This window comes from Pelmatolapia mariae, linkage group LG1 (assembly GCF_036321145.2).
Source record: "Pelmatolapia mariae isolate MD_Pm_ZW linkage group LG1, Pm_UMD_F_2, whole genome shotgun sequence".
In the NCBI taxonomy this organism is placed as follows: domain Eukaryota; kingdom Metazoa; phylum Chordata; class Actinopteri; order Cichliformes; family Cichlidae; genus Pelmatolapia; species Pelmatolapia mariae.
Window position 1 is genome coordinate 22,318,135 of NC_086227.1, and position 121,896 is coordinate 22,440,030.

The 121,896-nt window shown below is 39.2% G+C and overlaps 3 protein-coding genes across 6 annotated transcripts; 1 reads left to right on the plus strand and 2 right to left on the minus strand.

Moving 5' to 3' along the window:
• Positions 1 to 47,371: 47,371 nt before the first annotated feature.
• Positions 47,372 to 55,313, plus strand: hnf4b (hepatic nuclear factor 4, beta). Its single transcript, XM_063470324.1, has 9 exons — positions 47,372 to 47,477; positions 49,634 to 49,799; positions 50,122 to 50,216; positions 51,819 to 51,925; positions 53,050 to 53,205; positions 53,310 to 53,397; positions 53,499 to 53,651; positions 54,763 to 55,023; positions 55,204 to 55,313. Exons 1-9 carry the CDS (start codon positions 47,372 to 47,374, stop codon positions 55,311 to 55,313), a joined length of 1,242 nt encoding a protein of 413 aa, XP_063326394.1.
• An 18,981-nt stretch (positions 55,314 to 74,294) lies between these two features.
• crispld2 (cysteine-rich secretory protein LCCL domain containing 2) lies at positions 74,295 to 90,366 on the minus strand. Of its 3 annotated transcripts, none has more exons than XM_063497476.1 (15): positions 90,245 to 90,366; positions 87,658 to 88,016; positions 86,110 to 86,228; positions 84,167 to 84,299; positions 82,844 to 82,959; positions 82,346 to 82,446; positions 82,081 to 82,263; positions 81,937 to 81,997; positions 81,758 to 81,824; positions 81,276 to 81,406; positions 81,109 to 81,152; positions 80,916 to 80,988; positions 80,112 to 80,187; positions 78,797 to 78,927; positions 74,295 to 76,204 (listed from the first exon to the last, which is right to left on the minus strand). In XM_063497476.1, exons 2-15 carry the CDS (start codon positions 87,925 to 87,927, stop codon positions 76,153 to 76,155), a joined length of 1,557 nt encoding a protein of 518 aa, XP_063353546.1. In that variant the 5' UTR covers positions 87,928 to 88,016; positions 90,245 to 90,366; the 3' UTR covers positions 74,295 to 76,152. The 3 variants fall into 3 exon arrangements, with proteins under 3 accessions (XP_063353546.1, XP_063353624.1, XP_063353460.1); XM_063497554.1 differs by having other exon boundaries at positions 87,658 to 88,057; XM_063497390.1 differs by lacking the exon at positions 90,245 to 90,366 and adding an exon at positions 89,573 to 89,618.
• An 8,960-nt stretch (positions 90,367 to 99,326) lies between these two features.
• On the minus strand, positions 99,327 to 120,548 carry usp10 (ubiquitin specific peptidase 10). Of its 2 annotated transcripts, XM_063475632.1 has the most exons (15): positions 120,270 to 120,548; positions 114,527 to 114,595; positions 114,107 to 114,152; positions 113,642 to 113,701; positions 110,918 to 112,150; positions 108,786 to 108,877; positions 108,128 to 108,237; positions 107,987 to 108,045; positions 107,794 to 107,897; positions 107,278 to 107,377; positions 106,274 to 106,454; positions 105,242 to 105,407; positions 104,715 to 104,859; positions 104,065 to 104,130; positions 99,327 to 102,371 (listed from the first exon to the last, which is right to left on the minus strand). In XM_063475632.1, the coding sequence occupies exons 1-15, from the start codon at positions 120,288 to 120,290 to the stop codon at positions 102,184 to 102,186; spliced, it is 2,640 nt and encodes an 879-aa protein (XP_063331702.1). In that variant the 5' UTR covers positions 120,291 to 120,548; the 3' UTR covers positions 99,327 to 102,183. The 2 variants fall into 2 exon arrangements, with proteins under 2 accessions (XP_063331702.1, XP_063331712.1); XM_063475642.1 differs by lacking the exon at positions 113,642 to 113,701.
• Positions 120,549 to 121,896: the final 1,348 nt, after the last annotated feature.

A 121,896-nucleotide genomic window follows, 5' to 3' on the forward strand; every position in this document is an offset into this window, starting at 1 on the left:
GGGGGTGGTGGTGGTGGGAGGGAGTAGAGAAAGCAAGGGAGGGTCAAAGCTAAATGTTCTACAAAGAACAGGGGGACCGAATTGACTTTTTTTTTTTTTTGCTGTGAATCAAACACATATTCCCTCCCTCCTTTCCCTTTTATTCACCCCCACCCCCAAAACCCCATTTTACCCCCACCCTACACCAAAACCTCCTTCCTTCTTCCCAATTTCTGCTCATAGGCATTCCCTCTCCAGACATCAGCATCCTTTGAGGGGGTTAGCTGTCTCTAGGAAGAGGAAGAGGTAACGCCGCCTAGCAGCCTTGTACATTTTGCCTTCAGGGTGAGATAGCTGAAAAGCCATGTGCTATCATCATTTTTTAGGTGTGCAGGGAAAGTAAAGACAAGAAAAACATACTGGTTTTACACAGCTCCCCAAAAGATCTGATGCTGAATTTAGCATAGGATTACACAAAACCTCTCCTCTGAACCTCTGAGCAGAACCCCCATTTCTACAGAGTCTGTGATTCCTCTCCTCCCCCACACCAAAGAACGAGGTGTAGAAACTCCATACAACCTGCAGCTATTGCATGGTGCCTAAGTTTAGTTCTACAACACAGCTCAACCAAACAGGCTCGCAGAGAATGAAATGCAACAACACTGACTGTTCAAGGAGCCTCTCTGTGGAGATATTCCTAAAAGAGTGCACTGCGTTGTGTATTTTTGTATCCCTGTACATGCAAAGAGCTGCGTCTCATTGTCCTGTTGTATCAGGGTGTCAAAAGAAAATACTAGAGGGTTCAGACAGCGCAGAGAACATAGTGAGGAGGAACCTTGGAAGACCCCGCTGGCCTCAAGCAGGCAGGGGAAGGGTGCTGGCTAACTACTGTACTATTGCGCTGAGAGGGAAAACAAAGCCCAAAAGAAATATAACGATGCCCCCCACCCCACCCCCAGTACTCATGGGGTTCCATGTCTTGGTTATATTAAGGCAGGGCTGTAAGAGTGAAGGGAGGGTTAGAGTGAAAAGGGAGGGGAGAGAGGGTCTGTTGGTAGCCTCAGACTCCTATCCTGTGCACAGTGTTGTTTTATTAATCTTGTGTATTTCTGCAGCTGCAGCCCGCAAAACCCTCAACTGTGAGTCTCCTCTGGCCTCTTGACCCACAGACCGCACCCCTCCTCCCCCACCGCGCTGATTACTCTGCATGGTTTCTCCCCTAAGAGTGATGGGAGGTGGGTACAGGTGAGTTAAGTACAATGTTGGACTGCCACTCAGCCAGGGGAAAAAATACCCACACAAAAGACAATAGGCGAAGTGAATGACTAGCCTACACAGAGTGACGGTCCTTATGAAACTCCAGCGATGGAACAATAGGGGAGTAGAGAAGCTAAAGTGCACTGGTGTACCAGGCTAGATGAGAAGCCTCCATGTTCTCAATGAGAAGAGACAGAGAATTTACGCAACATGGCAGCACTGTGTTGTAATGCATCAACCCTACTGAGAGCAGCACTGCCACTACCACTCTTCATCATCAGCAAGAGCAAAACACCAGCCATGCATTGTCTTTGGGGCAAAAAGTGGTGTGTGTGTGTGTGTGTGTGTGTGTGTGTGTGTGTGTGTGTGTGTGTGTGTGTGTGTGTGTGTGTGTGTGTGTGTGTGTGTGTGTGTGTGTGTTTGCGAGTGTGCAAGCGCACAGGAGCACTATGTCCATGCGTTTGTGCGTGCATGCATGTGCTGTGTTTGCGTGTGTATGTGTATATGTGTCCGCCTCCACGGCATCCATATTAAACAGTTTTGGAGGTGACTGTGCTTTGCTGGATGTCATGAATATAAGAGAAAGCATCCATCTTCGTGGAATACAATTTCACAGGTAGTGACAGTAAAACTGACTCTACCCTCTGACTGCAGACACAGAGAGAGAAAGACACAGAGGATGGAGAAAGTAAAGATATGGGAACACAGACATAGACAGACGAGGCTGCCAGACATCTTCTGATTTTCAGCACACTGTTAGATTTTCCAGCTGCATCCCGTATTAAACTTGGGCTGTTATGTTCTCAATGGTTAAATTCCATTAAAGACTAACCAGGCTGATTGATTCAGCTTTATTCAACGCATGCTGACCTTATTCAAGCTACAGTTTCTGTGAAACAGGCCTAATATCTATTCCAAACTCATCAGGGAGACTGATATTAGGTCACTTTTCAAACTCCATCCCATGCTTAACAAGTAATTACAATTTAAGAGATGCAAAGTCAAAAGCGAGCAAAGACATCTATAAAATGTATGAAGTTGAAAAAAAAATGATTTAAAAAAATCTTTTTCTGTATCAAATCCAAAGCCAGAGAAATGTTATCATTGATTGACCTTATTCTGAAAGAACATTTTATGTAATAAAAAATATATATATATGACACAGTGGCATCTGTTTCAGTTAAAAAGACTTAAAGAACACATAAAATTATCCACATTTCACATTTAAACTGTGAGGGCCGTCATTTCTAATTAATTACCAGATGGAAACACATGCATGTCTTCATTTACAGTGATTTTTCATTAATGGCGTGAAAGTGGAATTGCAGGTGGGAATTTGCACAATTATTATACCTGGTGTATCACTTCATTTAATTAATCTCATTAACTAATCAAGGGGAATTCTTCCTGTCTTACAGATAAAAGTCACTGTACTTAACACCAAGCTAATTATCTTAATCATGAAGGAGATAATGAAGTAATTAGGGCAATTAAATCACAATTAACGCCAAGAGAACAAGTGATTTTTTTAATTCATAGAGTCATTTGTGGGTCTAGGGGAAAGAACATAAGACATGCTTTATGTTACCTTTAAAGGAAAACATTACAAGCATAGGGAAAAACTATAAGGAATAAAATTAGTTGAGGTGAACAGTGCATGGCTAATGGTAAATGACAGCTGTCTGAGAGGCCATCACTCTTTTTGGAGGATGGAGGAAGATACCCCTTTTGTCACAGCCAATCATTCCAGCCTTGAACATAAGCAGGGAAAACAATATCAAGTTCAGGTTGAAAGAACAAAGAATCTAGAAGGCAGAAAAAAAATGCACCAAAAGAAACATGGCTCACATATGAAAACAACTACAGCTGAGCTGATAAGCAGCAGAGCCCAGATGCAGAGGGGAAAACCCAGTGATAGTAACTGGCTCCTGCCATCTGAGAATCGAACCACGAGGAAACATTACAGTGTGCACTCTGCTCTCTTGTTTTCTGCTCTCTTTACCGGCATTCACAAGAAAACATGGTTTTCCTCCTACCAAAATCCTGCCATGTCTTACAAAACATTTCGCCAGTGAAAAACCAAAGTCCACGCAAAGACGTGTTTTTGTCAACTGTACACAGTGTTCCAGTTTTTTGTCTGTTCGGATTCACCTCAAAGAGATGTACATGTAATTCACAGACACGTAGACGTTTTCCTGCCATGTTTTATTTCTGTTTCTGCCGTTGCTTTTTGTATGTTAGTACACATCCAAAGCATCATCACGGGGAGCCTTGGATACTGTCGATGTGTGCGTTTGTGTTATTCACAAGCTTGGTTTGTGACTCTCTGACCATTGCATTCGCTTCAGCGGCCATCTCCAGGAGTCGCCGCACGCTCCGTGAACATGAGTTGATGAAAAACATGAGTGACAAGATTCATGGCTATCAGAGCAGCTGATGAAAATGGTAAGGCGAGAGGCGGATTCAAAAAAAATGAACCTTTCTCTCTCTTTTTTTTTTACTTCTATTCAAAGAAGAGACGGGAAGATGAGCCATACAGATATGTCAGGAGATGGAAAGAGAGGAGGATAAAGAATAAATAAACACACCTCCCTGTCCCTTTTGTCCCTAAAACTTAAATACCTCAGCCATATCAGGGCGAAACACACACAAAACATTATACTTTACACTTAGAGCATTGAAAGAAATATGTTTTTTATTAAAATTAATTGTAAAAAATATATTCATTTAACTACCTATGTTCTGCACTGTACTCATGCAATTTATAAAATAGAATTTAATTCTATTTAATTTAATTAAATAGATTTAAATTACTTTCTTAAATTATATTTAAAAAATTTAACATTTAGTTTTATTTCTGTTTCATTTTGTATTTTTTGGTAAAATTATGGAGAAAACCATAATAAATAAGGATACACTAAGAAAATGATATTAAATATAATCCACAGGTAATATCTGCATGAAAATAAAACTGTGAAAAATATATTTCAGCATATTAAGAAATGTAAAAACAAATTAACGAACATTTGTGAAATTTTGGAAATTGTTTAAACTATCCAAAATTAGACAACACAGGAATATGTTTTTACTTCGGCGAGGGCTTTCTCTGTTCGGTACAGCACGGCAACGATTCCATCATGCTTGACTTTGCAGACACGCCAGGGATTTAGCCTGATCGGGCTGTGACTTTTGCAGTTCGGCCAGTACTAAAGCATAACAGCCTCTTTCACTTTCAGCTCCCTCAGCGGGGTCAACTGATTCCTACCAGATGCATCTCCACATAAAATACAACATCAGACCGAGCAACGGGAAGCTCCACAGAAAGGTTTAAATAAAGTGTAAAGCAAAATACAAAAGCAGACAGCAAGGATGTGAAGGATTATGGGTTTTAAACTGTATAAACAGTTTTTTAAAATTCTTTAAGTACATTTTGAATATATGAATATTTTACTGCTTTGATTTTCATTTGTAATATGCTTTTACATATTTGATTTTAAATATAGTCTATTACAAAATAATTTAAAAATAAAATAAATTGTAAACTCCAAATACCTGCTTTCTTTACTTAAATTCTTCAATCAGTCACTTCAGAAAGCAAATTTAGAAAAACTGCATACACAGTATTATATAAAAGATTTGAAACACTTGAGAAAACAGCATGTTTTCCTACGTTATGAAACAGGGTAAAAATGGCACACGTCACAACACCTGTGCTGCAGCCGCCCAAATTGGTGCTGCAGCAAGAAGCGAGGGGCTCCAGGGACAGAAGGAGGAAATGGCTGCTGTGTTTGTTTGAGAGGAGGTTAGCAGAGGGGCAGGCTGGATTCTGCTGTGGCCCAGATTTCTCCAATCCCTTTTGTCCGTTTACTCCATGTTTGAGTGACTTTATAGAGAAATTGCTTTTATTGTGTCCACTCAGGAAAAGTAAAAGCAAAAATACCCCCAGCGTTTAGTCTGAAGACAATGCTCACAAAAGCACCGAGGAAATGACATACAAGCCAGGACCAGAGCATCAACAATGTGCTGTACTTCTGCTCCGCTGCTCTGAATGACAGCTTACTGTTAATGATCGAGTACCTCACCACATGTTGCTCCTTCAAGGAAAACTTCCTGTCTTATAACAAGAATTTCTCAACGATTCTGAAGTATAAGTGAGATGACAAATGTAAATCTGACAGAGTAGAAATGAACGCCTATACAAAGCACGAGTTCGTTATTCTGATGTGGATGCTAAACTTTAGCCACAGTGCAGTGACTCTCGTGTCCTCCGTGAAACCAACAGCAACTCATTCATATTCTCAGGCCCACAATTTCAACTAGAAGAGATCTCCACACCAACAGTTTTCATTAATGCGCAACCTCTCCAACAGGTTTCCTTGCTAAAACCTTCCTGTTGATTTGAATGCAATGCTGACAGACAGAGAAATCAAGGCTCCACCTCTTTGGCAGAGGTAATAAGCCAAGGTGTAAGTTGCAGAGAGGTACATGCATCCATCATTCTTCTACTACATGACATCAGTCTGTAAACAAGAAGAGGAGAAAAACTATTACATAACACTGCTCTGGATTTTCATATTAAAATGTTATTCTATTTGTGAATAAAGAGTGTTGATGGTCTCTCTCTCTCTCTAGTATACACATACATATATATATATATATATATATATATATATATATACATATAGATAGATATGCAGTGAATTTCAAATATAAAGTTCCATAAATAATTGCCATCCATATCTTTATTCTTTCAAAACCCCCTAAATCCAACATTTACACATCTGAATAACACTAATGGCACCAAAAAACAGTCCTAGCATTATCGAGCATCCTACTGACTTTCAGCAGGCGCTGCATACACAAGCAGGTTCCATTACTTTTAGACAACTATGCAGGCTTTTTTGTGATAGGAATCTACTAAAATAAAATCTTGCAGCGGATAAAAAGCCGAGTACTGCAGGTGAAGCGGTATTCAGTGTGTAATTCTTTAAACCCCCCAAAAGTCTAGAAAAAAAAGACAAAAACACCAAAAGGGAAAAATAAGAGAAAATATTTCTGAAATTGTTATTTCTGTACGCATTTCATTTTAGAAATTGTGAAATCACTGTCAAATCTAGGTTCTGGGCTCCGAGACTGCACACATACCGAAATAGGGGCATAAAACTAAAGCATTACCATTCACATTATTATACACGTTTCCTATTCCCTTCTCTTGGATGAGCAATTTCAATGGTTCCTCTTCCATGCCAGAAGCATTTGTGAACATAAATGATAACACGGGCTTTTACGATTTCTGTGCACTTCCTTGTTTTCTAGCTTTAAGAAAACCATAAAGTCCTCTGTCTGTACTGTATGTGTTAAATGAAGTGTGCAGCATCCGCATGAGTGTGCGCGCATGTTTGTGTGTGTGTGTGCGTGTGCATGGTCACTCACACATGTTTGAATAACATGCTGAGGAAGTGACAGACTAAAGCTGCATGATGGGGGAGGACACAATGTGGTATTTTTTCTTCCATGAGCCTGTTTTTTTTTTTTTCTCTTTTTTTTTTGTGGACTGACCAGACGCCATTTCATCACCGACAACACAGGCCCCAAGAAGACATCCCAGGAGAGATGCAAGATGCAGAAGGATGGCAACTGCAACACAAAATGAAATGAGAAGTCAGGGAGGTGCAGAGAGAATGAAGAATGAAGACAGGAGGGGAAGAGAGGACGGCAACTTGACAGAGAAACAGAAAATGATACAGCAGTGCTCTCTTATTAATGCCAGTCCACCAGTCAATGAATCTAAAAAAGCTTAGTGGTTTTGTAATATCTACGTCATCCACCTGTTCTGTGTCCTTTTCAGAAAGGACATAAACACGCACTGGAAGGTTAGACACTTCAACTTGTCTGCAACAAAAGAGAAGTCTGCATCCTGTTAATTTGCAATTCACCGACTCTCCAGTGTTGCTGTTCAAAAATCAGCCTGCAAACAGTTCACGGCCAGTTGGCCAGTTGTTGCTATCGTAATTTTTGTTGTTGTTGATGTTTTCTTGTGCATCTTTTAATGTCATGGTAAAGATGTCAACTGAGCATAGGGTTATCCTTGGGCTTATCATGTCAAGCAATACAAATTCATTTCATATTCATCAGAATGGTTGTTCTCTGCAGGGGGTTCATGGCGCTACCTATCCCACTCCCCCTCTTCTCTTTGATTTGGCTCATTTGAGCAGTGCGGTCCCCGGCAGCTTGTTAGAACTGCCACCTCAGTGACTCTGCCCCCTGGATGGAGAGAGAGGGGGGAGATGGGGGAGATGGCAGAAATGGAAGGGGTGCTCAGAGGGGTGTTGAGGGGGTGCTGGATGATAGGTTAGGGAGGCCTACCCCAGAGCGCTTTCACAAGTCACGGGTGAGCAAGCAAGGTTCAGTGAGTGAGAACTGAGAAAACCTAAACAAGGCACACCATCTACTGGCTAGGCACGAGTACTGCTGTCTGCTTTGAGTGAAGAGGTTGAGAAGAGAGCACTCCCATCAACAAAAGGTCAAAAACAGAGTCTCTGTCTATTGTTAGAACTGCTTTCACTCTGAAACTGCCCATATTTACTGAAATATTACAATGCTGAGCTCTGACAGATTCAAATGACTTCATTTGCCATGGCTGTTGCCAAATCTGCCAGAAGAATCTATTATGTTGCATCCAAAGCAGTTTGTCAGAGCAGCCACAAACAGACATACAGATGCATGCATGCAAAATGACTAAAAATCAAATCATTCAGAAAACCAAAGAGGCAACGGCGAGAAGGGAGCTTGTCCTTTTTTATTATTATTGACAAGCTCCAGAAATAATACCTTTAGGTCAAGGGACAAGAGACTTAACTGCCCAAATTACCCATAATGACTCACATCTGTAGCCTGCGCCTCAGTTTCACTTCAATGAAGCTGAAATGTTTAAATGCAAACCTTTATTAGAAACGGGCGGGAGAGTGATGCACGTTACCCGCTGAAAACGGGAAACGCGGGAGAAAATGATTTCATAAAAAGTGGTTTATTGTTTTCAACCTTTATCTATTTCCCAAGGTCACGTTCATTTATCACAGCAGGGTGTGCAGTAGACACTGGACAAAGACTTGAATATGTAATTGCAGGTGAAGAATAAATAGTGTGATGTTTGGGGATGAGGGGCACAACATATTCAGCATTAAGACTTGGCCTGACTAGATGTCCAGACATGATATAACCTTGGGGATGTGCCAGAAACAAAAAGTAAAAGATAAAAGGGGGTGGAGGGGGGGAGTTAAATGCAGACAGGGGGGTACACATACACACAAACACACACAGGCACTCACATAACAGCTGAAAGAAATTGCATGGCGCAAACCTATTGAGAAAACATTTTCATTTTCTTCCATCTGTACATACATAAAATATGGTGAGGTGCCATTACTGAACCCCGTAACTGCCCTCCATCCTCCTTCTCTTCACCGCATGAAAAAAAAAAATCTAATTTTCCCATCACTGTTATAGAATCCCCCCTCCAGACGCGTACACACACACACACACACACACATGCATGTACACCCCGAGCAGCCCCACCCACCACCAATTCCGGCCCACATTCAGGCTCCCCCAGCCCCTCCCATCTACACACTCATAGTGATGCACCATTTCTTTCTCTAAGCAAGGCTCCATTTTGTAATAAGTTCTGATCAGTGTTTTACCAATTTACATTCAATCCTAAGAAAATGGAGGAAGAGACTTGGTGGAGGGGAAAATGGTGAGGATAGTGTAGCAGAGAGAGACGCACGGGGGAATAAGAGTGAATTATCAAACATCCAGCAGGGATTAGTGCGAATTTACACCGTAGTTGCGCGATGCTGGAAGTTTTCTATGGCTTCAAGTGCTTGTGGCTGTCTGTCACTGTTTTCACAGCTAAGTGGTCCAAATAAAAAAGCTTGACTGGCCTTTTATATGTATTTGTATTCAGCCACAAAAGCTTCCTAAGCACTAAAGAGAGAGGTGATAATGTGAATATACTGGCATTTTTAGCTAGCTGATGGCAAGAAAGAGGTAAGGAGGATATAGCAGCTTTTTTTTCTGTATTTTTTGCTGCTTTTACGATAATGAGCACGAAAAAATGTACACAAACCTTTTGAATCAAAAAGAAACTGTGACAGACGTTAAGCTAATATACCGTTAGAGCCCGGTTATAATACGTACTCATTTATTGTGCAAACCCTTTAAAGGAAATTGTGGTCATCATTTGAGTATGCATACAGATCTTCAAGATACAGCCCTCTAAAAGAACTAAACACAAACAGCATCATCATAAAGTAATTCCTTTCATTTTTAACTTTAGTGTAAACACGGCTTATTTTGCACAGCATTCTCCACAGTCAATCATGTCACACTGAGATTGCATTAGCAATAAGCTACTGATACGCACTGTGGCAGATAATGAATGTAACCATCTATGGACATGGTGTGATTAAGTGTGACCACAAGGCCAAACAATGTGAAACTATTACTAGAATGCAATAAAAAGGCACAATCAAACATGAATCCCCTGTATTACTTACTGAAACATCACCTACTTTTTAAGGCACGGCTAACCGTTGATAGCATCGACCAAAAGAGGTTTTGGGTTTTTTTTAAAGAGTGGCAGTGATGTGATAGCATGAATGATATATTGAACCACTCCAGATAGCTAATGCTAGTGTATGATCACTTTTTCCTCTATGAAGCACCGGACATGTGAACAGGAAGTAGAATGGAGGGCAGAACTTCCTAAGGTCCATAGCCAGCCATGACCTGAGCGCGAGCGGACAGCTTTTTGGGGGAAAGTTAATGGCTGGTTCAAATCACGTTAAAGGCTGTAGAGATAGCCAAGTTAATTACAACATCGCTGAAGATAGGCTTTTTTCCCCTGAATCTGAATAAGTTTTTCATTAATGGTGTCACAGGGATCAGCAGTTATCAGTACCTCTGGAGGGATAGCAGGGAGGGGGGAAACAATCACTGATTCTTTCACACAATTTCACCATCTAATTTCCGACCATGCATTTTGGAACAAAATTAATTTCCTTGGCTATCTAATAAATCAGAAACAAGTGATTGCTGCTGGTGCCAATCCAGGCAGGCACAATGAGATCTCTCCGCTCTGCTCTGACAGAGTGAATTGCGTGTCCCTGCTGAAGCTGAGACGCGTCATGCAGACTGGGCTGTAGGTCTGCGTGGGATCTCCCTCTTCAGCCATTTCTCTACCATCGCGCTCACTCTCATTCACATCAAGGTCTCACTTTTTCTTTCACTGGGAAGAAAGCGTTGTCAATAGTGCTACATTCTTAATGATATCTAGAGCTGTCCTCCATGATCCCACTCCTTCTTCATTAGCTCAAGTCTTCTGTGATGACATTTGTTAATATATAAGATATAAAAATTACCCACTCTGCGATTTCAAGGTGCATAAAATTAGGATTAGATTGGTTTACATGACCTGCTCCACGCTACATTATACATGCAGCATCTTGTAAGATTCAATGCATGTTTTCCACATGGCTTACCTCTGAAACAACTGGGGGGTTTTGAAGATAGGCTATATGCTAAAATGCCTCAGGCTATCTTTACAAGGTTATAGAGCATTAAGAGTTGGAATGCACACCCAGGGAGACAAGGGGGTGAACCTCGTACGCACAAATACATACGCTTGAACACTAACACCATCACCACACTCAGCACCTCAGCTCTAAGGGTGCTCCCTGGGTAGCGCCTTGGGAGAAGTTGGGGGCAGGGTGCAGTGGGTAGGAAGGGTTAAACGATGGTGTTGTAAAACATTTATCTGCTTCAGATAGACCGTTAGATAGGTTGAACCTCATCCCCTGCCATTACAGAATTACCCTAACTGCTGCCATAGTGTGGCTGAGCATAGACACCGTGCCCAATCCCTCTCCGCCATCCTATTGATTTTCACACCCTGAGACAGCGTGCTCCCAAAGGGCAGTAAATTATAGGGCGTTTTACAGGGAATTACACCTGCACCGGAAACTTTACAGGGACACGGGTGTCACGGCCCACTCTTGCTCTCTCTTCTGAAACTGGACATGGAGAGCTCAGTTCAACCATTTTATTCACACACATTAAAGCGTGCACGCAAACAACTATATTAACGGCGGTTTTCCCAGCACAAAAGGAATGTATACCTACAGCTATGGCATTCAAATTCAAACAGGCATGTAAGAAAAACATTTCTAAGTTTATTTAGAAGGCGTATTACTTTCCCTATATAAACACTATAACTGTAAAATAAGGGATGATGCACACATGATTCCCTGGGTTTCATACAAAGAAATCACAGTTCTAGTCTGCAACTCCTTCAGAAATGTTTTCATTTTAAACATCAGCTAAAATTAAGTTAAGCTCCAATGCAACAAAAAAAAATCTATCATGCATAGGCATGACAGTGCCAAAAAGCAAAAGTAACTGCTTAGGTTCCACATGATTAAATACAAATATTATTCAAACTCTTTAAAAGTACAGTTTTCTTGTATTAGAACATAGGATACAGTAGTTAAACTTCCAGATGTGTTCTGGATCAGATGACGTCGGAGTTGTAGGTGCTACTTTGTAAACGATATGGCTGTTTGTGTTTATGCTTTGTTTATTACGTTTCTGGTGTTCAGCAATGTCAAGATTGACAGGCATGGAATTTTGCCTTGAGGATAAAGGTTATTATAGGTAGGCTTAATACCTGTAACAAATGCTAAAAAATACAAGCAAAACCTATCTCATAATAAATGTCTGCCACAAGACCGAAACATTAAGCTGGATAAAAACAGACATTAATTTACCACACCAAGCTGTTCATACTTCAAAAAGCACCAAGACCGCTTTCCATCTTCTTGCTCAAAAGACATCTATGCAACAGATAGGCAAGATATAATGCTAAGCGATTACCTCTACAGTGGTGGAATAAGGAATCAAGGAAGGAATTGCAACTAATAAAAGCTCCAAAACTCTGCAACACCTGGATATATATGGTTTCTTTTCATTTCTTCTCCAGCTCCACTTTCTCCTAGTAAAACTAGCTCTCAACAGCAGCACTCACTGACCTCAGGATAGCCCTGCAAACATCAAAGACCCTTTATCTGTTCCAGGTGTGGGCTGACTCATGCTGTGTGTGTGAGAGAGAAAGTGAGTGAGAGAGAGATGCAGATGTTTATGTACATGAACAGATTCAGAGATCCACAAGAAACTTACAAAACTAAAACAGGAGAGCAATACAAACTCATTTAAGTCCCCAAGCATGTGAAAGCAATAGGATAGCCTTGTACACAGGCACTGCTCAGGCCCAGTACTTTGTATCCAGACAATGTGTCTACACATAGCTGAGACAGATTGAAGTTCACACGTAGCATTGGAATGTATCTCAAAGACATTTCAGTTAACCCATGTGATTAGATTTTGCTTCCTGCATGGCTGCAATTTGATTTCATCAGCGACAGACTAGAAAATAATGCCACACAGCTACAAAAGAGGACCGCGGTGTGTGAGCACAGTTTTTAAAACATGGCCAGGGTTATTTAGCATTGGTAAATTATCTGAAGATACATTGTGCAGTTAGTCCTCAATGAGCTGTTACTGCAATACCACCTGGTTCACATAAGACAGACATACATCCACACAAAACATCGCCTGCAAAAGATGACAGATAAATAGATAAATACAAACATGCAGACTGGTACTGAGCAATATGCTGCACAGTAGTGACCTCAGCCCTTGGCTGCTCCCCCTTACTCTGTCTGGTTTCAGGTTAAACTTGACCCCACACACTTGACCTTTGGGGCTTGCATAGTGCTGGTTGAGCTGAGAGAGGCAAGGGCACAGCTGTGAGGGAGGGTCCACGGCAGGACAGACTCCCCTCTGACAAAGGGAGAAATTCAATTGAAGCATATTAGTGTCCAAGTAGTTGAATATCACTCATTCTAGCTAACTGGAAACATCTTTTCTTCAGCGCTCAAGGCAGCTTCCATTAACCTCTAAAACAGTGGGAGGGTCGGGGTTGGGCGGGTCACACAGAAGAGAGCCCAGCTTCAACTTTGCCAGCACTTCCCTGCAGCACTCTATTTTTAACCTGTGATACATATTGCTCTGGTCATTATTTTCAATGTTTCTGTCCTGCACTGTCAAACGCCTTGCAGGTTTGATGTATGAATGGTGGTCCATCACTTACATTGTTCCCCAGGACAACCAATGAGTGTGTGGTTCCCTGCAGTGGGACAGACAAAGACAGATACATGGGCCTGGCTCAGGCCACAGGCACCAAGGGACACTTCTCAGGACAGCTTACAAATAGGACTGAGAGAGAAGGGATGAAGCTGAATAAAAGCTGATACTCCACAGAGCTGTTCAACCCATAACTGTCACCTCTGCAGATTGAACAGCCATCCCAAATGAAGATAAACTATCGATCCACAGAGTAATATCTCGTGTTTGGTAAGTCTACAATGAGAAGAAGAGTTGCCAGAGAAAAAAATTCTCTTGCTATTTGAATATTGATCTCAATAGCAACACACAGACTTTCCAAGAATGAAACAGGAAGGCATTTAGGAGCTGAATCTAACTTCACTCTGTGAGCTCCTTTATAACAAATTAAAAACAAGAGGAAAATCATACTGAAATTGGGTCCCATCTCGCTGCAACCTCCCTCCACCCACACCCCTTTTCCCCCCTGCCATCCCCAATGTCTCTTTTCTCCACAATCAGTGTCAGAAGAAGCAGTGAGGAACGGTTTGTGAGAAACACTTATCTAGCACAGCGGCAGAGCCCTGTTCCTACACCCTTTATCTCACCAGGAGATGGAATTCAATATACAAAAACCCCATCATGCAGCAGCATCACGCCTGTGCTGGGGATAAGGGCAGGGTTGCCAGGTAATTGGTTGGTGGTGGACGAACACAAGGTTTGAGACTACCCGTGGAGGAGTGGAGATTACAGGAAGGGGTGGAGGGACTGGGTAACTGGTAGTCAGTGGGGGGGGTGGGGGTTCTTGACAAGCTTTCTCTACCCCCCCCCCCCCTCCTTCATCCATCCATCCTTACCCCTCCTGTTCATGTAATCTGCAGCCCCACAAATGTACACATGTGCTTGTTGGCTGGTGTGTGTGTGTTTTTTGAGCGCTCCAATGAATAACGAAAAAGGTCGAGTCTATTTGTATAGTCCCTATGTCACAACATTACCACAAGCCCCCTCCAAATAGAGAAAAAATTGCCTAGGCCTACTTTGTTTCTATTATGCAAGTTTGTATTTAGCATATGTGCACACATTAATTAAGAAAACCCATCACATCCATGACATTTAAATTAAAATTAAAGCAGATAATGTCAGAAGAACTGAGTATCATCGTGGAGCAAAAATAATTCCTTTCCTTTGAGATAATGTAAAAGGGGATTGGAGGGTGATGATCCTGCACGTGCAGTGAGAGCGGTGAAAGAGAGAAGGCGCACAGGAAATCCACCGGTACACCATTTCCCGTTTTCCAGCGACTCCTTGAGATAGCAGGCACAGTGAAGGGAGAGATAAAGGAACATGTAAGAGAAAGAGAAAGAAAAAGTCATTTCTTTGATTTATTTATGATGGAATGAAGGTATGCTGAACGCATCAGAACATGCAGCAGTGGTCATACTGTCAGGAAAGATGAAGTGTCTTCATAGTCGACTGAGCGAAGAGCAGGGAAACGAAAGAGGGGGAGACAGAAAATTAGAGGGAGAGAGAGAGAGAGAGTGGAGGGTGGCTATACTGCAGAAGGGTGTTAACCATCTCATCTCTACCGCACCACCGCACTCGCCACAAAATGGCTACTTCGCTCCTTCTGACAACCGGCACCGAGTGGGGGGGGGCATCTGAACCACCGCTATCTCATCTCCCACCTCTGTAGCCTATTCTTCAACCTCAACTATTTCTCATATTTATGGACTCATTTCATGCACCACTCTGCTGAGTGGCTTTTTACCTACACGGATTTACAAAATTGAATTAATCAATTAAATCCTCATTTCCTTATTTTTTCAAATTAGTGTTTTTATAATTAAAATAACCTACTTTTAACTTTAGACAAAATAGTGTCCTTGCGGCTGCGGAGAAAAACTTCTGTGTAGATCCCGTGCATAATGCATCAGGAGCAATGCAGTTAAGTTCTGTAAACAGATGTAATAGATCCACAACATGTTGGTATGCCAATGAATGTGAGAACTTGCAGAAAGAGCAGCTGAAAAGGGAAAACGGCACCAAAACACCCAAAGAATCATATGTTTTCACAGCGTGCTTCAGAAGTGAAATCAAAAAATAAGCATGCACACTGGAATAAAAACAGAGCAGCTAGTGAGCAAGCAGATTGCTGCCTAAAACACAGGACATGAGCTCATGACCAGAACAACATCCCCCTCTGCAGGCAAAAAGAACACAATCACTGTCCACAAAAATAAAATGCTTTATGAACTAAGATGGAACCTTGGAGGCCATTTCCTTTATTACTTTACATCTATTTTGTGTTATTGTGTTCCTATTTGAAGAGCACTTCAGAGAGAACACTTTAAAACAAAGAGACATGTTGCTTCAACAAGCAGAAGAGAGCCCATGATTCATATTGCCAAAGAGTATACGTGTACATCACACGAAGTACATGCATGCAGCGAGCCTCATCCCACAAAGGTTGTGATAAAATGTAGGTTTAATTGAAAATGTTGATGAACACCAAATTGAAAAATAAAATCAACTTGTTTCCTCCGCTCCCTCGTCCAGCCTATCCATTCTGCTCTTATAATTATGTAAACAGAGCCATCTCCAGTGGAAATCACCTTGCCATAAAGACTGAACTGTGTATTCCACCAGCTAAGATTTAATAGGTCACATACAGACAACGGTCCAAAACTGAAATTGCTGAAGTTTTTATACTGCTGGAATTGCAGATAGATGTGCATTTACATAAACTAAGCATAAATGTACTGCATGTTCAGGGCTGTTCTGAATCTTCACCTTATAGCAGATAAAAAATTGAATGTCTTCTGTTTCGGTTCAAATAAGTTTGACAAATGCAGAGAGTAAAGTAAGAAAGTTCAAAATGGTGAAAGAATATCAGTAAACACACCACACCAAACCTCACATCATTCAATTTTGAGTTTTTCAGGTTAATATAAGTGACAAGAGAGCCTTTTAGTGACTTTAATCCCTATACAGACACGATTTTGAAACGATTCCGTCACAGATTCAGGACCGTATATCATCAAAGCACAACAAATTATTATCAAATTATCAGCTGCATATCACTAAATTAAAAAGAAATACTATTACCATTCCTAAAACACATATAGCACCACATTTGCTAAGTAAAAGTCTGTGGTAAATATTGAATACTGTAGACACATGACTTTCTTTGTTGTAGCAGCAAAAGCAAACAATGTGCTTCACTTACCCGCACAAACTTAATCTAAAATAATGAATCACATCTTTATTAGTGTTTAATATTTGTAGTATATGATTTGAAATCACTTTAAAATGTAAGATAACATGCCTGTCAATACCTGTACATTATCATTCTGCTCAGAAAAATTAAATATAAAAAATAAACCTGATTAAAAAATATCCCAGGTGCTTATGTGGTATCGGTTTTTGCTACAATTTATCCAGCGATTGACCTGGCACTTTTCCCTCTGTGTTATGGACGACTTTACAGCAGAGCCTTTGAATCAACTGATGCTTTAGCACAAGCCCTCAACTCCAAGGTTATTTCTTCAGGATTTCCTTTAAGTTCTTTAAAGAAGAGCTGGCATTTGGAATACATATTATACATAAAAACTTGGTCAAATAAACTAACAAAAGTTAGGAGATCAGTGGCATCAAAGCATTCCTGGGCTGGCTCAAACCACACGATGAGCCTTGTGTCTTTGTGAGCAGACGCTCGTAGATGTTCAGCACATTTTGGAGCCTGGCTTTAGATTTTTTCACAAGATTATCTTTTGGTCTTTGAAGCCCAGAACCCACCTGCTTCAATCCTAACAGCGCTACCCCTCCGGTTTCCAGGCTGCGGCTCCATTGGTCAACATAAACAGCACCTATAAGCTTTACCCTCAGGGGGGATTCCTGTTTATTACTGACCAAAGTCTGTGAAGAAGCCCTGCAGAGATCTTCAAGAAAGCTCTGGTAAATATGCTCCCTATGAAATATGAATCATTTGGGAGAGTTGCTGGCAATCTGAAATAATTCTGTGAGTACAGACAAGTCAACTTGGATCCCTGATATAGTCTTGTGGATTTTACCTTAAGAGGAATCCAAAGAATCAATGTGACAAGTGACTCTGCTAAAAAACAAATAGCCATATATTTGTAAACTTAGATCAAGATTAAGTGCATTTCAATTAAAAACTGCTTGGAGCACCATAAAAGTATAATCTACAAATATGCCCGTGAGCTGCATGTCTTTTGTACGTGGTCTCAACTATTTAACAAATCAAAAATATAATCTTTGGGGCTGGTGTAAGTGGACCTGGAATATGAATACAATCCTTAATGATGTCATTTATGTTCTCATTTTACTGGATTGTGTAATCTGATGCTCATCAGACCCAACTTGATCTACATACCATATACAAAAGCTATACAAAAGTACTTCAAAGACATAACTAAATACAACAAATCCCAGCAAGACTATATCAACATGGTTGAAATGAAGCAAAATGTCAATGGAGCTACCAAATCGCTTTTTATGAAACCAGGAGTTAGCAAGCAGAGGACTGAATGAAAAGGGGTCATCTTGCATGCTACCTTCAAGGTAGAATGAATAATAAATGGGCTAGCAATGGACACAGAGAGGTGTTATCAATATTTTAATACTCGCCCCTCTAATTTGAGACTTACTTTTTCAGACTGCCACCAGTGTCCCAACACATATTCTTAACCTTTACTTGGCAATATGCTGATTGCACACACGCAACCTTGGAGCTGGCAACACTGAACTTTGGGATTAAACCAAATAACATAAGAGTTACGTTCGTGTGACTCATAAGAGGTAATGTAAGGCCACTGAAAAACAAAACATCGCTATTATCTGAAATTAATTATAGATTTTTTTTAAGTATGTTGTTATAATGGTCATTGTATTTCTCTACAGCTTTTCCTAGAGATGAAATTTAAATTGCATGAAATAAATGCATTTAAACAATTATACTAAACTTAAGGTTCTCAAACTTTATTTCTTTTAACTTTAGTGCCTATGCAGTCAGCTTCAAACACTGGAGGCAAATGAGATCTATTCCTCTGTCAGGCTTTGTGTGTAAATCCTTTTGTCGTCCCCTCTCTCATAAAGTGTCGCTGTCCTGATTACCCTGCAGTGCGGTAGAGAAGCAAATGGATGAGCGGGAGCGGAGGGAGCAGGGTGAGGTGGGAGGTATGCGAATGAGATGCTCACTGACCCTGCCACCATCACAAAACACCAGTCTGATCTAATAACCTGACTGACTGAACGAGCGGGTGGATTGGTACATATCAGTCTAGTTCTGCCTAGCCGCAGCTCCTGCTTAAGCATCAACCACTCCATGAAAGCCAATCATCAGCCATCCACCACACAACAGTACAAAAACTACTATTGTAGCTTGTAGATGTTGATGCCCGAAATAACAGTAAAAGTAATTTCGCTCACAACTTTAGTTCACAACAGTCCTTAAAGGACAAGCGCAATCTGTATACAGTCTGCATTTTCCCTCAATTGGTTACTTTTAAATAACTTTCCGGTCTTCACTGGATGGCACCACTATGAAGGTTAGGTCAATATTTAAAACAAAAGATGTGGTTCAATAATGATCGAGGGACATTCTGTAATGACAGAAAGGTGCTATGATTGGGAGTATAATTATTTGTCTATAGCACTGTCACCTTAAATATCACAAAGCTAGCCTTGTCAGCCAGAGACGTATCCTTATACCACCGTCTAAGCCCCTCTGAAGTTAAGTGTTCAGTTTCAATCAGCCAACAACTGGGATGAAGTTAATTTTTTAATCCAAAACACTTTTGGAAAGTTTGATTCCTGCTCACTCCTATCTCTCAAGTGCGCACACCAGGGGTAAGTTACGCATATACTGAGCAAAAGACTGAGATCACCCAAGTCACATAGATTCCTGCACAACAGCCCGCAGACAGGCCTATGCGCTGCTCCTCAGAAATCAGCAAAACGGACAGTAACACCAGGGACTGGCTGCATCTCACGTCTGTTCGCATTAAATGAGAGGCTGACGATGTTAATTAGGCAGAGTAAATTTACATCAACAAATTATGTAAGTAGCTTCAAGAGTAACAAAGCGTGATACCAGTTAAGTCACAGTTTGGCAAGCGCTGCCCTGCCACTTCATGCTGATGTGGCCATGGTCGATCAAGCAGAGAAGCCTCAAATGCCAATTAGACATGAGTGGGTAATTGTGTCGGGGGGGCTGGTGGCACAAGGGAGTTTGTTACAATGTCCTGAGGCACTCTGTGTTTCCATCCTTCCCCGACATAGAAAGTGACACATCTGAGTTCACTGATAGGGAATGTTTTTTTCTCACACACTCACGCACTAACACACGCAAAAGGAATGACTGCTTGACTGTCAGGAAAAAAGAAGATCATTGAAAGGAGGATTTTAAGCAGCTACACTTTTACAGTTTTTTGGTAGAGTAGTTTAGAAACCAATATATGAAAATGAAGAGAGTCTCACTTACAGTGCCATGAAAAAGCATTTGCCCCCTCCCGGATTTCTTAAGTTTTTTAGCGTATTTGTCACACTTACGTGTTTCAGATCATCAAACAAGTTTGAATTTTAGTGAAACACAACCTGAGTTGTATATAAAATGCTGTTTTTAAATGATGATTTCATTTGTTACAGCAGAAAAGCTTTCCAAACCTAGTTACTGGTTGTGCCACCATTGGCAGAGAGAAATGCAGTCAGTCGTTTGTTTTATTTGGCAATGAGTCTTTCAAACTGTGGAGTAATTTTAACCCCTCTGCTTTGCAGAATTGTTTTAATTCAGCAACAGCGGAGGGTTTTTGAGCATGAACAGCCTGCCAATGCATTTCAATCTGATTTAGGTCTTTAAGACTTTGACTATGCCACCATAAAACCTTTTTTTTTTTTTAAATTTGAGCCATTCAGAAGTGGACTTGCTTATGTTTCAGATCATTGTCCTGCTGCATAACCCAAATACACTTGAGCTTCAGGGCACAAATTGATGGCTGGACATTTTCCTTCAGGATTTTCTGTTTCCAGCAATTTCAGCCAGTCATCTAGGTCCTGAAGCAGCTAAGCAGCCCCAGACCACCACACTATCACCACCATGTTTGGTGTGATGTTTTTTATTATGAAATGCTGTTTTAGTTTTATGCAGATGTAACAGGACTCAAACCTTACAAGAATAAACACCTTTTGTCTCATCAAACCACAGAATACTTTTCCTAAAGTCTTTGGGGAACATCAAGCAAGGAAAGCTTCCCTTTCACTTCTTAGGAAGTAACTGATGGTTCGACCAGCTTAATGTAAGTGCCGACTGGCAAAAGGCAGTAGAAATGTAATCCTGCTCAAACTATAAAATAATTCTGCAAAATAAGAGAAAGGCAGTAATATATATGCAAATATGTGCATATACCAGCTCACACAGCCAGTGAGGTACGCAATGATGGGAGCATTGACATGTCACAGTCGGTAGCTAGATCCCCAGTTCGGTCTGTCCACATCTCAAAGCGTCCTTGAGCAAGAAATACATTTGTAATTAGTGGAAGAAAACACAGAACAAGTCATTAGTTCTGTTTTCCCACCACGTTGAATTGAGCCTTTATACAGCCACCTCTCAACTCAGCACTGTTTGATACAGTTTGCACACACTCAGAATATAATAAAGCTCTTAAAAGAGCTTTATCAAAAATTTAAAAAAAATCAGCACTATTTATAACAAGGACAATATTTACACATTTACTATTACTTCTTATTTGTTCATCATTAATAAAATTGTTTCATAAAACAACATACTGCTGAAAAATGCATATTATCTTTCAAACTGATTATAAACTGCAAGCGTTTTATGCAGTGTATACTCATTTAGGTAAGATTAAATGTATCTACTCACAAAGAAATGGGGTTTTTTTGTAATATAAATGCTTATCAGGAGGGAAAAAAACTTTTCATAGCTGGGGGTATTATTAAAAGACTGAGTGCATTAAGTGTGCCAGTTACTCATGGCTTGTTCTGTTGTGCAAAAAGTAAAAGCCAGTGTCTCTACTCTACTTTTTGAAGCACTACTGGTTTCCATCAAGCCCTGGCTGTGAAGTCCTCCATCTCTCCCTTTCTCTCTCGCTCTCTCTCTATGTCTGTCTCTCTCGCCCTCGCAGCAGGACTTGGTAGCCCAGGATGCCCACCCACATCTCCGTTTTCTAGGCTGCTCTTGATTCTAATTGGCTCAGACCAGTCTTATACCTCAGTAATACCCGCATATTAAAACTCATATGGTAACATTCTCTCACCTAATGGCCACACAGTGAGAGGCATTTTCAACCACATTACTTCTTATTGAGTTACGGAGTCCCATCGTTCCAAACACGACAAATTTAATTGATCCAGTCTATAAAAATCTCTGTGCCACTGTGAAGGACCTGTTTCTTAGGTTTATTTATTTATTTATTCGCTCTGTTTCCCCACTTTGGAGAGTGAAGCACTGCATGAGGCACAAGGAAATTAGTTTTATTCCACTCCTTACAAAAAATGAATGGATGTAGAGGAGAAATTCAAAGGTTTCAAAATTAGATCAATGGTCTCAACAATCAATCAAAGGCAGGGTTCCTCCGGTGTCCGCCTTGGTTGTAAGTTCAAAATGAACCTTTAAAACAGCAGGTACAGAGTCCACTCTTAAGTGAAGCACGCAGGGGGGACCAAAGCTGTGGAAAAAGCTAATAAAAAATATATAAGCACACAAAAAAGAGAGAAGAAGAAAACAGCCACAGCACAGATTTTATATTTCATTATTCCCCATTTTTGTATTTTCTGACACAATTTTCATATTCAGTAAGATGCTTGTTCCAACTCCAAGTACAAAAGAGGCATTCAACATGTGCCAGCCAGACCAGCTGAATCTGACAGACTGCAGCCATCCGCCAAGAATGTTTTAAAGGGAAAATTTACTTTGAAAACTTTTTTTATGCCGTGTACATAAAAAGTATGTTTATGACCTGACATTCACCCGTCATACATATAATGCTGCTACCAACTACTGAAGATACTGAGCTCAGCGTGATACTTAAGTGATTAACCAAAAAATAAATATTATATCCAGTGGAAAAGCTGGGGATTGAATAGAGCTGAACATTAAAACACTGGCCTTAAACTTGCCTGTTGGGGGAAAAAAAAGTGATAATAAGGAGAGAAAAGGTGGACGAATACTGAGGTAATCCTACCAACAAAGTGCTTCCCCCATGAAGGATTTAACTATTCCCAGCAACTAGATAAACCGGATATTATATTGCAGGGCAGACTGTCTCGGTATATGTGCGTATGCAGTTTGCAGTGCAGCGCAGGTAAGATATGCGTATGCTGGAGGAGGCATAACCTCTGAAAATGCCGTGAGGTACGTGGAGAGGTCCGTAAATTGCCAGGGAGGATTTTGCGCTTTACTGTAGTTTAAAAGCAGCTGAACTAGATTTTTGTTCATTAAACCTTGTTTCAGGACACAGGAGTCCTCATTTATTTTCTTTCTTTTGAGGAAAAATCCCTGTAAGTCTCATTTTCCTGATTACAGTTTTAATTAATGATGGTCAGTGTTATGGCTCGTGTTCATATCACCTTTCTCCTCTCGAATGCTGCGTAAAACAGTTCAGATAAAACTCAGGGGCAGAGAAATATTTTCTCTTATAAGCATTTTTACATTATAAATATATAATATGAGTAATATAAGTTGACAACTGCCTATTAAATGCTAAATCAAACTGTGATTGATCATAAAATCTTTCTTTAAGTAAAATCAGTGGACAGTGCATCACCTTATTCTTGATTTGGCTTACTGCAGCTATTAAAAAACAGGTATGGAAGAAGACATATGTTTCTCATACCAAACATTCTCTTGAGTTCACAAAAAAATGCATCTTTATAATTTCCATTCACTTGCTATTACTATTCATCCTCAGAACATCAAGCTCAGGAAAAAAAAGCAGAAATGTGGTGCTTCTAAAGTGGCATCATGCAATTAATTACATATCCATCAGAGTAACCCTGTGGCTGAGTTATCCATCAGACACACTTAATTCTAATAATTTAAGAAAGGAGAAAAATCACAAAAATGCTTTCATTTAGTTCAATTAGCAGAACCTTCTCATCGTGCTTCTCAGGTCTAGGACTCTCTGAGTGCCTGTTCTTTTCCCCCATGTCTTAATCTATCTGGTTACTTTCCAAAACATTAGCTATGAGCTTTTAATAAGAAGGAAATTAATCATACCAGCCAATTACTGATCTCATCACGTAAGTTAAAGTGGCTTCAAGTGGAGAATCTAATAGAGAACAAATTTTGGAAAGGAGCTATTGCAAATATATTTCAATGTACACAAGTTTTTAAAAAAGAATTTAAAATAGAGTGAGGTAAAAAAAAATCCTTGAAATCAACATTCAAATGCTCCTGCAAGATGAATACTAATGAACTTTAGAAAAGGGACTGCTGGAAGAAATTGGGAATGGGGCAATTAAAGAATGCCTGAAGCAACTTAACAGAGGACAAAGCATCCAGTCTTTCTAATTAAATTCTGTGGCAGACACCTGGCCTTTCACCTCCTCCTCCATTTCCCTGTGCTCCCAAGTGGCAGTCATGAAGAAGGGTGTCTCACAAGCCTCATACTCCTCTTCTTCACTTAGGGTGCAGCCTGTCTTATTCATGGACAAACACTCCCAGCAGATCTAATCAGTGCTGGTGGGCTGTTGTCATGCACTAGATATATCACAGTTACTATTTGCCACACACCGCATGCGCGCACAGAATTATTTCTTTACAGCCTCACTCAAAATTCAGGAATTAGTGAAAATTGAAAGTAGGTTCAGACTTGTTTGGACCTTACTGCCCGAGCCTCGGGGACTACGGGATTTTGGTTGGATGCTTGAATCACTGTACATGTAGGTTCATCTAGGTGCCCTATCATCTGAACCGGCGATACACATGGCACACTGGCACAAGCCTGCAGAGGGTGGAGATGCCGTTCTTGGCGATTAAAGGGAACACAGAGTACAGGATAAGTGAGGCTTCACAACCTTGCTCCCATAGGGATCTCTTAGAAGTACAAGACAGTGAGGAGGAACAAGTGTCAAAGGGAAGCTCTCTGGTAATGGTACGGAAGTTAATAAAATGAAGGCAGGTAATGGAAATTGGTTTTAAACCACTGGCCACATTCCTCCTGAGATAGAGATGGCTTGGGCTAATGAAGCCTGACAGCCTATTCCACAGCAGTCCCACACTTACAGCACATTCACCTCCAACACTGTCTCCTCCCACCATCAGGACAAACCAAGGTAAAGAGGATAAAGTTACAACTTCACATCGTTTAACTACTGCCTGTTATCTAGTTATTTAACACCCAATCAAAGCCTAAAGTGTGCAGTGGCAGCACAGCTCCTCTCACATCAAGTACACTGAAAATTCTCCCCTTCTGCACAAATAACTGAGTCCTGCTCAACCCAAATAGTAGATTTACTAAGCTTTATTGTCATTTTGGTCACTCCAGATCTCAGCAACCCACAATTAACTTTGCAATGGCCACTTGCCACCAGATCTGTAAGGGTGAGTTTTTGTAACTACCACCTGCTTTAACTTCTTTCCTGCAGAGTTGATGCATTATCTCATATAGTGGAGAGTATTTGTGTTTTATCCAGACTTGGAAAAAAAACATTTATGAGTTCACTGATTCATATTAAATAATTCTTATTAAAGATGGCATAAAAGTAGAAAATAGTTTTGAAAATCTGCACACAGACTGAAAAAGACTTAAAAAAAAAAACCAACCATTTTTTTTATCTGTTCTAGAAAGTATCCCAAGTTTAGGCATTAAAAAACCCACCAGCAGGAGAGTTAAACTGATTAAAAACATCATTTGACATATGATTAGTGTCATTTTGGTACAAGATTAGAATTTTCACACACTATTCATTAGTGATTAGTTAAGACCTTAGGTGATCTATTTACAATGGAGATAACTATTTTTAGACAATTAACACTTGGAGCTTACCTAATTTTTAAATGAACCTTCTTAGGGTTAATTGCGTCGAGCTGTTGCGTGATAGAATAAGGGCAACCATGTCAAGGAGGAGGAAAAGTCTTGAAGTTGTACACTGCTTAGCGGGCTGTAAAGAGGAGACAGATTATGGATTGCTCACTGTGTCCTCATAAAAATTTAATGTCAAAATGTTTTCTTCTTCATGTCCAGATTAGGTCCAAGTATGGCATATCTCATATATGTTTTATAGGAAAAATCATAGTGGGTGTCAAAGCCAAAGGCTAGATTACAAAAATGTATTTATTTTTATTATTTATTTATTTAGTGCTTATAAATTGAAAAGAGAAGCCTATATGAATATAGCGTATGCAAAAAGAGAGGAGGGTCAGATAATGTCAAAAGAGCACTAAAAACTTTGAAAGGCAAGAAGAAAGAGAGGGGTGCCCCTCTAACACTCCCCAGAGTCCCTCGTGCAGTAGACTTTCTGTAACTTTTTCCCTTTTTTTGCTGTTTCTTTTTTAAATACATGTGGAACTAATGTGTTTTTTCCCCTTAAAACATAAGCAACTTGTCTTTCTTTCCAGACACCTAGACCAAAGAGTGATGGGAGAACTGGGTATATGGAGCATGCGTTATGAATTTTAAAATGTTTCCCACAAATCTGACAAACTTTCTCTCCAGTTTTGGTATTGTTTATGCAAGCATATTAAAAGCACATTTACTGAAAGCAAATTTTTAAGCATTATAATTATTCTACTGTCAATAAAACAATGCTACTGAAAATAGCAAAAGTAGCTATAAGCACAACATATCATTTAAAACGGTTACAAAATGCTTCAACAGGTCTACACACTGTATCAAAATAATTGAATTGGCATCAATTAAAACATCTTTATGGGTTTTTGTTTTTTGGGGTTTTTTTTGTATATTATCATCTAAACAGAGTGGCAATGCTTCTGTTTTACATTAAAGAGGGAAAAGGATATTTTGGGGGGCAGTGGGTTGTCATAAGTACAGACAGTTTCTTTCGAAGGACGTAATGCATGCTCTTTCATGATTCTCTTGGCGATAACACATAATCTAAGATTCCCTCCACTGATAAAGGTTCTCCTGCACACCCTAGTGGAAACGTAAGGCGAATGTTTGAAGTGAAGACATACGCCAGTCCCCTGTTATTCAGAGCATCAAAGACAGAGAGAAATATAATCTAGTCCCAACTCCCCTGAACATTTATAAATAAAATATCAAGTAACTGAGACCCTAAGACAATCCCCATCATGCCAGAGTGGCAGAAGAAACAAGCATGGCTGATCACGAGGAGGGCAGCCAGGGGAGAGTATAAATCCCACCGGTGTTTGATAGTTATATTTAATGAACTGGAAGCATGGGCAGTTTTGCTGGGTCCCTGTGCCCCAGTTTGGCCCACACTCACACAGATCCAACCTTCAGAGAAAGGTGCTCTGTCTAATCTGGCTTCATTTTATGCCTCTTTAACCATGACCAATGTATTTAAATGGCTGTTTCTTTGACAGATGCTCAGTTCAAATTATTCCTAACTGGAAATTTGTAGGAGTGATATTAAATATCCTTCAGGCCAGGGTGCCTAAAGAGAACATAGGAACATCAAAAGGCCAAACACTTCAAAAACTAAAACTAATGATCTTAGCCCACCTCCAGGGAAAAGGAGGGCTTCAACTTTGTCCAACATCCCCTTGGCCACAAAAAAACATCACTCCTTTAAATGGAGATTTGACCATTTGCCCAACCCTACTACCACTGCATTTAAAAGTGATTTAACAGGAAATACATAATGTATATCTTCCTATCACTAAATCCACAGGGGGGTAGATGGGGTGAATATGCCCCTTCTTATCCATCACATCTAGCCACATCTTTAAATAAAATAAAAAATCTACAATAGAAGCCTACAAAATGAGACACTTCAGAATTTTCTCCCTTTAGTGTATTGTAGAGTGTGGGACTTTTTGACTGCATCTTCAAAGAAATATTAAAAAACCTTGGTTGGTCCAAGTCTGGATCAACACGACAGTAAAGTACTCAACACTGAAGTAGCTTCGCCCACACAAGGCCACTGTATGTTGGGGAAATAAAGAGTGGGGGAAAAGGGTATGGCCAGAAAAACAAAGAAATATGGAGAGAAGGAAAACAGCTGCAAACTTTCACGTTAAACCATGATGGGGGCTGACAGCAGTAATTAAGTAATAACAAACTCTCCAAACTGTGACTGTGAGTTGGTTGACTGAACAGGCGCACCTGGTTATACAGGGCAGAGATATCAGGGGTGAGAGAAGCGACGAGGTGGTTTTTTACGCCTCCGTGCCAGCAGCAGCTGTGGCAGGAAGCATTATGTTTTCTGTCCATTCGTCTGTACGGACATCCGTCTCATTCTTCTGAATGCAACATTTCTTGAATGCCAGGAGGAAATATCTGAAAAAAATGGCCCAAGCATTCACCTGGACTTGGAGGAAACGATCATATTTTGATGATCAAGGGCGAAGGTCACTGTGACCTAATAAAACTAATTTTAGGCCAAAAGTCATGAATTCAGATGTTTAGTTACGGCAAAATTTCACTCAAATTCCCAGTAGGAAAAAATTATGAAATGATGGATTTTCATATCAAGGGCAAAGATCAAATTCACATCGTTCTGCAGAGACATTTTTCTGGAGATTATTCAGTGCTGTAACTCATGAACAGAAGGGAGAATTGTGACTATATTTCACATTTGATGGGATACTGAGTTAATGGTGCACATTTTTGGTGCCCACCTATTAAATTCCATTAAACTCTTCACTAGATGTATTATGGGTCTGAACAGACATGAATTAAACTGCAACTTAAGTGTTACGGGCAGTCATTCAGGTTTAACCTAATATCTGTTAACAGAAGCCTTAAAGGGAACATTTTTAATCATTTTTAAATTTTATTTTCCAGTATCATCACTATAATTTAGAACTTTTGAATTTTTAAGGGAAAAGCTTTTCTCTGTTCAGTGAACACCTCATACAAAGCACAAAAAGCAAACTACCAACAATAACAGTAAGATGTCAGGGGTTTATTCAGAGATGACAGCAATTGCTACTTAAACGCACAGTATGACATTTCTGCCACGAGGGGTCTCTTGTTTAAAAACAAAACATTTTTGAAGTAGCAGGGCATTGTGGGAGTTTTTCTCAATGTATTTAAGTTTCAGTAAAGTTAGACCATGTAATGTTAATTGTTACCTTATCCTTACATGTAGAACATTAGCTGGAAAATCCAATCTTGGGGTTAGCCAAACACTGTTATCCACGGTCAAAACAATAAGGAAACAATCCATTAGTCTGATGACTTAGCCTTGCCAATTCTTCAGGGATTTTTGTTTCTGTTCGTTCATAAGTTTAAAAAAAAAATTAACTGTTGTCAGATGGAAGCTGACTGTTATTCTATAGTTATCCTTTTTTCATCTCCGCATGGATTGTTTACCTGAATGCAACCAAATCCTGCTAAGACGTGATTGGTCAATAGCACAAAAGTGGCAAAAGTGGGATACAAATAATCTGCCAATAATCATGTCCGTTGCCTACAAAATATGTTTCATGTGAATGTTTTTAATAGAACTAAAAAAACAATTATACTAAAAACAACATTACAATATGTTGAGATTTTTAACATTACAGTTTGCATTGTATTTAAGTTTAAGTTCGTTCGGTAGCACTGAGGGTTTTTACCCTCCAATATGAAGTGTTGAGATGAAGTACATTTAATCAGAGACTGTACACAAGGCAAAAATGATCTAACATTCCTTTAGTTGTTATTGGTAATTTCAACATAAAAGTGCTGAGAATTATCCCGTACATCTAAAGAAAGAAAGAAAAACATCCAGTATATATATGACACTTCTTCTTACCTCTATCAGTAAGTGGTCTATTCACGTGTGTTTTTCTATCATCAACATATAAAAATACCAGATTCTACTAACACGTAAAGACTTCATTCTTTGAGGTATTCCAAGAAAATCTCATACAGTACAAACAGAAAAACTGAACCACGACTTTAAACAATAACAGGGCTGTTTTAAAAAAGTGAAATGAAAGGGCACATTATGTTTTCTTTTTCTTTTTTTTTAAATTAAGCACTTTCTTTTCCAGTGAAAGCCACACTTACTTCCTACATGCAATGGGGCAAACATAAAGGCACACGTTAAACTTAATTTCCTTGAAGCTGTTCCTGCTTGCGTTGCTGTGGAAAGCAAAATCTCCCCATTCCAGCTGAGAATTACTGACTTCTTCATGAGTCAGAACGAATACCTGAACAGATTAGTGCAAATAATTTATGACACGACTATTTTAAACACCAGTGACATGTTTCCACTGCAACAGCCAAACAGCCAAGAAAGTCAGAGTCTGATGCTATTTCCAATAAACACTGTACAGTTTCATTAAAAACAGGTGAAGAAAGAACCATACTCACTCTTGCCAGCCTGTGACCTAATATTTAGTTAAGGGATGCCACACAAAGGCAGACTTAGCACCATGTATTCCACCGTGTGAGTCCCAACCAGTTTATATTTAAAAGGCCTTGAATATAAATATATGACAATATGTTTTATTTTAAGAAAGTTAAGGCTGTAAAGAAAAAATATATATACAAAGAATTTTTCAAATTAGCAAAATATTTTATCACACAGTCTTTAAACGTCTCCATAGAACACACAATAAAGATCCTCCTTTGTATGTAAGCCACAAATACATAATGTATTATGTAATATAATGGTTTACACTTAAAAGAATGTGTCTACTTCATTATTTCCCTCGCAGTACCGCCTAACTCAGGACACCAACAAGTATCAAATTCTTTTTTTCAATTATATATAATTCAGCAATCTAAAGTAGCACCAGTTGGTCTTTCTACAGTGAAGCACTGCCCAAAAGAATCAGAGCTCTCTGAGACTTTAAGTCTATAAGAGTTTGGTATTATCCAACCATTAAAGTCAATCAAATCAGACTCCTGACCAATTCTAGGGAATTAAACCTGATATATGTATGACTACTAACAACAGTAGCAGGGTGTATATGTATATATATACATATATATATGCACAAAGTCCGCCTCTCCTAACAGCAATGGACTCAAAAAATGTTAGCTATGGCTGGCTGGATGTAAACCTGTAAGTATTAACCCAGAGCAGCTGTCCTCTAGCCCTCAGGAACTCTGAGCTCCACCATCAGAAGAGTAAGCTCACAGTCCTGTTAGCCACATGCCACATGTATTTAATTTTCAACATCTGCTGGCTTCATGCTTCTATGCTTTCCATTCCCAGTGCACATTCTTCACAAATTCAGTAGCTTCCTTCTTCTGCATTTGTAAATGTTGTTGATTGTGGAAACCATCCATGTTTACTTTGAATCCCAGGCCATTTCTGGGCCAGCTCTAATTACTTACAGATGCTGACTTTGCTGCTTCCATGGCTATATTGTTGAAGCACAGGGTTAGTATTTCCATTATAAGGTATAAATGTATAACACACTGCATCTAAAATAAAGTGTTATAAAAACTTTTTGCACAATGCCAGCTCTAGTTATAGTATTTTCATATGAACTTTGAACTTTTTTACAATCACAATTAATGCAGATCTGTTAAAAATATATTTTTCTACCTTGCCGTAGACTCTTGGATGACCTCTTGCTAAGTCACAAATCAGTATTAATGTCTCAGTGAACTCACACGCTGTTACTTTCAATATGCAGCAGTGCACTAGACATGCTTTCACTGCTTGCCAACATCAACGTTCTCTATAGAAAACACTATCCTGGAGGCATCATCTGCACAAAAATGTCTGTATTTTACTTTGATTGTCGGGCTCTTGAATAACATGTTTATTTATCCCCCATGCCTCTAATGTCTGACTGCAAAAAGGGAAGAGGGAAGTAAAAAAGAGAAAGAGAGAGAGAAACTCTTAAGGAGCAGTCAGCTGCTCCTTGCCTGAGGACCTTGTCAGCTCTTACCTGCTCTGTTTGGCGGCAGTGTAACAACAAATTTTACACAGTCTGGGACATAAATTGGCATTTTGAACTCTGGTTATTCCTCCGGTATAATCTAATTAAAAGACACTGCCAGTGGGTTAGAAATCAGAGCATTATAAAGTTTGATAGACAGACTGACATAAAAGTGTTTCCAATTTCACAACATACTGCGTACAAGTGTAAAACTTCAGAGCCTTGGCTGGAAGAGGTTTGGGCTAACTGAATTAGTCCAACTACACGCTCTGTGGTGACTATAAGCACAATATTAGGTGCTGAAATAAGATTTCCCATATTTTCAGCTTTGAAGTCCATCCAAAGATTTTGAGACTGACGTTAGATGTCATGCTTCCAAAGAATGAGTGAACTGGTTGCTCTATGTCCACCAAACCTGTTTTTATTTTCTTTATGGGCATGAAAAAGTATAAGGTTTCCTGGTGACTTGCCAACTTTGACTTGACTGAGTCAAAACTGGGGGCTGACAGAAAGCTACTTGAGGACTGTACAACATGACACTTTCATGACGACAAAAAAAAAACTAGACAAATGTTTCGGGTTCAGTTTAGAGACGTGCTGATGATCACGCATGTGCAGTACTGAAGATGTTTTTGTTTGCATCAAAGTAGATGTCTCTGTGTAAGACACCTTTTTTATGTGAACATTTGAACTAAAATCATGCAAATTGTAGGATTTTTCTTCTCAGTCTTTAAATCAGTGTGATCTACTTCAGTAGTAGAGATGCAAAAACGTGGAAAATAAAGCATATTTTCTATCAGTTCTGAGTTTTTATGCATCAGAATATGACAAAAAAATCATCTAGTACTGACCATGTTCTAAAAAGTGTGAAAAGCAGAGCGTGAAACACTAAGGACACCCCATGATACAGAAGCTACCTTTACTACCTTTGTAGTAAAGACGTTGAAGTAAGCATTTTCTGTATGTCTTTATTAGTCTCTCGTATCAATGTGGAGGAATTCTGGCCCACTCTTCGTTATAACCTTGCTTCAATTCACTGAGGTTTGTGGGCATTCGTTTATGCACAGCCACGTTAAGGTCCCACAACAGTATTTCTAGACTTTGCCTTGGCCATTGCAACACCTTGATTCTTTTCTTTTCAGCTGTTGTGTTGTAGATCTGCTGCTGTGCTTGGAAACATTGTCCTCTGGCATGACCCAACCTTTAGCTGTCAGATAGATGGCCTCATATTTGACTCTAGAATACTTTGGTATAGTGACTACATGATGCCCAGGTCACGTGGCTGCAAAACAAGCCCAGATCATCACGCCTCCACCGCTGTGGTTGACAGGTGATATCAGGTGTTTGTGCCAATATGCTGTGTCTGGTTTTTGACAAATGTGGAGATGTCCTTTATGGCCCATTTTGTCTTGTCTCTTCAAAGGACGCTGTTCCAAACGCAACCTTTCAAACCTAAGCTGTGCTGCCATGTTCTGTTTGGGTAGAAGAGATTTTCTACTAGAAGCCCTTCCAAACAAGCCATACTTGATCACAGTTCTTCTAACTGTGCTGTCATGAACTTTAATGTTTCACATTAAATTTAATATTTTAATATTTAATATTTAAGGACTGTGGACTCTTGAGATGTAGCTCTTGGGTTTTATGCAGCTTCTCTGAGCACAGCACGGTCTGACCTTGGGATAAATTTGCTGGGACGTTCACTGATGGGAAGATTGGCAGCTGTCTTGAATGTTTTCCACTTGTGAATAATCTTTTTCACTGTAGAATGATGGACTTCAAATTGTTTGGAAATGGCCTTATAACTCCCCCATATTGACGACGGCTGCAATACTTGTTTCTCTAAGATCACTGCTGATGTCTTACCCCTAAGAAAACTTCCAAAGCTTCTGTTTTTTTCAGAGGTGTTCACATTTTGTTAATCCAGTGCGCTCTATGAGAATGGTAGTGTGCACACACCCCAATGGAAAAGCCTCAAATAAAAAAAGAACGCTTGAAACCATCTGATTGGGATTTTAGTCTTTTTTTGGGGGCCGATAAGGAAAGAAGGCCTGGCTACTACTAGAGAGTTCATGGCTAAAGCGTCTTTACTTTAGTTAAAACAGACTTACTTTGTGACAGTGAAAATTCCAGGTTTGGGCTCAGCATACCATACTACACCTACCCACAGTATTCCTATACCTGTCTAGTCCCACAAGTGATACCCAGTGTTAAGGCTGGAGAAACAAAATCTCAAGCATTACTAAACCAAACTTACCAACAAACCAGCACATATAATAACTTATATGGGGCTGAAAAACGAGAATTCAAAAGAATAGAAGTAAACTCTAACTTTAGGAATTTTACCAAAAAATAAACCACTTTAAAAGAATATTTAAACAAGAGAGAAAATATCTTTCTCCCACAAACTCCTCATCAGTTCAATTTCTGCGACTCTGAGACGAAGTAAAAACACAGAACTGTAACTGAGACAATATATTATAGAAATAACCCACAGCACAATGTGGGACCTGTTAAGAGACTATAAATAATCATAAGGCCCTCCAAAATGTCAAGGACAGCTGTGCAAAATGTTAAAGCCAATAGTCAAACAAAGCAAGCAGGCCAAAGACATTTTGTGTAGAGACTAAAACACACAACTTCACAGAGCAGGATATAGTAAATCCTACTTATCAGGAAGCATGAGACAAAAGCTGTCAAACAAAGAGGAAGCGGCTATCTCATATTTTGCAAAAGAAGACAAGTGTGACCCCAGCAATTATCCACACATTAAGAACAAATCAGTTCTTTAATTAGATCCACAAACAGTAACAGATGGACTGTTCATTTTCAATAACAACCTTGCTGATTTGGCCGGTTTTTGTTTTTTTTTATCCCCAAACACTATTTTCTTGATCCCGAACCCTTAAGCTCATGGTGGTTAAAGACTAAAATAATCAGTTAACAATGTGTGAGGGGAGGCAGAAAACAAGATGCAGCAGAAGAGAGTTTAAAGTTGCAGTATATATAAGTTCTTTAGGCTGCCTGGGGAGAATTGGAAGAAAAAGATATCTGCAGTAACCAGATTCTTTAAATTAGTGTTACCAGCTGAAAACAATGCACATCTTTTCTTCACTGACTGGTCTGATCGACACCCACTGGGGACACGGGCTTCCTCAAGAGCAGGTTCAATCTTCGAGCATAATTTTCCCATTTAAAAAAAGTGAAAAGAGGAGCATTATGATGTGGAGCAAACAGCTCACATTATGAATTGCTGCCTCAAATTCTAGAAAAGACGGACATAGAGTGACGTCAAAGATTTACTTTGAAACCTACTGCTGTGTTGTTTTTATGGAAAGAGAAGATACCACATTTGTACAAAAGGCCGCAGCGCTAGTTATCAGATAATGGCAGCAAAGTTGATTAGCAAGCCACACTAATAGGCCGAGGCACAGACACATATACCTAATTATCACTGATAAGTAAAAGACTAAATGGACTAAAAGAAAATACTAGAATTTCACTCACCAAAACTGAAAAACAAACTACTTACAAAGGCAGTGCTGCCCAGAAAACTATATTATTTGTCTGGCGATCCATTAAAAATGCTCCAAAATGCATCAACAGCACAAACACAGTGGAGAGGTCTAGTTCAGTGAGTCCAATTACTTCATGTGAGGCCTAGCAGACACCAAGAAAGTACAGCTACCCGCGTCATACATAAGAGTGGCCACTGCTCTAACTTTACCTGGATGGATAAAAAAAGAATGACGCCCAGCAGAATTATCATTTAGGAGGAAACTAACCATATAGGGCAAAACTGTTGTGTAGCATGCTATAAACATGCTTTTTTAATGCTGTACAGTTGTGCATTTTAACATGGGAGTCTTTGTAGATTAAGTTTACAGAGCCTGCCTCAAGTGGCCACTAAAGGAACTGTAGCTCTGTGTTTCATCGCTGCTGTCCAGTAGATATTACTAGACGATATAATCAATTCTACTTCAATATGATAAAACCCCATTAGCATTTTCGATTTGCTCAACAGGAAATAAAACTTTAATGAGGAAGTACATTTAGTAGGTTTGCTGACTACCTCTTCTGCTGACTTTACTTGAATATGTGGATGTGATAAACACCCAGGTGTTTATCACATCCTGTCTCATCAACTGTCTCATTAACTCATTTAATACAACTAAAAAATCAAATTCTTGGCATTCCTCAAAATATTTATAACTAGATTCCAACATCAAATGTTACTGAACATTTGATGTCAGCATTCAGGATCCTCACAATGGTACTGTTGTCTCTTTGAAGAAGTGTATTTTTTTAGTAATCCTATTATCAAAATGGAGTAATGGTGCCCCACCAAGCTTAGAAAAAAGAATTTCTCTCTGATACCGAAGTCTGCAGATGAAGTCTGTACCCCGTCTGTACCTGTGCATAGGTACAGACGGGGTTTGTGCCAATCACAAAACATTTTAAACATGAAATATATCACGCTACATGAAGAAGTGTTATGTCATCTTGGAACAAAAAATGGCCATATTTTCTCATATTCATACTTTCTTTTTTTCATTTGTCTTTGTAATTCTTCTGGTTCTCGTGTCATGTCAGCTCATTTTCAGGTTATTTTTTTAAGCAGTTAGGGTCACAGCAAGGGTCAGGACTATGATGTCATCAGTTAACGCTACATGGTGTGAACTGATCCACAAAAAACACAATTTTACATTGCAAAATTATTCAAGATAATTGGTGTTTTACTCATTCGGCATTTTGTGATACTAAAATGCAGCGTATTTTGACTTCTCTGACCTTTAAGCTGCCAGAGCTCAAACAAAATGCAGTCAAATCCCTTTTTCTTTGGCTGAGCAGCAACAATGAGTACCATTAATTTCTGTGTATACAGCTGGAATATAAGCAGAAGAAAAAATGAATGCAATTGTGTCTCCATTTGCCATTTATCAATATCTCACAGACATTGCATCCCTTTCTTCTTTTCGTAATTTTACATGGCAAATTTCCTGAGACCATAATGAGAACGAACGAAAGAAAAGAGAAGCATGAAATAGCTACCGGGTATTGTCCCCTTCTCATTCTTCTCAGTCTATGATAGCAAAGGGTTTTTATTAACATTATTTAATTATCACACATGATCTCTTTTTTTTTACACTGGTCCATCTCAGCCGGTGTCCTACTCCCACTGTGTGAGTTTGTAATTTAATAAAGCTTCATTTAAAAGAGAAGTTGATTAAAAAATTAAGCTCCAGTGATCACCACAGCCTCAGCCCTCCCTATTTTATGAAAAGATCTGATATTTCATATTAAGAACATGTCGGGCAGAAATTATCACCGCAGGACAAGTTAATGCTTTCCATACAGTCATATGACAATGACAGGAAACCCCACTACAGAGAATGCCCCACTAAAATGCAGAGAATGACAGGGGCTGAAACAATTTCAATTCTTTTACAGTAGGTCAGACATTTTTTTTCTCCATATCCCTGCTGCCTGCCTATCATCTAACTGTTAATTTTTTCATCCATAATTCACATTTTCCTGCTTCTTCTGACAGCAGGTGACTGTCAAAACTTGTCTTACATGGCTGTAAAGGAGATTTCTTATACTTCGACCTCTTTACAGCGAATGATGACACTTAACTGCAATACCGGATTGAGGCAGGAGAAAAATTCCAGCCTTCTGCCCTCTGCTTGGTCTTACTGTAAAAAAAAAACAAAAAAAAAAACACTATACCAAGAGTCTAATTACTAACACTCATACAGACTCTTTGAAATACAAACTCCTTAAGTCATCCCATCTGTGCACCAAAGTGTATATTAACACGAACTCAGTGATATAGAAAATGTGCAAGCTGTCAATTCCTACTGTAAAAAAGGTGGGGGAAAGTAATGATAAATGCAATCTCTACACTGCAGCTTAAAGCTAAATACCTTCTCGCTGCTGAAGAAACATAATCCACGCAATTAATGCTAGAAAATTATAGCCTGGATCTAGTGGCAGTTTTGAACCATAAGTTATTGATTTGGAAATGAAAACCTGTACTCTTCAAGGTTAAATCCAGTCCACCCTCATTACTGCTCTGTCCTTGAGAGGCCCGCACCAGGGCTGCTGCAAGGAGTAGAGAGGACTGCTTTAATGAAGGTGAATTTAATGGGATTTAATGTAGCTGGGGGCAATGGAGCAGCAGAGATATGGTTTTAACAAAGAGCAAGGGACCAAGGGTACAGCCAAGAGAGCAGCCATTTTCCTTTCTTTTTATTTATTTCACATTTGGCTGAGCAGAGTAAAAGCACACCACATTTTCGTCTGACTCAGCCCCAAGAGTCAGTGGTTACATTTCTGAAGTCAGGACAATACAGGCCTCTAGCTTTCCATTGTAACAATCCCACAGATACTGCACAGAAGATATCACTTTGGAATCAATGGGTAACTATGTTTGTTTTATTTTTGTATGAAGCTTTTTTTTAATTATACCTTTAAATATAAAAAGAAAAACAAGTGTTTTTCCCAGAAGGTACGTCAAATGTTGGTTCCTCAGTATTGTTTTCACAATAAAACGCTTGTGGTGGAGTGTTTTATCTTTCAGGAAGAAAAAGAGAAATGCTATTGAACACTGTGTACTGAAGGTAATGTGATTCAAGATAATACAATGATAAAGGCAGTATTACACATTCACAATCATCCCTAAAAATCATTAGGGAGCCCAGCAGGGATAAGAGTAAAATATTTGATCATTCGTACACACAACTTTTTAACATCTATTCTCTCTCTCTTCCGTCTTACCGAGGTGGATGTTTTGACAGATTAAGCAATGGCATGATAGCATGCCTCTCCAGTTCAGAATTGTGTGTGTGTGTGTGTGTGTGTGTGTGTGTGTGTGTGTGTGTGTGTGTGTGTGTGTGTGTGTGTGTGTGTGTGTGTGTGTGCGTGCGCGCCTTAGGCTCCTTAACACAAAGCTTTAAGAGAAATAACGCTCCTACATTTTTAAATTTATTTTCCTAACGTGATTCTTTTATTAATTGTATAGAGCTCTCACAAATGTTGAATCCCATCTGCCTCGTGCAATTTGGCTCTCAGCGGCGAGGTCACGATCACATGGCTGTGCCTTCAGCTTTTGTGAGCTTGATGTGAACAATGTGCGCTTTCTGCAAATAGCCTTAAATGGGCCGCTTCTACAGTAACACGCCATAAATATGCCAAAAATCTCGAACAGCAAAAAAGGAAAAAAAAATCACTTTCATACCTGTTTTTAAAATGCTTGCACTGTCATTTCTCTTCCCTTTTCTCTCTCCCTTCCCTTACTCTTCCCACTCTGGAAATATGCTGGAGAGCTGACAGGGTGCTAATTCACAAACAGAAAGAGAGGGCAAAAGCAAAGATGTGATTGTAAATGCCAGTGCAACGATATAATTCATGCAGTGTTTGTTGTTATCAGTGACAATTCTTAATAGTCGCATTGGGCATCGGCCAAACTCCTTGCTGATCATTGCTTTCCCTTCCTCTAGACATGCAGTGCATCTGTCCATCCGTCACTTCTTCCCCAGTCTCTCAAAAAGAACCCAAGCAAAAAAAAGGGGGTTATCTGCTTTGAATAATAGTCATCAGTGCATTTTAAATGCTGAATCACACTGCTGATACACCACTGTAGGAGGTAGGATTAAAAACTACATTTCTCTAACAGATCAAACACAGAGCACATTTTTAAAGATATATATGAACCCAAGGCACAAGCGGTACCTAATTAAAGTATGCTTTTCAAAAACACTAACCCATATCCACGTGTGGATATGATATTTGAGCAGAGGGCAGCAGGAAATGAAGAAGAGGGCAGAGGCTATCCAGTCCTGCACTTTTTTTCTGTCCTGAGACATTTCTGCACAATCTGATGAAGACGCTAAGCAAGGGTTGATTGACAGGGGTGCTAACCTTGTATCAGCGGTCACAAACAATTTACAATGCATAAAGACAAGCTAAAGAATACGAAACGTGCAGGGCAAATGTTACAGTGTTTGTGATCCATGTGAAAGTTGCACACCAACCAGATCGGATAATCAAAGCGCTGCTCACCACACTTTTTACTGTCCAATCAAAATAACCCTTTATATGCAGTGTAATGTAATTAGGTACATTTAGATTCAACATAATGAGTCTTTTTTCCCAGCAGATACTTTGACTCATCACAATAACAAAAACCTGGGTGTTTCTGATAATAATAACAATGGCTTTGTTCTGTTGAAATCTAGCATTAAATTGCTTTTTTTAACATCTATGATTTTTCCACTGTGACATGTCCACAGTAAAGAAATGAAAATGTCTCTGTGGGAAAAAAGAGCCATAGTCACAAAAGAAGATCATGTCATCTTCCATTCTAATGAAGTTAATATTAAATCCTTTGAGGATTTATTGCATAGTGCTTATAATGTGATTGAAAAGGATATGTTTTCAGTGAAATCTCCTGGCTTCCTTGAAGACCTCCCCTGCTGACCAACCAAGAAATCTCTTCCAGACATTTCTCTTTCAGAAGATTGTCATCTTTATTTGTAAGTGAAAGGGGAACCTTGTCACTGCCAGTTAATTTTTTTGAAATTACTAAAGAGCTATGATAGCTATAAAATGAGCCGCACTGTTCACACATCTGCATTTTCCATCTAATCTTTGATTTGCATTGGTGCTGTCTGTAATCCCTCAAATGTGACTAATGGGAAATATTAAGCACAGGTTTAGGAACAAGTGCTTTTAATTAAAATGCTGGCTCACAGAGGAGCTTGGAAAAAGGGGAGGTTTTTAGACATTTTTCACAGCACTCTTCATGTTTTTATTATTCTTGCAGTTCTCAGACCTTAAAACAAAGAAAGACTATTTTCAGAAAAATGTCCAAAGTTAAGTAAAGTCAAGTAAATAAATGGCATTTTCTCCACTGACACTTGAGAAATGGCAAAAACGTAGAGGCACTGCTTCAAACTGTTCTTAAACCTGATACACTGAGCGCTAACACTTTTTTAAAATGCTGGATTTCCTTTTAACAAAACAAGGAAAGACCTTAAAACAGATGGGTGGCACAGAAAAGCGGCTCTAAAGGAATACACACAAAGACTTGCTTTATTAATTCTGACAAGAAAAGAGGCTCTCCACTTAAGCCATTCTTGAACTTCTGTTAACAGTAGTCTGTTCAACCCACATCTTACGTTACTTAATCAACAGCACTTCAAGACTTTCAAAATCTCAAGGTCATAGTGACATCATGACCTTTAAAGAATATCACATAAGGACGCATTCACTATAACAACACTGATTTAAGAGCTAGCAGACTGAAACACTTGGCTTTGATGTCAAAACTCACTTCACTGCTGCTAGCAGCTCTAAAAATGAAACATAAGCCGGTAATAATCATGGCATGGTTGTGATTCATGTGGATAAAGTGCTAATTTGATTCTATAACACTCACAAAAAAATTAAAAGGGGTTGACTTGAAAGCACAAGTTTTAAAAAGCGGTTGAGTGCCATGACTATTCCCCGAGATGGAGATTTTTAAAACACATTAGGATATATAGTCATCTGACTTCTTGCCAAGGATAGTTTAAAAGGATAGATACAACTCAGGTGTGCGATGTAGCTACATCTGTATTCTTGTTTTACAAGAAGTTATCTGCTGGTGCTTGAGATGTTCTACCGATTATGCTAACTGGTTACTGTCGGCTGAACTCGCATCAGAAGCATGAAAAGAACACATAGCTGCTCTCACTCAAGCTGCTGCTGAAGCATCTACATTCCTGCCCTCATCTATGGCTATGAGCTGTGGTTAGTAACTGAAAAAATTTAACTGCAGATACAGCAGAAATGAGCTTCCTCCGAAGGGTGTCTGGACTCTCTCTTACAGACAGGATGAGGAGTTTGGGCTTTTGGGAGGGACTCAAGAGCAGAACTCCACATCAAACTGAACCAGTCGAGGTGGTTTGGGCATCTCAGTAGGATGCCAACTGAATGAGACGTTCCAGACATATTCTACCTGAAAGGAAGCTGGGAGCAGACCCAGGACAGGCTGGAGATATTATATCCCTCAGTGCCTCACTGGTTAAGCTGGAGGAAGTGGCTGGGGAGAAGGAGGTCTCAGCTTCTTTGTTTAGACGGCTGCCCCACAACCCAGACCCAGACAAGCAGCAGAAAATGGATGGATGTATGGAGAGTTCATGTACTTTAGACAGTGGGGGCATTAAAATGATTTCCAAAAGAATGGCTGCTTAAACAAATATTTAATACTGATGTAATTTATTTACTTGAAAAAGTTGTAAATTGTAAATATTGTTCTGATGAAGACACCAAGAAAGACCAGTCTGAGCAGCTTCAACACACTTTCATAAGCCAACAGTAGAGAATAAGTCAAGTCAATTTTATTCATAGAGGTCAGAATCAAAATTGTTTTGAATGGCTTTGAAATCTGTGCGCCTGCCAAATTTCCACCTATCACATATTATATGGCCAACTTTGTGGCTGCACCACCACCATGTTAATGCACATGGCTTTGGAATGAGACTGCTATTATATCAGTCATTAGTAAGAGTAACATTTGGGTGTTTGTGCACTTCACACACATGTGTGTCCCACTCCCACAGGAGAGCTACTGTACTCAGCGAAAATCTTCATGCTGGTATGATCGATACAGAATACAGAGCGGATCAAACGGGTCTGATCCCGTCTTGAGCCTAATCATGGTCCAGAAGGTCTACAAAGGGGGACACAGTGTCAGAATTAGACCAGCAGCGGAGGATGGTGGCCTTTTTTTGTGACGTGGTTTGATCATTACATATGGAAGTTGGACGCACTGCTGGAAGGAAGCGAGTCAGTGAGATGTGCTCTGCTACAAATACATGCACTTTGATACATACCAACCACATAAACAATGTTGCACTCCTGTTCATGGCAGAGGTATTCCCTGGTGGCGCTGGCCTCTTTCAGCAGGATAATGGGCACTGCCACACTGCAGAATAGTTCAGGAATGGATTGAGAAACATGACAAAGAGTAAAAGTTGTTGACTTAGACTCCAAATCCCCCAAATTTCAGTCCAATCAAACATCTATAGGATGTGCAGGAAAAACAAGTCTGTTCCATGAAGCCCCACCTCGCTACCTGAAAGGACCTGATAAAGGATCTACTGCTAATGCATTGGTGGCTGATACAACACTTTGTTCGGAGGTCTGGAAGAGTCCCCCTAAACTATGTGGCTAGTAGGCCTACGGGGAGCAAAGCTGTGTCTGACTGGTGTATAATGTGTTTTGTGATTTATTTAATTCTTTCTTTCTTTTTTAAGCAGGGGTGGCAGGCTACTTAGTTTTTACCTATCAACAGCTGCAAATCATGTGTTGCACATGGTTACAATCCTATTTAGTGATTACTGTTTTTTCTATGACACAAATTCACTTAAACAATGAACTAAAGATGTCTCAATATGCAGCTTCATGCTCAAAGTTTCATGAAGCATTCAGCATTACTGCTAGGCCACATATGAAGCAGAATGCAGTGCCTTCATTAATTAATGCCTATGAAGTATGATTACAAAAAATAAATAAATATAATTACTGACCCTTTTTACATATTTTTACTCACAAAATATCTTAATTGGTTATTTACATGGCTAAGTAGTCATCATGTAAATGGGACTGAAGTGGGTGCCAATTTGCTTTTTCAAAACAAACATGGGATACTGCTGCACTTTATGTGTTAGCTTTATTTTCTAACCCTACTTTGAATGCTAGGTGATACTGTAGGGTCAGGGTAAGAGAAAACAATACAGTGTCAGTTATGGGGCTAATTTAGACAAAACCGGAAGTTGGAAGCTAGTGATGTGTAACATTAACAGTTGCAGCCCTGCGACTATCTAGTTTTCTTAAGCGCTTTAATCTTAAATTCTACTTGTTTTTAACTTAAATACTTCAGTGTTGGCTAAGGTGTACCGTTTTTCTGGCTTTTGCAGACATTTAATGGTTAACAATGATTTAGTAGGTCGGTGGTTTTCACACTCCAGTAACAGGCATACTGTCATATAATTAGGTAGCTGACTTTTAGCATCCTTTTCCCTGACTTAAAGCCCAACTCTTAACATTTCCGTAGTCTCTTTAACAATAGGACAACGTACTTGTGTTTTGAGGACATCTTTCTGGCATCATTCTCCGTCCTCTTTTTTCATTCCTTCCCGAGCAAAAAACTACAGGTGACAGCCGGAAGTGACGATTCTCCTGAAACAAGACAGTTTAAAATGTAACTTATTCTTTACAAGAAACAAGTACACAAAAAATAAGTTACTTTTTAGATTTGTCTTGCACTTGCTGAACCTTTAAAAAAAATTTCACTTTGAATCATCAGGGCAAAAATGTACAACAAATTATAATTTAACTATAAACAGAAACTTATTAGCCAAATCGCTTCAGCTAACAAGAATATGAACAATTTACCACAGTTTCATAAAACGTTTCATATGCATCTATTGCATTGGACACCACTTTAAGTTTCCATGTCAAACAATGTCTGTGTTTCATAAATAGATGGCTATTTTGGGTAGGTTTTTAACCTTAAAACTAAAAGTTATGTTAAATATTACTTATTTTTAACTTGTGTTATTCAATTGGCCGTAAGGATCTCATGGCACAAGCTTTATTCAGAGCCTTTTGCAATTCATTGAAACATCATAACCCCTGACATTGTTACAATAAAAAGTCCAATAAAGCTTTTCCTGTTCCCATCAAATGGTCCTGCAGCTGTAAGCCTTCTAAAGTTTCACCCTCCTTTTCAGCTAACAACACCCATCCCTCAGGAATACTGTGACAATGGAGCTGCAAAGACAAAGCGCTCGTCACCCATGTAAAGTCTGTATGTGTCTGTCTGGAAAAGACATTGAAACAAACAGGTTGAAGGGCCAACCGGAGGCTCTTTCTCTCTCAAAATGCCTCCCAAACCTAGTGGTGTCTCTGACAGGCTCTCTCCTGGTGAGCTAGCCTCCATGATGAATGACCACCTTTCCACTCTTTATCGCCCCACTAAATCATGGGCTTACCATGTTTTTATGACCAATTTTTGCTGCTTTGTTTTACTTTCCTCTAGTTTTGAATGAAACTCCAAAGGCTGAGGGCTTATTATTGAATTGGTATTCACGTGGCGATTTGAGATCTAGCTTTATTAATCAAATTCACTGAGACAAATGTGTCAGACCTTGTTTGGACCCGAGTAATGCTCCACGGAGAGATGCTCTTATCTAAAGAGCATCTATTTGTAGAATTTTTTTTTTTTCATTAAAGGCTTCCCTGCGTGGTGTTGTACAGCACTTCTTTATTTTATTTTTGCTGTAATTCTGGAAATGTATAAATTATTGAAATGAATTAGGTTCAAACTTGGAGTTGGTAGTAGCCCAGAGATGAGATGGGCAGGCAGACGGTCTGTCAGGACAGAGGACCTGAAAAAAGACTGGACAATTGAGATTGCTCTGAGTTTATGCCTGTCCAAGTCCTTATAGGCATGCTTCTGTCTTTAAATCTGTTTTCTGTTATGAAACCCCAAAACACATTGCAAGCTTTGATATATTTAATTAATTTTGCAAAATATAAAGCTGTATAAAAATCTAATGTTATTTTAGATTGTTGTGTCAGTATAATATAAATAGTTATCCTTAACAAGGTCCTGTTTATATAGTATCTAGCTTTCCTGTATCTACTTCATATTAAAGTTGTTATATAGTTAGAGCTTTCTGCAAGTTGTCAGCCAGGGTTTTCTGTAGTGTTTATAGCAATAAGAGCTGAGACACCATAGAATAAATTTAGGTTGTTTTCTGTAACTGAAGCATCAAAACTGTGGTAATGATTGAAGTGGATAAATCTTCTTTCTTTTCTGCTTTGTGTATCTGGTCAAATAGTGTTATATTGTAATGCACCAGCTGTTACAGCCGGAATGTTAGTCGTGTGCATGACGACGCTCGTTGGTGTTTAGGATCAAAGAAAGTAAATCTTGAGTAGATGTGCAACAAACATCTTGATCTTGTCCTTTTCCAAGCTTTGGCTCCTGCAAAGTGAAGGTCTGGCCAGATGTAGTGTACTCTGTCTCCCCCTAGTGGGCTTACAAAAACCGTCTTTTCTTCTTCTTTCCAATCTTAGGGGAATAACATGGCCTACACAGATGGGAGGAAAAAAATTAACATTTTGTAATTTATTAAACATTTAATGACCAAGAGCTGATCAAAAGTATTTTGCACATATTTTGCACATAATTTACACTATCCTGCTTATCAGTGATGGAAAGGGTAGACACTCAATATTCACAACTCATTTTTAACCCTTTTATGTTAGAAACCCACAAGCCATAGAAACCCATTCTGTAGTCCACTTATGGCTTTGGGGGTTTTATGATCAATCAATCACCTAAGCAAAGCTTGAGTGTGTGAGCCACTGCCAGGGGAGGTCTGACCCACGGCCTAGCATGACATTGAAGGAGGGAGTGCTACTCACCCAGGAAATCCCATTACACCAAAGTATGATGGATATCGGTACTGGGGAAGCTCATATGTGGTCTGACATATAATTTGTTATAATTTGTAAGAAATTGTGTGACGATGCTCACCTTTCTCCCTGTCTTTCACATTTTTAGAATTCTGTCCCTTAACACACCCTGACTTGAATGCCTGAACTCTAAAATGCCACATCGTGGTATATGTGCTCTCTTTGTATCTGAGATCATACAGAGTTTAGACTGTGAACGACTTTCCTAAAGTCTTACACCATAGGCATACTTCCATCCTTTTGAATCTTACAACAAACAGAGCATCTCTGATTCTTAATCCGAGCCATATTTTCAGAAGCAACAAAAAGAGCCAAAATCAACATCAGTTTTTTTCAAACAGGTCAATTATCTTGCTTTTTTTGAAGTATACATCAAGCTACGGTTTGCTTTTTGCGTTTTTGCTCTTTTTTTTTCTTCCTGAGCTGTAATGACATTTTCTGAAGCAACAGCAGTGAATGAAGAGACAACCTCGGGATTTTGCACTTTTGTACGAATAACCTGAGGATTTCAGCACTGATCAATAAGACCAAATATACAATAGTCTGCTTATGTGAAAAGGTGAACAAAAGGGGGATGTCTGTCTCTATCAAGCAAATAAAATACCTTTCTCCGTAGAAGGGAGACAAAAACAGCGATCCTCCGTAAATAAATGTCACTTGTGCCCCCTGCAATGTGGGACCGTCTTGTATTACTTACCTCAAAAATTAAAACAAAAGGTTAATCAGGCACGGCCCGTACTCTTCTCAACAGTCTCCCATTCTGTTTGTTTATGCTACATCACTCTTCAGTGGCATATTGATTGTCCAAGCTAAGAGAATACCTTTCCTAAAATCAATGAAAGACATCCCAGCATGTAGTCTTTGGATTTCTTTGTCTTTATTTGATCACATTTATCTTCCTAATAAAGCTAGATAAATAAATAAAGAAAAGAAGAAAAAGAGCAAGACATTTATATTTTTAACATCTAACTAACACTGGTCTTATCTATTTGTGCTCGTCACAGTGAGCCAAGTTTGTCTCTGAACTTTCCCCTCGATATGCTTTGCAGATACAGATAAGAAAAAAAGCAAACAGACAACGACCCAATTTCAGTCAATGAGAGGTCACTTGAGAGGACCGTCATGGTGCAAGCTTTTCAGCACACCACAAGAATGTTACAAGTGACATTTTAAAGAAGATTAATACCTGTAGAGTGGCTCAAGAGCACAAAAACAAAAGCTTTCAAACAATAGTGAGAACGAAAAGAATTGGACCCACACACGGGAAACTTGTGAGGGATGAGAACTAAGCCGAATGCATGACCTGGAAGTTAAAATTGACACTGCTGGAGCTTTGCATATCTCAGAAACCCTTCACAGAGTCCAGAGACCATGAAGCTTACTGGGACTATCCTTAAACTGGAGTGCACTCATGGCAGCACAGAGACTAAACTGTTAAACAACATGATGCTGGTTCCTCTACGAGCAAATAAAACAGGTATGATGAACTTTCACCTAAATTGCTCTTGATTACAAGCATAGATCTTCAGAGTGTTGTCCACTGTCACACCAAAAGATACTGAAACTGCATAACTGAATATTAAAAAGAGATCTGCTTTGAAAATGCATCACTTTGGGGATCTAGTTTTTGCTTTTGTTTTTTATTAATTAGTCTACTTGGATCCAGCTAACCTTATTTTAATACTCGAAATTATGTCCAAGTGTGAAATGCCACAGTTTCACAGGGTCCAAGGTCCAAGTCCATATCCGGCATTGTTGCATAAAAATGTTTATGTATAAGGCATAAATTATCAAAATAGTTGCAGATTACTTTTTCCATAGGTCTACATCAGTTTACATTCTGATCTAATGTCATTCTAATTAGGACTCTGTTGAGCTGAATCAGCCCCTTTCCTTGCCAATTTAAATGAAGAAGCTTTACTACTAGGCTGCTCTTTAAATCCAGATAACTGCGAGGCAAATGTATTCTAATCTCTTAATTCAATCTAGCTGATCTTTGGCCACAGAAAGCATTTCCTTGTTAAATTGAAAATCCCTAGCTGCTTCATCTGCCTAAACTAAGTGTGCAATTTACAGACATTATAGCTGGGGGCATGTAAAATATGTGCATTAGTGCAGGAATATTACACCAAGACGGCATATTTGACGGTCAGTGCTTTTAAAGCGAGACAGTCCTGCAACAATAGGGGTAAGATGCAGTTTAGAGCAACACGGTGGGAGGCTGAGTGCCCAGTGTAAAATTAGCCAGAGGAGAGTAGTGGACTTTGGTTCTTAACTGGCTTCTAAACTGCTTTAATTAAATGGGGAATTACCTTTTACTCATGGGTACAGTGTTCCTTAGGGGTCCTTGCCATTCATATACAGCTGATATCATTACCTGTAACCCTGCTTTTATTAGCCTCACACTGTTCCTGACAGAGCTATGAAGCAATGCGAAGATGATTCTGAGGGGTTCAAAAGTGCATAATCAGCACCTTTCTGCAAATTCATCTCTTTGTACAAGGGTATTTATTTTCACGGAGGTGAAATATGATTCATTACGTGTTTCTGTTAATGGGTTAGATGGAAGTGTAACATAATTAGAATGCAGAGTACAGTTACAACTTAAATAGATGGTAATCAGAAGCTACAATCCTAAAATGAATCAAGGATGAGCTGATCGGAGTTGGTCAAAATATTCTAGGTGACCTCATAAAATACTTTTTGGCAGAATTCAAGACTTGGTTAGCTAATTGTGACAAAAATATCACATACATGTCTAATATGAAAAGATAATGAAATGGTGATATTTGTAACATAAGATGATAGCCAGAAACACACAACCACACTAATGCTTGTTTTCCAGACTGCTTCTTGTTTATTACACACTTACTCACCTTACACCAGCCAGTTGGATGGTGACTGTTTTATCACATGTAGCCTGCCCTCAGTCACAATTTGAGTTAAAACGCAAATGGAAACAGAAGCTCAGAGACAGGAAAAGCCTCTTGAACGTATAACACTGCTTCTCAAAAAATACCTTAAAGGTACATTCTGTAATCCTGACTCTTGCACAATTTATACCCAAGAGGTCAAAGGTAAGGTCTGGACAGACATGGAGGTGAAATGCAACATAACAGTGTGGTAGACACAAGGTGGTTTTCAGTGTAGTTTTCACTCTAATGTTATGGGGGGAAGAAAGGCCAAGGCAAAATTGTGTTTTCTTTCTTTCCAAGTAAAACATCTCTATTGGTAACTCACATGATCAGTGTTTACTTTAGGTATCAGCACTTTTTGAATGTAGCTTTCATTCACAGATTTACATGCAACAATAATGTAATGCAGTAATAAGTGGTTTAACATGCTTTAAGCTGGAACATTTAGATTCAGGTGAAAACATTTTAGTTGTAACCCACCACTGAAAACAAGATCATAACAGATCCTCTGTATCACATCACAAGTTTGTTCCTATCAAAGTGGAGGTTCTTTGGAGTATGGCCATCTTTCTGTTTGTGTTGTTTAGAAGCAGCTCAGAGATATTTACTTATTCATTTGTGACCAGCTAAAAAGGTTTCTTTCTTACAGTGTACGGCTATTCAAACCTTTCCTCGCAGGCATATTATCTGAATATTTTCTGCTTTCCCATAGGTTCAGTAGTGTCAGCATCCTCCTCATCCCTGTCAGGGACCGATGGCGCGAAGACTCAATGCTCCATATGTGCAGACAGAGCCACAGGTAAGCATTACGGTGCACCCAGTTGCGATGGCTGCAAGGGCTTCTTCAGGAGGAGCATTCGCAACAACCACACTTACAGCTGTAGGTGAGTACTATCATAGGGCCAGCTGATTGCTGTACAAAGCATCACAATTTTTCTATACCTAAAAAAATCACCAAAATATTAAAATGAAGTCTTTGGTTTAATGGTTTAACATACTTTGAGCTATAACATTTATATTCAGAAAGTACATAACTAGCAAATTCAAAAACATGAATAATGGAGCCTTACTTGACCTCTGCTGCTCACTCTAAAGCTGCAGATTAACCATTCAGTGCAACATTATCGGCATAAATTCTCTGAAACTCTGACTGAACTGTTTGTGGTTGAGATGAAGCTCTTATACATTACGATGCATTCGCTTCAGGTTCGACAGGCAATGCATTGTGGACAAAGACAAAAGGAACCAGTGCCGCTACTGCAGACTACGAAAGTGTTTCAAGGCCGGAATGAGAAAGGAAGGTTAGAGTTAAGATTTTCTTTTTTTTATGTAATATAACTTTCTTTTAGTCTTTAATTTGAAAAAAAATGCACTACCTACATAAAAGGTACAGCTATACCGTATTGAGAATATTTAGGAGCTCACATTTTGCTCAGTATTTTTACATTTAAACCTGTCTACTTCAATGAAAAATAAAACAATCAATATCACTTCATCAAAAAAAGCGGAAAAAAAATCTTACTTGAGAAATAGTGAACGTGTCAGTGTCAATTTCCAGGTGTGTTTACGTGGACTGTGTCTATCGTTGGCTTTATCTTTTATCGACTCCTACTGAGAAGCAAGGAGAAAGCGATGCAATCAAAGGAGCCTCGTTTCACATGAATAATTAACAAAGCTGAGCATGGCCAAATATTTGCTCTCCATTTTTCTGGACAGCAGTTGCTCACAACCCTTTGAAGTCATGGCCAGCGGTACGCTTTTAAACGTGTATTTCATTAATATGCCTGATTTGCATAACATGTTCTAATAACACTTTCAAGTACAGCTGTTGTGGGAACGGATAAGTAAAATATTGAACAAGTCTCCAGTATCGTGTTATTTTGTACTTGACCTCCGAGTAAGCCGTGTAACTGTTTACTCCAAAACTAAACTTAATTTATGTTCCACAGAAAGCTCATTTGTGACATTGTCATGCAGCACCATGTCAGTGAAGTACAGAGGGACCCTGCTGGTGCTGCTGCTGCTCCTTTTCCTCCTTTAGTTTGATTAATGTGATCCAGATTGGTTGCTGAGAGGACACCTCTGATGACTGATTACTCTGACACTTGGTTGTGTTGTCTGACTTTGTAGAGCCATTTTAGAATTAGTCTGAGGCCATCCAGATTGCCGTGTTTCTAATGACACTTGCGGATGGGTCAACAACATGTGATGACATCTTCCCTTCAAAATATAATCTTAATCAGCAAGCGCCCAAGCCTCCACATCAACTGCTACTGTCAGTAGCAAATGTAAGAAGCTGTCAAAAATAAAATGTCACATTAAAGCACATCAAACCGAAGAAAGTCTACACGGCTGGATTAAAATATTAACGTCACCAGGTTTATTTTACATTGAGATGTACTACATACTTCTTATTGGTTCCCCATACTTAATCTACTGCAACTTTATACTTACCAGTGATAAACCTTGAGTAGGATGTTGCCAGCATTAGATGAAACATAATTGTGCACCCATTCATATCACATTTCATCATCCGCTCAGCTGTTTCAGATTAAAGAATGTAACATTTACTCACTCTATACTCCTTTAAATCCTGGAATAGATACACTTAAATATGCAAACAGAAGGAAACTTAAAGAGACTCCCGGAGAATTTTATTTTTATCCAATTTGTGCCACATTTCCTGAGTATGCAGCGTTTGGCGTGGCTAATATAGCCATAAACAGCAGCTTCAGTGTCACAGGGGATAGAGGGACTCTGTTGAGATGAAGAGTAGGGCATTTCTTTCGGGATGTATTTGCTGAGGAGGCGAGTAAAAAAAAGAAAAACAGTCAAGTGCAGGACTAATGTGCGGAGATGCCAAGAAGCTTGCCTGATGGTTCTTTCCTCTCTTTAATGTCCAGCTGTTCAGAATGAGAGAGACTGCATCAACAGTCAGAGAGCCAAGGAGCAGACAGTGGGCACTTTGTCCATCAGTGTGCTGCTGCAGGCAGAGACCACTGTTCAGCAGGTAACACGCTACTGGTCTTACATGTTATGTTCTTTGGCAGAAATGAATCCTTTTTTAAAGCGTATACCACTTTTCTTCTTTTTTTATCATTTTAAAACTGATTTAAATAAAGCTAAGAGATGGAAAATTCTAAGGTTACGTGATTTGAATGAATTAATTCTGGTTCGCAGTAAGCCAAAAAGTTAACTGAATTAAACAGAAAAGGAAAATAATTTTGGTCCTTAAGTATTAAAGATTAATCTGAAGTCAAATAAATGCAAGACTGCAATCTTTCTGAGCAAAAAGATGTTAAAGCACACAGCTACTGAACAAAGTGATTCTTCTTAACTGCCCTGCACTTATGAACCATCTTTTAACCTTACAGCAGTTACAGAAAGCATTTATTTGAAGGAACATTTGGGTGCATCTCATGATTAGAGGGCAGCCACTAACACCTGAGCCACAGGTGGCCCGCTCATGTGCATATCCATGATATTTGAGCCGATGTGCTGTTTTTAAAACAGCAATTATCTAAATTCGTTTTTTAAAAGTCTGTTATAATTGTTACACTTTAAATGGAGACTAATATCCAAATTGGATGAAGTGTGCAAAAAAGAGTGTTGTCGATAACATTTCTTATACCTGTAATTTGTTAAGTGCTATGTAACAAACTGTGTTGACACAATGACTAATATGAAGAAGTAATGTGATGTTACAAAGCATAAGACTTGGTGTGCTTTAGCATTTGTTATCAGGCAGTCTTCAAGCAAGTTTTAAGTAGCACAATGTCACGTCAGACAGTGTCTCTTAGAGTGATTTCACTTGTTGTACATGTAAGAAAATAGGACTTGGCATTGTCTGCTTTTACATAGTATAGTAAGAAACTCAGTAGGACACCATGTAAGACTGCAAGTGTTTGTTATCAGGGTTTACTGCAGCATAGAGAAACTGAAATAAATCAGATGATTGGTACACTAATTACAGCAATGCAGGAATTTTGAAATGGATTGTTATGTGGTCAAACTGACCCATTATAAAAAAAAGAATGTTTGTGGTTTATCTCCTTAACCGCACACATACACTAAGGTTTACGTCCATGGTACCTGTGTTTTCTGTGAACTCAGATTATACTTTGTTTCTTTCAGTTCCCAGCACTTCTATCTCCTAGGAGCCATGACATCACCACCAAGAAGACAGCAGGCGTAGGGGAGGTGTTCGAGTCCATGAAGCAGCAACTCCTCCTGCTGGTGGAATGGGCTAAACACATCCCAGAGTTTTGTAGCCTTCCAATAGATGACAGGGTACAAAGGGGAATTAACCTTTTATACTAAACAGCTAAGATATATCTGTCCATGCCAAGTTTGACTCTTTACATTATATGAAATCTGTGTATGTGTGTTTGCAGGTAACCCTTCTACGAACCCACTCTGCAGAACATCTTATCTTAGGGGCAGCAAGACGCTCACTGCCTTACAATAATGTCATTCTTCTAGGTAGGACAGATGTGTTCTCTGTAGTATTTTGTGCATTGTAGCCTGAATGTCACACTTAAACTTCCTGGTCGTGAATGAATATCTTTTTCTTAATTGACTAGGTAATGACTTTGTGATCCCACTGAGAGGTGCAGAAGTAGAGATATCCAGAGTGGCATTCAGAATTCAAGAGGAACTGGTCAAACCTCTCAGAGAGCTGGTCATCACAGACAAAGAGTTTGCTTGCCTCCGGACGATTGTCTTCTTTGCCCCAGGTCAGTTCAGTCAGCATGTGAGAAGGTGAATGAGGTTGATTTCTGTTTGCCCTTTTCTATTGCACTGAAAAAAGGTTGATTTTTTTATGTTCTCTCTTGGTTTATTGTTCTTGCCAATTTCAGCTATAGTTTAGTCTGAGCGGTCTGAGTCCAGTATGTTTCAGAGAGATTTTCTAATATCAGGATGCGGTGGCGTTCTTGGCAGTCAGGCAGAGAGGCTGCCTGGGATAGACCGGAGGTCCAAAGGGCCTGAACTGGCAAACATATTCATCTCTGTCCAAGACAGAGATAAATACAATCAGTCATATTCTAGGTTTGATTTCAATTTTATCCACATATAGTTCGTTCAACCCTTTGCTTATTTTTTCATTTGCACTTGAAACTGTATTTTTTTAACACTCCCATCACGCCTTTCCCCTAATTATACAAAATTAGCCTTCTATAAGTAATCACATCTGTCAAATAGATAACATTCAACTGGAGAAAAAGTTTGTGAATTTGCTATATTTCTGCATAATTATGACCGAAAAACGTCAACAGACTCTCACACAAGTCCAGCTAGCTTCAACTGTTATTGGGTTTCAGCACTTGAACACCATCCTGACATTTGTTGTCTTTCTGCACCACCTACTGTGCATGTAGATTCAGTCCACAGATAGATATTTTCTGTAAAATAGTGATTGCATAACTCAGAATTCATTGCTGCATTAATTAAGGAGAGCTGTGCTGGCCCAGATACTGAAAGGCAGGTCTAATCAACAATGCTTTATAGATGGGATGGGTCTGTTTTTTCTTGCTTCAAACAGAATATTTCGTATTCAGACTAAAAATTCATATTTTAGGTAATCTATCTACAAAACATTGTTCTAACAGGATTCTGGTTTGTCTTTGTGATGATCAGTTGGGCAGTTTTTATTCAGTGCATTTCATTCTGTGAGGATTGTTGATATTATTTTTATCATTGTCTTATTGTTTCTTTTCTTCTTTTATTTACACTTTCAACTTATGGTTACCCATGCTTAGATTAAATTTGACCAAAGTGCATTTATTTAAGTGGTTCCCTTATACAATATTATATTTACATAAGACTTTCTTACCTTATATAATGCAGACTGTTCGGGACTGAAGAGTCCTCAGGTGGTTCGACATCTCCGTTTCCAGGCCCATCTTCTCTTAGAAGAAGCAACATGTGAGCAGCGAGGAAGGTTTGGGGAACTCCTGCTGATCCTGCCTCCCCTGCAGAGTGTGGCCTGGCAGATGGTTGAGACTCTTCACTTAGCACAGCTGCTTGGCGAGGCCAAAATGGACAGCCTGCTGCAGGAAATGTTGCTAGGGGAGGGAACTGAAACGGGACAAGGAGTCTGTACAGGTACAACAATCTGCTGCTGTATTTAGTTAAAGGAAATGTACAAGAAGTCTAAGGTGAGCTTCAACTGACATCAAACTTGAAGCTGAGTCATTTCCAATACACAGCAGTATATATTTACACTAACTTTGCTATTTTGTATTTTCAGTGTTTATTTTCTGTCACTCTCTCTGTGTGCTTCTGTTTGTCCTGTGCCTGCAGGAAATGGCCCTACTCAAGACCAGCAGAATGACCTGAATGCTTCACCTGCGACCTTCCCATCTGTGATCTGTCATGCTTCAATGGGTGAGTATTGACTGATCAAACCATCACTGCTAATTTAACAGCTTATTTGAGAAACTTTGATTTTGAAGCTATAGCTTTTTAGTAACGACGTAGCAGATCTTCCTACTTTTAGCGGTTTTACGACATCAGAAAAAGAAGTGTATTTACATCAGCATTTAATGGGTAACACCTGAAGCTGAAACGGAAAATAACTGATATGCACTGAATCCTCGTGTGCCATTACATTTGTGTATCTCACACAGCTCCTACAAGTGGCTTCCTTGCTGCCCACATAGACTGGCACTGAGGTGTACAGACATGGAAAATCTGCCAGCGTGCCCACAGCATACCGAAGGCACCTGTCCACACCAAGAAACCCCCTGAAAAACAACTTAACCGAGGAAACCGGGAAATGTTACAAGATCGAACCAGCAAATATACTATATATATATACTATATATACTATAATACTCACACTCAGCTGCATACATACATAAGCTACATACATGCAATTATGAATCACTACTGAGAAAATAATGTTATTGTTATCTGAGAAACAACAAAAAATAAAAAGTTTATATTTTATACAGGAACTCATGAAAAGTTGGAATAATGACATTCAACACTTTGTAATGATGAGTGCAAAAGAAAGCTAAGGCACACACTACAGTAAGTATGGTTAACTAATTGCTAACAAATTATAGCATAATACGTAGAAAGCTGAAATGCAAAATCCATCATCTGTCAGCAGAGGGCACAAAAAGCCAGTGCTTGAATATATTAGTTGGAGCTGTGGGGCTATTGTTTTATCCCAAATCAAAGCCTTGACTAATGGTGTCAACAATTTGCTGCGGAAATAATTAAAGGAGTGTGATCCCAACTGTCAAATCACTGCAAGGAAAGCAAAAGTAACAGAATATTGCCTAAAGGAAAAAAAGAATATTTAAATAAAAACGGTTAACACCATCAACCAGATACCTGTTGTACCTGTTCCTGAAAGAATTCACTTAGATGAGCAGTGAAGGTTGTTATTAGAAAGGTTTGATGTGATGAGTGATGAGGGCTCAACAGCACTGAAGCTTAGGGGCTCAGCAGTAAAACTCAGTGGCAAAATTATGGTCTGCAACCCGTTTCTTCTTTCTTGCTACCCTCATTGTTTTGTTACCTTCATCCCCACAAAGAAATCCATCCTTTCCTCTACCATGGAGGCATGGACAGCAATACTCGCAGCAGTATGTATAATCTAAACACAGTATTGACTGTTAGTTCCTTTGTCCTGAATATCTACCATATGTGCTTTCCTAAAAACTAAGTACTTACATGTTTTCTTTTAAGACAACATCAGGTCTGTGACATATTAGCCTATTCTTAGTGGAAGAATCATCAGTTTTGGAAGAAGTATATAAAACAATATGTAACTTTAATGTGGCTTGGTGTAATTCGAGAAAAAGAATTGCTTCTTCAGCAAAGACCCTGGAAATTTTCTGGAAGTTTCTATTTCCTTTACAGCAAATGCAGAACAGTGTTTGGCACAGAAGGTATGCCCCAACCACATGTTTGACGCAGAAGAAAAAGAATAAATACACTAAGAGAACCGTAAATTTACGCTAAACAAAAAAGACCTTTTTCTAACTTTTCTAACTTAAATAAATACATTTTCCTGCCTGTTTATTTTAATGGTAGAGCACAGAAAATTAAAGGAAAGTTAAAGAAAGGGGATTTTTGTGCCAAAATCATGTTCTGTCTAAAGAAAGACCTTTTTTGATGGCTGAATCAATAGATTGTGCAGTTGACTCTTTCTCTATTGCCCTGAAAAAAACAATAAACAAAATGATTGTCCGTTGCGGCAACTTTCCTCAAACTTTTCCTGAAGTTAAAAAAAAGAATAATTGGAAACATTTACATTACAAAATCTGAGGTTTCAAATTTATCTGTGTTGACCTACATTCACCAACCAGCACGTGTGGGAGAATTGAGAAACAGTTTTATCATGTATGGGAGGATATTTGGAAACAAAAAGACGAGTGGAAAAATCTCCAAATGGGCATTTTTTCTGAAAAACTGTCTGTGCAACAACACAACTCTTAAGTCAGACTCAGGTACTTTTAATGATATACGGTGCCAGCAGGACTGCTTCACTGAATATAGTCTAAATAAACTTGAGTTTTCCAAACAGACTCTGTCACAGTGTTCATCTTTGAAGGGTTCAGGTTAGGGACTGTAATTACGCAATCATATCTATTTGAACTGACAAATAATTAGACCTGGATTGTTCATTTTTCACATACTCGCCCAGCACTGACTCTCACAGCCAATCAAACAGTTAATTAGGCTTTTAAACGGGAACACAAGATAGCTGCCAAATTGGGGTCTTGTCATACTCGGGTTTCATTGTCACTGTAAAAAGGTAAGCAATGACACTGCTGTGATGTCTTTTTACTTCCCAAGGGCCTGCTGTGAGGCAGTCTATTGATCTGTCAGCTCAGCAGAGAGCGAAGTGATGCTGAAGTGTTAAAAGCTGAATACTTGCTCTCAGTTGTCAGTGTCATCCCGTACATTCACAGTGGAGGGAGTCCAGAGGCAGGGCTTTTTTTTGTCTCTGCTAAATGTTCTTTTAAAAACAATATTTAACCTCTTTAGTTTCTACATCAAAGATCAGCTGTCTCCTTTTCATGTAGGAGAGTCACAAATTTGTTGGAGCTTCTTGGATTTCTGCTGTACAAATATTGTCCTGTGTTGAATCGCCCTCTTAAAGGGCATGAAGGGCTTAATTATGACACAGTAATATTTGGTTGTGCCAGGAATTCAGAAAAAAGAAGGGAAACGATAATATCATCAAACCAAGACATGTTAACGATCATACCTTCAGCCATCCAAGTTCTAAAATTCTTTATTGAAACCACACGAATTTCCAAACTTTGATGACCTGTACCATTTGGAACAAAAGAATAGTATACAGAGTTAAGTAAGTTAAAGTAAGTTAAACTCGGATTTGTGAAAAAAATAAAAGAAAGACTGAGAAACTCTTGTGGTAAACCCCATAGTTTAAAGACAAACACATGATTACAGATTGTTAGTATTCTAAAAGTTTCAAACTCCACAGACTGATGCTAAATCTCCACCTCATGGTTGACATCCTTTGAGAATAACAGTACTACAGTAGCATTGATTTTCTGGTGGAACTCTGAATAATGTCCGAGTGGTGGAGTATGTGCAAAAGAAGAAGCCATTAAAATTTGCTGTGGATACTATGCATCTTTTTAAAAATGTAAAAAAAAAAAACCATCTGAAAATAGGGCATTTATTTACTCTCTTACAGGAGTTATATTTTGCTTAGTCAATGACAAGAACAGCTCATGGTGAAAAAAAAAGCTGCAAATGAAAGGCTTTGTTTCATCCAATCTTGTAAAGTTGCACAATGTTGGTCTACATAACAGCTTTGGGTTATATAGCTAAGAGACCAAGGAAACGGAAAAGCGACAAAACAGAAATAGTGGATCAGTCGCTGATTATTTAAAACACTAAGTACGTACTTGTCAATTGCAGGTAGCAACACTTTCTTTTTTGATAAAGCTTATAGTTAAGACTAGATCAGTTGACCCTGAACAAACCCTTAATATTGCTGCACTAGTCTCTAAGTGCTGCAGGATTTCATGTAATATACTGTGATGCACTGCACACTTCTTCTCCACTCACCTCCTTTCACTCCCTACATGTTTACATAGCTCTGCAGAATGCTGACTGTCTCCCTGCGCTCTTTCTTTCCTCATGTCTTTCTTCTTTTCTCTTTTCCCCTCACCCCTCAGCTGGTCATGGCAGATGGTTGCCTTGCCCTGATCCAGGTCCTACTGGAGTGTTTCCTTCTGTTAAAAGGGAGTTTTTCCTTCCCACCGTAGTAAAGTGCTTGCTCATAGAGGATAATTTAATTGTTGGGATTTTCTCCCAAACACTGTAAAGTACGTCCATTACGCTAAGGTGAGTGTTGGTTTGATCTGTTGACCAGTGAGTTTCAGACCTGCTGCTGCTCATACCCTGAAGATCACTTGTGTGATTTTCCATTTAGCTCCCATGCTCTCCATCTTACTAACTTCAAACAACTAAAAAAAAAATCACCTTAACTTAAATAAAACCTACACTATCATTGCCTTACATTTCTATTTCTGTCTTGTACTGAACTGTGCATTTGCCACTATTTCTAGTCATTTGCCATTATTATGTTACCATTATGGATAACAGATAGTCCTCCTTGCTACCAATAGTATTGCTTTTGCATTACAGGTGGCAGAATTTCTACATATACATCCAAAAATAAACACGACTGTTTCCCGTTAAGGCAAAGCTGCATGTGTCTTTCTATCCAGACCAGTGGGTCCACCGCCCAGATGTTTTTTCTGCCCCCCTCAGGTAGGATGAACAGACAGCAGTCTTCTTTGTATTATGTGTTTGAAGCTTGAAAGTGTTCAACCTAAATATAGCTGTACAGACAGCTGCTCCTGCTCTAGTATGAATTTCAATCAGGGATCCTGAAGGAACAGGTAGAACTGAATGTTCACTTATGGGATAAATTATTCTGTTGTTCAAAAAAAAAAAAAAACCCAACCAAACAAAAAAAAAAAAACACTCTTGCTTTGAAGTAAAAGTGATTCCTGCTGCGTCCTTCTTGAAGGGAAAATGTTGTATTTTTTTTTCCATTTGTTTTGTTTTTTAACCCTTCTTTCTTGAAATTAAATCCAAACAAAACAAAGGTTCATCCATCCCTGGAATGTAGCACTTATTGTTCTCAGGCTTGTATAGATAACCAAGGAAGAAAAAAAAAGGATCTGGTCTGTTTTTAATACTCTTACAAAGTTATATAACTGTACTCTACTGCCCAGTAAACTTTAGATTATTTAACTAACCGAGACAGACAAAAATTGCAATGTCACCATAAATCCAGAATTTAACAGTGTGCCACTCTTTGATCAGTCGTTTAAGTACAACTATAAATGGAATGGATTCTTCCTAATGCTGCACGAGGTCTGTGCTTAGTGTATTTTGGAAAAAAATGTCCTCAAATCCACCTTATCTATACCATTTTGAGTCACGGCTCTGTGTTGAATGTATAATTTTCACAAGGTTCTTAAAAATGACGAAGAAGGCTTACTGGTCCAAAATTCACAATAATAGAAACAAAGGAAACATGACTGCTGACACCACAGTACAATGGATTTAAAGATTGCCCAAAAACGTGTTTGTTCTGTAGAAGTTACGGAACACAGGCCACAGCATGCTTTCTCTGAAAGATTGATGATTTATGTAGTTTTGATAACCTGAGAAAAGGTCACTTTAAATAACCACTCACAGCAAAGGTCCAGATCCACAGTCTTCTAGATTTCCCCTCCAGGCTAAAAACTTGAAAACAGCCACACAGATGGAAGTCTCATAGTCCTGAGCAACTGAGAAAATCATTCATCTACACAAAGGCTTTATACAAAAACTCAGTGTGTCTGCTGTTTATCAGACAATATAGATCATCAGAGGCCAAAGGACAAAAAGATAATAACATACAAACCAATACAATTGGCCTTTCCCACTTACATATAAGATTTTCAAGATTGTTATAGCACCTTTATCTAGTTTTCTCATGTGAAACAGTGCGTGTAAAACACTCTTTTTCTCTTTTATACTGATTGTAAAATACTTCCTTTGAAATAGATGCTATAAACATACCCAGACTGACCTAACCTTACCTAAATAAAATGTGAACATACTACATACCTAAAATGTAGAAAAACAACTACAGAACTCATAAATAGCCATGTGTAAACCCTTACAGGGAATTATTAATTCTATCATGAATACACCACAAACTGCATAAACAAAAGGTGAACTCTGTTGTGTTTATACCCAGTTAATTACAACATATTACACTGATATTCCTGTTAAAATTTATGAGGCACAGTACTTGCAGAAGGCAGCACTTACTTGTGTTGCCTTTGAGCCCTGAATGAATGCTTGTTTAGCACATTTTCAGTATAAACTGGCTGCTACTTCTGTGTTGACCTGCTTGGTTTGTTTGGCCTGGGGAATTCTGGGCAAACGAGTTCAGACGGCGAGGGGTGACGTGGGGACGCAGGAACAGCTGTGTTTGCTAGGACAAGGCAGAGACATGTGTTTGGTTTCTCCTCTGTGTACCTCCCAAGAGCTCCACAATAGTGAAGTTTGGCCACTTGAATAAAATGCACATCCAAATTAGGGCAATCCACATAGTACACACAAAAATACAAAGAGAAAGACTTGCGATTGAGTAAAAAAAATTAAAAGTTGAAAGCTGGGTGAGAAGCAACAGGACTGGCTGTTGGCCACTGTGATGCAGGCAATCCTTGAAATCCCCTGCTTACACAGTAAGAACCAAAACTGCAACATAGGCTCATAATTTGGGTTTTTCCACTGTGAAGAAGGACACAGAAGCACAGGTCTGATCGTCCACGTGTTCTTTGTTGAGTAATGTCTTCCATGGTGTGCATTAGTTTCCAGTAATCAGTGTATCATGTACACGTACTTATATCTTGGTTTAAGAATCTGGTTACTGACAGGTGACGTCTTGAAAGTCAGATGTGACACATCAAGGATTAAAATTTTTATGGTTATGTACCGACTCAAGAACAGCTGTGTTCTTGGGAAGAAAGCACAGCCATGTTTTGGTTTTTTTGTCTTCATACCTTCCGAGAGCACTACAGCGAGAGAGAGAGACAGTGGGAGAGCACTAAAGTTGTGCAACAGACTTGCGCATTTGTGATGCATTTAGTAACCCCTCGCAGGCTGGGTTTTTCAAGTGCAAAGAAGCAAGTGCAACATGTGCAAAAAATTAATAAAACTATTGCAAAGTGTGTGTGTGTGTGTGTGTGTGTGTGTGTGTGTGTGTGTGTGTGTGTGTGTGTGTGTGTGTGTGTGTGTGTCTTCAATTATAACTTACTACTGGGTCATTGTGTCTCAGATAAATCAAACCTAACTGGCTTTTGCAATTTAATGTTTTTTTTATTACTGTGTGCTCAAATATGGGACTTTGCAGGAGTGCTGGACTTTTTTTCATCTTCATTTCTTAACAATCCAATAGTCCGACAATTTTTGATGCTTCTGTCCCAAACTACAGATCCTGATTAATTTTGATGGTAAGAACAACCGGTGAAGATTTCAAACATTGCTGCAAAAAGTGACCATTTTTCAAAAAAAATATATCTTGAAAAATTTCACAGCACATATTATATATGTTCAAACACTGTGCTGTAAACGTTGTAACAAACTTGGAGATAGCTGAGCAGGAAGTGTTCTGAAAATTGGCTGATTTGAGATGGAATTACCCTGTTAGGATCTATTAGTGAGCCATTCATGTGTTATTTATGTGTCTAGACTTTATGATGCTTTATGTGATGCAATTCACATACAGGATCCAGCAACTTCACTGCTTGTTTGCCTGCATGATGTCTGTTCTCCATCTGTATGCCTGATGACTTTAATCCTCTCTCTGTCATAACTGACTTTCAGACACCACTGCCAGTGACCAGATTGGAAGCCCTCTTAATCCAAGACATAAATTTACATGATACACTCATTTGTTGGAGCTAATGCACATTCTGAAAGACATTACAATAAGTACTAAAAGACAGATCCTCAGAAATGCGTTCGTTTATACAGTTAAAATGTTGGGTAGTAATAAATTAAGGCAAACGATTAAAGTTTCTGTGAAAGTTTCTTTGCCTTCCTGTAGCAAATATCCTGCAATAACCTTTAAATCTAGTTCACCTCTGATACCTCTTTCCCTAAACAAATATGCACAGTGTAAAACTTGATTCCACGACCTGCTTCCTTTCAGCCTGAAGCCAGCCTGAGATTTACCAATGATTTTTGGATACATAACAAGGAAAATAGCAGAAAAGCAAGACTATAAACTGCAGCTCACTTCGTCTCAGTCTTCTCTGGCACTTTTTCTGAACTCAGAGCAACATCTGGCTCAAACCTGGAACCACGTCTCTGACCTTTTAAAAGACAGCAGGTTTTCTAGCGATATAAATAATACAAAATGAGGTCCACTCAAGATTTATCTGTTCGCGCTACTTTTGTGAAAGTGTTAATATTGGAAGATTCAATCACCTGGTAAATATTAACATCACAAATGGGGAAAGTGCACTTTTTGGTACATAATGTGCCACATAAGGAAGAAAAGGACATTTTGTCTTGTGTGGAATTTCCACAAAACCAAGTGTTTTGTAAGATGTATGTTTTCCATGTGGCTCTCAAGCTGGGGACCATCCAACAGCTTAAGCTGTCAGAAGAGTCATCATCTGTGTCTTCTGTTCAAACACATTTTATTGTCGTGCGGTGAAATCATATTTGTTTAACGACTGCTCTGCTTAGATTGGGCGTATATTATTATTGCGTTTTCATTTTGTTTTGAATTAAGGCCAGTGTTTCGACTGACTTTCTGAACAATTTGTTTTTATATTTATTTGAGAAGGCAGTAGCGCCCGTGCTACAAAAGGGACTTCAAAATAAAACAGAAGTAACATTGGTAGTCTTTTACAATTCAAATTAAGTCATCTAAAAGCATACAGCGTAAAATTATTATAGTATTTTAAGCAGAAATTCATAATTAAGCACTGAGGAGGCAAAAAAGCAACCTGTTATGAAACCGTTTTTATTGTCTACTTTACATAATACACTTAGGAGAAAGGGTGGGTGGGGGTTGGACTGCGATACAACACATCTACAACTGCACAAGAGTTGCTAGCTGTAAATAAAATCTATGTGCGTTTTCCTGGAATTAAGTACAGCTGTGCGGCAATGGAAAGGAAAATGCAAGAAGACGATGAGAAACACTGAATAAAACAGACAAAGTGGGACAACGTAAGCAGAAAAATGTGTTTGTCATCTGTGGCTCAAATTAGCATGTGTGTGGCTAAAATGCCTGTTTTGGGGGTGTTTTTTATTAGTTTTCCACGGTTTTAACTATTTATCTCTGGTACATTTAGTGCCAAGGGTTGATATGAATAACAAGGCAGAGCTAAAAGCCTGTTTGCAGACAAACTAGTTAATAAAAGTGTGCAGAAAATTAAGCACACATGTTACTCAGAAACAGAGGTGTGCTATAAATTAGAAGTACCCAAAAGGTTTGTTTTCTTTTTCAAACTAACATCCAGCGTAACGGTTACCTAAAATGATTTGAGATTAAACAAGTTGAAAAAGAAAACTTTTTAAGCTCCCAGATGACATGACTCATTTCTACATTTATATTTGTCCAAGGTCATTTTGGACAATAATTTAAATCTGGAGAAATCTTTTGGATTTCGGAGCGAAATATAGTGCAAAACTATGAACATGAACATTTTTGACCAGTATGCTCCAGCAAGGAGCAGCCTCCTAGAGTGACATCCTAGATAAAAGTATTTGTTTCAATTCAATTCAGTATTACTTATATAACGCCAAATCACAACAGTGCCTTAAGGCGCTTTAAAAGGTACAGTGAGGTTTAAAATTTATTGGACAAATAAATGTTTGTAGTTTTGCTTCTATACATCAACACAGTGGATATTTTTATTTTATAGATTTTCACTGCTGTTTTAAATATGAAGCCCACAGAGGTGTCAGTACGAGTGAGGGAGGCCATCATTAGTCTAAATAAATGAATCAATAAATCCACCCGAAAGACAGCGAAAACTTTGGAAGTGTCCAAAAATCTGATATTGTACATTCCTAAAAACATAAATGCAGCAGCCATCCCAGCAACACCAGAAGGTCTGAAAGACCACAGACAGTGTTGGGAAGGTTACTTTTAAAATGTATTCCACTACAGATTAGAGATTACATGCTCCAAAATGTATTTTGTAACATATTTAACATTTAAGTGTGTGTGTGTGTGGGGGGGGGGGGGATGTGTGTATCCATGACCGTTTCTGTTAATGAGAGTGCGGGGAATGAGTGGGAGGGTGGGGTGGGCTGCTTTTAACCATGTAAAGCACTTTGTGCTACAGTTTGTTTTGTATGAAAAGTGCTTTATAAATAAAGATTGATTGATTGATTGATATTCCGTTACGTTACTCAATGAGAGTAACGTATTCTGAATACTTTGGATTACTTAATATATGATCATGCTTTTTACAACTACATGAATGTCCTATTGCTGTGTGATTTATTACTATTACTGAAGGTCCGTGGCTCCGAACCGTAGTAAAGGGACCTCTGGCTAATACGTCGGGTTCGTGTCGGGCTCGTAGCCGAAAACTAGCTTTACTTTGTTGTCTGGGTCAACTTTGCTAGCGAGAGACAGAGAGAGGCGTTGAAAGGCTGCTCCAACGGAACTTATTGAAAACACGAACACGGTGTACAGTCGAGTCTTAATAGCTTACTTACAACTGGGCTGGTCAGGCACTCTTCTTGGCTGCAGTGGTTATTATTATATTTACATGCTTCCAGCTCCAGTTTCTACGGTGGCCCCTAGAGACAAAGCACGTACAAACTCCAGAACACTTGCAAACTTGTCTCTAGGGGCCACCGTAAGTTTCTGCTCGGTGACAACTCGTACTTTTCCTTTTTTTTCTCCCTCCCTCGCTCACAGACACATAACGGGTATGGCAGTCCATTCTCCCTGCAGCACGGACTACATTGCCCATCAGGCTACATGCTTTAGGGCTATGTCTGTAGCATTCTGCCTATTAACTTAGCACAACAACAACAAAAAGGCGCTCTCTCACCCAGGAAACACACAGTCGCAGAGAGAGCGTCACCCTGTAACTATGGCAACCGTAACGCTGCCGCCTGGAATAACAACATAGCTGTCAAACAAAACCCAAACAGTCAGACCCGCGACAATATGAAACAGGAAAATACTGCCGTGTAATCCATTTATTTCAACAAAGTAACTGTATTCTAAATACCACCTTTTTAAACTGTAACTGTAACAGAATACAGTTACTCATATTTTGTATTTTAAATACGTAACGGCGGTACATGTATTCCGTTACTCCCCAACACTGACCACAGAAGACTGAGCTGAAGAGCACGATGAGAGCATTTTTTTTTTTTTTTTTTTTTTTGCATGGTTAAGAAAAACAATTTCACAACATTTAAACAATCACAAGGAGGTCGGCATAACAAAGTCTACAATCACAGGAAGCTTTCATTACTGTAAATACAGAGGGTTTACATGAAGGTGCAAAACACTCAAAAACAAGGCCAAATTAGACTTTGCCAGAAAACATCAAACAAGAGCCTGCACGGTTCTTTGGACAGATGGAACCAATATTAACTTGTACCGGAATGATGGGAGGAGAAAAGTATGGAGAAGCACAGAACGAGCTCATGATCTGAAGCATGCTGCATGTCAAACATGTGCATGTTTGGTTGGCAGTGGAACATCACCACTAGTCTTTATGGAAGCAGCAGGATGAACTGGGAAGTGTACAGGGCTGTGCCTCTGAAAATAGGAGACTGTGTATAAAAATGTCTGTAATTTCTAAACAGTTCATGCAGAATTTTTATAAAATCATTTGAATTAAAGCTGAAAGTCTTTAATTCAAGTGATTCAAAGTACAGAGGGAAAATTACAAAACATTCTATGTTGTCCAGTAAATTATAGTAGTAAATTGCAAGAGGCAGAGACTGGACTTCCTCCAGAGTCGGGGCATTGGTGATGGTAGAACAAAAATGAGGAGATGGCTTATAGAAGCTTTGAAAACATGTAACTTAAAGAGGAGAGGCTCAAAGAACAGGAGCAGATAAATTATGGGACAATAACAGCCATACTAAAAACAGAAAGAAATGTATCTGACAGTGTTTGAAAATTAGATGAAGAACAGCAAGCATGGCCTATATTTCCACATTGTTTATAAACTCTTATCACTGTGACTACAGTCTCGTGAGGCTTCTGGTCATCATCTCTAAGGACATACCCACTTTCTTCTGGGCAGTGGTGTCCAAGTGCAACAAACACACTCTGCAGCTGGGGATTAATTATTTCTAATCCTTCAGATTTCTCAGCCCGCCATCTTTTTCAATTTTTTTAATTATTGTTTTTCGTGTGTTTGTATTTTTTAATTTACGCCATCACTGCCCTAAAGTTCACATCTACCCCCAGAATCAGGAGAACTACTTCTTTTCCTACATGATTCACTGAATCTAGAAAGCAAAAACTGCACATAGAGGAATCATCATAACCTCAACCCTGAAATATTTTTTATTTTTTAGTAAGTTCATTCCCAAAACCCCACTATCTCCCTACGTATGGTTGTCTCAACACCCATACGTAGTTCACTTGCAAACAGAGCAATGAACTTGCTATAATAATTTGTGACCATAAAATACAGAACGGAAAAAATAAACATTTCTGGTTTGTGTTTTATACCACGATAACATAATGGAGGACTCTCGTGCATGTTAAGTAAAGTCCAGATACAACTAGAGAAAACATTCCTATAGAGTGAAAACTGTTCAAACAAATTGTGCATAATTACACAAAGCAAAGCAAATCCAACATACATTAATCAAGCTGTCTGAAGCTAATGTGTAATACTAAAGTATAAGCTAAAAATAGAAAACATACAGAAAACATTTCCCAGTGACTCCCAAAATAGAACAGGAGAATTTTACAGTCTATAATAAAAATGAGATAATTCTTAAATACACTACTAACAAAAAAATAATAATTTCTTTGCATCACCCTACAATCATGGAAAAGGCCACCAATGAGCAACACGGCCTTTTCTGTCTGGGAACCCAACCTTTCCCAGAGCCCCATACAGTACCACTGGGCACGAGGCAGCTTAGAAGGGATTTTCAGAGTCTAATATAATAAACTCACTACCACAAGCTGGGACCTGGACAGTGAGGCCTCAGCTGACATTTGTCTTGGCATGAATAGACACTGCCAACATTAGCGCAAACTGCCTGCTGACATCAGTTACATGGGAAAAGTGGCCTCAGGGCTTTCTCTGAGATGCTGTTGATTCCGCTCTGTGCAAACCACTATTAATGAAGCAGGACTGGCATTAGAGTTATTTACAATGTTGCAGCACTGGAGGATTTACATGCATCATAAGTGACTGACTCTCGTAGTGTTAGACACAAATCCTTAAAAATAAATAAATAACTGCCAAATCAAATATATGCCATATCTGGAGTGGAAACTTGATCTGATTTTATAAAATACAAAAAAAAACAAGGGTATCCATGTGCCAACACCAAAAGTGTATATTAATGCAATGTACAGCACATCCAGACTGTCTGTTATATAATCTGCTTGGAGTCCTGCTTGGTCAAGTGTGATGGATCCATTACATCTGCATTGTGTACTATACCGAGCGCCCTATAAGTATGGCCTCAACTTATGGCATTAGGTTGAGGTTGGTTAGAGGTAGAAGATTAATTTTTCTCTGAATCATAAAAGGTCAAATGATTGTGGGGATACTTTTCCTTTTCCGGTGGAGTAAGAGCTACTCTAGCTCATCAAAGTCCTTTTGTCTTCCACTCGTAAAAAGAGCCTGACAAATGCAAGAGGTGCTAGAGTGGAGATTTATCACCACCCGTATGTTCCTTCACATAGCTGGGCAGCAGTGGAGTTGTATAAAATTAAACTGAAAATAAACCCTAAGATCACATATCCAACTTAGGGTAATGATATTTAAGCGTGCAATGCTCCTAATAGCAATGTTGCAATTATAATTTTGTGAGTGAAACTCATCTGGCAGTGCAAGTTTTTCTTGTACTTGCTGCACTGCAGGAAGCTCATTAGATCCCTTAACAGTGATGTGCAACTGCAGTCGTGTAAATAACATATCCAGGGTATTTAGCATTTTGTTTCCATTTAACTTTCACAAAATAAATAATTGCTTTCAGCTCACCCTACACCCAGTTTCGCTTCTGTATTTACAGCGGGGGAAGTGTTTATATGTTCTTTTATCATTGCTGCCAATGACTGGACAGACGAGGAGACCACAGAAGGCGAAGGTCAGTTTCATCCAAACTCTCGGAGCCTCTCAAAGAACACTTGAGCAAACCAGAGGTTGACCGAAGCATCGTATTCCTTCCTGCTCTTCTGTGAAACACTGGTTGTGTTCTTATGCAAACTTACTGAGGATAGAGCTGTTTAAACAGATAATAACACTGGCCTCAAGTCTTGTTTACTTCTGAGTAACTTTCCACTTGTCTCGCTGCTCCTCTCAGAACAAAGTGCCAACGCACTCATTGAATTCATATGTTCACCAAACTGGCTGGGTAACAGCAAGTGGAAGAGTTACAAAAGGAGCAGTGGTCCATTAGTAGCATGTGATTATGTGTCCACTGTGTGATGCTGGTAAGCAAAACCTGACTCTGAGGTTCAAAGATCCTTTTGTGATGAAATCTATAAAACACTGTCTTTACACTGTTTTACTAACAGCAGGATTGTGTAATACTTTCACACATTTTATTGGACCAATATTGGAATAACGGGAATTGTTTTGAGTGTTGTTGTGCAGAGAAGGTCTTTTATTAAACTTCAACATTTAGAACTCCTTGGGTCTTTGTTTTCAGTATTATGTTTATGAATTTTATGATGTAAAGGATGATTTTGGGCCAAATTCTCAGTTTCCACAAGGCTGGAATGTATCATTGCCTTTATCTTTAAGTTTTGTTATGTATACTTAAAATCTTAAAATCATCTATGATAACTGCATACATGGGGTAAAAATTAACACACCAAAATAAACAACGTATTAATAATTTATAAATAATCTGGTTTAGGGGTCGCATTTGAACTCTACAGTTATGCTATTTTTTTATCAGAGCTTTGAACTCTTCCTGGGAGACAGAATCACTGAGCTCCATTGTGTTTTGAAGGTTGTTATTCTGTGTGCCCAAACGTTGGTTGACCAGTCTCCTGGAGAGGAGTTTGAGCAAGACAACTTCAAGATCATCTTTTTCTTAGTTATCGCACATTTGCATATATCAATACTTTGAGATGGACTAAAGTGTTCATTCAAAACAGCACTGATTATGGTCTATACCACAAAACCCATACTGCTGAATGAGGCATAAGCATGTGCGCACAACATTGTTTGATCAGTGGGCTCTGAATCTTCGGCGCACTCTTCCAAGAGTAAAAGTGCGTCACGAGCGAGAAAGAAAAACTGTCTATGTGTCTGTCAACACAGACATCACTGAGGTCCTGTCATTTCAGCCCAATACATGGGGCTTATAGAGCTACCCATGCCGTGAAGCTTTAACTGTTCCAGTCCACATTGGTTGACTACACACCATCACCACAGACTTATCATCATCTCGCTGACAAACAGCCTTTGTTCTCGTGCCTGGGTTTGCCTCCTTCTGGGCTAGAATTCAAACTGGTTCCCTGGGGAACCCAGCCAGGGATTCACTGCGCTGGCTCTCATGTCGAGAAAAAACAAAGAGAGCCCAACCAAAAAAAACCAGCAAGGGGGATACATTACTTAGCAGCGCGTCATCACATGAATTTCCGTGTGTGGTTTGGCTGCCTCTTTGCTGGATGTCACTTAAACATCAGACTATTCATCCTATCTGACAGAGTAAATGGAGCAACGCCTTCAAACTGCTTCAGACACAACTCGATCTGCATGCATCATGCCCATATATCACACATCGCTCATCTCACGTAATACCAAACACTCCCTTTTTTTCAGCCATCAGTTTCAGCTCCGAACTTCTCATGACTCCCTCAGATATGTCAGTGTTGCTTCAACACCTCCATAACCACAGGTTAACGAGGAACTGTTTACTTATCACTCTGCAGGTTTTTTGTATCTATGTCTGCAGAGAGCAATAAGCTCAAAGCCCAAGCACCAAACTTTAACTTTATTCTTCAGTTGTAGTGAATCCCTGTTTGTCTAACTGAAATGGTTTTCTTACCATAACCAAAACAGAGAGTCTATGTCTGAGCAGATTCTCCGCTATCACTTTGTGCATGCCTAATATTTTGTTAAATGTAATTCCGATGGACTACAATTATGATGTTTTCCTTTATGGTATTAGAATGCTAACACATATTAGCTAAAGCTGATGTCAAATTGAAAAGGATTTGGTCAAAAACCAAACCAAAACCAAAATTCAAGCTGTGGCTTTTGAGATTGGTACAGAATGAGTTTCCAGAGGAATTTCAGTTCATCATGTGAAGAAGATTAATGTCTGCATAAATATCTCAGCAATCCAAGCAGAAATTGTCAAGATAATTAACTGACGACCGCAACTGTCCACCTGTTTTTAGAGGAAAGGACAGATGATAGCTAAAACTATTACTATTCATCATCTGGTAACCGTGACTGTTACCAGATGAGGAATATTAATGAATGAATAGGCTTTATGAAAATTTGGACCAATCATTGATGAGGTAAAAGGATGAAAGTCTCTCCAACATGAAAAAAAAAAAACTTGGTGTCAAACTGGTGGACCAGCTAGCATTGCCATTCATCAGGATTTCCAGACAGCCAGAACAAAGTGGACCTTTATGGGTCTTTATGGATGTCTTTTTTTTGGCTGTGGGAGGCGCAGGTGCTGGTGTGAGGCTGGATGCAGAGGATGTAGCACAGTGTGTATGGATGATACTTACAAATTATTACCAAAGGGAAGTAAGACAGCAGATACGATGGTTGGTAGGCAGCAAAATGAGTTGGAGGCCGCCAAATAAACGACACAAAAAGGGGAAAAATTATGTATCTGCTATTGCAGAATAGTGATAATCAGTAGTTAGGAATCTAACCCTTTGTTGTACTGCAACCTTAAAATGTAGATAAGTAATAAATTAATCATGTAAGCAAACATTTGATTCTGCCAGGGCCAAAACAAATTCCACATATTCCCTTTAAATAGATTTGGTAAAGCCCTCTTCCTCCATTTGTTTCTACAAATCTCAGAGCAATCTTGTGATTAATAAGCGTAAACTCAGCTTTGTCTCTTTTGGCACTTGTTTTGACCAAAAACCTAACATCACAATCACATAATTTGAGTTGTACAACAAATTTTTCTCCAACGATCAAAATACTGCTGGGAGGTCCTTTGCGGTATATACAGGCTATGCTTGGAATAAGCTCTCGTCCTTCCTTCCAAAACCACAATAATAAAATTGTCAATATTCGGTTAGCATGGCCACACACAAAGTTGTTACACTGTAATCATCTAAAATTGCAAATGAAAGCACAAAGCAGTTCTCTCTGTGTTTCAGACTTCAGCAGCACCTACTGTATGAGTGCTACACGTCAGACAGCATTTCATGCAAAGCTGAGTCAAAGCTTTGTCAAAAACACAAAGGTCAGCTTACTGTATGATGAAAAATCATCAGATTTAATAAACAATCATGAATGTCTGTTCTTGTGACAGTGCATCCATGACATTTAAACAGTAACAAGCCCAAAAACACAAATGCTGCTGCTTCAGAAAAAGGGAAAAAGGAATATCTGTGTCAGCAGAATTCATTTTATAGGCATCGATACACGTAGCAGGCTCAATCAAAAATGTTTACAGTTTCAGTAAATTGATAAATCAGTGTAAAGTTCTGCATAGGTTACATGTCTCTAACGTAAAACTTGGAACACTGTTTAACACGAGTGAGGCAGATGCTCACTGTCGCCGGCTATTTTGGCCCTCTTTTTTCAAAACACTCTTAAAAGCTCTTTAAAAACTCTTGGATTTATAGTCCTTGACCTCTGTTTTTAAGTGTCTGAAGAATTTAGATGTTTCACCAGTTGGGAAAATAACATTATTGCTGCTGTGTCACATGTAGCCCAAAGACGTAGCTTATTTCTAAGGAAATAGTCGAAACTCTGTTTTTTGTTTTTTGTTTTTCTGTGTAGAGTTTGCATGTTCTCCCCATGTCTGCGTGATTTCTCTCTGGGAACTCTGGCTTCCTTCCACAGTCCAAAGACATGCAGTTAGTGGGTTAGGTTAACTGGTGACTTTAAATTGCCCCTGGCTGTGAATGGTGGTCTGTCTCTTTGTCTTGACCCTGTGACAGATTGGTGACCTATCCTGGGTGTACCCCACTTCTTGTCTTATGGAAGACTCAAGTTTTAAACTGGAGCTTAAAATTATGGTTTATTAATACTGATAAAGTTTATTAGAGTCGGTTAGTTACAAAATTGCAACACAAGAGAAGATGCCATTAGAGGCAGAAAGTAATGTGCACTGTTTGTACATCTGTATGAGGAAAATAGAGTGTATTTGTGAGTTTTAACCCTTCAGGGGTCTTAATGTCTGCAGCAACAAACAAATGAGATTCTTCTGCTTTTACCCTAGGAGTCCTTTGTGATGCAACAAAACAGCCTGTTTGCAAAGCACTTCTTGAGCACAAGAAAACATAAAGTTGGTCTGAAACCAGGAATTTTTTTCCCTTAGCAGACAGGGGATTTACTGGGCGAGTACAAATCTTTATCTCCATTGACAATGGGAGTAAAACAGTCATCACACAAGCCAGTTGCAGCTGTTTATCAGTAGGATAGTCAGGGTCCTGTCCAACAAGGGCTTAACTGAAACTGAACATCTGCCTCTCATATAACCCCTGGGGTTATGAGGAGTTATTATTGCTTACAAGATTGTTTTTTCCCTCTTCCTCCATTCAGCCACCTTTACCCCAATCATAAATAACACATGACCTTTGGCCTTGATTTTTAAATTGGAATTACAAGATGATGATATTATAGTCATGCAGACAGACTTCTTTCTTTCTTTCTTTCTTTCTTTCTTCTTTCCTGTATTATTAAGACCCTATTGGCAGATTATGTGTAAGTCCGTGAGAAGTGATCCCTATTTGTGTTGCTCCACTCCGCCCATTATGCTTGTGCCCACAAGAAGCAGAGCCAGGTTATGAACATGGTCAGTTATATTCTTCCAAAGATAATGGACAAATCCTGGGTGGCCTGGATCTAAATTTCATTCATAATTCATGTCACACAGATTTTAGTCTGACATTGAGGCCAAAGTACATTTAATACAGTTACAAGATCTTATTAAAATACATTTTTTTGTAATCTGCACAGGCATTGGTTTCAACCACGTTACTGTGGACACCAGTTAAAGCCAGACTTGTAACATTTCATGGTCATGAAGTCAGGACCTTATGTAGCTAAGAGTAAGCTAAGGGTTGCTTCACTTTTCTGGATATGGATATTATCCTTTACTTAGTAAAGCGGCTCATTCTTCAAATATTATTGCTCACAAACACACAAAGAAATCACAAAATAACACCCATGATGCGTAATGATTTCTAAAATATCATATTTGACAAGACTTTTTAATTTAAAAGAAAAAAAAAGAAATGTGTACATTGGGATTTGTAAGACACTCGATTTTCAAACTGTGCAAAAAGTATAGAAGGCATCCTAAACCTGTATAAACGCAATACATCCAAGACAATTGAAACAAATTCACACAATTACTTAATTTTAATCTTACTGTATAAAGATGATTCAAAAACAAAAATCTTAGTATTTACAGATCCCACAACTTTACAAAACCTTTAGCGTTTTCCACAAAATTCCCACATAGAAAAGATCTAAATACTAAGCACAGCGATAGGACTGAGGTAGGATAAAGAGACAGGAAGTTGGAAAAGAAGAAAACCAGTAGGTAGGTTAAACGGGCTAAATGGGACTAAGATGTTGGGTGTGTTTTGCAGGAGGGCAGCGCTTCTACACAAAATGGACTTTACATTTATTTCATTAGTTTCTAATGAGTATCATTCCCTCATGTCTGTGCATGTAAAATTATATCACAGAGCTAAATGAAGATGGGTACAGAGCAAAAATATTAATCAGACCTGACCAAACACAACCATGCTTTAATCCACTATGGTGAGAGATATTACACTTGTCTCCTAAGTGTTCTGCACAGTGTTAGTTATTTAAGTGCATGAGTTTCAGTTTGATGACAAATTTAAATCTGTAAAACCTTCAAACCTTTACAACGTGGTCCAGTCTCTAAACAAAAAGCACTCTTTGTACCTGAAACATGCAACACATTCAACGGTCTCACGTGGGAAGGGGTGGGGAGCATTTAGCATTTTCATGGAATATATTTATTAGAAACAAAGGAAAGAAGAAAGCACTGAGCAGTTAATAAATATAAATTGGGATGTTACTACTTATTATTATAAGTGCACAAACTGTCTCACCTACATCAGCTCTCCATTAACCGAACACCTCCACATGGCAGGCACTGAAGCAACACTAGTCTTCTTAAGGAAAATATTACTTCTCTCCAGCAGTGCCTGCTGCCTTTATACACATTCAATTCGCAGAATATTTGTATCTGCTTCAAAATTTCTGGTCAACCAAACCAGCAAAACATCTTTGCTCACACTAAACTTGGACTTCGCTGCTAAGAATTAGAAAAGCAATGATGAAGAAGAGGGCTATATATTTTTTAAATGGCTAGAACTTAAACATGTTATTATTTCTTTAAAAAAAACAAAATATAATATATTCTGTACACAATGATTAAATACAGTGTGATCTGGATACATTCCTGTGTATGAAAAACAAATGACATTTGTAATAAGAACACCAATGTAAACATATTGCTTTTTGCAAAACAAGTCTAACTCAAAACTTCCAGCACCAGCTGTTCAATGCATTTTATATAATATATTTATTTTAAAAAATTCTGTATTCACAGATTATGTAAGTCTAAGAAAAGATGAAGAAACATGAAGGACTATCAATGTGTTGGATGACTGGATGAATTTTACTGTATGACTACTGTTTGTTGACTGAGTGGGGAAAGTTTCTGTCAGTCAGATGGGACAGACAAACAGCCATGGCATCAAAGCTATGGGCACTTTCTTCTCTTTGAGAGCAGCTGAGGTGACTCTGTTGGTCTTCAGATTACTGAACTTAAGTCTCACTGCCTCACAGCAAAGACTCGGAAGGATCCTCCCTCCATGTTGCTTCTGCTGCAAATGGACATGACAAAAAAAGTGTTAATTTTATCACTACACCATGAAAAAGTATGTTCTTTCAAAATTCTAAGAAGCAGATTTCAGAAGCCTGATCAAAGGTGAAGGAGCAAATGTGGAATAATCTTGCTTTCTTGTGAGTTTGTGTGCTCCTGTAAGTCGAATGAGACACCCCCAGTTCCTCAACCAATCAGAGCCATCAAAAGCACACAGTCATGGTGCACTTGATACATTTAGGGGGAAAAAGGACACATTTGCAGAATCACTCATTGTGTTTGTGTTTCTGTGTCTGAATCTTCCAATTACCTCATGTGTTAAACTGGACGGCTGTAATTTGTTCATTAGCGGAAATATCTCAAAGTCTTGCCATGCTAGATAATCATGATAGGCCAGTGCAACTGGTATCTAATCACAGATAATTGTCCATATAGGAAAGCACTCTAAGTGGCTGACAGCATTTCCAACCTCGAGTAATTGGATAGGATGTGATTACTTCCCCAGCAATCCAAACTGCCCACCCTGCCATGATGTTGGCACATGGCACAGACTCTCTCTCAGCCATCTACTGACCTCCTATCCGAATGCCCCGAGTGAAACCTTCACAGCTCTGCATTAGATTTCAGAGAATAAGACTTGGCATGCTTTTGACCATTCAGCACTTTGCACACTCAATTGAAATGCCTGAGTAAAGTAAGCAAAGATCCCATGTGTGGGCCGTCCACACACCAAACCACACCATTACTCTTACAACCCCATATGCCACTAGAACTGGCCACAAGGCTTCTTTGCCTGAGCTTAGTCCACTGGAGCCGGCCACAGATGTGAGACTGATTTGAGAAGCATGGTGTGCAAGCAGGGAACCCACTACTTGCAGTATTACAGTGCGCATAAATCAAGATAGGGTATAGTGAATAAAAGCACCTTTCTCTGGCATATTTTATATTCTCTTTTACAGCTCCAAGGTGTAATGGTTAACACATTCACCTTAAACACGACAGATCCCCAGTTTGAGACTGGGAGGAGACACAAACCCAGTCTCAAGGGGTCACGAGCTAATGTAATCTCAGGTCTGGTCCTAAACCTGGATAAATGGAAGAGTTGTATCAGGAAAAGCATCCGGTGTAAAATTTGGGGCCAAAACAAACATGTGGACAAATCCAATGTGGTTCCCCCATTCGAAATAAGGGAGCAGCTAAAAGTGCCTTGTTCTATTTCAGACTCTCTTGGACAGTTTACTTGTCTAAATTTCAGCAAGCTTCTGGTTTTTATTTCAGTTTCATTTAAAAGACTTTTTGGTGACTACACTTTATACAAAATTTGATATAAAACTCCACTTTAGATTAACTTTAATTTGATTGTTGTTAAATTAACTCCTCCTAAAAGAGATACTAAGAAACTCATCTCTGTACAGCTTACAGTTTAGGGAATTCTCATAAGGGACATTTCTCCAGACATTAGAAGATGATCTTTTGCTCTTTGGCTGCTGTTTTCCCTTGTCAGGGTAACAAGACTAGCTTGCAGGACTGAAAGTCAGGATATTATCTACCTGCATAGCCAGTAGTTTGCTGGCTTCCTGATGTCACTGCAAGTCAACACAGAGAAAGAACAATAACAGCGCAGATCTGCAGGCCTCCCTGAGCAAAACATTTTGTCCAATTTATTGTTACTATTGGCTAGTGGTTTTGGGAAAATATTACTAAATTATATGTCAGAATTTTGCACAACCAACTCAGCCGACTGCAGCGAGACTGAAGAGTATTACAAGTTAACTGCCTTAAAATGGAACCTTTGTTTAAAAAAAACAAAAATCACCAGAGGATTTCTTACATGTGTTGTAGCAGATTATAGAATAGCTGTTTGTTTGTTTGTTTGTTTGTTTGTTTGTTTGTTTGTTTGTTTGTTTGTTTGGTTGGTTGGTTGGTTGGTTGGTTGGTTGGTTGGTTGGTTGGTTGGTTGGTTGGTTGGTTGTTTGTTTGTTTGTTTGTTGGTTGTTTGTTTTTAAATCAGGCCCCATCATATCTTAAAGTTCTCATTGTATTATATTATCCCAATAGAGCACCTTGCTCTCAGACTGCAGGTTTACTTGTGGCCTCTAAAGATTTCAATAGTAGAATGGGAGGAAGAGCCTTCAGCTATCAGGCCCCAGCTTTTCCCCAGTTGGGGAAAAGTTTAGTCTTAAATTGTCCCTTTTTGATAAAGCATATAGTTTGAGATGGAACAGGTGTCTCTGAACCCTCCCTTGAGTTACTGATGCTGCTGGGGGCTTCCCTTGATCCACTGACCTTTTCCTCTTTACTCATGTGTTTTTCCTCTCTATGTGTTTATACACCATTACTATATTTTGTTTGATAACTAAACTCTGCCTCTCTCTCCCACAGTGTGCCTTTTTGCTATCCTAACTTCCCCCCTGACCTCCAACTAGTTGTGGCAGATGGCTGCCCCTAACTGAGCCTGGATCTGCCGAAGCATTCTTCCTGTTAAAAAGGAGTTTTTACTCCTCACTGTTGCCAATTGCTTGTTTAAAGGGCTACATTTTAAACATAGTTGTCTGGAATAATAGTAATCTCTAAAATTCCTGTGGAGCAGTACCTTTCAGATTGGATGCCATTTCTCAGGACTCCTATGTAGCTCTTTCTCTTGTCTAGAGGCAAAACATCAACAAAACCGCCATTGGGTTTGATTACGCCTGCATGGATGGCCGCTTTGCAAATGCTGGAGTTCTGTGAAGAGAAGATATGGCGAACTTGAGAGAGGATTTTAAAAGATGGAAAACCACTTTTTCACTGTGCAAACATTACTTCAGTTTAATAATTGTTTAATACAGGATAAAATATATTTTACAGAAAGACGTCAGCAACCACACTTACACACACACACCCACACACACACACACACACACACACACACACACACACACACACACACACACACACACACACACAGACTCAAGGAGTAGAGTCTGAGCCAGAAGTATGGCTCCAGCAAAACAGACCATGAGCTCTTATCAACAGTTTGGAGTACAATCAATCATTTCTACTCCAAACATAGATCAGACTGTCCATACACCCTACCAGAGATTGTAACCAGACAGTTTATGCCTCATGTTTAACCGACATTCAGCTTATACACCACTGTGGAAACAGATGTGGGTGCCTCAGATTGCGAAGCATTCCTGGGTGCTGGGCATTTGTTATGAGTCAGTGTGCTTGTTTCAGGACCTCAGAGGACCTGTGATCTGGTTAAGAGTCAGTTTCATCAGTGGTTAAGCTCTTTAAACCCAGCATTGACCTCATGTGAATTCGCAGATTAGCAGCTCTAAAATAAACTTTGAAAGTTACATGAAAGCTTTTACATTTTACATCTGATATGTTTAGTCTGAAGGGCACTTTACAGTGTCCTCTCCACTGTAAACATCTTTTTAAGTCACTTCAGAGAGATATTCTAAACCAGTCTTCCTAAGAGTATTTCTTTCTGTGACTTCTTCAGTGAAAAAGAGGCACTTAGTTTGAGATAATGCTTGAGTAGTAAAGCCCTATAGAGTCGAACACATTCCACAAAGTCTGCGGTTTGCCTTATCATTACTCCAATTCTCCATGATCCTATGATTCAGCTGTTGTTCATGGCCATGCAACATAATCATGCAGACATAATCATTCAGACATCTCCCCTTTTTCGCTGAGGAGGCCAACAAGTTATAATAAACAATCAACTAATTATTATTATTTTTTTATTCCTACCATCCTAGCATTACTGGAATAAAACATACACTTTAAAAGCACATAAAAGTACACACCAGCAGGTAGGTCGTGTATTAGTTGCACAAACTGAAACACATAAATTTACTTGATTGTGGTTTATTACCCCTTAATTCAGAAGATACAGATTGGAAGCTAGTGTTACTTACATCTGTGTAAATCTTGTTTCCAATAACAGGTGACCAGTATGAGGGCTGAGCCTTGCAGTTCTCTGGACAGAAGACTCTGAGAAACAAATTGCACTTTAGTATAAATCTGACAGACAAGAGTCATAGAAAGATGTTTTGCTATGGGGGGGTTTCTTCAATAAGTGGTAATATTTTAGCACTTTCATTTAGTATTCCTATATTCTCAGTTAACAGATGTAGTTGCCAAAAAGACAAACATTTACATTTTATTCTCAACTGCATTATATTAAATTCAAAACTATTTATTTGATATGCATACAGTGCTGTGCAAAAGTCTTGGGCCACCCCTCATTTCTTCATATTTTGCTTCCAAGAAGCCAGACTTTCTTGTTTGTTCTTGTTCTTGATTTTCTTTGGGGTGTTTTATCATATTTTCAGTCATGTCCTTTTACCTGACAATCTTCAGGGGGATATATTTATTGTTTGTTAAACTATTAATGTATGCTGAAGAATAAAGGTGCTCGTACCAAATTTTGACTTTGTAGCCCATCAGAATTGTAAAAACTCTATTTTAGCCTTTTACACTATGTTTCTATGTATGTTTTCACGTTTCAAGAAACTATTTCCCATTTTCCTAGCAAAATATAAAGAAATGTGGGGTGTCTCAGAACATTTGTACAGTAATGTAAATAACTAATACAAACACCAAGTGTCCATTTACTTTAATTTACTTTTTATCTGAGAGGACAAACATTAAATTAAGTCATCTATTGTTGTAGTAAAAAGCTGTTTTTGAGTAATCAAATGTTGGATGTGTGGTGACACCTTGGACAGTGTGAGTTTGGTTCTTTGTAAGGGCAGATTTCAGCCACTGTGGTGTAACAATCAGCTGTCATTTCTGTCACAGAGAGAGAGAAAAGAAAATCACTTAAAACTCTAATATATATCTGAAAGCAGTGCATATCAGCACACAATCGTGACTCAAAGCTCCTCCGAACAAAAGCAGTGCTCCACTTACCTTTCACTCTGGCCACTGTGAAGGCATTTCCAGCTTTATATTTACTGTAAAACACATCAAATTTAGAAACCTGTAAAGTCTTCTGAAACCAAATTATTTCATTGTGTTAATCACAGAAGCAGGCACATTTGTTTCCTATATGTTCCCTTCAGAGTACATATATTTACCTGAGAGACTCAATGCCATTCTTTGTAGATCTGACAAAGAATGGTAACTTATCAATTCTGGAGATATCGATCAGTCCTCCGTTGTTGTCAATCACACCATGATGGATAGCAGCTCGGCAAATACTTGATTGCTGAAACAATGAAAAACAAACGCTGGGTGAAAATCCTGTAAAAATAGCAAAGCAAAGCTCTTAATTACAAAGCAAATAAAAAAATCAAAACAGTTCTATATTGCAAGAAAAGAATTTAAAAAATGTGAACACAACACTCATTAAATTAGGATAAATGATAAAACCGGAATTTTAGGAAAAATCTAATAGTTGGATGTCCTGAAGCCTATTTTACATACAGGATACATATGAGATATTATTTAGTGCCTTATATGTTGTTGTCCAGTGTGAAACCAGACTAAACCACGTTTACAGTCCCATTATAAACTGCTGCATGATGCAGTAGGTTTGTTTCATACAGGACAGACTCACCACATCATAAGTGACAGTTCCCCAAACTTTTCCTTTCTTCTGCACACAGTTAGCAGGACAATTGTATCTGCAGAGTCAGAAAACAAGTTGGCCACCACAGTGAGTGGATACTGCAAAGTGTTATCTTATTTGCAAATCTTAAACTAATTTTACATGAAAACACACTGAAATAACCTCACCTGCTGCAGGTTGAGCCACGGCACTTATCTCGCAGTCTTGTCTCACACTTAATATTGTGAGCTGCAAGGGAAAAAAACATATTAAAAAGTGTAAAATATTAAAATTCATGATGATTTTGATAGGTATACAGTTGCTATAGCTACCAAGAAAAGTGCTGCTGGGAGTTTTTGAAGGCGTTGTCCTGGGATTAGTGTTCTTGGGACTGAAGGGTCTGGACACAGGTTTCTTTGGAGCAATAGTTTTAGGTCTGGCAGTGGTACGAGGTGGCAGTGGGACCTGAGGCTTCTCCACCTCATTCATGTCTTCAATCTCTGGCTGCTGAGAGTCTGTAAAAGGATAGATAGGGTTCAGCTTGGTAACCAGTTTAATGTTAAAATGACTGAGTGAAAATTGTGTGGGTTCTTTAACCTTTGTAGCAAAGGTTATTTCTGCATCCTCCTCCATAGCTTGGAGGGCACTGGGAACAAGGTCGGCCATGCTGGTATGGGGCCTCTCCAATCCAGTTGCCCCTGCAGAAATTTTGAACAATGGGCGTCTTGAGTAAGGTGGAAATTAACCATGAGTTAACGTCACTGGGTTCGTGACCTTGTAGCAAAAACACTCCTCTTTGTCTCTAAGGCAATTACATCTTATAGGCTGTCTGGAAAACAAACTCCTACTCTGCTCTTATTTTCTTTCCCCGTGCTTCATAATTACTATTTTTACTCTGACTTCTGGAGGAATTTTAATGGCAACAATATGTCATATGAATGTTTTGGACAGCTAGTGTTTCTTATCTACAGTACAACTATATTAACAACTCAAAATGCAGCTTTTGTGAGCCCTGTAAGGAGAAGGTATGTAAACAAGAGCCTGGAGACCAGAGGTGTTAACGATCAGTGCAGCGTGGAGGAATACTGATCTTACTTTGGGGAATAGTTGCACACAAGGTAAACAGAATTCTCCCATATTTCTCCCCACACGTTCATCCTTGGGCACACGTGCACAGCGCAGCCCACTCGGTTAGTAGTTGCCCACACCAACTGTAAAAGGGGGGGGGGGGGGAGTAAATGGCAAACATTAGCACGTACAATTTCCGAAAGGACACACAGAAAAGTAAACTGTTGATCTTGTAACCTAGATTTGCTGCCTCTCTTTCCTCACAACTGATAGGTCCACCATCATTCCAGAGGAAGCACCTATTTAGGCAGTTATAACTAATGAGGCCTTTGGGATTTCCAAGACTGCCTGTTCTGTTATTCTTCCCCAGTCACGTGGTCATCACGTGAACCCAGTTTGCCCTGTGACACAACCGGGAGTATTTTCATCATCCAGTAAGAAGGAGGACATGTCAGTTTTTAATATCTTAACTTGGAAAGAAATTCTCCAAGCCCCAGAACTGTCCACAGTAAAATAACGCAGCTCACGAAACGGAAAGCTCCTGCAGTGGTGTTGCAGATGAATGATGTGCCATTTGACAGGGAATACAAGACATCATATTCGAAAGCGACTCCAAGCTTTCCTCCCAAACGTGCACTCTCCCCCTTCAGGAATGTTCAGTGGAAGCAGTGAGTCAGCTGGTGAGTGCTGGTAATCCAGGACAGTGCGATTAAAATGTGGTTTGACTGCCTGGACTGCACGTGTATCAGCACTTACAGAGAAAAGGTGGTGATGCTCAGACTTGGCATTGCCCACTCTGCAGCATCTTCAAAAGAATCCAGGTCAAACGGTGTGGCATGTCTGGTGGGATGAAAATGACTACCATATGGCAGCGATCAGGTTTCAGGGAGGAGTCTAAATGTTTCTGTAAACTCATCCCAACATCCCAATGTCTGGGGAAGGGTGAGGTAGGCTCATTCATTTCTGTTTCTTTTGAGCATCTTCCTTTCTTTAAAAAAAAAAAAAACTTTTTCTGTCACTTCTCTTGAATTATTTGCATCAAGTTATCAAACTTTGCAGGTTCTTGTAGTAACTGATCAAGTTAAGAGCAGGTTTATAAGTTACTGTTCAGGGATTTCTTAAAAGAGCAGTCCACCAGCTTAAATTTAAACTGTCAGACTGCCAATGCAGCAGATGGTGCAGTGGAAATTTCATGTATTCTTTTTACTTGTCCAAATATGGTGCCTACATTACCCACATTCTGACTTGACCACCAACACTTAAGTCAGAGATTCAGTTGTGTTATGCTATGCAGAGTTAATTGTGGGCTTCAAACAAAGATGACAAACCTTTTTCTTGTATTTGTCTCACCTGGGTGTAATGAGTGCACATTGGCCCAGAGCAACGTTCTGGACACCAGGGATTGCACTCATGAGGGTAGGGGTAGGTGTAGTCCTTCACTTCATCGTACCAGGATTGGACGTGGAAGGCAGGTGAACGGTATCTGTAGGATACACACACACACACACACACACACACACACACACACACACAAACAGACAGTAGGCTCAGTCACAGGGTACCAGGGGCAAAAGGGAAACATCTGGGGTATCTGCCAGGTGCTTTGGCTAGACTTGAGAAACTACATGAACCTGCCTTGCTCTACCCACCGCCCTCCCTTTTGTCCTCAAATGATGAGTCTGAATCTAACCTGGCACACGGAACAGCAGTCTGTTCCCTCCATAACAGAGGGAATCAAATCAAGCTAAAAGACAACAACAAAAAGAATTAGAGCAAAGCTAAACACAGCTTCCCAGTTTAACAAATCAATTCTAGCTCCTATTATAAACATCTCTTTTTACGGTGTTGAAACGTGCAGAGCTTATAAATGGAGAGCAGAGGGGGAGTGAAAAAAATGACTCCGCATCAGGGTTTTTTGGCACAGGAAGAAAAGAAGGGAGTAGGAAGGGGGGAATGGGTTTGTGAGAATGAGGGCAGATTCCTGGAAGGGCACCTGCTGCGATAGCCATACACTATTAAACACAGAGGCCTACTGTCTGATGTCCACTTGGACACACACACACAACCTCATTCATATCAGACTCCATATGAACAAGGACTAGCAATACCTATGGTTCATGCACTGACACTTTTGTTATAGTTTAAGTAACTCAAGTACAACACTCATCACTTTTGCTTAGAGTTGATGATAATCTCTTATAAGGAAGTTTAGGAGTCACTTGGTACAAAAAAGCTACAAGAAAACTGCCACTCAGTTAAAGTTCAGATTTGTAGCTTTCAGAAAAGTTATTGCAAATCTTCTTAAAGGAGCATTGGAAATAAAGTTGCTCTTAATCCATATAGTAGCTGCTAAGATTTTTTATTCTGGGCTAAAAATGGTGGACTGACTGACTAACAGATCCACCGTGCTAGTCCTAGAGCATGTTTAAAACTCCTGTTGATCAAGCAGCCACCTTAAAGAGCTGAGACCCAACTTTAGCTATGAAATTTGAATTCTTACAAACTCATACAAACCCTTTTTGGTTTAACTTAAAACGAAAACTGCACAGCTGAAAGGAGGAGTGGGATTATAACTCACTTGTTTGGATTTTGCCAAGACTTAATATTAGGGGGCATGGCCATGTTGATTAACAAGCTCACCTCCACTGATTAAAGTCTTTTATCTGTGTTTTGCTTAATACAAATTACCCAGCAAACATGGCTGAAAACCAGGTGTTATCCCCTTCATCAAAACTGGTCACAATAAGGTGAATGAACCATAGACAAAGGACTATCGAAGGCCATGTAGTACACAAGCCTCCTCACACTCTTACAAAGTGACAAATAAAGTTTTGACTATTGCAAAGAAGGAATTCATTGCTTTGTTTTGTTTTTTAAACAGCAAGGTAATGTGGTCAGTACATGGCTGTCAACAGATGGCTAGCATCACTTAAAAAATTTTTTTTTAGCCATTTACAGTTTTTTACATCTAAATTACAGTTTATTTGTTGTGTAGTGAACTTACCTTATTTTGTTTAATATATACATTATATACACATTTAGATGAACTTTCTCTTGCCGGAAATTCTAACAAGGATGTCCACACATCTCAAATGGACATAAAAAAACGTCCATGACATCAGTTAGATGGTTATTCAACATCAAAGGTGATAGCATTCCTACAAATGTCTAATAAATAATCTACAAGTATAGAAGAGGATAAGGTCCAATGACTTTTTTCTCAGATTTTGAAGAAAAGTCATGATCCAAAATAAAGCAATAAAAAATTCATATTTAACAAGAATGTGTCTCACCTGCCCCAGTGAACTGCCAGGTTTTGTCCAATAGACATGAGCAGGTCCTGAGGTCCATGGTCCCACTGACACTCCTCTGCCCACTGAGTGGCAGATCGCTCCAACTCATCATCCCAAATCTGCATGCATATAAGAAAACAATCATTCGTCACCTGCTGTATCAAGTGCAATCCACACTATGCTTTCCTTCCCTCAATCTGCTCTTCTGCTCTTGCACTTCCTTTTCTCCCATTAAGCTGAAACTAAGCCGCACACAAGTACAACATTATCCTTAGATGGTGACATTTGAGCGGAGCTCCTGGCGCTTGGCCTTGGTCCACTACAAATCTCTAGCAATCACAGCTGAATTATCCAAATTTCCTCAGTGGGATTTATTATAGCAGTGGACAAGAGGGTGGAAAACAGAGAAGATACCTGACTCCCACCTTGGAGGGGGCACTGTGAAGTGACTGAACACTCCATACACCATGGCCCCTCAAAGTACATCCCTTCAGTAAATTTCCAGCCTTTTGGTGGTCGCTAACACATGCACACACAGACACCACTGTAACTCCAAACACCCTTACACTAACACAAACACATCCACTGCCTGTTCACTGGAATTTGAGAGAGCAAAGACAGTCTGCAGACATTTTCCTCCACAGTGTAACCACACTCCAGAGACACACAGGCCACCACTGCTTCTCTCAACTTTATGGAGCACGTGGTTTTCAATAAGCTTATGTGTGTCTCCACAATAATCCCTCTCCTACTTTATGTATTAATATGCCATGCGGTCCCCTAATTTTCCGTTTTCCAGCCTTATTCTCCTTCCTCTTTTAACCAAGCCGCATGTGCTGAGCTGTTTGCAGGTAGGACAGAGTCAGCATTATTATCCTCCCCATAAAAGCGTGGCACAGCAGGCTGGCAGTAGTTCAACATCTTGACTACATGTTTCCAGCAGAGAGAAAAGATTGTTTTTATTACGGCAACACCACTTTTTGTATGTCAACTAAAACCCTGATTACCAACCTCATTGGTGCTGCTGACAGATGAAAATTCTTGAGAACCTGCTATGTTATATATATATATATATATATATATATATATATATATATATATATATATATATATATATATATATATATATATATTATATAATCCTGTGTTCATATCATTTGAGTATATATATCATATATATGATGATACATGGTTAAAGATCTGCTTCTCTTACTTATGGCTCTTTGTGATGTCACTTAGAGGAGATATTCCTTATATCGTGATCTCAGGCACAAGCTGACTGTGAGCACAGAAGCCCCACCTACCTACTGTTCAAATCTTGTGTTTGCAAGGTAAAGCCAAACACATGAAGGTTGGCATAAAGAGAAGCTTGTTTCACACAGTGATTAAACTGATGAGCTGAAGGTTCAATGTAAGGTAAATAAATGTAAGACTGAACTGTGAATTCTGCAAAACCACTCAAGTAAAGTAAAAAAAAATCAAGTGCAAGAAATAAGAATAACAGTTTTTTTCCTGCATGATAATACTGAAATAGGTCAATACTCTCACCATGTATTCCATGTTTGAAGCGGTGGGGTAAACCCCACCCCTCAGCTTGTTGTGCAGCTGCAGGATCTCATCACGGTCCGACCAGAGGATGGCTCGGCGGGTCCTGTTACCAGCTGTGTTGCTGGTGCCTTTCTGCTCTGCTTCCTCCTCATAGCGGCTCAGTAGCTTCCTGAGCTCGCTGGAGTCTGGCAGGAAGAGGGAAGCCGAGTCTCTGATGCACAACAGCACGAGCACGAGGACAAGGGGCCAGGTCACTGTAGCGCAGGTCATCCTGACACTTGAGCTGCGTAGTTTATACTTTATGACTAGACAGCAGCTTGTGGATATAGAGAGGCTCCTTTCACAGTTCCAGATAAAATCTGCAGGGTGGAAATGACGATTCAGTGATGGTTTCCTTCCTCTGTGATTCAAGAAAATGACCAGATTACAAAATATGGGCACACACACTTCCCACACTTAACTAATGTAGGAGGCACTTCTTCTAATAAAGTTGCAAAATAAATGCACACACCTAGAAACGACTGCACAGCAAGACTCTTCTTTAATATCTGTCACCTCTCTTTCAGGTTGTTTTTAGTTGATAACTCTTCAATATTCCCTTTGTATTGCTATATGTTATAACTCCTACTGATGAAGAGTGTTTGGTGATGGGGAGGAGCAGTAAAATAAAATTTCCTAACTCAAAGGTTGACTTTTTTTCTCTGCAGTTCTGCTTTGTATAAGTTCGGCTTTTGGCCATCTTATGACTGTTTTACTATTTGGGCCAATAGACTCTGATGCAATCCAAAATAACTGCCGTGCAATAACAAAATTTCTTTGAGAAGCTTGTGAATGCTTGGTTTTATTTAGGCCAAAGTATAAAAGAAATAATTCAACGTTAATTTTTGAGGCTATGAAGGTGTTTTTTGTTTATTTGCAGTGCCATAAAATATACTGAAAGGTGTATGAAACAGATATTGGCCACAGAGTTCAATCAACCACTCTCATATAGCATGAACAAAATTATAATCATAAACTTCCATTAGATTTATCTGATACATTGCTGATTCTTTGAGGCATTTTGTTTCCTTTTCAGACACTGTGATGTGTACATGATCAGCTTGTAACATATTGTGACATTAAATGCTTAAATGATCATTTTTAGTGGCCTCAGTCTTAATGTACAAGGATCTGTCTTATTCATAACAACCTCAATTATTTGACCATAAACATTGATATGACATAAAGTGTCCCTAATAAATTAGTTTTATATTCATGACTAAAAATGTATGAAAAAGTCTGTGTACATAACCCACCTGGACCTAGTGCACCTTAATTATATACAACATCCATCCTGTATCACTCCAGTTATTTTAGCCAAACCAAGTAGCACAGTGAGATCTGCTGAGGGAGACCTGAGTTCAAGCTGACAACTTCTCACTCAGCTCTCATTAGGCAAAACACTGCATTCCTCACACATATTAGGAAGGTTCATAATATTGTGTAACTGACTCTTTACCTGACCTCGCTCTGAAAGGCAACAAGGTGGAGGCAAGACGTCCAAAACTAAAGCTAAACCAAATATCCCTAAGTCATAAACTTCTAGAAAGAGAGAAGAGCAGTCAGTCAGGGTGATCAGAGAAGAAAGGAAAAATAAACCAGCTTGCACTGGTTGCTCTTATCCTTGAATCCCTTCACCTCTTTCCCTTTGGCTGGAGATGCAGCCTGAGGTCTGGCATCGGCTCTGTGTCAACATGCTGTGCCAGCTCAGGGAACTGTGAGCCAACAGGCAGCCCAGCCGCCACACCCTTCTTCTTTCCCTGTGCCCCGTCTTCACACTGAACCTCTACCAGCTTCTCTGTCTGGGCCCTTCTCAAGGCTCTCATGAATTCTATACCAGAGTGACAGACAGAGGAGAAAACCTGAACACACGTACGTATCGACATCTCGTCTATGTAAACTTGACTCCTTTTTCAACTTCTGGAGCTCCTATCTGATCCAAAGACGGACTGAGCTCATCTCCAGCTCACCACGAGGCTGAATGTAAACAAAAACACATGCCATAATGTAGATTCTATCATTTATATAACTTTTTGCAGTTACTTGAAATTTTTGTAATTTGCAATTACTTTTTTAAATTTCATTTTATTGTTTTGGGGGTTCGAGCTTTTTTTTTTTTTTTTCTTCAGAAACCTTAAAGGTCATCATTAAGTAAGTTATTTCTTCTGTTATATTCTGGTCCCAGAACTCTAAAATATAGGCTTTCATAAATGAACTATGATCTTTTGATCATATAGATAACCTCCAAATCCGATATTACACTTAAAATGTTTTGCTCATAAGGTTACTTCCTGCACATAGAGTTTCCATCATGCTACGGCATTTTCCGGGCTGCAGACACTGAAGACCGGTGTCTTGCTAACATCAGAGTTACAATGTGTCAGAAGTTTATATCGCGATGTGAGTGCATGAATAAATCTGCAGCAAATCTCACCAGGTGGGCAGTTCTGCCTTTCCTCCTGTTGCAGAGTATGTGCATTATAAAATACGGGTTGTTTCGAAGAAAGAAAGAAAGAAAGAAAGAAAGAAAGAAAGAAAGCGTGCTCACCTCTCTATTTCTTTGTTAGTATCCAGTAGATTGAGTATTTTCGGTGCAGCTTCCTCTGAGCGCCGGAAAGCTGTTAATTCTCTTATGAGAGGAGCAGGCTGCTGCTATTGGTGGTGTTCCTGAGGAACATAGAGACTGTGTAACTCCTGAGCAACTCTGAGAGCCTTATATAGAGAAGGAGACCCCTTAGGACCAGAGGAAAAAATTACTGTCTCTCCCCACTCGCCAGCTTCCCTTAAGCAGACTATGTTCTTGGCACACAGAGCGCACAGTGCGCAGACTAATGTCAGGAGGACATTTACAAATATTGTAAATCAGCGGTCTGTCAAAACAGCCAGCGGCAGGCGGTGGGATTATAATGAGTCATTTACGTTTGGCTTAGATAAGAAAAAACGCTTCAGACGAGACAAGCGCGTAAGTGGACCCTCAGCAGTTATAACAAAAATGACGAAATTGAAAGGAAAAACTTTTTATGCCTACGCCAATTCCAGGGTCATTATTATAACTCGAGACCACACACGGGGATCGATAAGTTGTAATTATTGGATTTGTGATGGTTGATAAATAATTTGCCGATGCTTTCTAGATTAGTTCATCCACCACTGTCCATTGGCTGGAAGTATTTTCTGTTCGGTCGTAAATGCCGGTAATTCACTGCTATTAAAAGACAAAACAAATAGTGCTGCTACCATTTAAAAAGAGCCATCAGGTCATTGTGAGGATAATTTATCTCATGACTTACAGCTCTGCGCAAAAGTCTTGAGCCACTCTCGATTTTGTTATAATTTGAAAGGAAAATTGGAAATCGGTGAAGCGATTTGCTGAAAAACGTGTAAACAACCATGGAAATAAAGTGTATAAGACGCATGTGCGTTTCATAAGTGCTTGAAAGTCAATCTTTGGTGTGGCCACCTTTCGGCACAGCCTGAATACTCAGGCAAACTTTCTTGTAATTTCTTGAAGTAGTCTTCAGGAATAGTTCTCCAGGCATCTTGAAGGACACTCTAAGTTCTTCTTGGATTCTTTTTCTTGGCTGCCTTTTGTTCTTTGTCAAGATGATCCTACTACTTCAGTAATGCTGAGGTCCGGGCTCTGGGGAGGCCAATCCATGGCTCATAGTGATCCATGTGTGTTTTTCTATCTATCTATGTTTTTACTGCAGTGGCAGTGTTCTTGGGATCATTGCCATACTGAAAAATTAAACCACTGTCAATCAGATACAATCCAGATGGTTTTACATGTTGAACAAAATCTTATGTTACTTTTCTGTGTTTATAATTACATCAGTTTTGACAAGATCCCGAGCAATATTGGCAAAAACAGAGCACCAAATCATGACAGAGCCAGATAAATCTTTAGACAGGACACTTCTTTTGTCCTCTACTTGACAGTTTACTCATTTTTTTTCATGGCACAGAATGTCAAGGATATGCCAAATTTTCAGCTAACATGTATCTGGAAATCACCTTGTTGGTGAAAAAACACTATTTTAGGTCAAACTGTTTATAACTAAGAAAAAGAACATTCCTATGAAAATGGTCAGGTACAAGGACTGGACTGATAATGAATGAAAAAACAGCCAAAGTCAAAAGAAAAACTTGGAATGATCTTTGGAAAGCCTGGAGAACTATGGTGATGGTGGTTTCTGTATTCCTGTAAGCACCACTGCCAGGAATCTAAAATAAACTGTTCTCATTCAGTCCCTAAAATGGTTATATCTGCTTTTCTCAGTTTGATCATGAGTGACCCCGGGTTTTAGGGGGGTTTTAGGTGTTTTAAAGATCACCATAGGCAAACGAACCATAGCTGGGCTTTCCATGGCAAGTATGAATGCCGTCCTACATCCTGACTTGCAGTTACATGTGGGGACTCATAATTTAAAAATAAATTATTTACAACCCATTTAGGATCTGTAATTTCTTGTGATTGTAAAATCTGAATGGCATCGTCTTGGATTGTCAGTTTAACATGAACATGTAAAACCATCTCAGCCAGATCAGATGGTGGCCTGAAGGCCAATTGTAGGAAACATATCAGCTTCATCTGAATTGCAGCCACATCAAAGGGGCGAGCTTTTAAAAAGGTTTTATCTGTAAAAATCACTTCCTATAATTTGCGTCATTTGGATGAGAATGAAGAGGAAGGAAGGAAGCTTTGTGAGCTTGCATGGGAAAACACGAATCGTCTGCCCTGAAAAGCGGCTTCATGGTATGACGCTGCCATATCGCCTTAGTGACCCTGCAGTGTTCTAGCTGTGCTATGACCCAAATAGTTTAGATTTTATTCCATCGTATACTTGATTTTTGTTCTGAAATATCCCAGATACGTACAAGAGCGTGGCACTCAGAGGGCAAGCCAGCAAACTAAATCCTCAGACAAATTCTCTTCCCACAGGGTCTCTGCCAGCACGGGCTCTGAACGTATTATTATTGCTTTCTTTTGTTTTCTTAAATACATGTTTAACAGGAAGTCTGGCCATCATACCCTTCAGAGATGCTTTTAGTGATGCTCATGCTTGATGAGCTTCATTACTAATAAAGTATTCTCTGAAAAAATGTAAGAGACATTTCACATTTACATAGGACGTCAGACCAGTTTTCAATGAGGAAAATCTTGTTTCGAGAGATTTGTGATCCAGATTTTGAAAATAAATACATTCATTAATTTTTTAAGGAACTATAAAATAGAATTATATAAATACAAGCTGCATCGAGCAAATAAGGTCAGTAAAATTACACAATAGCTCTGATCTCATTCAGTTCTTGACCTTGCTGACTAATCGTTACAGACTGATTAGTCAAACATAAATCCATCTATGTGCCGGGAATAAGCGTGAATATTTGATCATGTTACATAAGATTTCATGATGTTATCATCGTTGGTATTCCGGATTTGAATCTTATTCTGGTTTTGATCACAATCGGTGTAAATGTGATGTAACATTTAATAGGATCCAGATTTCGGATGATCTAAGAACAGGCAAGTGTTTCCCCTTTAATGTGTCACATATACTTATCTCAGCAGATGAGGATGAGCAGTTTCTGGTTGTGTGATCTCTGATACATTTGAGTGTTTTATTTAACAAATATTTTGCTGCTTACTACTCCAGACTGATGACACAGCTGTATGTCCGTGTGATAGGAGTAAGGATAATGCCATCTGGCTTTGTAACACTTGTTTTGTGTGCCGTTGCAGAGCAGAGGCATTGAATACATTAATGGCTAAAATATTTAAGACAAAAGCTTTGTGGTTTGTATATTTCAGATTGTTTTAAAACTGCTCCCCTTCTTTTGTCTTTATGGTGCCACCGTCACTCTCCTTGAACTCTTTATGCACAGATACTTCGGATCAACCTAATGGCTTAACAGATTTGTACTTTTCTGTTTTACATTTAGTCAGCGGGACTCCTTTGGGATTTATCTATGTTGTGTGTGTAGCCACTTGTTGACAGAGTAATGATATAGATAACCTATCCTTGATGACTTGTTACAGATGTTGAGGTGCAATAACTTACTTCTCAGAAATGTTATTCATTACACGGGTCCATTAACCTTGATATATATTATTCATTCCGGGCCAAATGGAAACTGGAAACTCTCAACTCTGCATTAGTCTCAGTTGAAGACAACAGAAGGATTGCACAACTCAAACATCCCCTTCTTGTTTACTTGGGTAGTATATAAGCATTAGCAGGTGGAAAACAAGTTTCCTTTTTGTAAAGATCAAGGAGGAACCACCATCCGTGACATACAACTGTGACAGGACAGTTTGTTTGGACAGACGTCCTTGAAACTCTGGTTGCCATGTTGTTTACCTTCCTGAGTAGGGAACTGAGAGCAAGTGAACCTCTAAACACGAAGCACTAAAAGAGGAGGAAAAACTGGGGGAGAGTGAATGAAGAAACCATATGGTACACGGGGCCGATTATAAAAACTAGCCAGTGGGTGGATTGTAATGGAACAGGAAATGCATAAAATCACAAGTACTGAGGGAAAGATTAGTAAACTGTAAGCACTAACACAAGAATTAGGTGAGGAGAAGCCTTTTTACTGAATCTTTAGAGGTTTGTAACATCTTTATTGAGGGATGCCATGTACCTCGTTCAAGGTTACTAAATTTCAAATAAACATTAGAGTAAAGGCAGAAACACAGTGTTGTTTTTACCTGTGTCCCAAATGTGTACTATACACTCACTTGGCAGTTCAATGGATGCCCTTTTTAACTGTATTTTAGATATAAAATCTTGGATGGCAGAAAACTTTCTACAGCTTAACCAGGACAAAACTGAAGTTTTAATCATCGGTCCTGAGGCTCAGAGAGAGAAACTCTTTTCTAAATTACAGGCATTTTCACTATGCCCTTCACTACAAGTGAAAAACCTGGGTGTTATTCTTGACTCTGAGCTTGGTTTTATCCCACATATTAAACATGTAACCAAAATTGGATTTTATCATCTAAAAAATATAGCCAGAGTCCGCCCTATTCTCTCTCGGGCCAACACGGAGATGTTGATGCATGCTTATATTACCAGTCGCATTGATTACTGTAATGCCCTGCTCTCTGGTCTTCCCAAAAAGAATATTTCACCTTTACAACTTTTACAAAACTCTGCAGCTCGTGTGCTGACGAAGATCAGAGGGCGGGCCCACATTACACCGGTTTTAGAATCGCTGCATTGTGTTTCAGGATCGATTTTAAAGTTCTTTTATTGGTTTTTAAATGTCTTAATGGTCTTGGGCCTTCTTATCTCTCAGATTTGCTTTTACCATATGAACCCTCGCGGACCCTGAGGTCCTCTGGTACTGGCCTTTTGATTGTTCCTAAAGTCAGGACACATACTCACGGAGAGGCAGCTTTTCAGTGGTATGGTCCTCGTCTGTGGAATAGCCTGCCGGAGGAGCTCAGGGCCGCAGAGAACGTTCATGTTTTTAAGAACAGGCTCAAGACCCACCTTTTTAATTTAGCTTTTACCTAACGTTTATTTATTTTATGCTTATTTATTATATCTCCAGTGTTTCCTCGGAGGGGGCTCTCTGCACCGGGGCTGTGATCGACCATGGCTGCTGGGGCTCTATGGGTCTTCTCAGCCTGGCTGGGGGGCTTCTCTGCCTCCCTCCTGCTGTGTGCCCAGCCTGGAGGCTGCGGTCTGTGACCGGCTCCCGGTGCAGACAGCTCCCTGTGATAGTGTTTCCTCACCTGGCTCATGTGTGCCCAGCCCAATTTTACTCTTTAAGTCTGTGTCGGGGGGAGGGGGGGGGGGGGGGGGGGGTGGGCTGCTTTTAACCATCTAAAGCACTTTTTGCTACATTTCTGTATGAAAAGTGCTTTATAAATAAAGATTGATTGATTGATTGATTAGTTACACTTTGCAACTACCAGGTTGTAGTCTTTTCTGCCTCCAGAACTGCATTTCTTCTTTGTGGTATAAATTCATATGACATGTCAATCTCCCATTCCACCACATCCCAAAGGTGCTCTATTGGACTGAGAGCTGGTAACAGTGGAGGTCATTTGAATAGCATATTCAGGAAGTGTGAGATGATTCGAGCTTTGTGATATGGCACATTATCCTGCTGGAAGTAGGCATCAAAAGATGGATGCACTAGGGCCAGCATACTCATATTGGGTATGGTATCAGAATGATGCTCAGTTGATACTGAAGGAGCCAAACTGTGCCACACCATGACACCATCACAACTAGACTGAAATGTTAATACAAGACAGGAAACCAACCACCAACTAGATGTTGTGACAGAAATCAAGACTCATCAGAGCAGGTAATGTTTTTCAAATCTTTTATTGTCCCCTTTTGGTGCACCTGTGTGAATTGTAGCCTGATTGCCGTCCTTGGCAGACAGGAGTGGCACCCAGTGTAGTCTTGTGCTGCTGTTGAAATGCTCTTCTGCATATCTTGGTTGTAAAGAGTGGTTACTTAAGTTACTATTGCCTTCTTATTAGTTGGAAGCAGACTGACAATTCTCCTCTGAACCTCTGACATCAACAAGGCATTTTGGCCCAGAGAACTGACGCTCACCTGTTTTCTTTTTGTCTGGCCAATTTCTGTAAACCCTAGAGATGGTTAGGTGGGAAAATCCCAATAAATCAGCAGCTTCTGAAACACTCAGACCAGATATTAGTGTGGAGGCACACATAAGGTTATAGCATAGGTTATGGTACAGGGTTTTAGAAGGGTTTGCAGTTACAATCTATGGCACTGATTTAATGCAGAGACATAAATCCACTGAACTTCAGTAGGTCATCTTGACCTTGTCTAGATGTCTAAATGCAGTGAGCTGCTGTCATGTTATTGACTGATTCTACATGTGCAGCTAACTAACAAACTGACCTGTGAGAGTCTATCAGGAAATACAAACTTTGAAGCTTTTAAAGAGATTTCTGATTCTTGACAACAGATTTAATAATATCAGAAAAGCAGATAAGCGACAGTCTGGAGGTAAATATTAAAGGGAATAGGTCAGTGTCTCCTTGAAGAGTGCAGTCTGACCCTCGGCGGGGCTTTTAATAATGGAATCAGAGAGCATTGTGTTCTTACATTTTGAAGTCATGGATATCCTTAAGTGTACATTCTGAACAGTAAGAAACTAATCTTGCATTGCAAACTGCAGCTTCCACCCAAGGCATTTGAGAAATGGCAGCTGGATCTTAAAATGTATTATTATGATCCTTGTTAACTTTTATATAAACCCAGCCACAGGGGGCCACAAGCCAGTATACTCTTAGTGCTGCTCCGGGTAAATGGGAAGGGTTGCATCAGGGAGGGCATCTAGCATAAAATCCTTGCCAAATCAAACACGCGAATCATCAAAAATGTGATCGGTCTGGGCCTGGGTTAATAACCCAGTGCTGTTGGCCAACAGGGTGCCACTCAAAACTGTGCTATTGTTCGCCAAAGTCAATAGAAGAGGAGAGGCGGAAGGTGTATTCAGAGGCAGCTAGAAAGAAGTGGGGACTTTAAGAGTAGGAACTATGAGTGGAAGATAGATATACTGTGTGAGCAGGAGACCAGGTGGAAGGGAAGCAATGCCAGGAGGTTTAGAGGTGGATTCAAATTGTTTTACCACGGTGTATATAAGAATCAAAATAGATAAAAGGCTTTTTGTTATGTAGTTAAAGATTTATGCTATATAATCAATCCAAAGTGGAAAAAGAGCCATTCAAAAAAAATAATTAAAAGCCCAAAATTACCATGACATTCATGGCCATAATCACTGTACCTGCAGATACACAGATGTCCAGGAGAGAGGGCAGAGTACTGTTTTTTACCATATTTAATGCAATCTTGGAACGTGAGCTGACACCCAAGGCAAGACCTTTACTGGAATTGATTTTCAAGAACAAGAGTGATGTGCAGGGCTTTAGTAACTACAGTGTTATAACAGTGTTTGAGTTATAACATGAAGACAGGAAAGAATTGTTGAAGATAGGTTAAGAAGAGGTGACAAGCAAGCAGCATTAAGGCTTTATGCTGAGAAAGAGCACTACAGATGTAACGTTTGCTTTGAGAGCGTTAATGCAGAAGCATAGAGGTGGGTCAGGAGTTGCACCATCTCTCTGGATCTAAAGAAAGCATGTGATAAGGTGCCAAGAGAGGAACTGTGGTGCTGCATGAGGGAGTCAGGAGTGACAGAGTATGCGAGGGTGGTGCACGTACAAGAAACAGACAGTGGTAAGGTGTGCAGTAGCCGTGACAGAAGGGTTCAACGTAGAGGTAGGAGTGTATCAAGGACCCCCTTTTTCTTTATGGTGGTGGTGGACAGGCAAACAGATTAGGTTTAACAGTGATGGTGCAAAGAGCGGAGGGAGTGAAAGTGGATGAGTTTACATACCTGGGGTCAACTATCCAAACCAAAGGGCAGAGAGGTGAGGAAAGCAGTACAGGTATTGTGCAGCAGGTGGAGAAAAGTGTCAGGGGTGACTTGTGACAGAAAGATAGCAAGAGAGAATGGGGAGACTTACAAAGGACCTGCTATGACATACAGTTCAGAGGGAGGCTAAGCTGAAGGTGGTTGAAATGAAGACGGACCAGATTAGAAATGAGTACATCAGAGGGACAGCTCAGGATGAGAAATTTAGGGACAAAGAAAACCAAGGTTAAGTTGATCTGGGTGTGTGCAGAGTGGGGATATATTGAACTAAGCATGTTGAAGATGGAGGTGCCAGGCAGCAGTTAAAGAGGAAGACTTAAGAGAAGGTTCATGGTTGTAGTGAAGGATGGAGGCAGATGATCTGCTGTGAAAACCCTTAAAAGGGAGCAGCTGAATGTAGTAGTAGTAGTAACATGTGTCCTGTAGTGTTTGCAGCTTGAAGTGTTTAAATGGTTCTTCTGTCTACCAAAACATGTGCCTCGCTGTAGTTAACAGTTTAGTTGTTTGTTTGGTAAAACTCAACTGCTCCACTACATGTGGTTTGACTTTGTTGCCTAAAGAGAATCACTGTAATTCCTGTTGCTTCCGTCACCTTGGCCCAACAATATTCTCACATTACAGAAAATAACATGTGGTGCTGACCCAGTTCCATGCATTCTTGCACTTAAGATCTGGTATTGAATGGTGCAATACTTGCTGTTGAAAAATAGGCCCTAGTTTATAAAAATAAAAAAAATAAAAAAATAAAAAACATAGGTAGGAGCAGGGCACGACATCATTCCTAAAACATGGCTGAGAGCCTCTTTGTTAGTAAAGGTGGTCTGTCTGTAGATGTTCCAACGTGACATTTTCTTTTCAGGCTATAATAAGGAAGATCTTAAAGTAGCCTTCTAACATGGAAATTTACGCTCCACTGTAAATTTCAGAGTAAAGCCACATTGCAGTGGAGGAGTGAGCTATAGTAAGAAAGGAATAAATAGTAAAGAACACTAAAGGGCAGAAAACCCTTACACTGCAAATTTTTCAATGATGGGTCTGCTTCCCATTAAACCAAACGGAGGCGAGAGCAGCCATGGCCTTAAAGAGCACTGAGGCTGCCAGTGAGACCACAGGAGGGGGAGATATAACATACTACAAATACTACATAGTACATGTTGACATACAGAAACAAGAGACCAATTAAAGGATGTGTGGTAGACCAAGACTCTGTGGATCATTTTGGGTTTGTTTTTTTTCTTCAGTTTATTGTGCACATGTTTCTGTAAGCCAGTCCGCGGAGTAGAGGCTGCAAAGGTTTTCAGTGGATAATAAAGCCAGGTAGTCTTTAGACTACACTTGATTAGCAAACTGCTTTTTGCACAATCCTTTATTTGAACAATAAACAAAATAGATGCTGGAGGCTTGAAATTAAAAGACAGTATAGATTTTTTTTTATGTCAATAATATCCCAACAGTTCCCAGCAGACATTAGAGTTAGGAGCACATACTGAAAGAAAGACATCATTGAAGCATTTCACCAGCACATTTCCTGACCAGCCATCTGAGACCGAGATAAAAACTATACAACTGAAAGCATAAGCCATCTGTTCCAAAGTCCCATCATCCAAACATTCTTTAAAAAGGGAAAAGAAAGAATGCAAATCAACAATGTCACAATGTGTGCAGAAATGACTACGAAGCCAGCGGCAAGACTGAACCATGGTGAAAGATTTTAGGATGTACTGACTATCTAAGCAGCATGCCATTCCCTGTGTGTGACAATCAGCGGACTGTGATGAGAAATGGCAACGAGACTTTGAATGAAAAATGGTAGGATATAAAGTGAATGGTAGGCGGTAGGGCCTATATATAATGTTGACCTTTGGTTTCACGTGGGGAAGGCTTCTGATTTGGAAACCTACAAGGACCTTTAATCAATATTTTCACCACGTAACGATGCTAAAATACTTTAAATCTAGTGTGTAATTTTGAAAAATGTTACTATGTTACTAAACTTTAATTTAAAGATAGGAACCAACTTTCTCATTGATTCCTGTTTCAAGAAACTTATTAAATTCACACAAAGCTCTTAAAATAAAAGAAAATAAATGTCATTACACTGCAGCTTTTCTTTGATCGGAGGCAGGGAAATGGTTAACCACTATCTCGCCTATGTCCCCAGTTCTTATTGTATAAAATCATGTGAAAATACTTGTGCTGCTGTGTTAATACTGAGATACTGACAATGGTGGTTGGAATAAAATGGGCCTTGAGCAAAAAACAAAAAAAAACCTCAACATGACATAAATTGAAATAAAATTCAAGCAAAGAACTAGTTCAATTTTATTTGTTGTGCTTTAGCCGCTGTAATTTCTTTTCAAACCAACTTAAATGCAAGCATATTGTTCTGAAGGGAGCAAGAGCATTAGGACATCCGATAAATGATCAATGACGAAGTAAAACAGAAAAGAAATAAACCTAACATTTTTAGTGACATAAACAAAAATCATCACAATAAGTGAAATCATCAAAAGAAAAGAAAATCATCTTCAACAAAAGCAAATACTAGCGCTCCTTTTATGTGCATGCCTGGGGTCTTTATGCAGAGCTTAGCGCAGATGTTGTCCCACTTCCCCGCAACACTCAGTTTTCCTCCCTCCACTGTGAGGAGACACGGAGCCACAAAAGAGTAAATACACAGGTGTCAGGTACATTCCCTTTACTCTTCACTTACATTAGACTTGCAGTCGCTGCCTGATTAGGGTTAGACTCGTACACTGAGTGGAAAAACGTCACACAATGAACCTAAGGCAGCCCCCCTGCTTTCTGCTGAGTTGGGGGTTAAGGAAGTTGGTGTGGCTCAAAACTACACTGATAAGCCACCAGTACACAGATGGAACCTTTACACAAAAAAAGACAAACAATTAAAAATCATGATAGGAGAAGAAAATGTACAAGGGTGGGGTTTGCAGTGGGATCTGTCTTAACTGGCTGCCACTTCTCCAGTGCAAGAACTGAGTCTTAAAAGAACAAAACAAAAAACAAAAAAAAACAGGCACATTCCTTCAGAACCCAAACAGGCATTCAGTCAGCTAGACCTTAGACTTTTTTCCTTTACATTTGAATCTAAATATTGGTAAAATATGCATTTTACTGTCATATTGTAATCAATCAGTTTATATTTTGTGCACAGAAGCTTATTAAGTTCTAAAGCTCATTAATATTTTGTAGTTTTTTTTTTACCCCCTAAATCTAAACCCGAATAACATAAGAAGGATCTCAAAAGCAAAAACGTTCAGTTCCCATTCCCAACTCGCTTCCCGCCCCCCGATGTTTTTGATGGCTCCAGTAGACTTAAAAAGCATCATAAAAGTGACAAAACGGAGGAGAAGGAGTTGGTGGTGGTTGTGGTGGTGGCAAAGAAGAAATCTGGCCTTGGGAGGAGAGACTTGTGATAATGCTGGTGCTGGGCCTTTTCAATGCACGAGGGCAATTAACAGGCTTTTGAACTGCTGCAAATTCACTAGGCCAACAGTTCCCCCTTAACTAAAAAGGCAAACACTGATAGTCCATTTGCAGCCCGTGGTGGATAGTTTTTCTTGCATGAGCGAGTCCACTGTTTGAGCCGAGCTGTGGGCTCAGTCAGAGGTGAGTCTCAGGTCCTAACCTGCAACCCCAATCTGTCTGCCTATTCAACAGTCCTTCCTTGCTGCTTTAAAAATAAATCAAAAAAGAGGAACTCAAAACACAGCAGTGGTGCACAGAGAAGAGAGCAGTCACAGGGAAATCTTTGTGAATGCAGCTTGCCTCTCTTCTTCAGAAAAGGAGAAGAAAAAAAGGAGACGAGGAAAAAGGTGTTGGAAAAGCTGGTTCTCAGGAAAGCGGGGACAGGAGGGAAGAAGAGGAAAATCTTGCAAGAGAACAAGTTAGGCAGTGTTCCTGTTCATTAGTTTTGTGTGTCTTTGTGTCGTGTGTAGATGTACTGTCAACGAGTGCATTGAGGATGCATGTTCTGTGTGTGTTTGTGAATATATTCAGGGTATCTTGCATGTACGTTGGGATGTGCGTGTGTGTCTACAGCAGGTCGACGCGACGGTAGTACAGCAGGTAGGCGGTGCGCTCTGCAGTCTGCTTCACCACCTGGTACTGGTTGATGACCTTCACTGTCTGGTCGTCAATGCGCAGCCAGCCGTTAAGACCGATGTGGAAGACATCCGTGGTGTAATGACCGCCTGTCGCACTGTTTCCATGGTGATACACAACTGGTGAAGTTGGAGAAAAGTGGAAAATTTTATTTAAGGTATTACTCATCCATGACTTCAATGTTGGGCACTGTAGTGCCAGCAATTCTTAAGTAAAAGCAAGCCAATAAAGATCAGGTGATCAGCACATTGGTGTAGCGTAAAGAATACACTATACCTACAGTACATCTACATACATATATCTAGTAGCACATATATATATCATGTCATGTCATGTTGAAAACAAAGTGTCAGGATGTAATAGAACTCATTTAGCCTGGTACTGCTATAAAAATTAGGAAAGTACAACCTCGGATCATCAAAAAACCCAAACATATTACAATGTCTCCTCATATATTTAAGAATAAATAAACCAAAAATGCATAAGCAGCTTTATGTATCAGCTTCATTCTCTCACATGGTTGGAAATTGTGTTTGCTTTGGTTCATTTAGGTTTGCGGGCATTCATTTACGGTCACATCACACAACATTTCAATGGGGTTCAGGCCTGTTCTTTGACTGGAACACTAAAACACCCCGATTCTCTTATTTTTCAGTCATTATTGTAGATTTGCTGCTGTGGTTGGGAACATTATCCTGTTGCATTGCCTAATCTAGGAGTCCCTGTCAGATGGCCTAACATTTGATTCTAGAATACTTTGGAAGGCACAGGAATCTGTATCAGTTCTTGGTTGACTCAGTGACGTGGTGCCCTGCATTGTGGTCAAACAATGTTCATTGGACATTGTTCCAGAAGTGTTGTGGTTTGTTCAGATGCAACTTTGCAAACCTAAGCTGTTCTGCCGCGCTCTTTATAGAGAGAAGAGGCGTTCTGTTGGCAAACCTTCCAAACCAGTCATACTTGTTCAGTTTTAACATGCTAACTACAAATGATTTAACTCTTGGTTAACCTGCAGTTTCTGAGAATTACAAGGCCGGGCCTTGGGGTGAATTCGCTGGAACACCCACTCCCAAGATTGTGGTATTTTGCAAACACGCGCCTGAATGCTGCAGACCAGCAAACTGCCAAAATGTCTGCTTTTACTGAGGTGTTGCTGATGATCAGTTGCACCTGGCTGCTATTTACCCTCTTAATTCCTTTGAGAGCGGTAAAGATGTATTTAAGCTTCACTCCTGCATTTTTAGCTTGGCTTTAATTAACTAAAAAAATGACACTGTGTGAAATGATGTTGTTGAGGCTGTATTTACCCAATTTTAAAACCCGCTAAGGAAGATGACTTTGTTCCCTGATATAACCTTTGAATTTTTTTAACATGACTGTATGTTCCTGATATCCTAATCACTAAATCTATTTCTGACATATTACGGATAAAGCAGAACTTAAACCATTCCAAGCTCGAGCTTGTTATTGACAGTTGTTTGTGCATTTTTCATATTTTGAATATTGCTCAACACTTGAAAATAAAACAGGATGTTTAATGTGGCTTTTGCTTGAGCTGGGTGATGTTTGTGTTTTTTGTATTACTATCCCAAATAATTTCCTGGCGTGAAATGAAAGAACCAGCTGAGGTTCAACAAGACAGAACAGCAATCTTTTTTCACCCTTGGCAGCATTGTTATTTCGTGGTCAGTGGAATCGCATCACAACGAATTACTAACTCCCAGAGTGACAACAGATTACAAAATAAAGCTTAATTACAACATTATGCAGCAGATATAAAAACAATATGGCCCAAATTAACAAAACACAAACCTGCAAAGAGCCTGTAAGTTCTTTGGCCTTTCACAACTTTGCTTCGCACTCCAGAGGACAAAAGATCTGAAAGAAAATCCACTAATTAGACCATGATGTTTTTAATGACTGCTTAAACCAGGACTAAAAAAAACCAAAACAGAACATTCTGCACCATGTTTTACTGTTGCAATGTGAAAATTGACAGTCTTTAATGAAAATCATGCTGATGTTGCTGTAATTAACAAGCAGTGAGGTCTGAAAAGTCACTTGGAAACACATCTGAGTTTGCACAATTTCTGTCAAATTAAGAAGTTGAAATGTCATAATTTGATGGTATAAACTGCAGCTGTAAGCTCAATTTTAGCACATTCACTTGTGGCATATTTGACTACAACACAGTATAAACTCAATTTCACTTTAAAAACCACATTTTTTACATTAATTCTAAAAGCTTGAAACAAACAAACAAAAAAAAAACAATATACACTTCTCAACCTTTGTCATTCTGCATTGTTATGGTGCACACCAATTATCTGGATCAACTCTTAAGGGCACTGTGTGCTGTTCATGAACCAAGTATAACACTGGCACATGTATAGAGTAAGTAAGTCGAATTAAAGGCCTTGCAATGACACTGACACCTCAGTGGAGTGTTGATCTAGCCATACCTTTGCTGATTTCCAAGTCAACGGGGTAATCAATATTCTTTGTCAGTTTCTGGCAGCCTCCAGACTTTTCAAAAACAAATCTCTTGAGATGGAGCACCAGCACAGGGGGCAGCTCTTCTAGAGTAACCCTTCGGCTTATCTCAATCTGAAAGCAACAACAAGAACAGTGAGCAGTCGCAGAATTTACCATGCACATCAAATAATACAGTTTCACAGTTACAAAACTAACTGTAGAAATAAAACTTTTCAAAAAAGTGAACACAAAGCAAGGCTTTAACATTTTGCTAGAAATAAAATCAGCTAAGACGTTCAAAGCAACAATTCGTGTTTTTATATTCTCTGGCTTTCAGAAGTACCAAAGTAACATTTCAGGACAAAAAGACCATCACGTTATTTTGTGTGCTCTGTTAAAGTCTGCTTTAACAGAAAAAAAGAAAGGGGAAAAAAAATGGAATTCGATATCACAAAAGTGCAACGCAACACCGATCTGAACTGAAACATGCCATCAAAGTTTACTTTTCTAATACCTCTTGCTTGGTTTTAGAAGTGTAACCCTGGACTGACTCTCGAGCCACCAAGGTTTCGAGAGCCTCCTGGACAGTGCGGATCTTGTCTGACTGGATGTCCAGCTGCAGGGTAAAGAATGGCTGCAGAGTGGCCGACTCTTTAGAGTTTTGCTGGTACACCACCGATCTAAGAAAGAAGCAAAACAGCCAGTTGTTAGAATTGTAAACCAATACCAGCAAGATTTTTAATAATATTACCTCTCAGTAGTCAAAACATACAACATCAGCTCAAATAAATTACGATGCACTTTCTAACCACTTTCTGAAATTCCTGTTAAAACTACTCAGAGGGCATCAGTAGTTTGTTTTGCAGTTTACAGCTTTCACTATAATCATGCAAGTCATTTAATTAAACCTTTAAATTCAAGAAAGACGATATTCTACTAATGATTACTGCTGTAATTCCCCAAGTCAAACCAATTTCTCTGAACAGCGGTTTAAAAGAAGTAGATGGGTTATAGCCAAGCTCTGTGGGCATACCCACCACTCTGTAAACACATGCTTATATTCAGTTTCTCTCACAACCATTTCGGAGAAAAAAAAATCCTTAAGGACATTTAAAACACTGTGCAACCAGTGTACACCATCACCGTGCCAGACCAGAACCTCGCAGAACATATTATTTAGTCAGGCAACAGCCGCAGATTCTTAACTTTCCAATTTGTCTGAAAGTTAAGACCTTTGTTTGTGGATGGTTGCCCCACGTCATGCTGTCGAGACTTTTGACCGCACTGACCCACATGGGCTGTCATTCTGAAGTGCTGTGGTGCGTGCTGGAGAAAAGCTGGAAAAAACTGGGGGTGGATGACTAATTTGTGATGTCACCATGAAACGAGGTCAAAAACTTTAACCCAGTAACCAGCTGAGGACTCGCAGATGGAGCCGATAGAAATTTTTGATTGGTGTATAACAGGAACCAAGACAATGCAACATTATTAAGTTTAATCAGAACTTCTTCCTATACAGAGGGTTTCACAGCAATCTGACATGTACCTGATGTGTCCACCAAAGATATCAGTTATGGGTGTGCGGACAAAGTCAGCTTGGCGAGTGATCGAAGTCTTGTTTCGGGGACCCACTTGCTCCCACTCATCCTCACTACCTTCCTCCTCCTTATCAGCACCATCCTCCTCCACACCTGGCTCGGACTCTGGCCCATTAGGTGTGGGAGCTTCTGTTAAAAAAACATAAATGTAAACCACTCTGAAGAACAGCTATTTGATCTTTAAAGTGCATGAAAGCAAAATCTCTTCTAAAACTAAGCCGTCTTAACTGGGATCAGTACAAATATCTTCCATTCTGAACTATAGGGCTATAGGTTTTGGATTGGCTCTCATTTGAGTAGATTCTCATTTGCTGGACAATTGCCAGTGCTACTTTCAAAATAAAAATAAATAAATAAAAGTGCTATATCAACAGTCATTAAGTCATTTTGTGATGGGAAGAGCTCCACAATACCTGTGAAAAACACCCCCGCATATGGGTGGCTGCCAGCAAACTAACAACACATTAAATAAGTCTACGGTTTGGCTGCGTTTTGTAAAAACGGCCGAAAGGTTAACTGTAAACTCCGGAACAATTTCCATGTCAAAGCTTAGCTAGCAGTCCTTTGGCCTTTGGTTGTAAAGTTATCAGAATTGTTATAATGTTTGGTCTAATGATGAAGGCATGAGAATATGTCCACAGCTTCACTCAGGCACTTCAGGCTCTCTCAGTAGCAGCAGCTCTGCCCAGACCAAGCTGGATGTGAAGTTTCCGCTCTGAGCCATTTTTCCATTTTGGCAAAAGTCAATTAAATGATTTCAGCTTACAATAAAAAAATAGAAAAAGGAAAAGAGGGAAATGATTTAACATACTGCAATACTAGCTTTTTGTTTCTATTTATAATTAATTTAGGCCAACACTAGGGAAGTTATTCTAAAGATAACATACTCAAAAAAGGGCAAAGCACGCTTAGACTTTACCTGGCATATGTTATTCATAGACAAGCTACTTACTCTCTTCCTGAGGCGAGATTAGTTTCTTCAATGCTAGCATCTCCTCGTGCAATCCATTGAGCGTGAACCCAAGATACTCCTCCGCGTCCTCTTGTCGACCCTGAGATTAAAGCATAAGGACATCAGCCACATTAACTCTTCAAAGAATGCCTAAAGTCAAATAAAAATCTTGCAGACATTAAAAAGAAAAACGCAAACTCATTCACTGAGGTAAACAGAAAGGAAGCATGCACACAGTAAGAGGCAGGATGAAAGGAAGCCTCATTAAATATCGAAGATAACCATCTCCTTCAGTGCATCCGAGTTCTTTTCTTAATTAAAACTGAATCAGACTTGAATCAGCAGGTTGAATGTTAAATAGCAAACAACTTATGTCCTGCTAAAATGTTTCTTAAACACAAAACCTCCCGTGGGCACTGTCTGTCCCACAAGAAGTACATTTAAACTGTTATTTTAAAAAAACCACCCTTACATGCTGCTTTGCAGTGTTTATATAAAGCTGACACCGTGGTTTACCTTCTCAGAAAGACTTGATTTGATGAGAGTGAGGAGTTTGTAAATGTAAGTTGGTTCAAAAGGTGCACCAGGTCGGATGTCTTTTGTGACCTTATCTCCAACAGCTGTAAACACAGTTAGGAATCGTAAATCATCAGTGACGCCGACAGGAAATGACGCAAATATCTTTGGGCATGCTGTCTTAATATCTTACCCTGCTGTTTGGCTTTAGATGGCACGGGCATATTGTTGAACTCGTTCACCAGTCTTACACTGAGAGACACAAAAAACTGAGATGTCTCTGTGGCTGATGCTTTTTAATAAAAAGATATAAACTTGTAGAAATGCTACTTACAAGTTGTCTATCATGGGAGTGGAGGTGCATGGTCTCTGCGTTTCATTGTGCAGAGGAATTGACTTCATCAGGTGATACATGGGAGGGCAGGCAATCAGGGCCTGTAGAGTCTGGGTGTTCAGAGTCAAGGTGAAAAATGATGTGTAGGAAAGGTATTATGACAAGCTACTTAAAGATATCTGCATTTGATGCAAATGTGTGAATAAGTTTTAAACTGAGGAAATCCCCGGTGGTCTTTAAAGGTCTTAAAATTGAGATGTCTTTTGCATTCAATTAGTTAAAATACACGTGGGAGAAGTCTCAAATTTTCCACCAGTTTGAGAAAAAAACAATCCGAACACTAAACAAAGAAACAGACACCAAAATCACAGCATTGTTGTCAGCAAAATCTTATCACATTTACAGGCGACTGATGTTAAGATATCAAATGAACCAGATATACCTCAGAATAACTAAGTTGTTAGCAATCTAAATGCCATCAAACGAGCAGGCTCTATAAACGTTTTGAAACAACATTACAACCAAGTAATATTTTTACAGTGGCACACATGCCCTGAGACTTGGGCCATTTGGCTTAATAACAATGTAACATCAAGAAACTAACAACCAAGTAGTTAAAATCAAAGGAACAATAAAAACTGAAGCATGAAAAGGATACAGCGTTGATATAGCACCAGTTTCCCTTGTTGATCAGTCCTCTCGGCTGCAAAGACACTGGTTTATGTATCAACTTCACATTCTCAATAAGTTCTGGGGATTCAAAGAAAACACAATATTCTTAAACAGGTAGCTTCGCACAGCTGTGACAATGAAAAAAGTATTTGTCATAGTGATAAATCAAAACAATTGTTTCTTCGTCTATTCCTGCCTCAAATGGCAACAGCATAAGAGACTTAATGAATAAGACCAAGGTCTTGCTGTACCACGCCTAGGAAGGAAGACTGTCATTCAAAAAGACAGCTTCCATGGTAACGTGGGAATAGTTTCATAGTTTCACACAAATAAGAACAAAAAAACATCAATTTGGCTGAGACTAAAGCAACAAAGGCAAATGCACATTTAGACAGAACAAATAAATCATAAGTACAGTCATTGTTACTTCTTTACAAATTGGCATTATCTCCATTTTCATAACAAGTCAAATCACTGAGCTCACTTTTAAGTTACCACAATTAAAACTAAATGTCAGTTAATTGCATCTCATTTATCATGTCAGTCACAGACAGCGACCCTTTAACAGCTTTTTCCTATGGGTATTATACCAAGGTATTTTTTTCAATATATACATATTTACAGTGTAGAAATGGACACTGTTTCATGTCTGATTATGGTCTACATTTCTGATTTTACCAACCTCTAACTACTTTTGAACAGTGATATGCACACAAGTGTGAAGTATCCAAGTAACTTGCATATAAAGAAAAGGCAGAAAAAAAAGGTAGTTTGCTGCAGTGCTAAAGAATATATATACATTGATTATTTTTTCTTTTTGGTCCATTTCAATCAATCACTTTTATATATACAAACAGCTAGTCTGTGGCTCCAAACCGGTGTATTTCAAGCTAGGCTGGTTGTTTAAGTTCAAATGTGGCTAGTACAGACTAAACACCATCAAATAAACACATTTACATTAACGTGCTTAGGAACCAACATGCCCGCTACTCAACAGCGAGTATACATTTCCATCTTACAGTAAATGCATTAATAATTATAGTCTACCTTCTTTGCTATGTTGTGCCATACTTGCATTGTGTGTACTTCTGCACACTTCTAGAATAACTACTCCCTAAAAAAATGGCAAAGACTGATCACTGTCACGCTACGCGAAATGAGAATGTTTTATCTGAAGGTACACATAATATCTGAAGGGTACCTTAGAAGAGAGACAGTGTGTTGAATATGTGAACTTTTACAGGATTGTGTTTAAGTTCTACCTCAAACCAGTGTCAGAGAGGACAAACGAATTAAGCCTGGTAAGTTCCCGTAACCTTCTGAGACAACAACCACAAAATGTAGTGTAATTAGGTTCATCTCCCCAGAAAACAATCAGCACACCACTGTTAAGAGCAAAACACTGAATACGATTTGGGGACAAGAAACACCACAATATTTTGCATTTTTCATTCTGTCTACCAGCTTGTAAAATCAAATTTTAAAAACCTTCTCCATATGGGAAACTGTTTTTCTAGCCTGTTCTGATCAATAACACATTTCAAGATGCTGTTTCACTGTGTGAAATCTGAGGCTGTGACTCATCTTGAATCATTATCTCATTTCCTTAAGTAAAAAAACAAAGTATTCATGAGGTGTCACATCTCAGCTCCTTGCAGTTGATCATTTATACGCGTACTGCAGCTCTGATAGGAATAACTGGAATGATTTAAACAATAAATAAAATCTGATAGCCATTCTGCATGTAGCACCACCATCTAGTGGTCATTTCTTGAAAATGAATGCAACAGTCCCTTAACTTCTCTTTAAAGCAAGCTGTCAGTGAGAAATCTGTGCATCTCAAACTTACCATACAACAGGTATAATGAGCTGCAAAAATGTATCTCTTTTTTTAAATATACCCTACTCTTTCCAGTGATGCCAATTTTAAAAGCTTATTCTGTTAGATATACAAGTATGAACAGTACAATCACCTCAACACTGCCACCAAGTGGAATGGATTGAATTTCGCAGAACATACTTTTTGCAAAAAAATAAGTTATAAACTTACACCAAATTAAAAAGTAGTAATGGTGGAATGTTTTTAGAAGGTAAATTATCAGCTTCTTTATAAAATACCTGCAAGTTTAGGGGCCATAGGATCCTCAGATACATGGACAGGGCCTTCTTTTACTTCCCCAACTTTCTCAGGCTGCTCTGGCACAGCGACAGAGGGAGATACTGCTTCCACAACATTCTTTACCTCCACAAATGCCTGAGGGCCACCAGGTAGAGGCTTGGAATTGTGAAAGAGGCTAGCCCAGGATTTCGGAAGATTGGCAGTAGGTGCAGCTGGAGTGGCAGGTGAATGTGCCTGCTCTGTCACTACTGACTGGGCAGCTGACTCTGGGATGACCTGCTGAACCTGGTCCCCACTCTCAATGTCCTCTTTGTGTCCATCTGCACTGACAGGAGTGGTAGACTCTGCTAGCCCATTTGCCACCCCATTGTCTGCCATCTCTCCTCCCTCTAGTTCAGTAGTCGTAATGGAAGTGATGACAGAGATGACAGCAGCTGAAGTAGGAAGAGGTGATTTGGAGAGGGGGCTATGTGGAGTATCTGAAAGTTCAGGGCTCTGTGGAGCCAAGTGATCTGGCTGCTGATCTGCAGTCCTTGGTCCCTCTGTCATCCCTCTGCTTTGAGAGGAGGATGAACAGGGGGAAGTTGCATTGTTGCCATCTGATAAAGAGGCAGCTCCACTTGCTAAGTCCAAAGAAGAGTCATCAGGGCTATCACTAGTCCTCTGATTGGCAGTGGATGTGGGGGCACACTTGGCTGCTGCCACAGCAGCTGTTGGTGTTGCTGTGGAGGCGGGTCCCGGGGTGGAAAGTTCAGCCCCTGACAATGCCTTACTGTCCACATCCTCAGTACTGTGGTGTGGGCCACTGAGTGCATGTCCGTTCACCAGTGCTGTCACAGGTGTCCCATCCGCTGTACTGGTGCTGCTGCTGTTGCTGCCAGTTGACGGTTCCAGGTAATTGTAGTACCCAGGCGGTCGTTTTTTCTTTTTCTTTCGCTCTCTCTGTCCCAGGTTACCAGGGAGTCCGTCCATGTCCGGGCATGGCTGGTGATTGTCCAGGGCTGAGGCCTCCGAGTCAGGTCCATCCAGTGAGTTGAAGTGTGCCCCGTCAGGGACATCAGCTACTGGAGAAGCCGTCTGTTGAGCTTTCTGGGCCGGCTGGCAGCCCAGGATGAACTCAGGAGCCTGTGGGTTTAGGGTACTCGACACCTTGTATAAAGGATCGTTGCCCCCAACAGCCTTGGAATCCATCACCTCGTCAACACCAAACTCAATGTGCTGATAGTCTTCTCCTGCAGATAATATTTCAGTCAATTAGAAATACAGAGCACTGTTTTGATTAATTCCTACATATTAAAACCAGGCTGTGGTATCTAACTTTGCTGCAGAACGTCATGTAAAATCCTTTTTCCTGAACAAGCAAACCGTTACTCAAGGGGGTCGTGGGAGCTCTGACAGGATCAAAGATACCAACAAAAAGGAAGAAATTCTTCTAGACCTATTTTTGACAACTACTGCTGTCCAATCCAAACCAAATTCCTTCTGATCTCACATAAATTCCAGAAGTGGGGGGATTCAACACTTAAAATTGGGTCTGGGAAGGACAATATAGTCTTGGGGATAAAACTTCTTTCACTTACTTAGGATTCTCATTTGAAAGGAAAAAAAAAACCCCAATAAACTAAAAATAAATAAATAAAAAACATTTTTGGCATAATCCTGTGTGGTCAGTGGCCAGATGTTATCAATATTCTGTTGAAACTATTCAAGTTAAACTGCTACAAAAAAACATTCAAAGTCAAGCTGACAATCAGTAGTTTTGACTAATGGTTTATTATAAGCTGAGTTTATTTTGCTGACAATTTGAGATACCATTTTTCTCAATCATTCTTGAAGGTTTAATTAAAATGTTGCTTGTTTGTTTTTTTTAATTTAGGCAATGACGTCCGATTTAACAAGTGTCTAAAATCACTTTAAAAAAAGATTACAAAGGGATACAATACGGTTGATAACCAAAGGTAGTCAATAGAAAGGAAGTCTGGCTTAACTGACTGCAGACACGCATCAATAATCCTTACTTCCTGAATATTTTTAACAGCATTTTTAGATGTTGGAAACTTCAGCAATACAGAACAATGTAAAACAAATACATGAGGTTTTTTTTAAGTTAATTTTTGGATAAAATGTGTCACACAGCAGTTTGAACTGTAAGTTATTATGCAGTGAGAGGTGCAAAGTGCAAAGGTGAAACATTAGCAAGTGCAAATCAGAAAGAAAAAAATCATCCAAGTCATCATGACACAGCTGATTGGCCAACCAAATGTAATCTCTGATGCCCTGCAGAAGGTAAGAGGGCACTGAAACACAAGGTACTCCCTCTACTGAGATGAGAGGAATCTGTTAGTGTTAGTATTACTGAAATTGCACTTCATTACTGTAAAATGCATTCAGCAGTGAAACCTCAATGTAAGGATAAACATGTACACACATGTTAGCAACCGCATAAAATCATCTCTATGCCCTTAGTAAATAAGCTGTGATTGGTAAGTCATTAAAATGCAATTCAATTTTATTTTAACGGAGACCTACAGTAGTGAAAATGTATTATATGCAAGAAAAGATAAGATACTTCGCAGTACCTTAAGCATGCAAAGCTTTATAGGTTTTACCAACAGGCAAGAGAAAGAATACAGGCAAAAAGTTTAGAAAGCCACCAGTTTTTGAAACCTGGATTTTCAGTTTTACAGCAAACGTACAAGAGGGTATCAGACTCCTCAACTCACCGCAAACCTGCAGTCCCATAGACTCCATAATAAAAGGTACAGCAGGAGTGCAGTAAGATCCTAAATAATCAATACAAATCAAGGTAAGGCAATTGTCATGTGCATATAGGTACTATTTGAAAGAAAGGTGGCTGCTCTAACATTTTTGATTTTGGTGGGCAAAAAAAAAAAAAGAAAAAAAAAGGTGGTGGTGGGGAGGGTCAAGATTTAGTGGAATTTATAAACCGTTTCAAACAATATTGCACAAATGTATAAAAATAAATAAATGACAGGAAAAGCATCTTCCTGCAAGGCAAGCCAGATCAGCTATACCTGGGCTTCAGCCATACATTTAGTCCTGCTCTGAAAAACAACTTGATGCCAACTAAGAGCAGGAGAACAGTCAGCCCATGTCTACTTTAGAGTATTTTGATGTTGAATAATTAAAAAAAATGTAGGAAATTAGCTTATGTTAAAAGTACATACCAGAAGACTGAGTGACACACTGGACTTTGTCATTGAACGGAGGAAGCTGCAAAGAGAGAGAAAATAGAAGTTGTGATAAAGACCCAGCAGGTAACCACAAAAGTAATACTTAAAATAGGCATGACTGATATCTTAAGACCATTTTCAAGTGTAGAATTACCATTTACCAGATATGCGCATTTTGGCTCAATGGTCAATTTCAGTAATCCTGAAGCCCTGATTTCAGACTATTAGGGCTACTGTTAAGCAAATTTATTTTAATTATATTTCTCCAGAAACCTTGCTGTTTCCATTGAGAGGATATCCTGACGAGGCCAACACGACTACTCAAAAATAAATGTAATTCTTTCTCTTTAATTTAATAATGACTTATTAATGGAATAATGACCACTACTGCTTTTTCTGGACCAATCTGCTTACCTCAACATAACATCGTGGAGTCACAAAAAACTGATTGATCTCATCAGGGCTGAATTCCCCAAAGATGTACTGTGGGAACAAAATTAATACAACCATTAACTGAAAAGGAAAGACAATGGAATAAAATACACTATAAAATAAAATTAAAAAAGTTAAAAACAATCAAGAACTTTCAGATTATTCATTAATATAAAATCAAGGGGAAAAATTTTTAAGCAGTGTTCACTGTAGACAGGTTATTCAACCTCATAACTGGAATGCAATCAAAAGGTGCCGTCATTTCAAAATCTAGGTATTAGGGCACACAGAGCAGTCCTTCATCACCCATTCAATTTACAATGCTAACCTGTGCAAACTGATGAGTCATGCAGTGTTATACATAAACCATGAGCACAAACAGCTCTGAATCTAGGCCTGTTTTATCTAGGTGAAGTAGGTTTGTCAGTTTGTTAAAGGTTAACACAAAGCATTCTTTTGAATGCTTTGTGTTAACCGTTAGGCATCATATAAAGCATTGTTGTACTTAAAACAAGCCAAAGCAGGCCTCTAATGTAACTTCACGGACTGCTTTTAACACATGTGCCTGCTTTGAGGTGACACAAGATTACTGGGATTTGAATTAAACATATTTTTCCACCTATACCACCCACTCCCCTTATATAATAGTATCTTCACTTTACTTATTAGTGTAGCTGAGTTAGTTGCTTCTGCTTTGACACACACAGACATGGTGAAACAGAGAGCAGAGGAAAGAATCCATCACTGACGGCATATGAACTGATGAGAATTTAGCCATTCCGATTCCGTTATCAATATCACTTATCATTCGATTCATTTATCAATTGTCATTCCATTTTCACCGGCTCCATTTTGAAAGTCATTACCATTGCTATTTTCCATCTCTGACACACAAACTGAAATCAGCCGATTGTAGTGCGAGTGCAAGAACGGATAAGCATTATTGATAGGCAAGCAGACTAACAATTTCAAGGAAATTGACTACTGGGAACCAGTTTTCTACAAAAACTGGTTCGTGATTCCCATCCCTACTTCTCAGACTGACCTTGTTATAATCAACAAGTTGTGTCACCTGTGTTTACCAAATTAACACTTGTAGTGAGGTAGGTTCCATCAGTTCAAGACACTACATGCCATTAAACATTCATCAGTCAAGCGGGCGCGTACACGCACACACACACAGAACACGAGGAGGTGGCACTAACATAAAATCTATGATCATCTTCGAATTGTTTTTGAAGTTGATATTTCAGGTATCAAAAAATGTATATGCATTGCAAAATTAAAACTGTTAGAAGTTTACTATTTTGAAATTTTAATAAAGCAACCAGCTAGACTTAAATGAATAGTCAGCTGCTCAGCCAGCAGCTTTCCATAAGTTCATATATGCACTTATGGAAAGCTGCATTTATGAACTTGAAATTAAGACTTCAAAGTTAACTCATTTTATTAGATTAACCAAAAACAATCAAACTACAATATTACTCACTGCACACACTACAACCACCTTCAAATGAAGCCAGGTCTATGGTAGCAGGGGTTCATATTATGTGTAGTGGATGCAGGCAAAATAAATTAGAAGGCTTAGAAATCTTCACGCAGCGCTTCGTCATGCACCCTCTGATGATGAAGTTTGGCGGACTGTATAAAAACCAACATTATTTGTCATGTTTTTACTACACTGCTGTTTTCTGATGTTGCTTACAGTGTTATTAATTCATTTTCCACAGAATCACCACGACATCAACTATAATTGTGCGTTATACCTTGAGAGGAAAAAAAAAACAAAACAAAAAAAAAAACCCACTGAGCCACTGAAGGGCCCACGCAACTTAAAAAAGGTAAAATGGACTCACTAGCCATGCTGTTAATCTTTTCGGTGCAATAAACAGTGGAAAGTGAAAGGGTAGTCACAGAGAAAAGAAACTGCAGCTCAAGCATATACAACTTTTTGCAAACGAGGCCCCACGCGAGGGCCCACATTGCTGAAATGGCACTACAAGCGACAAACAGCCAGCCATGATCCAGCGGCCTCAGGACGGCTAATACAATCACAACAGAAAGAATGTCCCTTTGCTCCTTTCTGCAGGCATGCCACACGTACCACACTAAGCTTCCCTTGCTGATCGTTTGGACTGCGGATTACAACAAATTAGCCATCTGTATGATTTTAGCACAATTTAATGACGACATCACACAAACAAGAAAGAGCCAAGAATAAGAAGCAAGAAGAATAAGTAATCATAAGTAAGAATAAGACTAGAAAGATAAGGTGATTTATAGACTTTAGTGAGTTTCACTATTGGTGACTGACTATTAGCGATAGTGTGGTTCACAAATTTAAATTTAAAATGATGTCAGTGCTGTGAAATATACAGATATGTACTACGACAATCCTAAAACTGATGTCGCGCAAACAATCTGTTTTATTCTAAGCACAGGCTTGTTTACCTAAACTGATCTGTGGAGTTATTAATGGGCAACTTGGCTGAACATAAAAATGCTGCAGTGCCAGTACAAATAAGGTCAGACTAGTTTTTCAATGAGTTTGCTGAGCATGCCTGTGCCTGCCTGGTAGTGTGATGTAGTAAAAGGGTGGCAATAATTACAAACCATTAAAAAAAAATTATTAAAAATTGGGACAAATAACGGCGTTACAATCATTTCGTCTGCTCTCAGGCAAAAGCAACTGCTCATAAATGTGCGAACACTTTCAATTTTCTGATACAGCAGACTAAACCATAACACAGGCACATATTCCTTTTTAATTAATATGAGGACTTATTTGAACATTCTGATTCCCATTGGAAGATAAAACAATTAAACAATTTCATCCTGTGGGCCCCCGATATTAATCATCCCAAGGACAAGTTCCAGATTAATGGCAGCTAAACTCACTCAGTGAAAAATGTTTTTAAGGTGCAGATTTATTTTTACATTCATTTTTAAGATGCTTAAAGTTTGATGCTGCTACATTTTTAATGTGTCACATTGAGAAGAGTTTCTAATCTTTAGTCTCAATTGAACTAATAACAGTGGACTAAATAATTTGCTGATAAATGGCCCTCTGCTATCACTATGTCACATAATCATGTAGATCGGCCAATAGTTGTTGATAAAAGTAAAGTTACTCTGATAACTAATCTTTACAGCTGGCATTTTCTTTTTGTTTTTCTTTCCTGTTTCCCAATCATGGATTTTTTTGTGTTTTCAGTTTTCACATCTCTAATGGGACACATGCTAATTTCAAAACAGGGATCAAACTACTGGAATCCCTCAATAACAAAGCTGATGTGGTTTATACTTAAACTTCTTTACAGCTTTTTTTAATCTCTAACAGTCGATGAGTAAGATCTAAAGGGAAGGCCATTGGTTACACAGCCTTGCTGATACAAGGAGATGAGATAAATAAAATACAGTTCCCGTGTTCAGAAATGAAAAATAGCCATCACTGTGTAAAGATCTTTATGGTGTTATAACATGTTGTACTTACACAAGCAATAAATGCTACCATGCCTATACCCCTGAACTACAGCTTAAGGTTAATGATGGTATTTCAGCAGAGATGTAAGGCTTTTTGTGGTCAAGACAACTTTAGAAAACCCTGACTCAGATGTCTACATTGACAGTGGTAAAATACACTTTTTTGACAGAATATCATAACAAGACTATCAGAATAAAAGGTTTAAATATTCATGTAATTTAAATGTATTCCCTTTTTTTAATTAAGAGACAGCAGTGGTCTTACTTTAACTGTCTTAGAGGTTATTAAACTAAACCAAAAACCAATACAATCCCAAATAAAATTACCTCCCCACCCCAAAAAATAAAATATAATCACTGAAATCCTTTAACTAGTTTTCAAACTAGCTCAACTTTACTAATAAGCTAAAATAAAGGCGCAATAATGGTATGTTAATTTGAAGTGTCACATTTGGTAGATTATGCATTAACAAGATGACTTACCACAAGCAGAACACTATCTGCCTTTATCTCCCAGTGCAGAAGAATTGATAAGCATTTCCAGAATTACCTGTTTGCTAAACTTCTACTCAGAAGACCGCTGTCCCTTCTGGTGCTCATATGTCTTTTACTGCCTCACCTGTTTATCGACCAATTTTAGCCCCAGTGTTAGTATTTTTACTCAGCAATTTCACAGAATAAATCAACAGCAAACCTTTCAGTCGCCTGCTTTCTGTGACTACTTTACAGAGGGATGGCTATTAAAATGAGGGGTTTTGTAACAGAGTAAAAGTGGTGACAAACAGAGGAAAGCAGACCCAATGAAATAGTTGACGATGCTCCAGATCTGCTGGGTTACCGTTGCTGTGGAGCACAGTCTGGAAAACACTAAATTAGAGCGTTTGTGAAAGCTTCCATGCATTACTATTCACTCTATGCTATTCATACTAACAAAAACCAAAAAAATACTATGCAACGCTGTATCAGTCAGTTCAGTTATGAGAATTTATTTCACCAAATATTGACATGTAAATTAAAAGGGAAAAAAAAGATGTTCAGCCGGTTTTCCCCTGAAACTTTCACTTTAATAAAGAGTGAACCAATAGAAACGCTCAATTTAGAAGCCAGGAAGAAAGTTGAAAGCATGCAGAATTACTTTAGTACAGCAGATTTCCCTTACTACAGTGGTTAGCCAGGTTCCGTTTCTTAAAAAAAGTTAGAACTCGACACTTCACTTGACTCCATTTCTGATTAATTTTTACTATATGAGCTTTTTCTTCTCTAGTTAAACTTTAATTCAGTCTCTTACTAGTAGACTAGAGACCTGGCGTGTTTCTTCATGTAAAACTAGACCTCAAAATGGGCCTTCCAACATGACAGCTAGCTTTTCCAGAAATAACACCAAACTTGTTAGGTTACCTCCAATCCAAGCTCAGTCACGTGGACGGTGGCTCTGTAAGCAGCGTGCAAGCTCAACCCTGATCCTCATTGTTTCCATATCAAGTAACTCTTCGCTATCAACGAAGGCCCATACTGTCGAATGTGTATTTGGCTAACTAGCTAGCGGACAGACAGCAAAGTCCAAGCACACCACCTGTACAAAACAGTTAGCATACTAGAAGCTAAACGAGCAGCACGAAAACGTTATACCGCTCCAGAAACACTTATAAACGCCAAGTGATCGCATGCAAAATATTCCACTAGACCGTTATTATGCTTTCTGACTACCCCGAGAAAACCAATAACTTACTGGTAGTTATAAAAATAAGATATGGCAGCAGGCCTGTGGCAGCACTGAGCAGGTGGGCCATGCATACACGCAGCAGTTTTCGGTCACTTTTCTCTAAGAAATATTACATGACATTTGTGGACTATTACTTCGAAGTATCACGAACAATTGTTTGAGCAAGTTTTCGTGTCGTTTAATTAAAAGCGATTGTCATCGCCTCAAGAACTGCAACGGAAAGTACTGCTGGTTCATTTGAATGGAAGGACCTGGGGCCTGTTAGCTCACGTTACCATGCTGGTGGTATTCCAATGAGGCTTAGGGGGGGCATTAGCAAGCACTTTTTAGTACTTCAGCAGTTCAATGACACGACAGGCCAAATGTTTAAAATAACAACACACAACTGACCAAAATTAAATTATTGTGTGGCGTTAGCTTTGGTCAAAATGGTGCAGAATCAAAGAGCGATCTGAAGTCCAAAAATAAGAGACTGCACGAGTTGTTTTGGAGGCTAATGATAGCCAGCTAGCTAGCTACCTGGTTGCTGTAAGAAGCCATGCTCCCGGTGAGGTTTTCTGTCCTCCGCTGACGAGATGAAGAATCCCCCGGGAAGGTGTTGTAGGTTTCTACTGACAGCTACAAAAGGTGGTCTATTTCGACGTCATTGTCATTTGCCCAACGGTGTCCTGCCAGTCGAAAGTTTTGATCTATGTAATGCATCAGCACTTCATGCTGTTCGCCTTGCCGTCACCGCCATTTCTGTCTAGCATCTTCCTTGCTTGCTAGCCAGAGCAGCGCGCGGTCGGTTGTAACGGCAGCGTGAGCTCAGGGAGTAACGCCAAATACTTCCGGTGAGTACTGATTCTAAGATTTCACAATAAAAAGGCTTCATTAATACTTTTAGTACGAATACTACTACTTACAATGATAACAATAATAATATTAACAATACTCGAAAATTTAATAGAAATAAATTACGGGGTGCAGATGATTGCCTTTATATTTACAAAGTTTCAGCATTTAGACAGTAAATGAACCAAAAGAACAAAACCCAGTGTGGATAGTAACCAAAATTAAACTCAATTGAAAAATAAATAAACACTAAATAAAATATAATAGAATATAAAATTGCACTCCAAGATCCTGCAAAGGTTTCAAGGTACTGTGAAAAAAATCACATTCAGTGTAACTTCAGTTTGTAAGTGATATTATGATTGCTGATCGTTTACACTCACTGATAGGTTATCTTGCTTGTGTTCATCACAGCAATATCATACCATATCAGAGCTTAACGACCGCATAGTACCATATTATCCCAACATCACACCACCCTCTAAGACTACAGGATTATTTGTGGTTTCTAGAGTTTCTAGAGAGTCTCTGCAGTTTTAATATTAGACTCAAAACATTTGTTTCGACAAAGCTTATAGATGATAAGGTAAAGGCCTGGATAAGATGACCCTGATCCATCACTTATTCATGCTGCAATATGCTCAGACTGCTGTAAAACTTCAAGTAATACACTGTGGTGTACTGAGGACTTCTTCTCCAATCACTTCTTCCCTCCTCTAGTCTGTGTTTTTTCTTGTCTCTCTATGCTCTCTTTTCTTTTATCTTTCTTCCTTTATCTTTTCAATCCCCCACTACTGGTCATGGTGGATGGTTGAACCTCACTGAGCCTGGTTCTGCTGGAAGTTTCTTCCAGTTAAAAGGGAGTTTTTCTTTCCTACCATCGCAAAGTGCTTGTTCATACTAGGTTGTTCAATTGTTGGGTTTTTTTTCTAGACTACTGTAAGGTCTTTACATTACAGTACAAACTGCTTTGAAACAACTATCATATTGAATTGGTGCTAAATAAATAAACCTAAATTCCATTTAATAGCACTAAATATTCAGCTTTTAATTTACATGAAAATTCTCCAATTGTCTCGTGGTCATGTCTTAAAGAAATGCACGGAAGAATATGTTACCTATAATTACAGATTGCAGAGCAAGTTAAGCACTCGAGACATTTATTTTGACATCTGTGAATGCCTCGGCGGAAATGCTAAAAATAAGGTTATGAGCTTACAAGTATGAACGCATGCGCGGTGTGTGTTCTTACCTCAGCTTGGACGTGAATCACAATTTTCTTTTCTTTTTCTTTTTGAAAGTTAAATAAAAA

What these genes read in the sequence shown, in the direction of transcription:
- hnf4b (XM_063470324.1), top strand. Translation starts at nt 47,372, where the DNA reads ATGAAGCTTACTGGGACTATCCTTAAACTGGAGTGCACTCATGGCAGC. An exon ending in AACCACACTTACAGCTGTAG is followed by an intron (nt 49,800 to 50,121) that starts GTGAGTACTATC and finishes CATTCGCTTCAG; the next exon opens with GTTCGACAGGCAATGCATTG. An exon ending in CAATAATGTCATTCTTCTAG is followed by an intron (nt 53,398 to 53,498) that starts GTAGGACAGATG and finishes TTAATTGACTAG; the next exon opens with GTAATGACTTTGTGATCCCA.
- crispld2 (XM_063497390.1), bottom strand. An exon ending in GTGTGCAACTATTCCCCAAA is followed by an intron (nt 82,447 to 82,843) that starts GTAAGATCAGTA and finishes AAATTTCTGCAG; the next exon opens with GGGCAACTGGATTGGAGAGG. An exon ending in AAATAACCTTTGCTACAAAG is followed by an intron (nt 82,264 to 82,345) that starts GTTAAAGAACCC and finishes ATCCTTTTACAG; the next exon opens with ACTCTCAGCAGCCAGAGATT.
- usp10 (XM_063475632.1), bottom strand. Translation starts at nt 120,290, where the DNA reads ATGGCTTCTTACAGCAACCAG. An exon ending in GTGTGTCACTCAGTCTTCTG is followed by an intron (nt 113,702 to 114,106) that starts GTATGTACTTTT and finishes TTGATTATTTAG; the next exon opens with GATCTTACTGCACTCCTGCT. An exon ending in CTTCTAAAACCAAGCAAGAG is followed by an intron (nt 104,860 to 105,241) that starts GTATTAGAAAAG and finishes TGTTGCTTTCAG; the next exon opens with ATTGAGATAAGCCGAAGGGT.